This window comes from Anopheles merus, chromosome 2R (genome assembly GCF_017562075.2).
Source record: "Anopheles merus strain MAF chromosome 2R, AmerM5.1, whole genome shotgun sequence".
Lineage (NCBI taxonomy): Eukaryota > Metazoa > Arthropoda > Insecta > Diptera > Culicidae > Anopheles > Anopheles merus.
The window spans coordinates 23,899,391-24,016,951 of record NC_054082.1 but is presented as its reverse complement, the minus strand read 5'-3'; the positions used below and the strand labels follow the sequence as shown (position 1 = coordinate 24,016,951).

Below are 117,561 nucleotides of genomic sequence, written 5' to 3'. Positions count from 1 at the left end.
AAGTACTTGAACATCTCCAATTGAGTAACAAATTGAAGCATTGTACGATGTATATTTTTTTATATTGGGGTTTTGCCATAATGATTTAGATAAAGTTGCAAAATTGGAACCCAGAGTGGGATTGTTGCTAGGGCGAACCATAAAACTACGCTAATACGAAATTAGGACAATTATGGTCATTATTTTAGAATTTTTTTTTAATCTGATATAACCACCTTTTTTTCTTCTTGGAATATATTTAACAAGCTTTAATGTGGCAAAGATACATTCGAATTCGATTTAGATGTTTAATTGTAAATTGATTTAATTTTATTTGTTATGTAGGCAGTAATTTGGCAGATAACGTAAACCTAAATAAATAAATAAATCAATCAATCAATCAATCAATAAACATTAATAACAATCTCAATGAATATCATTGAATTTAAAAGAAAAATTCAGAAAACCCCGTTCCAAATACATAAAACAATCGATATTATTTCAGTTTCATGTGCCATTCAACATGTCATGGGTTCAAGCCTAGAATGGACCGTCCCCCCCGTTGCTAGGACTGAATAAAGTCTCGAAAGCCTGCTGTAGGCCGAAATGTCTGCGTAGAACGTTTACTGCATACGATAAATGTTGAGTAATGCAATAAAATGTATATACAAACCTTAACATCTAGACTTTCGATATCTTTTAACTAAATGACAAAAAAAAGGAATGTTTCATAAATTTTAAATTTTACTATTACCTTCGATCTTCAATCTCCTAGTTTATAAATTATTCCTAGTCTATGTAATTACCAAGTGCTTGACCTGTGTTTAAATATTTGTTCGAATATTTCATGTAATTAAATTAAATGAAGTCCATTTTTGTTTGGTATCAAAAAGTACTGTGTCATTTATATTGCCCCACGCTCACCCAACCTTTGGGGGAAAGTTTAGCCGTAACTACCATCAGCAAAAGATACCACACTCCATTATTCCCATCCCTGCAAGCCGGCACCACTACTTTATGTTCCTTTTCGGTTTCTCTCTATTTCGGAAAAGGACACTACTCTAACGCGGTAAAAAGGTCAACGGTGAGGTAATAAAAATACCCCAGCACCGGCTGAACCCTGCCGTGGCAGTGGCTCTGAATCTCGGTTTAGTGTTACTTTCAAACCCTACAACACAACAAGTACCAAAAAGTACCCAACCCAATTCCCACCGCAAAGCGTCTCAAAGCAGCACGGTTGGGGTGAGAGGAGGTATACGGATTAGAGATTGTCTCCTGGGTAATCTTAATTTCACACTGAGCCGTTAGCCGTATAGCTTTCATCCGTCGAGATTGTACGAATAAAAAATAAATATACGGGGAAGGGGGTTGGGGGAGGAGGAAGGAGTAAAAGCGTTTCAAGATTACCCAGAGACGCACACAGAGCGGAGCAGAAGAGGCAGGGAAAAATAAAACACATTTTCCTTCGCCGTGGAGACGCCTGGTCGTTTGTGATTGACGATCGCGTCGGACTCGCTCGGAAGAGAATTGTTCAATCGATTGAGCAGTATCTGCGATACGACAAGTCGTAAACCAGGGCCAGCAAAAACGACCAATTCATCATTCATCCTGCCAATGGGGCCATCCCAAAAACGCCGACCAGTTGAGCTGACGAAATTAATAATGCATAATGTTTACTCCACTCCAGCCGAGCGTGGGCTCGTTATGGGACTGCTTTTACTGGCACTTGTATGTGTGTGTTTGTGTGTGTGTGTGTTTTGGTTTTAGATACATATCAATGTGTACGTATGTGTGTCTGAATATTTGCACAAAAATAACACACTCGAAACAGCGCAAGGAACAAACAAACAAACCAATCTAAAAGCCAAAACTCGACCACCTGCGATCGGTAAATGGCGCCAAACGGGCAGAGAAACAGCTGTCCGACGACGCGAACTCATTCCATCATGTGCTCCACCACCCGCTCCACAACATTTCCACGAACATGGTCAAACCTTTTGTCTTGCCGTCGTGGTTCTGTTGACCTACAAACAAAAAAAAAAAGTAACCTTTTTCACCTCCCGCCCAAATCACCATGGCTACGACTGGCGTTATTGGGAGCAGTGGAAACAAAAGACGCCAACCAGCAACCAAGCTTGTGGCAAGGTGCCCCGGGTGAGTGGAGCACACAGTGTGGAGAAGAGTGTGCAGGGGTAAATATCGATTTTCATCCTCCATTACCGGTGCCCACCCTCGGCGAGAGCGTTCTGCCTTTTAACCCACCCCCATCGCCATGGATGGGTGGACAATTTTAACCCACGGTCTTCTTCATACGTTCGTGCGAGTGTGTTTGTGTATGCGTGTTGTGTTTCCTTCGCTCCTGGCTAATGTCTCACAGTGGAAAACAGCAAAAAAAAGGAATCCGTTCCGCCGCTAGCAGAACAAATGGCACAATCAAACAAAGAAACCCCACAATGGCTGCCACGGTGAGGTAGTACCCGACTGGAGCGCAACCGTTGCCAACTGTCACAAAGAAGCCCAACCACACACACACACACACACACACACACACACACACACACACACACACACACACACACACACACACACACACACAGATGGCTGAGCTGTATGAAAGCTGTGTGGAGCTGAGCACGACACATGCCCCACCAGGTTACCCATCTCCCGCTTGCATACTTACATCACGGAACGAACGCGGCGAGGCGAGTTGAACGACACTCTTCTCTTCTTTTCGGCACTGTAGGCTGTAGGTTCGTTTACATAATCCGGAGCGGCAATCGAAAACGGCCGTCCACTATGGGGCGCTCCATCGACGCTTCCCCTCGCCAGTATCCTTTGTTTGGCGTGCTGAGTAGTTTGTTTCGAATTTTAGCAGCTTTCTCCATGCGCCTAATTTCAGCACACAATAACAACTGTTTTACATCTCTCGACGCAACACGCAGTGACTCACACACTCAACACAACACACACACACACACACGTTTAATGTTGTGGGGAAAAAATGGTCCTTTTATGTGCAGCAGCGAGACCATTATCGAGCACTCGGGATGAAGCCTGTTCCACAGACTGCGCTGCTGACTCACGAATCTCGCCGCCACTATCGAATAAACACATCATCAGCACGAATGCACTTGGTCCTTCTTCTTCGCGACGCGCACAGAAAACCCTTCACTAGCACGCGCGGTCGAACTGCGGGCATTCGGTTGGTTCGATGCAATAAAATGGCAATTAACTTACGCTCTCCTCCATCACTGACCGATTTATGGCTGACTGCTTTCGGTTAAAGGTAAAATCTGCCTTCCCTCTGGCTGCGAAACGATACGACAGAGAGAGAGAGAGAGGAGGCACACGCAGCCACAGAACGACCCACGAAAGGACACGGGGTGGCAACAGCGCGCACACACTCACACAGCACGCCGTGCGTTAATGTTGTTAATGTTGGTTAGTGCAGAATCCCTCCGATTGCTTCGATGGGGCTTTGTGTGCGTGCATATGTGTGTACTACGTACAGTGGTGGTTGCACGGTGAGCGCCTTGATGCTGGATGCTGCTTTCTGCTGCTGCTGCTGTTCCTGTTGTTGTTTTTAGCCATTTTCACCTCATCTGAACGTGCGAATCTCGAAATCACGCTTGATGGTGGCACCCGACGAGTAGGTGGTTGGGCTTACACTCCATATTTTCCCCGCACAATTGAACTTTTCACTCCCCCACACTTGGGGCACGCACACTCTTCTATACACGTTTGCCTGCTGCAGTCAGGACCGTACAGAACCGGAAATGCACCACAACTTCTCGCTCACTTATTACCACTACCGTCCATCGCACGGTGATGCATGTTTTCATCCGTCGGATCAAAAACAACGCTCATTTGCCTTCAATCTCCGCCATTGAAGCAAATTCGACATCGAAGTTTTTCATGACCCCCCGACTGCGACTGTGTGTATTCTTCGGCGGTGGGCGCGCGTGAGTTGCCAGGCAGCGATTGAGTTTCAAAACATTGGCCACTCAGCGAGCGCCCAAGTGTGAGTGGCGCACTGAGCTGTGCATTTTCCTGGACGTCTTCTCCACAGCTGTCAAGGATGTAGGACAAAATAAAAATATAAAACATTGATTTCATTCGATTATAGATGACAAAAAATAGAAGAAAAAAAAAATAATATACTTACGTTTATAGTTTTCATTTCAATTATGCTGTCTTTTTTTAATCGCATGCATGCTTCATGTGAAACGTCACCTTCAGACAGTGCTGTACAACATCGGAGCAGGCGTGAAAGCTCCCGTGGAAAACGTCACCACTCGCCTGCTACTTGTTGACAATAAATGGGAACTTGTCCCGAATGCTTCATTACATTTTACCAATGAATCACACGCGGAGAAAGCTCCTTCCCGCAAGGGATTTAATGAGGAAAAATGATTTGTAGTCATGGGAAGTACCACAATTCTTGTTTGCATGTTTCATTAGCCCAACTCGTGCCCGATAGTATGGCTTCCCCCTGCGCCATTGATTCCTCCTGTCCCCTGACCAAATGGACATGAAATTTATCGATGTTATTATTGTCAGCTCCTGCTGGCGCGCTATACATCAAAATAAATGGCACTACCGTTTGTGATATTACCGTTTTACCCCCTCCATGCAGCAGCAACAGTTGTGTTTCGTGTTTCGGTGTCATCTTCATCAAGGGCGGTACGTTCCTAGTTTTTTTTACTTCAAATAAATTTACTTTATTTATTCACTTCCTTTTGAGACACGCCGTCCGCTTTTCGAGTACCATGTGAGCTTTTATTTTCTTTTAAACATTTGCATAGTATTAGGTACCGAATTCGTGCCACAGTGTGCCTACGATCATACCTTCTTCACTAATACCAATCTCTCCCCCGCGATGATGCTTCCACCCTTCAAACGTGACTGTTCCGATCTCTTGCTCTTGCGGAACCCATGGTTCAGTGCAAGGTATGGGGGTGGTGCTCGTGCTTAATGGTTTGTTCATCGTTTCCTTTTTTTTGCTCTACAATTCTTACATTTTTGATTTTGTCGTGTTTTATGTGTCTTCTTTTATTACAGTTGAGAAATGCTTACAAATATATAAATTAGTTTCATCTATCTGCCGTACACTTCTGCACTGTTCGCACTTTTGCCATTTCCGTTTCCCTACTCTCCTACACAATATAGTTACCCTGTTCTTTTCACTGTCGTTTCACTTTTCTGCTATCTTTCACATTCGATTAGCAATTTTGCTGCTCTTTCCTGAGGAACACACACATTCTAAAAGGTGGTAATTAATTTCGCCTAATGCGAACTTTACCATGTTTTTTTTTCTTGCACTTAATCCCACACCATTATTGGTTGTTGCGTATATATTTTCTTTTCTTTCTTTTTTCTTCTTGCAAAACAACAACCTAACAAACAAACATTATATCATTTTCCCTGCATCGTTACCATCTTGTAGTTTCTATAACCATTCCCATCATCTTTCTACATCATTCAGCAACAAAACCTGTAGTAAACTGCCTTTATCCCATTCCTGACCGTTATTATGCTGTGGCTGATCCCTTTTCCGTAGTGTTCGATTTACAGAACGTGTTGCATTTGCACATGGGTGTTTGCTAATTAAAAACTACAGGTAGGAAAGAAACACTACTTCTTATCTCACTACAGGACAATCACTCAAGCTCCGCGTTTTGCAGGTATATATGTATGCATGGGGCCTTTCATGGGGATGTGAAACTGTGCGCGTAAAGTGAAAGGGACCATGGGACAGAAGGAAGCAAACGTTACTTTACTGCCAAAGGAAGGATTATTACAACAGTGGCTGTTCATATCAGCGCATTTAAACATTAATAAATAGATCTCTTTCACGTTCAGCAGCTTGTGTCATTTCTTCCCATCATTTATGTACTGTGGTTGTTTCTAGAATTGTGTAATGTGTGCAATTGCTTGTTCATCGCTGTGGTCTGCCTCTCGTGGCAATAGCGAGCACAGGCAGTTCACTTTCTTACTGGTCGCTGTGATTAAAAGGGATTTGCACAGGCAGAGCAATACTTATATAAATACACAACAAACAGATGCATCATGAGTTACGACGGGACACATCACTCAAGGGCAAGTGTGTTCGGCCGCTTTCCCCGACCCATAACATCCCCGCCGGCCTGCCTTTACAGTGCTAACAAACTAAAGAAAACAAGAAAAGAAAGAGCAAAGCAAAACCTCTGTAGGAGAAATGCATATTCATCTTATGCATGGTTAAGTATATTTTCCACATCTTGCCCCTAGCATCGTGTCATGAGATCTAGTGAGATAGCCACTAGAGAGTGAACACTACAAAACGAGAGTGTAATGAAATGCGGCATAGTAGAGAGATGATTTTGCAAGCAGCATTTAAACATACATCAGTGTAGCTAAACAACGATCTAAACCAGAGAATCGGTTTCCTTCTATCAGTACGGGTTTTTTTTTAATCGTGCAATGCATTTATCGGATGGTTATAATAATTTGCATCCCTTACCCTAGGCGAACAAAAGTCTATTTTTTATGCTGTCACACTACTCCATTTCGTTTACTTTCCATTACCTCCTGGCTTAAAAGTGTGGCCAGAGCAGCAGAAAATGAGAGTTTATATTAATTTCCCTTGCTTAACCCATACAAACGTCTGTCTGTGATGGTTCTCTCACTCTCACTCTATCCGTCTCGTAAATGTTCCCCATTCCCTATCACTTTACAGCTATGTAGACTTACTTTGTAAAAGGGATTAAGTGTTGAGTGTTGATAAAATCTATTTGCACCATATTGTTTTGTAATGTGTGTTGTTCGTTTAGCATGTTTCTTCCAGTTTCACGTCTTGTTGCACACTTTACATGTGTCTGGGGCAAGTGCGCTTGTGTATTGCTCACACTCGCCTCGCACGCAATTACTTTTGGGTCGCCGACCGATTGGATGATCCTTGCCCTTGCTATCGCTTCACTATCGTGCATTTTTTTACTATGGGAGGGATGACGATAGCATGTTTTAAACGTATTACTATACTTTCTTATGTTTCTGTGTGTTTTTTTGATTTTTGCATCGAAAGTTCATTACTGTTCCATTATCATCGTTTCACTTCTGGTGCCCATCCCCAACGGTGTAATTTTCATACAAAACAAAAGGTACACGATCATTACAGTTACGCCCGGAATCTAGTATTTCCCAACGAAGGGAAAGGTGCGTGGCAATTAATTTGCTAACATAAAAAAACAAGTGTGTAAAATGTGTGTTGTTGCCCGCTAAGCAGACAAACGGTTATGAAAATAATTCATAACGCATAACGCCTGTCTGTTCTGCCGCTCGTTCGCTCGCTTAGTGCCAGCCACCACGCGCGGACGAGTTTTGTTTTTACGCCCGCGAAAGTAACACTTTGAGAAATGCCAGCGTCAGCAGCAGAAGAAACAGTCCCGTCTCTCTCAGCAGCATCTGCACCAGGGTCGACAGCAGGAGCACGGTCCCTGGCTCCCCATCACCATCTCGCGCGTCTCGGGCGAACGCGTCCGGCGGCGAGCTGTGCCGATCGGGAGACATACGCAGTTCCGCCTACAACGGCGTGTCCAGCATCTCGATGATGAAGTTATCGAGCTGCTTGTCGCCGAGTAATCGCAGGAAGTTCAGATGATCGATGCACTTGAGGCTGATCGAGCGGAGGGCGGGCAACCGTAGCAGCAGCTGCGCGAACCGGCCATCCTCCGACGGGTGTTGCGTTTTGCAGTACTCGTCCAGGCAGGCGTAAATTTTCTCCCGCATCTGGTCGATCTCCTTCCGACACTTTAGGCCCCGTATATCTAAAAGCAAGAAAAGCAAATACAAAGACACATCAGCAAAGGTGCATAGAAATGTTGCTTTCAATCCCCAAGGCAACGGGGCCACCGCAGCATCGCTTACGCACCGGAGTTGAACAGTATGATAGCCTTCAGTATGCCCAGCTCGGCCCGGTTCACGTCCAGTCTTTTCATTTTGATCGCCAGCTCGCACAGGATGCGATCGAACAGCGAGTCGACGCCGGCCTGCTGGGCACTGTTCCGGTGCAGCGTAAAGTTCGGTCCCAAGCACATCAGCTGCGGCTGCCGGATAGTGACACGGCCATCGTTTCTGCCGTCCGGTGGCCGTTCCGTTTCAATATACTGCGCAGAAGAGGGGAAGGACGAGAATTGATTGTCATGTTAGTTAGGGTAAAAACCCGAGCGCATCGCAAACAAGCGTGCAGCTCTCTTCCTCAAAGCACTCCACCAACCACTCACCTCCATACTTCGCCAGGCGACGGACGCAATCAGCATCTCGTTCCAGCCGCTGCGCAGCAACATCACCTGGTCCTCGCGTGGCAGATTCGAAAAGTTTGGCAGCCGTCGGGCAAACTCGATTAGCTGGTAGATCTGCTTGTTCACCATCTGACATAAATGCGATACGGCGCCCTGCAAACAAGTACCGGCAGAACGTGTTAACGAGAGGCGGTTTGTGTGCTCATTTACATCCGGCAGGCGGGAAGCAAACGTACCTTGTACTCTGATGGAATCATAGAATTCTGGCCAACGCGCAGGTATGGTATGGCATTGTCGCCACTCTTCTGTTCACCGATCTGCTCAGCCTCGAGGAACCGATCAACCACAACGTCCCGCACCGAACTGGTCGAGTTGATTTCTTCGGACTGTATGTGCACGAGAAAAAGAGAAAGAGAAAGAAGCAGAAAGAACACATTAATTTCAATGTAAAACTAACCCCAACTTGGCAAACGACGCTGTCGTGTACCTTCATCGAAAATTTAGAGCTACGCTGCCGCTCCTCCTGGACCGCTTCGCGCTTCATGCCGCAGGCCAAACATTTCTGGTACCGGCAGTACTGGCAGCGGTTTCTTTGGCGTTTGTCTATCGTACAGTTTTTATCCTCCCGGCACGCGTACGACAGGTCCTTGCGTACCGTTCGCTTGAAGAATCCTTTGCATCCCTCGCAGCTGGAAGAGAGGAAGAGCAGGGCGCGCACGCACGCACGTCAGATACGTTATTAGAATGTGTTCGCTGGGAGCGGTAGTGAAAGCGTGCCAGGAATGCAAAGCATTCCGCCACTGCACGCTAAGTGATATCCCGCTGAGGCCACTGTTATCTTCGTGTGAGCAGTACGGAATTTGCATGCTTGAGTGAATCTTCAAACGCTAATGTATTACGTGCAGGGAATGATGATAGCATCAAATAAAAGTTGTTTTATAAAACTCTACCCAGTGCCCAAGATCACGATGATTTCGCCTGGTTTGGATATTCTTTATGAAACGAGGACAGCACAGCTCATGCCCCATTGGCAGCGGGATATTTCACCGAACGATGGCTAAAAATACCCAAATGCACTTCAAAGCAGCAGTACAGCTGCACCGATCATAGACCGGCCATAGTTTTGCTGACGTAGCCCAGCAGCAGTGTTACCCTATTATTAATTGCTCACTCGCTTTCATTGATGGTGTGTTCGCATTGCAGTTTGCGAACCGAAAGGTTACACAAGCTGCATAGAGGGAGCATGAACGCGGACACTTCTGCGGGCACTTCAAACTGAGCTAAAGCTAGTTAAATGTTAGAACCGTTCGCAAAGTGACATCAATCTTGGATCTAGTTACAAAAGGCAATCGCCGGAAGGCAACTGTACAAGATAGTTAAAAGCATCTTGCAAAAAGCTATGACTGCAGCAAAGGGAGAGATAAATTCCAACCGGCAAACGCAGCTTGCATGCGCAACATGCAAAATAGGAAATATTAATGGGATAGCATTAACAAGCAGGGGTGGTAAGTGCGCCCGAAGGAAGTGTATGTGTGTGCTGTTTGTCCCCGCTGTTGGCCTGCTGCTGCTCCTGGCTGCTGCTGTTGCTGCTCGTTTGACGCTAAATGTCACACGGAGTCAGTGGCGTCGTGGTCGTTGTCGTCGTCATCGACGCCGTGGTCGCATCGTCATCGGCTACGCGGCGGATCCCGCGGGTGGCATATTAATTATCTAATGGAAAAACTGCATCTAACAGAGGGTAGTGCAAACGACACAACAAGGTGGCAGCAAGCGCTACACGAGAGTGCAGTTCACCACCGTTCCCCATCGCGTCTGCGTTCGTTGTAGCTCCATCGCTATTGGATGCCGCGAAAGGAAGCAAATGTCGAGGTCAGATGAATAATTTTCGCGTTAAGCCGGGGTCTTCTATCGTCTGCTTCTCCCGCTCGCATCAAATGATCGCGTTCGTTGCTTCGCTTCTTTGCGCATCTTCGGGTGTCCGATAGGCGCAAACGTGTTTTTTTTTGTTGCGCTCTGGTTGGCACTTGGAATTATTTTTTTTTTAAACCCCGCATAATGTGAATTGATTTGTTTCGAGTTTGATACAATAAAACGAAATGTTATAATTGAGTAAAAACGATTAAATTTCATAACAAAACTAAGCTAACAGAACTAATGCTCTTACCTGTAGACACCGTAATGTTTGCCGCTGGCCCGATCGCCACAGATCGAGCAGAGATGCTTCGAGCCGCTGAGCGGATGGTTGGGCGGGTACTGCTGCGTGATGTTGGAGGGAGTGTTCGGTCCACTGCCACCACCTCCATTGCTTCCCTGCTGCTGCTGCTGCTGCTGCTGCTGCTGCTGTTGCTGCTGGGAACCACCTCCAACGAGCAGATTCTGCTGTCCCGTTCCGTTTCCGAGTGCCCCACCAACAACGAGCGCATTCTGTTGCTGTAGGACGACCGAGTTGAAGCCGCCACTGCCCGGGCTGCCCGGGCCACAGTTGTTGCCGGGCGAGAACGGTCCACCGCCACTTCCGTTCAGCAGCGAAATGTCCGGCTTCAGGTCGGGCTTCAGATCGGGCGGTGACAGCGGGCCCATGTGACCGACCAGCGCTGCATCAAAACCTGCGAAGGCAAACGACAAAACAACGAATAAATATAGGCGCACACAAACACACATTTGATGACATCATGCCTTGCAGAAGAAGGGAAAGAGGGGATGGTTGGATGATTTATGCTGGACGGAATTATTGCATATCGATGCTAACGCGCGGTCACGAATGCGATGCGACTCTGCGGTGGTGGGTCGAGTTCGCTCTTAATTGGTTTGCTCTTTCGAGCAAGTTGGGGAGAGAAGGCGTAAAGGTGAAGTATATTCTTGCAGAATCATATCATATTTTATAAAGGGTCTTCTTCGCTTAGTCAGTTCTCTAATTAGGACACAAAACTTTGGTCAAAGGGACGTGACCTAAGCACAAGCGAACGTTGCAGCTATCTTCGATGGACGCCGCAGGCTGTCATAGGCTAGACATGAAATGTTTTATGACAAAGAATATGTTCTATCGACCTAGTTTATAAATTAAAAAACAATGAAAAGTGATTTGAACAGACAACTGACGGTGTCGATTGTCTGTGCAGAAAAGTTTACTAGAGGATCATGCAACGTTTATCCACACTTGATACAATGCATTCCAGCAACATAACTTGAAATATGTATGATACCTTGGAATGATAAGAGTTTAAATATTTGCATAAACATATAATACTAAAATTAATTGTTTAATTTGTCCATTTTTGCTCAAATGCTTACTAACATTAAAAAAATGTACCATTCATCGAAACAAAACACAACCCAACGAACGAGTAAACGCAACACACTTCTCTGAACTCCCCGAACGTCCGAAATGGCTCCACGAAGGATAAAATTTCAATAAACAGATTAAAACATGCAATCCATCTACTCCGTCCAAACGTGTGCTTTGCATACAAAAAAAAACTCCCCCTTTCGACCTCGCAATGATGGTCAGTGAGCGAACGCGGCATCACCCTTCGTGGTATTGAGCCTGTGTGTGATGATGATGATGATGATGGTTACCGTTGCTGGGGCATTTGTGTTGCGTTGCTGCGAAGTAAAAGTGCACCGATAATGCACCAGATGCAACAACATCGTCGTCGTCGTCGTCGTAGTCGCGCACTAAGCGTTCTTCACTCTCAAGGTGAATGGAGAATTCCGCGATGCGCTTCGCATTTGTGCAGCCCGGCGGGGTTGGAAGAGCGCAAAAATAGGATAGAACGGAATGACAAACACGGGCGATCGGGCGAGACCGATGGAGATATATGCAAAACGGCATCGCCGCAGGGCCAGTAGTCTCAGGGTTTGGGATTGCCGTGTTGCAGACAAGGTCTTTTACTTGCTGTTGCTGGTTTTTTTTCTTACTTGCATGCGGTTGCGACCAAATCACCACCCACTTACTTCGGAAAGGTGGGGCCCCCCTCGCCCTCACGGTCCGGTGCATCATACCACCACTAAACGGGACAGTTAGCGCAGCGCAGTGCCATGAATATGCATTAGACATACAACCATACCAATAGCAGCAGCAGCACCACCAACACCACTACCAACACTAGCGGTTTCCTGTGACTCCATTGCACTCCCGCTGTCCACTGTGGTCAGTATTTTTTGTGCCGCTTTTTTACTAAGTGTCAATTTGTGGTTAGTTGCACAGGCCACATGGAGGAACTTGGAAAAGGGGGGGGGGGGGGAAATGACCACATAATACAGTGTTGTGTCATAATATGGGCAATAAATGCATCAATATTTGTCTTAGCGAAAACGGCCATTAACATACACAGCACTATATTGAAGGCAAATTAGTTCCAGTGAAAAATACCGCTTAGTTAGGCGTCATTATCGACTCTTTTCAGCATTTTTCCTTTGACCTTGTGAGGGCGCTAGTCAATTGCTTAACAACTTTGTGATAGTTATTTACTACATCGAGTTTAACCGCTCTTAAATCACTCTTTTCATTGTTAATTTAGTTGTGTGACAAGTGCAAAGCAAATTCAACTTAAAATATAGTAACGCAAATAGTAGCGTAAAAATTATAAACAATTAGTGAAGAACCAGCCACACTGAACCATCATGAATAATCATACGCTAAGCAAATGTCTAATGGATATGAATATTAAAAACATATCACCACGTCGACACACTCCAGCTGCCGCAAGCAAACAGACGAACCATACGCATATCAAACACTCTGATTCCTATTAGGCAATGTGTTAATACAAACCAAAGAGCAGCAGCTGATGTGCCGTCAATTGCAACGCACATCATGCCACGTAAATTGTAATCGATATACACTGCATTAATGCATTTATAGCTGCAGCCAAACCAGCTGCACCAGCACCAGAATCAGACACAGGCAAGTAATGAAACAATGCATCCTTGCTTTCAGCTGCACTTGCCATCCACCGTTCTACCGGCTATCCTCGGACAACCCAACCCAGCTACACACACGAAAGGTGCATTAGAAGCAATCAGTTTTTGCAATCGCTGCCCAACGTTGCAGATGCGTCGCCGATTTGTACATGCAGGATGCACTTTATTTCTAAATTATCCCTTCCTGCTCTTCTTGGTACACGCACACACACAAATCATTGAGGAAGCATTCTCAGACATCCGCTCTCTGTGGAGCATATGCTCTCATTGCACATTGCACCTGAAGCCGAAGGCTTGATGGTGCGCTTCCCGGCCCGTACAAAACAACATGCAATTGCAACAAGGTAAATAAGAAAGAGGCTCCCTCCTTGCATGGCCCACACGCGGCAAAGGATGTAATGCAAAAGAAGCACAAAAAACAACAACAAAGCGTTAGAAAATTTAGAGACAAAAGAGAATTAAAAATAATAATGTTGCCACACAACATTTGTCTGTATGCAGCTGGACGCGAACGCCGTGCCGAAGAGTAATAAAACACAGCACAGCAGTATTTATTATCGAGCTTTTTTTTGTGTTTGTCTTATTACACGCTCATTATTTTTATCAACACCAGGCTGAAACAAGCCGCGCCTCTGCCCACAACAAACACTTTGCTTCTTTTAATGGTACAGAACAAGCGGTGGTTTGCAGTGCAGCGCAGTGCAGCAAAGAGCAAAAACACAAAGCAAAACGACAAAAGTAAAAACATTAGACTGTACATTTTTATTCTTATACCGCAGCTGCTGGGCCAGTCTTGGTACGGGTCGGTGTCTTTTGTGTGTGTATCGTGTATCTCTTTAGGCTATTTGTAGCAATAGTTGCTAAGTGCAGTTCACAATCCATCCATGCTTTGGTTGGTGCTGCTTGTAGTAATGTTTTATGTTTTAGTTGTTCGCTATCTCCCATTTTGCATCAAACCAGATGCATTGTTATGCTGTGCTTGCTCGCTTGTATTGTATCCACTGTTGTACATTTTCTTAGAATATTTTGCATTCCTGTCAGGTGCATTTCAGATGGTGACAAAAATGATAGTAACGTAGCAAATGAGCTTTTTTGCTCCAGTCGTCTAATTTTTACACTTGTAGATAAATTTCACAGGTTAATATATGGGAAAAATGGAGGTGGTATGAAAAAAAGTTAACTATTCTCAGTACTCTAGTTTTTGTCATTGTATACCATTACGATTAGTGTTGGGTCAATCTGATTCAGATTCATGAATCTGAATGAATCTTTGAAATGATTCTATGAATCTGAATCTCGATTGGAAAGATTGATGAATCTTAAAAGATTCGTGAATCTCCAAAAGTTCATGAATCTCAAAAGGTTCATGAATCTCCAAAGGTTCATGAATCTCCAAAGGTTCATGAATCTCAAAAGGTTCATGAATCTCCAAAGGTTCATGAATCTCCAAAGGTTCATAAATCTCCAAAGGTTCATGAATCTCAAAAAGTTCATGAATCTCAAAAGGTTCATTAATCTCAAAAGATTCGGGAATCTCCAAAGGTTCATGAATCTCAAAAGATTCGTGAATATCTAAAGATTCGTGAATCTCTAAAGGTTCATGAATCTCCAAAGGTTCATGAGTCTCAAAAGATTCTTGTATCTCGAACGATTAATGAATCTCAAGGATCAAGAATTCATAAAGATGCTAGATAAATCCCTGAAGATATATGAATTTTAATGGATTTATGAATCTTTCAGATACAAGAATCTTCTAAAATTCATGAATCTTTGAAGATTTGTGAATCTTTGAAGATTCGACTTGAGATTCGATTCACTCATCACTGAAGTTTCATATGAATGAATCTCAGCGAAAGATTCATGAAACCCAACACTAATTACAATACTCCAGATGAGTATCAAACCTCGTCCGACTTTGTAAGATTCGGTGTGTTTACGCCATCCTGTAAAGCAACAATGTCTGATTTGCATTACAATTGAGTCATGATCATTACATCGATATCGTCGATCGTCGTAGACCATTCCTAATATCCTCCTTCTTCTTGTTTGGCACAACAATCGTAGTCGGGGTCTAGGCTTGCCATAGCCTAGCCTAACGATTCAATACGTCTAATTGTATCGGAAGATGTCTGAACAAAAAAAAATACACACACACAAACAATAGGTTACAATGCAGTATTGGATGCGCTTCGTTTGCTTCTGATAACGCAAAGTGGTTTGAGTTTGGTTATGGTATTTTCCTTTCAATTGCATTCGTTTTATTTTTACTTTCACTACGTCCCTGATCACCTCCTCTCAAGCAAGCTGCCAACCAGCGTTAAATGCTCTTTTTATCAAGTGGGTTGGGTTTTTTATCAACAGGATAACCCCCCACCGAACGCAGGTGGGGGGTTCGTGCCTTACTGCACACACACACACCAGCAACAATCAGCTGTGGTAATGAAAGCTGGGTGTTTGAATAATTGAAAGCAAATGGAAATGAATGAGCAGCACCACCATAAGCGTCCTCGTTTCTTCTCTACCACACCCGCGGTGCAACCGTATGCAATAAATGATGCTGTGCGTCACCGCAACAGCAGCAGCAGCAGCATATGTCCTTCACCTTTGAGTGCATGTTTAACAGTAAATTTGTTTGCTGCTTCTTACTCGTTTAACATCGCCACTTCCTCCCACCTCTTTGCTGCTGCGCTGGTAGTAGGTATAAGCCGCAAAACCCACTCCAGCCAGCAGCACAGCACAACGCACGGTCATGCGCAATCGAGACATGAAATGAAAATGAGCTTTGATTTTATGAAAGAAAGAAATGCACAGGGAAAACGGCAGTAGCGCAAAAGAGAGTGAGCCTGCCCTCTTAGCCATCGAGAACAGCATCGAGAAGAAAAATCAAACGCGGCGATGAAAGCGAGAGGGAAGCTTTTTTATGTAATCCCGCCGCGACCGAACATGCACAATAATGTTCCGGTGCTACTTAAGGGAAAACTTTTGACACACTTCGCGCACAAACACACACACAAAAACACACGCACCCAGTCTCAGCGCTTCGGCACACCGTATCCATTGGAAGGATTATGTATCGAGGGGTTTCAAGCGAGAAAGCAAACACCGTCTCCCATTCCCAAGCACCGTTGTTAGAGTACATAGAGAGATAGAGAGATAGTGAGTGAGAGTGAGTGAGAGAGAGTGAGAGAGAGAGAGAGAGAGAGAGAGAGAGCGACACCCCGTCAACTACATAAGCGTGCCGTCATTTATCGATTATGAACAACCTTCATGACCTTACTCAATGCTTTTCCCATTGATCCTTGCGCTTCGTGGTGGTCGGGCGCGGAACAAGTAAAGCAAGGGCCCGCTGCGGTCATCACATTCTACCACTTTTCCCCCTCCCTATGTGTGGTGGGTATCCTTTCATACCAAAGCACCGCCACGTATCCTTGTTGGGAATGGTCATGGAGTAGGGAAGCACATTGAGCAACCGTCACCTTATGCCACAGCAGCAGCAGACGATGGCGCAACAGTTGCTGCAGCAGCACGATATGCCTTGGTGCTATTTCTAAAAGCCCCACACCCTTTTTCGAGCGGACGTCGTGTCCGAATGTGCCTTGAAATGGCAGGGGGAAGAAGGTAGCGCAGCGAACAGGCTGGCTGGCTGGTACGGAGGGATATTCCCAAGGATACCGAATGACCTCGGTAAAGTTCGCGGTGCCATACCGTACCATGTGCCGTGTGTGTGCATCGAGTTTCGCATCCTTACGTCAGCGTAACGGTACACACCACCAGCATGAAACGAGTCCTGCAAACGTAATCGTTCGTTCGAAATATGTATGCGCGCACACACACACACACACAGTGCGGTATATTAATGGCATCTTTCAGTAGCGATGCAGAAGAAGTTGGCTTTCAGAGAGAATAAATATTGAACAAGAAATAAATAATACAAAGGGCTCGAGGTGTTGTGGAAGCGAAGTTGCACACAAAAAAATAGTGCAGAGTCGTAACTGTTTGGAGTCTATTTTTGGACACTATACTTTTTGTATCTTTTTTGTTAAATGTGCAGGATGATGTTAAGAATTGACGTTCCTGCTAAGTTCTGTGTTTGCGAAAGAGAGGTAATTGAATCATAAACTCGATTCAATTTGCTTTGACGGTAGAAATGGAATTAAAGCAATATCTTAGAGTAATTTAATTAGTTACGAAGTATCTCGTATTCGTGTTACAAAAGGGTCGTGACATTATAGTTTTGATAGATATAGACGAAACATTTACGTTGGAAGATCCTGTGAAGATCCTTTATTAAACTGAGACTCACTCGCAGTTCGACCATGAGTTCATTTATTGGTGATATAGAACTTCGTGCTACATTCCTTTACGAACTAATACATAGACTTTTATAGGAGAGACAACAGCCGGTTTTTGCATCGTTGGAATGTCATCAGAAATTTTGAAAACTGTATCGGACAATCAATGCTTTAAATGGTAACAAAACTTTCTGAGTCATCTTCAAACCAAAACGTAGCAAATGGTAGAAGTGGCCCAAAACCGATTTATTCTTCAATTCGTCGCACGCCATTACCCTGATAAGTACCTGCCAGCCCGGCCAGGGATCGATCCCACCGGCCCTGCGCTTGTATGATTGCCGCCACCGACAGCATCGGTTTCTCCTTCTTCAGCATGATGACAACGGGGGCACGGTGCATAAACTATGCGGGGCGAAACATCGACACTGCTCTGTCTGGCCCAACTGTCACGGTGATGGACGATGCACTTCAAGCACTGCACTACACTATACGTATATCAACTGCTCAACGGCCGTTCCGCTGACGATGATGGATCACTGTTTTGGCCACTAATTTCACTCTCTAAATGTGTGGAATAGGTCCGAGATGGTACAAAAAGCAGAGAAATTGGTAAAAGGGGATTCACACTTTCAATTTCAACCGATTGCAGTGTGTGTGTGTGCGCGCTCATCAGCACATATGGTGACGCCTACCCCGGGTGAGCAATTACACTGCACCACCACATAGTTGCATCCGTCCAATCGCTAAATTGCATTTAATGCACCGGTCCGATCCGGCTACGTTCTACTCCGTTGCGCCCCTTGATCGTTAAATCAGCAATCTTTGTTTATCTTCACAATAACACCGATAAGCACACAAAGCTCAAATGCTTCGTTTCACAACATGCATTGGATTATGCGGTTGAGCATAACCAAGCTGACTGGTGCTGCTGATGAAGATGATAGTAAAACCAGTGATAGCTTCCCAGTTATTTTTACAAAAGCGCTTTTTTTCTCTCTTGCTTTCCCCCTCTCACTTGATCGCTTCGAACAAATCGTTCGAAACAAGCTTAAACCTCTCACTGCAGCAAAACACACAACTCTATCGTCAGCACACACATTGATTTGATTTGTAATCGATTTTTTTTTCACTTCTGCACATGCAATTTTTTGCGATCTTTTTTTACTGCACAAACATCTCATGCAATTCGCGTTTTTTTTCACACCCTATGTTTACACATTACATTGTTGCCATTGGTGGTGCATTCGACCGTCTCTTCTCAGCCATTTATTTTCTTTTATTAATCCGTTTCGATACACGCGTTAAAGCCTGTAATTAAGTTAACATCCTGTACATTGTAGCGTGCAGACATGAATTTGGGAGGAATGTTTAACAAGCCGCACACATCACTTTGCAACAACGAAATTTCACATTTCAATGGATGTTTACAAAAATTGCCAATGTTGCAGCTGAATCTTTGCAACGATTTACACTGTTTGATATTAAATGCTTTCGAGGATGAGCAAGTATTGACGCGTGTAACGCACTCGGCAGACTGACACAATTCGGCGCAAACACTTCCATTGATAGACCTTGTCCCCGGACCCGGAATTGGGGACGCAGACAAAAAGGGCAATTCTCACATGGGCCGCTGACTCAACCGGCCAACTCGATGATAACTCGCGCACACAGGGAAAAAAAGGGAACCAAAATATAGACGCTTCCTGTTAGCACGGCAGACGAAGCTTTTTTTTGCAAAAAATTCCACAGGTACGACACATCACGCGTCTAGCCGTCTCGGCCGGCTCATGCTGCAATATACCTGCCTGAGCGTAAGCGCTTTCATTTTCTTCGCCCGCAAACCAACCCTGATGATAAGCGGCCTCTTATCGGCCAGTATACCAACAGTGAGCACAAGTGCATTTTCATCCCTCGTCTCGCTCCCCATGCAACGATCACGACTGTGCAAAAGCGGGGAACGTGAGATAAGATGTATGTGTGATGTATCCCGTCTTTGCTCCCAACCCTCCTGGGGTGTGTTTGCTCCGTTCCTCCAGCAGCAGCAGCACCACAAAACGAGGAAGTGAGAAATTGTAACGTATCGCTTGAGACAAACGGTGGGTTTGATATACCGGGAACGGAGTGTGAGGTGCGAATTTGTGCAGCGTGCCCCGCGGAACGGGGAGTCCTTGACCTAGTTCGATCGGTTGCACTGGTGAAGCCGGAACGGTCGCCGGTCGGCGTAAGGGGTGCTGAAGGCGACACAACAAAGAAACAGCAACGAGAGTGCATCAACATGCGCAGCCAGATTGTTACCGTTGCACAGCGAATCGCGCGCGCGCGCGCGCACTCACACAAAGATCCGTCGGTCTGCTGCTGTTGGTGTGGTTTATCTCCAGTGGCCACCGACACGGAGAGGGCGAAGTGTTTGTGGTCACTTCAATCCCTCTCTCTCTCTCTCTATCTCTCTCACGTCGGTATTACATGGGGGATTGCAAACGGGATGAACATACATGAAAACTGTCTGTGTTGTGTGTGAATTTTTAAAGCATTTTTGGAACATTTGCAACAGAAAAACTCACAAATTGTGCAAAAGTATACACACATTTGTGAATGTTTTTCTCTCACATTTTTGGTCCTTCGAACCGGATTTGTACAATATTACCTGGTGAGAAAAAACTGAGACAGTTCCAGCATTGACCCATTGACCGTGCGAATCCGGTTCGAAGGACCAAAACTGTGAGAAAAACTCACGAATGTTTGTATACGATTGAACAATTCTCAGAAGTTCCAGAAAATATGTGAGTTATTTTTTGACAGTCATTTCACGGTGATCTAAATGGAAAATGCATCTTTGAATAAAGCGTATTGTTTGCTCCAAAAAAACGAGCTTTACATTTTGCTCGTTTTATATTGCATTAGTGCTCTAATTTGTTTATCTTTACTTTTTTATTGTTAGAGGTACAGTAATCTCTAGCATTTGCTAACAAGAAGGACACACATGTTGCTAAACTTTGTAGCTTATTGAAGAATAGCGCATTATCATAAACGCGCTATTGCTACAGCGATACTTTCCAGCGCAATACCAAAGAGGCTTCATTTGTTGGCCAGACAATCTATCGCATGAGAACGTGTCTTCATTACGTATTAAAGTGTGCAAAACCTTTTCCATTAACTTCGTGCTTCCAATCTACGCTCCAGACAAATGACACCGAATGGCTTAACATTTCTACCCCGTACAACGTTGGCCAGGTCTGCAGTAGCATTCTCCAAATCCACGCGGGAAATCACATGGCAATTCCCGAACCAGATCGCCCTAAGTGCACCGAAAATCTTTTACGAATAGCTATACCAGCCCCGGCCTGTTAGCTGTGTTTGTGTCCTGCCAAATCCTGCGGCCAACGGATACGTTGCTTGGTAGCAAGCAAGGAACAGCAGCCAAAGTGTGTAGTATGTGAGAAACATATCCTTCGAGAACCTAGTGAAATTGAAATGGATGTCTCCCAGTGAGTGTATACATTAGGAAGCGAACGTGCCCTCGGTAAACAGCAACAAGCTTAATTTAATAACGATGTGTATTTTCAACTACACTGAATCAATAAGATGATTTGCTAGCGAAAAAAGAGGTTCTTCAACGCAATCTCTTCTAAATTCGGAAAACTAATCAATTTTCACTAAAAACTACATACATGTCCAAGTCATGTATTGGGTAGCTTATTGTGTGCCCCTACTTAAAATAATACTAAACCACCTCGTCGTTTTCAGAAGGTGGCTTAAACAATACTGACTAAAGCTAGTAAAATATAATAGAGAGATAGACCATTTTGCTGATGGGCCATTCCGAGCTTTTAGTGTTTTCATCACGGAAATTGGCTGAGAATGAAGCGTCGAATATTACCACTCGGCGACATGATGGCACATCCGAGACTGGTAATTCAAATAACCCGTAAGGAAATAAGCAATGCACTTCAAATCACTTTATTGCACCTCCATGCATCGCCATCATATTCTAGGAACATTGATTATTTAAAGCGGCAAAAGGTCCAGCGAACTTTAAACCATGGACACACTCACTCTCCTGATCGATTTGAGCAAGCCACAGCGAGCGGCCGAGGGATGCGATCGTAAACCTGTCATACCGAATAGGAGAAAGAATTTTTATGCCCCCGCCGAAGGACACAATGGGCGATCATCATCATCATCAACCGCGCTCCGCTCACTGCGCCTTGCCATTGAGGCAATCATCGTGCACGAAGAACAGTACACACCGTGCAGTAAAAGTGCATTTACGATATTGTCCCGGGCTCTGGGAAGAAGGAGAAGTGCATTCATTTGCGAGGTGCGTTAAGTTTTATCGTCCCGTTTAAGGGCAACACACACACACGGCGCACAGAAATACAACCGTTTTATGTTTTACTGGTAGGCAGTGGGAAGATATAAAAACACAGCTGTTTGTGTTTTGAAATCCACGAGAATTTGTACACTTTAGTATGAAATGCTTGTGCTAGAGCATGTGCTGGAGCATTTCAAGGCAGAACACAAGCGTGCATGCTGTGGACCGAAAAGTTCATGCAAAATTCCAGATCGCGTTCCGAGGTGTGAATCACTAAACTGACCTTTAAAAAAGTGACACACGAGCAATAATTAAACCGTCCGCAAAATGGTCGTTTGACACGGCCATCACATGTGCAAATCTCTCAGATAAAGAAATCGCCCTTCGTTTAGTCTAATCTGTAAGTTCTTTCCATCTAACACATCGCCAAAAGGATGAGCGAACTATAACTAAATGTCACACACAAACACACGCAAGATCACGAAGCCGGGGACAGCACCTGGATTTGGGTATATTCATTGGTACAGCAATTTTAAGACGTGACGCCAACAAATCACTGCACCCGAAAAGGGCAAACATTCTGGAGATGCTTCTGCTGAAAGAATTTGCCACTTCAATGGGTTGCGCGCGCAGCAGTAAACACTAAAAACAAACGACAACAAAAAATAGAACGCGAATTTAAGATTGAGAGAGAGAGAAAAGAAAAGAAGGACGACCGCTGGAAGACGATCGACAGAGCGGTCGAAAGAAATGAACAACACAGAAAACACATCCATGCCGCCGCCCTACAGGCATCTTCCACATGTTTGGCCACACATTTCGAGGCCCACACCACTACCCCACGAATAAATTTGCGCACGTAAAACACACGCACACACACGTAGAAACAACACCCGCGGCCCGTAGCGAAACGACACTGGTAACAATACCAACAGCAGTAGCAACACTCTTTCAAGGTCATCTTCAGCAAAGCAGCCGCGCGCGGGGAGGGCTCGCGATCGTGCCCCGTCCGACCACGAGCACAGCGGCGGCCACATGCTATATATGGAATAAAAGCGGCACGGTGGGTTGCTGCGATTTTTTACACAACCCCCACCGTCCGCAGCCCCTTGCACCCTTAGCTCTGTGCGGGCACCACTGCGGGAGGGAGTAGGTCCGACGATCGTGCGTCTGAGTCTGTCGCTCGCCTTTGTCGCGATCTGCACCATCACGATGCAAAACAAGCAATTCATTTATTCCGTCCAAAGCCTAACCGGGCCCGTCCGTCGGTTGCATTCCTTGAGCTCCATCATCATCTTGATACCCCACTGCAGGTCGTCTGCTGTTCCCTGTAACCCTGGGTTCAGTTCGGGATGGGGATTCCACTTAAAACGCACTCACGCACGAAAGTGTCAATCTCAGCCCCGTGCCTTGGGACGTGTCGTTCAATTTAAAACAGTTTCGGGTGGTGCAATGTCACTTTTAGCTGCTTTGCTACCTATATTGCCACGAATTTGGCAGTTTGTGTCTCAAATCTGAGATGCCCTTGTTGGACCCGTTCGGTTGGAGGACCCTGTAGGACCAATTCAATAGAAGATGGTAGATAGATTCGAGCACAAGCCGTGTGCATTTATTCTATTCTACATTTTCTGTTTATTTTATCTTCTTCCAATGAAATTGGTGGTCAAGTTCGTAAATCAACTGCTTTATAGTTAAAATGGTCAATGTTCTAACTCTTCTTGATCACAACTGTAAAATCGATGGTGCAACTTATAGCAAAGAGCAAGAGTTCAGCAACTCTTTCAAAAGGCTTTTCTGGAGTTATCTCAAGCACCCATTTCACACAACTTTGTGGGACCATTATGACGTTTTTTATGCTATGAAAGCATAACACTTTAAGAAGTGATAATCATCTGTAGAAAAGATGAAAAAGAAGCATTTGAATGCTTTGAAAACATAATCAAACTTGTACTTTTTGTGTCAGGACATCCAAACAACGTTTTGAAACCCATCACAACAAATGTTGTCCATTAAGTTAGAACACATATGCTAATAAAACGGTTTTTAATAGCTTCAGAACAACACCACAAACGCTTTCCTGTCGTGCTTAGTGCAATACCCTCTCATTCGTTTGAACGGTCGACGAAAAACAATCGACAAAAGCTGATCGCCCGGTTTGAGCTAGCCAACCGGGTGTTCATGTTTGACGCACATAAAACTGCTGCTATGGAGAGCTACACCGATTAAGCTGTCAACGGGGTGTTGCCGTTCATTTGATCAGCAGGTTGCTGCCCTTGCCAAAGTTATGCTCCCAAAGTGCCGGTGGATTCTTCGAAACTATTTATTTGCTACTGGAGGAAAAGCCTAATTTTTCACCTAACTCGTTTTTTTTACCTTTTATTCAGTGAACTTAAAACGATAAACCATTCGAGTAAATTGATTAAATATTAATTGTTAATTGACATATTCTGCAAGCTCCTTCATCAAGAGTAGGGCTTAAACATGGACGATAGGGAATGTCATACATTGACGATTAACTCCTAATATAAAGCACTGTACGACAGCTTCATCTTCGCGTTAAACCGACCCAATTGCCTATGTGTAACTCATTAGCACAACTTGTGTGCCTGTAAATCTTGCAGCTCCGGACAATACACGCTCGATAGGAAGCGGGAAAAACAACAACGAAGAAACAACACCACACATGCGGGAAAGGGGTAGGGGTGAGGGGGCCCTGTGACCACAGTTCCGTCATCCCCACCGTCGTCTGCCATTCAATTTGACTTTCTAATCCGATGCAAATGGAACCAGCCCCGTGCAAATGCGGGCTGCTACCGAGGAGGGAGGGCCTCTCTTTCCGAACTGGTGGCGAACCGTCCGCCCGTTTACGGGTGTAAAAGCGAAACGACACGATCATGCTGCCCCGATGGAGAAAGCAGTTCGACCAGGCAGGCAGGCAGGCAGGCATTGGGGAGTGTGCACATGTAACCTTGAAAATGTGCTGCTGCAAATAAAAACGATACAACAGCGCGGCCCCCTTTGGACACACCAAATGGGCGTGTGTGTGTGTGTTTTTTTTTTCAAGTGGCGCTCTACTCCACTACATCGTGACAGTAAATTTTCATTACCGATGCTCGATTGGTTTTGTGTCGTAAACGCGTCCTTCAATCATTTGCTGGATCCTAACACATCAACCCCCTTATCATTAAAACAGTACATAAACCACACCTTAGGCACAGCACAGCATTAAATGGGTGTATGTTTTTGTGTTGATTTGTGTCAAAAATTAGGACCACATCAGAAACCTCACCTCGCCGCGAAAACCATCCAATAATAACTTTCTCACTCACTTTCGCAGTCAGAAACGCGACGAACACACAAACATCCGTTCAGTAGCAGGAACAGCATGGATTGGACCCTTTCCCTTACACCCCGGCGGTTAGAAAGGTGGGTACGGACCGACGACGGACCCCTCCCCCCCCCCCCCCTTCCGCGATCATCATTCGATCGCTGGCGAATGATCAAATTTCGACCACATTCCGGTGAATGTCACACAATATGGTTTTCGTCTGCGCCGGGTGTCTTGCCCCACCGGGCGTGTTGGAGGAGTTAGCGGATCGGGTACAAATGGTCGACGATGACGGATCTGGTTCATCCTCTCTGTCCCATTACGAATGGGATTCTACACCGCACCCCGCCGCATTCACCCGCCCGTGCACGACCGATTTCTTTGCTCGACTGAACCCGAAGCGACATTCACTTTGGGAGGTGCACGGGGGGTTCAGGTTTAAAGTAAAAATCAGCAATAAATTGTGCACATTCTACCTGTTCCAGATGAGTGATACCAGAGCACTCGCTGGTTGCCTTTTTACTCGGGAGCACTTAAAACAGTGAGACTTAAAAGACAGAAAAACTACAACTAATTGGGCAACTGTTGCGGCGGTTCAGAGGCATTCAAAATGGGCTGTGTGATAAGCTTTGGTAAGTGATGTGTTTTAGTATTATAAAACATTCTTGTGTACACTATTAGGGAGATAACAATTACCAAAGGGATATATTGCACCCTCCAGTATCAGGGAAAATGGAATGTTTGGCTAAGTAGCTTTCAAGTTGTGTCGATCGTATTTTCTGCCTACATCGAACCCAAACGATAAACTGCTTTTGATTGTGAGCCGTTTGCAAGGGTGTGGTTAGCCCGTGCTACTTTTTTTACTGATAAATAACAATATTTTCCTTGTTATAGAAGCATCTTTAGCACAAACACGCATGAAGGCACTTCAGGTATTATACTGAGGACAGATTGTAACACTCCCAGAAAGATCACTGTAGCAGAAGATACTCGCACTGGTAGCTCTTTTCACATAGAATTTCACATTCCTAAGACACATTTGGCTGAATAATACTTTTAACGCGTAGAGAAGAAACGATCGAAGCACCGACAACAACGTGATGTGTGAGTACAATTATGTATTTGCTGCTAAGGAAGGCGTTAACACAACAACAGCACTCAAAACACCATTGCACATTGCGAATAATCGCACGATTATTCACGTTATCGCGTGACACTGGATGGGAAATATGTTTGGTCACTTCTTCTTGCAACCCACTCAACTTTGCAGATTAACACAGTGGTTAGGGCAAACCTTCTAAGATGCACCACAAATTCCCTCCGAGCACGTAAGACGCGAACGCGCGAAAATGCGAAACTCCACCCGACGTACGTTGCAGCAGCAGTCGCGAGGAAAGACAAACCCCGGTCCCGGTTTCGTTCGCAGCGGAGCCAACAGTGCAGCGAACAGAGTAGCCGATGCTCCACCGCGGCGACGGAATGGAATGAAGCGCGATTTTACTTCACTCCAGAAAAGACCGCCACCGACCGTGAAAGGAGAGCCGCGGCCCGGCATTCGATGGAGAAGGAACCGGAGGCGACCATGGCACCGACAGGTTTGACAGCCCTGCCTCCTCACGACGGCTCTCGCGCGCACAGTATCGCTCTCACTCTCGCTCTCGTGGTTTCTCTTTCCATCCTACGCGCGCGTACGTGTGTGTGTCGTGGGAGCATGAAAAAGGAGAGAGTGTTTCGTTTGTGGCGAATAGCGGCGTTTGAGTGAGCGAACCGTTCAGTTGCGTGAGTTTTGTTTTCCTCTCGCGCAACCGAGAGGAGCAATAGTAGAAAAAAAAAACAAAACAAACAACACCGTAAAAATGCGGTTCGCAAATTTTTAAATCAAATAGGGGGCAGGGAGGCCTCAGCAAGGACTACACCATAACTGTTAAGGAATAAAGCCTTGCTTTGTTGCTCCAAAGCCGCGATTGTTAATATTCAATCATTTTGATAGCGTTAGTTTAGAATCAAAAATTGCGATGGATTAGTATTGCAAAACACATCATAGAGACATTAGTTTACAAGAAATTATTTAAGAAATACAGTCTTTCCCCGAGTTACGTGAATTTTTATTTTTGACAGTTCAGATGTCAAATCAGTGCAATTATCACCATCAATTGTCAAATGAAAAATAATTTGCATTTTTTCAAAGGGTTTATATCACTAAAAAGACAGAAATAACCTAATTTTCTCCACCAATTGCATTAAATAAGTGATAAATTACATTTAAAAAAATAAATTTAATAAAAAATCATTATAAATTAAGTATTATTGGCTGTAAAACGTGATATTCGACAAACGCGAAAATCTGAGTTACGCAAATTTCTCCGGAACGCATTATTCGCGTAACTCGGGGAAATACTGTACAGCAAATAATCACAAAGTATATAAATTTTGTAAAAGATTTTCTGAAAGATATTCTTAATATGTACATAATCATTCAACCAGCTTAACTAGTTGACTGAAATACCAAAATCTTCGCTGCCCGAACAGCATTGCCTTTTCAATAATAAGAGATTAGTTGCGAAGCGAGATTGAATGAAATCTCATTCCTGCTAAACAAAAATGAATTTCCAAAAAAAACCTCATAAATTTACATGGTTTGGTCATCTTGGATGCCATTTGACAGAAGAAAGCCCTTGCAAATTCATTAAACCCCACAAACAATTATTATTACAAAAGGCATAAATACACTTGCGATGTCCAGATCGATTCGTCATTAAAATCACATTCAAAAGTTTGAAACGAAAAGGGTTTTCAGATGTCATACTGCCCTGTAACGAACTTTTGGCTACTTGTTAAAACGGAACCTCGTACCAACACAGACGTTGATCTAGTATGAAATTCTACGGCCTGTTTGGCGTGCGGTTTTGTACATGATTGATAGTGTTGACATGATTCTCCAATCATAGAAACATCTTTAAATTGTTTTAAAGCGATGCCATTACTTATTTTCAAAAATATTCTAAAACCAGCAGATCATGTGCAGAAGAGAGACTCTAAATATTTTCCTGGACTTTCTTAATAATTCTGACCAAAATCACAGTTACTTACCACCAAAATAATGTATGGAAAAAACGCAAGGCTTTACTTCAACAACGTATATTGTCAACACTCACCTGAAATTAGAAAAGAAAAAACAAGGAAATACGATTTAGAATTTGAATATTCACTTTTCAAAATAAATTGATACATTAATGTTGTTTGGTATTTGCTTGAGCTGTCAATATGTTTGGTTTAACTAAATAGATTTAATCTATTATTGACTAGTAGCATTAGTAATAACTAACTCAGGAATACAGTATGATGGGCTTATTTTTCCCCCAAATGTATATTCTAAAAAGTATTTGAAGCTACACATTCTATACTGCAAATATTATCATAAACCTTTAATCATGTCTGCTCTCCTACAAGTTTTCCATCCCATCAAGATAACCATGACATCCATAGTGATAATAACAGTTCCAAACACTCAAAAACCGTTCCGATTCGACTGCGTGAGATTGCTGTTGGCATCGCTGATAAAGACCAGTTCCTGCGGCCTGAGTGAGATGAGAAAATTCAGCTGGTGAGCTGTGACTGGGCGGCTGTGAGAAACGCACCACAATCAGAGTGCCATGACCTAGCTCAACGGCGAGATTTTCCCGGGGAAAGCCAGGCGAACGAGTTTCGATCGAAGCTTCTTCGCTTCGCGATGCAAAACGCGCTGTGCGCGCTGACGAAAGCAAAGGACGATTTGTTATTGTACGACACCGCCGCACAAAACCCGTGTTGGAAACGGTATCAAGGGAGCTTTTTCTTCTTCTCTCAAGCGCGGGGTTGTGTCTTACCCGCGAATACTACAGCCACCAAAAACACAGCGAATCTCTCGAGAGCCTCCCCCCCTCGACTGTTTCTCGCTTAATGCTAAATAAATAATAAAATGGTATTCTAATTTGTGCTGAAAAACACACCGTCCGTCCTTTGTGGGGTTAGTGCAAAGCTACATAATATGTTGCACAAGAATGGAAAAGACAAAACAATGTTTGCCTCGGCCAAGGGGAAGAAAGCCCACCAAACCCATTGCTTAATATTTCTGTTCACTGTTCGCAGTGTGTGTGTGTCCTCGTTCCGTCGTCTCCTGCCTCGCGGGTTGCACTCCGGCCAAGTTGGGGTTTTGGGTGTTGCCGCACGTTCGTATCGCGATGGAAACGACCTTTCCCGGCGGTTCCTTGAACTTGGGACGTTGTTGACGTTGCATGGCACAGGGATTGTTTTATGTGCTAGCCGCCCGCCCGCCAGCCAGCCAGCCAACACCACACCAAAGCAGTGTGGAAGCGTTAGCAGCAGTATATATACGAAATACAGCACCAAACCATTAGATGTGAGTAAGTGCAACATAAAACATATTAGGTAGACCACATTTCGGAGCACGAAAGCGAACCCGCGAGCGAGCGAGATAGGGCAATAGAAAATGGTTATATAGCAAACAGCAAATAAAATATGTACAAGCTGGCACAAAAGCCTGGAACTGAATGTTGGAACCTTTTTTTTCGACATACTTTTAGGTCCCTCCTCCTCCGCATCCGAAAGGGTCCGTTCTTTTCGTGTGTGTTTGTCACCACGCAAACACCAGCGAAGGACATCGACTTAGTGAGGCAGTCCCACGAAATGGTGCTTACCTCACATTCTTTTTACTCTCTTTTATTGCTGATTTTGTGGCATCATTTTTTTGCGAAAAAAGGTCCAAATTCAACAAATGTTAGTGTGGGAGGAAATTGAAAAAACGGACACCCTCTGTAGGTTTTGTGCAAGGGAGCAGTGGCCCATCGGATGAGTAAGAAGTACCAACATTATGTGTAATCGTTTATGTATGAGGTAGTCCCTTCCACCCCCCCCCCCCCCCCTTGCGTCCATCAATCACAAGAAGGCACACGCAAACGAGAAGAGAGCGATACGGATTTTTGCAGTCGCCGCCACCACCTAACCGGATGAAGGTTAGTGGAATAGAGGTAGTGGGTAACGTGTCTGTAGGGATCCTTAAAATACTCACCTACCCAACCCACCCGTACTAGACACCCAGTGCCAGTGACATGACCAGCGCAACATGACTTATGTTGTGGTGGTGGTGGCGGGAGATGGAGCCACAGCGCGCACCAGGTGAGCATGCTGGTGTGTGTGTGTGTGTGTGTGTGTGTGTGTGTGTGTGTGTGTGTGTGTGTGTGTGTGTGTGTGTGTGTGTGTGTGTGTGTGTGAAGGTGTGAATATTTGAGAAGAGGAAATTACCTTAACCACATTAAAGAAGGTTTTCGTAACGATGGACCGGTGTGCTACAACGTAAAGGTGCATGACCAGAAATGGTCTAAAAAGTTTGTCCATTCGTCAGCAAAACATAATTTGTTAGGATGGATTTTGAAGAGAGAGAGAGAGAAAAAAAAGAATTCCAAGCATACAAGAAATTGGATTTTCATACAATTATAAACACCCTTGGGGTCGATGAAAGTTGTGTAACACTATGGTAAGATTGAAAAGTTCTCCCTGAAAATAAAAAAAAATGCATCCTGATGCAAACTATCACCCAAAAGCATTCGTTAAATCATTATTCAATGTTCACCCCAAGACTATCTGAATCGAACTTATTCAGCAAAGCAGTTTTCAGCGAATGAAAGCGATTTTCTATTTGTTTTTTGTTTCGCGACTGAAAAACTAGTTTACTGGTATAAAAAGAAGATTTGCCACAAACAAACGGCCGACAATGAAACGGAGCGCAAAAAAAAAAACAAACAAAACCGCCCAACCCGAATGTCAGCCCGGGAATCGGGTGTAAATTTATGCAAACGCAACACACTAAACCAGGTTGTTCTTTATCTTTCTTTTTTTTTTTTTGCTGTTCTCTGCTCTACACTGACAACACATTTCCCTTTCCAGCCGCTGTAGTTTCAAGGTTAATTGCTACCAGTTTGTTGGAGCCTTTTCTTTTCGCTGGTGGTTCGTCGTGTTTTAAGGCCCCAAAAAACGGATCTAAAACGAAACCACGATGAAGATGCACCCTAGCCGCAAAATCGCTCGTCTCCGTTGGTTGCAAGATGCTGAGGTCATACTGAGGTGCTCCTTCGGAACTCAGTGTTTGTGAAGAAAATTTTGAAGATCAGTTCATAAGAGTAAGATTTTCTAAATATCACCCCTTTGCTTTTTCTAGCCAAAACACAGCTGAAATTTCAGTCACTGTCACTGGAAACATATTCATCATCCGGGTTGAATCCATTGGACAATTACGTCCCGCCATATTGGTTTTCAGCATTTGGGTAATAAACAAAGATGTATTTTAGAATTGTTTTATATTATTTTCTGCTGCTTCCTATGAGTTGTAGTACTATTATGTTAGTTCTCAAATATCGATCCAAACCTTTTTGTGGCACAATATGTACCTTTCAGCAAAAAAAAAAACAAAAATCGATCCTTCAGCATGCCTAAAATCAGCGTTTGTTTATATATATTTTTAGGTTGCAATAATTTAGCCGGAAAATCTGAGCTTAGTTTTGGGTGTGGAAATTTCTGTGTTTTATGTGCAGTGTATTGACATGATTTCAACCGCCAAAAGTGTCCAAACCCATATAAAACAGCTATTGGGAAAAATGAATATTGGGGAAAAACAAATATATAACTCAAAGCCTAGAAAATCCACAAAGATTACAAAACAGATAGCGATGTTAACAAGGAGCGTTGGCACAGAAGAATCCATGGGTGTGTGTAGCTTGGTGAAGCAAATGAATTGACAACAAAACACTGTTGAGCAACAACAATTAATTATTTTAAACCCACCTCATGCTTGTACACCCACCAATCTTCCTTATGAAAATAATTTGCTATTTCGATTCAGGAAAACCTACCCACCCACCATACTGAATTAGAAGCACAATAGTTTAAAACATTCGATGAGCGCTAAACCTTGAAAATTTTTATCATCAACCACTGTTACGGTATCACACACGACAAGACTGGGACTGGCTTTAGTATGCATAAAATTATCATCCGAAAAATACCCCGCCCCCCTCTCTTCACACACACACACATGCACAACCAAAAAAGAAGCAAGATAAATTACATTTAAAACAAGTTCATATCAAGGAGCTTGGCTGAATGGTGGAACAGAAAACAAACATTAAAAAAACGGTAAAATGTCGCTTTGAATGCGTAATGATGCTGAGCGTTCGAAACGGAGCGGGTGGTGCAAAAAGTGTGGCATTGAACATATTTTGCACTCGCTTTAAACTGTTTAAATGAATGTATTGGTGGGCTGCTGATTTGCTTTGGATGTTTGCAGTTTTGGGTGGCAAAATGTTCGTTTTCCTGTCGACTTTTTAAAACCTTTTTCTTATAGTTGAATAGTTAAATTCAAGTGTAAGCGCGCTGCTCTTGCACGCTCTTTGCGTTGCGACGAGAAGCAGTTGCATCTTTACCGCTCAACCTTCAACTTCAACTTCAGCTGGCCTGTATGCGTGTGTGTGTGTGTGTGTGTGTGTGTGCACGCAGTAACAGCAGAATTACCGAACAACCCGCTTTTAACGCTAAACGACGAACGCGTCTCCACCACACCACGTCGACGCATTTCGAAGGACAACCAGATGATCAACTTGCACTGCAGGTCCGTCGTTTTCTTTCCTCGCGGTTCTCTCTTTATTTCTATTTCCCTTTTTTTAAACCTCAGTTTTAAATCGAACGCACCGCTTCTGTTACGCGTTCTCTCCTGCAGGAGCGCTTGCAGTCGAGTCGCCGGACGAATGAATTTCCCCTCTCCCCACAGCAACAGCACAACGGACGAGATGGAGGATACTCTGGGATGCTCGATTTACTCCGTATCGAGATTCGATATGCATCCACAGACACACTGCTACTGTTGCTGCTGTCCCGTCTGCCGTTGATGGCAGCAGTTCCTTTCTTCGTTAGATTTCCTTCCACTGCTGCCTGCTGCTGCTGTTGCTGCTGCTGCTGCATCCCACGCAGCGAAGCCCCGGCAAGTAGGTCAAGGATGTTGTGGCGGTGTTTGGGCCGAGGAATCACACCCTGCCTGGCGGAAATGAGGCCACACCTCGTGCGGTGGCGTAGTGAGCACACAGCAGGAAACAAAGCGCCCATAAACCCGCTGACGAAAGCAGCATCAGGGTGGACTTCACCTTACTCCCTCCCGCCTCAAAACACAACAAAAAAGAAGACATTTTATCCCAGCAACATCATGCGTCCTTTGTTTGGGAAGAAAGCGAAGAAAGCTCCTTGGAAGGGGCTGGGGCGCCCTGCACAGGGTAAAAGACAAGGGGCGTCCGGGCATCGTTGCTCAGGGCCAATCGTCGGAGCAGGAAAAATGCAAAGCAACTAATGATGTGCTAATTAACGTTCAAACATTAACCAACACACACGCACACAGTGACAAGAGCAAAAAAAAATGGCACAAACCTTGTCACGCCTCACACTGGGACAAGGTGGGCGAAATTAGGCCAAGGAGCTAACATAAAAGGGCTTATCGTGTACGCTTTTTTTTGTGTCCCGATACCGGTTCTATGAGCCTAATGTGGTGCACTGTGTGGAAAAGGGAACTCACATGAAACGAGCAAATGGCGTAAAGGCGCGTGTGATTTACTGGGGCGGAACTAAATACTTTGCCATCTGCGGTTAGGTTGGTAACTTGTTTAGCCAATTAATTACACTACTGGTTTTGGAATTGATCAGCCAAACCGGACGGGCTTTTTTTAACTTCTTCGTCTTAGCTCAATGGCAGGTTTTATGCATTGTGGCAGCTTCCAGACGGGAATCAAATTGGAAGCTAATGGGAAGATCAGCTACAAAACGTGACAAATAAGAAAGCTGCACTGGTGTGCAATAGTGATAAAACTTGTTTTTTGGTGGACACATGGAGCCCCCAAAAATGTGTTACGAGAAATGGCTTGGGTTGAGTTTAATTCGCAAATTAACATACTTTCATGAGCGATTCTGCCCGCAGGAAAAGAAATAGTGAAGATATCTCATTACAACGAAATCAATGTTCAAAAAATTGCTCCAATATCTCATAATTTCATCTCCAAGGAAAGTTAACTGAAACATACGACCTTCCCGTAATTGCTTCCGGACAATGAAAGTCTTAATATTCTCCTGCCTGCGGCACAACCGACGTCTCGCAAGCTATCTCCGCCGGTCATGCAAAAGATGGAATTGAGTATATCACCTTCATTCCAAGGACAGCAGCCAGACTCCTTCAAATACCCTTTCAGCAAAGTTATCTTTCGTCCCTACACGGTCGGTCCCTGCATTTCCAGTGGCAAAAAGACATCAGGCTTTCATCACTTACCTCTATCTCCCGTGTCCATGTTGCTGTTGCTACCGGGTTGTGCTAAACGTTCCGCGTCACTAATCAAACTCTAATGCTGCGGCGGAACTGTTCTGCTGCCCGCGCACAAAAAAAGCACAACCAAACACCAAACTTCCGGAAGTAGCAGGAGAGGGTGGGACGGACACGTGGTTTTATCGTTTGATTTTCCTCTTGTGCTCTCTTGTGCGCAGAACCCTTCTCGATGGGTGGCCTTGCCTTCGGTTCGGCGCGTCGCGTCTAGTGGCCTTGGGAGCAGAACAGCGGTCTGCAAACAGGGGGTAAGGGGTAAGGGAAGAGGGGATGGTAAGATTCTACTATCCCCGGGAAAAATGCCGGGCGTGTTAGAGAGATGTTGGAGGGAGACGGAAAATTTCAAGGTAGCATCGCCACAATCACGATCTCAATTTTCATGCCATTTTCAGCATCTTCGCGTACGGTGGATGGATTGGGGCTTTTCTTCTCAAACAAAGACGATGGGTTGGTTGTGTGTGTGTGTGTGTTGGTAGTATGCGTGCACAAATATTTATTTCCCAGCCAACCTCGGTGAGCTTAGTAGGCGAAGGAAAAACCGTGTTAAACAGGAACACCTCGGCAGCAGTTCGAGACCGGGTAAAAGCGCACTAGATGCTGCAATCTCAGGTGAACAAAACACACAAGCACACTAAAACGCGACACACAAGCACACAGACGACCACCGGTGGTGCAATTATGGTTTTGTTTTGCTCTCCCTAGAAGCCCTTCTTAGCACGGGCCGGGGCTGTTTACCATTGAGGTCAGAATTGTGCGATGGAGCCAGATTGCTTTAAAGCACACATACAACACACACGTACACACAAATTGCACACGAAAAAGTGAGCTCGTGGGGGGAGGGCACTACAATTACACACACACACACAGACACTCTTGATTTGTTGTTTTTTTTCACTCTACAAATTCATCTTCCCTTTCCCTGGAACAACGCAGCACCAGCCCCACCACCATACACGACACGCACCCGACACCCAGTCGGGGTGGATTTTACACACACTCACACTTGCTCTCTCCCTCTCACACACCGTTCGCAGCGCTCACTCTCCTTCTCTCTCTCTCTTTCTCGCTCTCTTGGTATTTACACAGTAATTTATTTGCTCACACGATGGGAAGCGTTTCTTGCCTTTGGTTGTTGTTTTTATTTCGTTCGTTCTTCTCCTTTATAATTCGTTTACCTTCTTTATCGCCCCTGCCTGTGATGGAAATTTCGAGGCCTAGAATACACGGCAGCACCACCACCAACACACGCACGCAGGAGGGAAAGAAAGAGAGATTTAGAATAAAAAAAAGAGTAAAAATCTACATCGCGAGTCTTGCACGGTGTGTGTTCGGTGGTGTCGTCATTACTGTTCTAAATTCCTTCACAACAAAGGCACACAGAGCACTTCGGCCACTGCGATGACGACGACAACAAAGCACACCGTGAAGCAGGGGGGGGGGGAAGAGAGTGGAAATCATCATGGCATGCTACTACTACCACAGCACCATCACCACGGTGAAGCCAATTTTTGGAAAGAACGAGTCACAAACACACTTGCAATGACTCAAAAATCAAAGTAAAATGAAAACAATTCGCCACACGAGACTTGGGTGTATGTGTGTGTGTGTGCTACGCACTTGTCACAATGGTGTTAAAAGCAATGCTATAACAATGTAATTTTTAAAGGGTCTTGGAAGTCTCTCAAGTGTGAATAAAATGGAATGAAAGTGTCTGCAATGTTAGAACATCGCTGCTATGTGAGGCTTCGTTTGCATTTGATGAAAGGAATCTCGTTACTGTACAAGCACACTAACACTCACACATACACACGCACACACACGGTTTCATTAAACAATGTTGGGCGCTTTTGCCACATCGCGATCGCAAATGAAACCGTACTGCGAGTGTATATGGCAACAATGCACACACACACGAGCCCACGCACAGACACACACACACACACACACACACACAGCCGTACCGATCACTACACACGTCAGTCCCTCCTGTCCGCTGCCCTTCCCCTACCGACAGCAAAAAAAACGGGTCGATGAACCTCTTCCCGTGGCGGACGACAGGTTTGTGCTCGTTTGTGATGTGTGTATTGCAATTCCTATGCACAACAACACCGAAAAACACTCACTTTCTAGCCTTCATTTACTACCACTTTACGGCGCTTAATGTTTTATTTCGTTTTCCCGAGAACGAAGCTGCTTCGCACGGCCAGCGGGATCGCAATTCATTTGCGCTACTTTCTTCATCCACAGCACAGCGCCACGATCGGGGGGAAAAAAACACGATCACGACGGCCCTGGCGTTGGCGGTGGAGCTCCCGGCTGGAGTTTTCCACAATCGGCGCACGTCCACACTGTTGCAAAACGTTTAGCGAAGAATGCAGGGAAGGGCATAGAACACACTTTAACGCTAGTTACACACGTTTTTGGGGCAGCAAAACAACGAAATCCGTGCACTATTTTTGCGTTTGTCTTTTACTTTTTTTGCGAACGCGAGATTCCGTCCAAGGACCGATTGCTGTCAAACAGGCTGTCAAGTCGGCAATGCGTGCAGGATGTATACAGGTGAAACGTGGGACCACAACCGATTGGCTGATAATTTGGCGAGCAATAGAAAGGCACTTTACTGTCACGATTAAAATCGTTTAAATTATTTTTAAAATATATTGTAACATGTTCACTTACTTGCGTTTCGTTGCACTTGAATTGGATAATTTTTAACCACGGCATTCCATCACACCCAGACGGGATCGAATGCATCACATTCAAGGTAGCTAGAGAGGCAATTTGAGCTGTCAAAATGACGGTTTTTTGTTTACGTCTCGTCAGGGTGCCGGAAAACTGGAAACAGATCCACCGTCGTCGGCTCACCATCATGTGTTGAATATTGTAATAGCTTTCCCTTTTTTCAGTTTTTGCATTCGATCACACCTACACCAACCGATTGAGGCGCACCGATCCGCACTGACTCACTAGCACATTCGTCTCCGGAAACATCACATCCACGCTTCCCGTAGCTTGTGTGTAGCGAACCAAAAGAAAAAAAAGTACCAAAACAGCTTCCTTCTCCGGCTGCATGTCATCAGTCGGTGCAAGTGTACGGGCAATTTAATTAGTGCTTCACATCAACGGCAGTTTCGAACGACGCATGCTGGCGCGTTGGCGTAGCGTTAATTAGATTAATGCGCGTTCATTTTGGACCGGTGGATTGGTGGTAATTATGTAAGTCCGCTGCTGGTACGGTTCACGCCGTTTGGCCCGTCTTAAGCGAAGCGGCATCACAACAGGCACACTCCGGTCACCCATCACCTCTCCCGGTTGCGTTCGCGATGCTGCCCCGGATCTGTGTGAAATTTAAGCTCAAGTATGTGCTGGCGGCATTGGTCGGCCTGTACCTGCTGCAGTTCTTCGGTGCCTTCACACACTTTTTCGAGAAGGATTTCGAGTCGACGTTCGACTACCCGCTGAACGGGGACATCCTGTCGGACGTGTACCAGCTGCGGCATGGCCAGCAGCCCGCCCGGCCACCGATCAACCGGTACAACTACACCTACATCACGGACTGCGAGCACAAGTGCAAGGAGGACGATCGGTTGATCGCGCCCCGGCTAGTGTTCGTCGTCAAATCGGCCATCGAGCACTTCGACCGGCGGGCAACGATCCGCAAAACGTGGGGCTACGAGCGCCGCTTCTCGGACGTCAAGATACGCACCGTGTTTGTGCTCGGCCGGTCGCGCGTGCACCCGAACCGGCGGCTCCAGTCGCTCGTGGACCTCGAGAGCAGCACGTACCGGGACATCGTGCAGGCGGATTTTGTGGACGATTACTTTAACAACACGATCAAAACGATGACCGGCTTCCGGTGGGCGGTCAGCTACTGTCCGCGGGCCAAGTTTTACATGTTTGCGGACGACGATTTCTACGTGTCGGCCAAGAATCTGCTGCGGTACGTCCGCAACCCGGTCAACTATCCGGAGTATCTGGAGGAAACGGACGAAGCGCTCCGGAAGCTGGCCCGCCGGCTGGCCCACACGGCGGACAGCAATCGGACGGCCGCCGCAGAGGAGGAGCGGCCAGCTGCACAGCAGAACCGCACCCGCACTCGCACCAAGCGGCAGCTCATGACGGAGATGGAACTGCCGCCGAACGTGAAGCTGTTTTCCGGGTTTGTGTTTCGTTCGGCGCCGCACCGCCACCGGAGCAGCAAGTGGTACGTATCGCTCGAGGAATACCCGTGGGACATGTGGCCGACGTACGTGACGGCCGGTGCGTTCCTGCTCTCCCACGAGGCACTGTTCGAGATGTACTACGTCAGCATGTACACGAAACATTTTCGGTAAGCCCTGTGCAGTGGTGTTTATTTTATTTTTTTTAGCAAACGATACTAATAACGACCCACTCTCGTGCATCAGTTTCGATGACATCTTTTTAGGAATTGTTGCAATGAAGGCCGGAATTGAGCCGCTCCACTCGGAAGAATTCTACTTTCACAAGGCGCCCTACCTGGGCCCGCAAAGCTACAAGTACGTGCTGGCGACGCACGGCTACGACGAACCAACCGAACTGACCAAAGTGTGGAACGAAATACGAGCTTCCGGTTACGCCTAGGCGCGATTGGCGTCGATGCGAACGCACACGCAACGCGACACCCGGGTGCGCGAATGTATCAAAGCAGGCGCAGTAGCACACGCATAGGAAAGCGAACGCACCAACTCCGGATGTAGCGCGAGTGATTCGACTTAATACGTACGCAGTAGTGAACCGTTACACCAGAGTTACACCGTTCCTAGTGTAGGTTAGTGTGTGTTTTTCCACTTTTACTACCCTTCCCACCTTACGACGAAACCAATAGAAAATAGAGTGATAGGAATCCAAACGGCAAACGATACCGTGTGAGCGGTGCTGAGAAGCCTGCCTCCTCTTACAGCATCCAATTAAACCAAACTTTTGATAGAGTGACACACACCAGTGAACCGTTTTTGTCAACCGTAGCCCGTTTAGAGGAATCGTTTTTACGTAGCGTGTTCAGCAAGCCCCCGGGAGCAGGGTAATTTCCTCACACACAGTGATTAGACAACGAAAACTTGTAACGTAGGACCGTCGTTTTTTCTCCATCGATGAGTGTAACTAGCTAGAGCGGGTAGTAAGTGAGTGTGTGATTCGATCGATTACCGTTTTCGTTTTAACCGCCAGCAGGCAGGAGAACTTTTGCTCGTATTTATCTTTCTCCATACCCAACAATTGTGATAGCATCAAATGAGAAAATCCTTAATAAAAACACAAACCAAACTCTTTAAACTTAAACAGCGCTGTTTGCATTGTTTTTGGTGTATTTGTGTTCCTAGCTCGAGTGTTTGCTGCTCTCGTTGTAGACGCTCCGGGAAGTTGGGGTAGTGGTGTTGACCTTCTCCTTGGCGGACATTAGCAGCAGCTGCAGCGTGTCCACCACCTTCGCATAGCCATTCTCCGTTTCCGTGAGCCGTTTCGAACAATCGTTCAGCGCCTTCGTATCCTCCGCGATGGACGTTTCCAGCTGCTCCAGTGTGCGCTGCAGCTTCTCCATCTCCTTGCTCAGCGAGTCCTTCTTCTTTTCCTGTGCGGCGATCTTTTCCTCCAGTGCCGTTTGCTGGCTGCGAAGCTGGTTGAGGCACTTTACCATCTCCTGGTTGTGTGTTTGTAGCCGTGCCGCCTGTTCGGTCATTTTCGGTGAAATCTGCTTTCTCTGCTGTGTGTGTGCGCTAGATTGCACGATAAAGTTTAATTTTTAAATTACTGGCGCGATTCTTTTACGGAGCGAACGTAAACAACCCGTTGCAATGGCTTGAAACATTCCCAAGCACCATTTTTATTATAGTTTTGTCATCCACGCGACCGACCAGAGTACATTTAAATAAAAAATATTTTCAACTGCGATGCCAATAAAAAAAATGTTTAAAGATTAGCCAACATGAAGGAGATTTAATTCTGAAACACAGGTTATATATATGGTTTATGAAAAATAGTCAAAAACAAATCTAAAAACTCTTGATGTTTTAAATTGGAGTAATCTTTTCAATAAGTAGAAAATTAAAAAATGTGTAAAATATATTTAGTTAAGTTAAATATTTGAGATACATTTATTTTTTATGAAATCTACGTTTGTGGCCATTTTAATTCATAATTACATTTAGTTTAAAGGCACTCTTATCCATTAGGTTAATAAATACATTTACACATTGATTATGATTTCAATATCATAGTTTTACCAAAAGGTGCCTAAGAAATAGCACTAATGGATATTAAATGTAATAAGGTAATGGTCGTATAAATACATGTTTCTAATGAATTTTCAATGAATATAACCTTATGAATAATTGCTGAACATTTATAAGGTTTAGATTATTAGTCCGCAAATACACGACGCGCGTTTCCGCGGGCGCGTTCAAACCCGTATAACAGTTCTGCAGAGATATCCAGCAAGAGCATCTCTGCGTTTCCGCGGTAGCGCGTTCGAATGACATTTCATTTCTATGGCTGGATTGTTATACGCGTTTCCGCGGGCACGTTCAAACGCGTATAACAGTTCCGCAGAGATATCCAGCATGAACATCTCTGCGTTTCCGCGGTAGCGCGTTCGAATGACATTTCATTTCTATGGCTGGATTGTTATACGCGTTTCCGCAGGCACGTTCAAACGCGTATAACAGTTCCGCAGAGATATCCAGCATGAACATCTCTGCGTTTCCGCGGTAGCGCGTTCGAATGACATTTCATTTCTATGGCTGGATTGTTATACGCGTTTCCGCGGGCGCGGAAACGCGCGTCGTGTATTTGCGGCCTTAGACATTAATATCTATCAACTTGTTCATCCACGAGGGTTAAAACAGGCGTTTAAAAAATGCTGCTTGGGTTTGAGATAAAGAGGCGTTACGCGTAACGCTAGCGTAACGTAGAGGGCTGTGCCTGACTTTTACCGCATAAACAACAACAACCCATTCTGCAACCGGCGCGCGTGCATCGCACCTTCGTTTGCATCACACGAATGAAATAATTGCTACAAAATGAGGTAAGAATACAAACAAAATGGGCCAATTGCACTCCCCTAACCCCGGTACCTTGCGTCCACAGGATCAGCGTTGACGGATTGCTGGTGTACTTCCCGTACGAGTACATCTACCCGGAGCAGTACGCTTACATGCTCGAGCTGAAGCGTACGTTCGATGCGAAGGGCCACTGTCTGCTGGAAATGCCCTCGGGGACGGGCAAAACCACCACCCTGCTCTCGCTGATCGTGGCGTACATTCTGGAGAACCCGCACGTCGTGCGCAAGCTGATCTACTGCTCGCGTACGGTGCCCGAGATTGAGAAGGTCATTGCCGAGCTGAAGCATCTGATGAACTACTACGAAAAGCAGACGGGCGCAATGCCGAACATTACCGGGCTGGTGCTTAGCTCGCGCAAAAACATGTGCATTCATCCAGAGGTGAGCCGCGAACGGGAGGGCAAGATTGTTGACGCACGGTGCTACGGCATGACCGCGAGCTACGTGCGCGAACGGGCGGCTCACGACGAGTCGGCACCGGTGTGCCAGTATTACGAGGGTTTCCAGGCGGAGGGCAAAGAAAACATGCTACCGCCGGGCGTTTACTCGATCGATGATCTGAAAGAGTTCGGCCGGGAGCGGAACTGGTGTCCGTACTTTCTGTCCCGCTTTGCCATCAACCAGGCGCACGTGGTCGTGTACAGCTACTACTACCTGCTCGATCCGAAGGTGGCGGAGGTGGTCTCGAAGGAGCTGGCCCGCGAATCGGTCGTCGTGTGCGACGAAGCGCACAACATCGACAACGTGTGCGTGGACTCGATGAGCGTAAAGATCAACCGGCGGCTGATCGAGCGCAGCACGACCGGTATACACAACCTGGAGAAGAAAGTGGCCGAGTAAGCGCGATTTGCGATGTTTTCATGTTGCTGCAGCATTCTGAAGAGCATGTTCTGATGAAGCTGTTTTCTTCCGCTTGCAGACTGAAGGAAGACGACAAGCGTCGCCTCAACGAAGAGTACGTCCGGCTGGTGCAGGGTTTGAAGGATGCGTCGTTCGCCCGCGAAACCGACATGGTGCTGGCGAATCCGGTGTTGCCGAACGAGGTCATCAAAGAGGTCGTGCCGGGCAACATACGCAATGCGGATCACTTCCTGTCCTTTCTGAAGCGCTTCATCGAGTACATCAAATCGCGGCTGCGCGTCCAGCACGTGGTGCAGGAAAGTCCGGCCGGGTTTTTGCGCGACGTACAGCAGAAGGTGTGCATCGAGCGGAAACCGTTGCGCTTCTGTGCCGATCGGTTGCAGTCGCTGCTGCGCACGCTGGAAATCACGGACCTGAGCGAGTACGGCCCACTGTCGGTCATTACCTCGTTCGCGACGCTCGTGTCGACGTACACGAAGGGCTTTACCATCATCATCGAGCCGTTCGACGACAAAACGCCCACCGTGTCGAATCCGATCATGCACTTTAGCTGTCTCGATTCGTCGATCGCGATGAAACCGATCTTCCAGCGGTTCCAGAGCGTGGTCATCACGTCCGGCACGCTGTCCCCGATGGACATGTACCCGAAGATACTGGACTTCGAGCCGGTCGTGATGAGCTCGTTCACGATGACGCTCGCCCGGCCCTGCCTGCTGCCGATGGTAAATCAAATGGGCCGAAACAAATGGCCACTGGATGGGGTTGGGATTAAATTGTCATTGCTCTTTCCATTCCGCAGATTGTAGCGCGTGGCAATGATCAGGTTGCCATCTCGTCGCGCTTTGAAACGCGCGAAGATACGGCGGTGACGCGCAATTACGGCCAGCTGCTGGTGGAGACGGCCAAAACCGTACCGGACGGGGTGGTGTGCTTCTTCACCTCCTACCTGTACCTGGAATCGGTCGTCGCGTCCTGGTACGATCAGGGCATCATCGATACGCTGCTGCGCTACAAGCTACTGTTCATCGAAACGCAGGACAATGCGGAAACGTCCTACGCGCTGATGAACTACGTGAAGGCATGCGAGTGTGGCCGCGGTGCCGTGCTGTTGGCCGTCGCCCGTGGCAAAGTGTCGGAGGGTGTGGATTTCGATCACCATCTCGGTCGGGCGGTGCTGATGTTTGGCATTCCGTACGTGTACACCCAGTCGCGCATACTGAAGGCACGGTTGGACTATTTGCGCGATCAGTTCCAGATACGGGAGAACGATTTTCTTACCTTCGATGCACTGCGGCATGCGGCACAGTGCGTCGGTCGTGCTATTCGGTAGGTTTTCACTGGCACCTGTTGTCCTGCTTTTTGTCATGCGTGTACCCATTAAATGTGTTTTTTTTTTGCTTGCTTGTCTCCCAAAACAGTGGTAAGACCGATTACGGTATTATGATCTTCGCGGACAAGCGCTTCTCCCGGCAGGACAAGCGGGGCAAGCTGCCGAAATGGATCCAGGAGCATCTGACCGATAATTTGAGCAATCTCAGCACGGAAGAATCGATGCAGGTTAGAGAGAAGCTTTCTTCATGCGGAGCGCAACTGTTTTTGCTAAAAATTAAACACTTTCCCTTCACAGCTTGCCAAACGCTGGCTCCGACAGATGGCACAGCCGTTCACCCGCGAAGATCAGCTCGGCGTTTCGCTACTTACGCTCGAGCAACTGCAAAGCATGGAGCGGGAAAAGCTGGAAAAACAGGCCCAAGGCAAACAGTAAGTGGTCGAGAGCAGCACAGTTCGAGTTGATGTGCGCAAGAATAAAGCAACGGTGTTCAATTATGTTCCGGTCAACTACTGCAACGTTTTTGTTTTGTTTTGTATACATATATTTTACACCTTTTAACTACAACTAGCTAGATATTTAAAAACGGGGGTCTGGGGTTCCTGTACCCGCCGAACAATATGCACACTTTCCACAGCTTCGTTCCCAGTGAACAGGATTTCCCCCCTTTTTTTTTTGCTCACTTAGATAAATATGGGCGTGCTTTTCTCTCCGCAACACACCACAATCGGTAGGAAGATCAACCCACGATGCCTTGAGTCGGGGTGTTTTGGTGGCAGTAGTAAAAGTTTCATTAAAATACAACATGATCGGTGTTCAACACTGAGAGCCGTACGATTGAGGAGGAAAAAAGGGAAATCTCATACAAGTCCATCGCTAGAGAGCGCTTCTCTTGTGAGGCAAATCTCAAGCTTCTCTTCTCAAAACACTGCGGCTAACGCCAGCCATCCGGAAGATATGGTGTAAATATAGTAAAATAATCTTGGCTTTTTCTTCTCATCCGCTCGTGCGTTTCTCCACCGCCCCAAACATTGTGCGTCCCAATTCCACTGCCAAGTTCCCACACGCGCACTCTCACAGCACCGCTCAGTCTCCAGTAAGTTTGCGTTTGTTTTAATATTGCCCTGTGCTCTGATTGCCACCATCCTGGGCCAGCTTTCATATGACCAGATCAATCGTTACCAGCACCAGACAGGCAATGGTCCACCCGATCACCAGCATCGGCCACACCGTACCCTTGAACGGGCTGTGGAACTCGTTCACAATACCTCTGCCGATCATATTGTCGCAGGTGCGCCGCGCGGAAAGCACGAGCGCCACCGGGATCAGATACTGTATGCCGGTGCCGGCGTAGCAGCCCGTAAACCCGACCAGATTGCTAACGCTCTCGGTGAAGTAGCACACGACCAGCGGCGGCAGTATGGCGAGCAGTGGGAAGAACACGCGGCGCAGGAAGAAATTGTACGCCTCCAGCTGGGCGGCATCGAGGAACAGCGTCTGCAGGTTGTTGCGCAGCGTGATCGCCACGATCGGGAAGCTGGCCGACAGTGTGAACACCGGAAACAGGGCGAGGAAGTACTCGACGGCTTTCAGCAGCCCGTTGGCCTGGTCCGCACTCGGCACAAAGTTCAGCGTGTACAGGTCCTTGATGTCGGCGAACGCAAAGATCCCGGTGAGGGCGAGCGCTAGGTAGAACCCACCGATCAGCACGTAGTCGAGGGAAACCAGCGCCTTTAGGCGGCCCTTGTTGGCGATCGGTGTCAGCAGGCTCGGCAGCGAATGGTGACACATGAAGGAGTAGATGCAGGTACCGATCAGGTACGGGATGCCGGCAATGTCGGCCCGCTTCGGCGTGATCGGCAGTGCGGTGGAATCGACCGGTGCGAGCAGCCGGTGTATGGCGATGCTGATCATCACGCTGAAGGCGAGCCACCGGAACAGCACGGTGAGCAGTTGCAGGTATTTCGTTTTCTGCACGTTAAAGAACGTGAACGGGCCGAGCACGGTCACGAACGCTACCAGGCACAGCCGATACACGTCCAGCCGGGTTAGCAGCCCGTCCTGCCAGCACCGCTCCGTGCCGTCATCGTCGTCGGTGGCGTTCGCGCGATGGTTGTGGGCACAGGCAACGTCCCGCAGGCTTTTGGCGACGGCCGCCGAGTAAATGCTCAGATCGCCGTACAGGTAGACGGCCAAGCAGAAGTAGAACAGGAAGCGTTGCGTGCGGCCGAAAAACATGTTTGCCATCTCGCCCAGCTCGATCTTGCTGGACAGGGTGTAGTACGTCTTCCGGCAGTACATGATGTTGAGCGGTGTCTGCTCGATGCTGGCATCGGTCAGCTGATCGTCGACGAGCCGTTCGTGCTCGGCATCGTTGTCGCTATCGCTCGCCTCCGGCCGGTCGACCAGCGACTCCACATTGCTGTCCTCGTCGTACTCGATGACGCGGTCGCGCTTGATGAACTGCAGCCGCTTCCAGTTGTGGACCGCGTTCGCGCACGCCATCGTCTCGATGACGAACGTAACCGTGACGTAGCTCATGAACGCCAGCACCACGATGGCCAGCGAGCCGAGGATCCATCCTGCGTGGCTGAACGCGGACGGCAGGGCGAGGGCTCCCGTGCCAACGATCAGATTGAAAATGAACACAAAACCGACCTGCAAAGGAAAAAGGGGCGGAATTAGCGATGGGGGGTTGGGTTTCAAGAAGCGGTAAGTTGTCCGCCACCCCTACAGTACTGCGGCCTGTGACCGCGGACACTTACCCATGTCGGATATTCTTCGTGGGCGCTTCGAGGAGGCATCCCGTCCGCAGTACCGCAGGATTTCCTCCGTAGGATCCGGTCGAGGGGTGGAAAGTGTGCTTTGGAAAGGGGCTGTGCACCACTTGGGACGTGGATCGTGGCGTTCTTTATCGTACCATTGGGGAGTCGACCAATTCTTGGAACGCTCTTTGCTGCACACTGATATGACACAAACAAAACAAAGGGACTGTGCATCGGTGTGGGTGCGATAGGTCAGTGTCAACAGCGGGTGACTCGACAAGAACAGCTGATGGATAATATATTTCACCAACATGGTTTTGTACACAATGTGGTTAATGTATGAATGTTTGAAAAAAATGTTGTATCGGGACAATAATTATAAATTTAGCATTATTTTGTTTGCGATTGAGATAAAAACAAATTGTCTGCCCAAATGGTGGCGCTAGTGTGCGTCCAACCGTGAATGTCAGGATCACCCTGTGCTGGATCGCAAACGTCAAACGGTGTCCCCTTCGCTACGATCTTTTTGTTTCCAAGCATGCCTTGGCAACCACGTTTATTTAGGCAACCGCTGAAAATGTTGTTAGTTATTCGCTTTATTACGGTTACTAGCTGAAGCTAAGTCCGCTCGCCATTGATTATTTCCTCGGTTCGATTTCGTGCAAAGTGGTCCAGTGTATTTCTGTGAAATGCCATCGGAAGAGTGTAACGACGCGTGGCTGGAAACGTTCCGTGCTGCTGTACAGGATCCGGAACGAACGGAACGGCAGCGAGCATTGAAGAGCTTCGGGCAAGACTTTACCCGCGACGCCATCATCGCCGAAGAATGTCCCAGAATATTCGACGATACGTACCTGCACATTCTCCGCTGCTATGGCGATCGGTTCGAGTCGGTGCGGACGCTTGCCGTAGCGGCAATGGACGCTTTGCTGGGTAAGCTTCCTCCGAACGATTACTATCTCGGTTGCATCGTGCCGGTGCTGGCAAAACGCATCGGCCAGGCCGAAACGATCGAAGATAGCGAGGAAGTGCGGTTGCAGCTGCTGGAGCAGCTGAAAACGCTGGTGGCAAAGTATAGCGACCCGGACGGAAGCCGCAGCGGCGATCCGCTGCTGAAGGTGTTGGACAGTGTGATTGACACACTGATCAAAAGCTTGCGCGACCCGTTTCCGGCAGCACAGAAAAAAAGCTGCGAAATCGTGATCGCCCTGGCGGAGGCCACGTCGAGTTTGCACTACCGTGCCGAAGCGCTGGTGGCGCCGGCCAAATCGATTCTCACCCATCGGCACTCGGCGAATCGTATTGCCGCGGTGGAAGCGCTGGGTGTCCTGTCGCTGCACATTCTCTCCAATGGTGACTGCGTGTCGGAAATCATTATGGCCGTGTCGCCGTTGCTTATGGACGATGTGCCCTTCGTAAGGCGTGCGTGCGGTCGGGTCGGGTGCCTGATGCTGCAGAAGCTGCGCGATCGGTACTCGTTCTTTCATCGCATCCTTCCGCTGGTGTTGAATTGGTAAGGATATGAAGCTAACAAGAAACTGTTATAGCATGCTGAGTAATTGGAATTTGCTCTCTGTTTAGCTTGTGCGATGACACGGTCCAGGTACGAGAAGACATAGAAGCTGGTTGGAAGCAAGCAGGGGAGCTGTACTATCGTGAAAATGAGACTGAACTTTCCAAGGCTGCCTTGATCGAAACGGTCCCGCAAGGGTATCCCGTCGAACGGTACCGGCGACCTACGCTGGCCTGTCGGGCCATTGTGCAGCGTAGTCTGCGGGTGGTCAATTTGGTACTGCACGAAATGGAAGAGTGGAAGGAAAACATTCGTCTTCAAGCTACGAAGCTGCTGAAGCAGATAGTGCTCCATGCCGAGCGGTCGTTTTCTACGCTTTTTCTCGAGGTGAATCCGGTGCTAGCGAAAGCGTGCATGGACGCTGAAAAAAGTATCGTCTCGGAGGTAAGATTAGCATTTGTTATATCCGGTTGTATATATCGTCGCATTCGATCGTAAGCATCCGCTCATTCTTTGTTTCGCATCAGAAAGGAACCTGTTTCTTATTCAGTGAGCTTTCACATTTTCGTTCACTATATTTTCTGCTGAAAATTTCATTTTCAAACATTTTATCAAAGACTATTGTTTTTGAGACCATTGATTAATATATTCGTCTGTTATCAATTATTTATCAGGCTCTCAGTGTGTGTGAGTTGATGGGCATTTTGCTTGACTACGATACTTGGAGTCAGCATATGTTAGCCACATTTCAAAATTACCCAACAATCGGACAGCTGCGCTGTATGCGTACACTGTTTGCTAGCTGTGTACAGGACGAGGCCAAATGCAAAGACGTACGAAAGTTTGCCACCCTGCTACTCGATCCGGACGTTTGTCATAACCACCGGGATGCCGTCTATCAGCGTGAGTTGCTGGAATTTTGCAGCATCCTTGCCTCGACCGGACAAAAGCAAGAGGCACTGACTGCAAGGTTGGAAGAAATTACGGTTAGTGAATCGAACGACGGTACCGCCGGTGAGCAACTGACCCTTGAGCGCACCCTGTACACTGTCGCTTTAAAGGTGGTGGCCTTCTGCTATGGCTTAGAAGATCGAGCATCTGTTCGCGATTTGGGCATGACGGTGTTGGGACTGCTGGACAGTAACATAGATCGCTTGCATCAGCACCATTTGGCAAGCGTATTGAGTAAAATAGAACACCTCGAGAGCGAAAATTCTGACGCAAGTACAAGCATTCTCCTTCTGTGCGGCATCGTTGCTGTTTGCGGATTTCAGGTAAGAAGGGATTGTGCACTTTAAGGGCATGCATTGTATTAATTGTTTATTGTATGTCGATTTCTAGGATTCATATTTCACTATCCTGAACGAAACTCTGCAAAAAGCTGTTGCACATGCGGCACCTGAGGGGAAGGTAAAACTTTTCAGTGCTATTTCCGTGGTAAGTGTACTTAATTAAGTTAGAGTTTAGCACATTTTTTCAGTTTTACTAAATGTTAAAAATTCCCCTTCGTTTAGGCAATGCTTTCTTGGAATGTTCATAACGCGCAATCAGAGGAAGATCAAATCGCCATGCTGAAAGCTTTAACTGATGGTAAGTGGATATGAGGTCGATTGAATTGTTGCATCGGAATGTAAATAATTCCTCATACTGTGTTTACGTGACTGTATATTGTAGCCGTAATTGCACCTCACCTGGTATGGTCGGCGGGCAGAAGTGCTGAATCTGTGCGAGCAATGGCAACAGCTTGCTTTGCTTCCATGGCACAAGGGGTCGATACGAATGTGGTAAGGAGTTGTGTAAATTCTGTATCGATGTGCTTTTTTATTTATTCTGTTTTTTCCTCCTCTCCAGTATATGTCACTCCTGCCAACCTACCTGAACGTACTCTCCGGTCTTATCGATGATAATTGTATCGCTACCCGTGCCTATAGTTTGAAAGCACTCGTGCGGCTTCAAGCTTTAAATTTTGAATCGCTAAAGCTTATAGCGTTTCCGATCATGTCGCGATTAGATGACCCAAGCGGGGAGGTTCGTGAGTTGGCAGCGGTGTGTCTCGGACGTCTTCAATTAGATGTGGCTTTATCAGAGGATGGACAGCAAAACACTGTCGAGCGTTGGCAGGACATTTTGCGACAAATTCTGTCAGTCATGTTTCTTCACTTGGAGCATCCTGAAACCAAGCTGCGCTGTGCTATTTTCGGTACGTATTTAAACGCTGTTACTTTAATTTAGCTTATTTTTAGTCCTTCAGTAGATAAGTAGCGAGCAAACGTTCGATTTGCTATATATTATGTATATTCCATAGATTCTTTGAAACGGTTACATACTGACAATCGAGAATTGATCGAGCGTTTGGCTAGCGATGTGCCTTCTGGATGTTCATACAAAAAGGATCTCGAAACCATCACGTCCAGGACAAAAACTACATGAAAATAAGTAAGGGTCGAATATGTGTTGTAGAGGGGGGTATTTTTAGTTGACTTTCAAACACAACTTATCCTAAACAATTGAAATGACAACTGTTCCTTACGTTTGGAGGCAATAATTTTACAATTGGTTTGTGCTTAGCCAATGTTTCTACAATCACATTTCCTCATATTATTTATGTGGAGGTTTTTATTCAGTTTAAGACAAGTAACATTTTATTGATCACTTCAGTTCACCAAGCTACTCGCTTCGCGGTCCGAATTCAACTCCCCACGCTTATCCAGCGCTCCCGATCCCGCTGCGCGTTCTCTCTCTCGCAATTCGTTCCTAATTCCCTCTCGCTCTCCTGATCTCGCCACCGTTATCACTCTCTCCCTACCACTAGCGCCATTCCTTTGTGCCGTCCAGCCGGCAGCCCCTGAATATTTTTCTTCTAATTCAGTTTATTCATTTTCCGATTCTACTTCCTCTTATGAGCGATTGCATTATGAGGATGTTAATTTTAACATCTTGCGATAAATGTTGCTCTGTGTGTATGTTCTGTGTTTGAATAATTGTAAGATCTTCATTTCCTTTTTCTTTCGTCTCTGGTTTAGCGTTACCACTGCCCATTATATCGCAATCACTGTCACCAATTCACAATACGTACTGGTCGCGTTTGTCTAGTTTGCGGCGATGCAAACTATCACGGTCGCCATGTAACGTTCGGTTCGTACGCGACGGGTAGATCAACCGTGCTATACTTTTAGGATCTATGATGGTTTTGAGTTTTTCAGGGTCCAGCTCTTTGGGCACTCTATTGCCTCCAACCATGCGCTTCAAGATAACGTAGACCTCGCCGTAAAGGATGGTGTCAGACATGTTGACAAGTCTATACCAAGTCGCTTTGTTGGTCCGCTTAATTTCTCTCTTCAACGCATTTCTTGCAAGCTTATATTCCCTTCTGCGTTCTGGGAATTCAGGAGTGCCGTAAGCCCTTTGGGCAACTCTGCTTGCGGCCTTGCATTTCTTCGCAGATCTGCTATCGTGGACGTCCACCAATAGACGCCTCCACTTGCAAGTTTTCTTGAGCCTGGACATGGTAGCATCGCAGGCTTTATCTAGGGCTTTGACCAGGTCATCGGGCGTGTTAACTCTCATCTCTTGCAGGACTCTGTCTAATGCCGCAGCGAATAGTTCCTTGTCGAAAAGGGTGGTCTTCCACCCTTTCTTTGCATTGCCTCGGAGACTATGAACTTGTTCTTGGCCAATGGTGATGAGGATACCTTTATGGTCTGAATTCAAATAGTGGGGCAATACTTCCCATGTTGTTGTCTCCATTAGAGATCAACTCACGAACGTTAGGCCAATTGCTGACTTCCTTCCTGGCGTAACGAAGGTGTCTTGACCGTTGTTCATTATCACCATCTCTAATCCGGCGAATTCTGCTAGTAATGTATCTCCTCTCAAGCGCTGTGGCTCTCCTCTAGCTCCAAGGGTGTTTGTCCAGCTTGCCGACCATGCGTTGAAGTCTCCTGCCACAATAAATTTCGATGATCCTCTGACGGTCAGAACAATATTGTCTAGCAGTTGCTCGAATTCTTGCATAGTCCAGCTTGGTGGGGCGTAAGCACTTGCGACGAGAATGCCTCCCACCTCTACTGCTACCATACATCTCGATGCCTTGTTGACAATCTTCTGTATAGGAAAGTTTCCACATGTAACGATTGCTGTTAACTGGTCTTCGCTGTATACTATGATCAGTCTAGGGTTGGACGTTGCGGTATTTTTGTACACATAAGTTTATTATAACGAATAACTTAAAAACTAGGCGGATTGCGCGCGCGTCCGATCGCTGCCGTTGCCGTTCGTGGAAGAAGGTTCCCGCTGTTCGGGCGATCACCTTTGTCTGTTGCCCTCTCACGCACACCAACCAACGCGTTGATGGCCGCCAATTTATGGCACTCTAATCGAAGCATTTCTCTGATTATGGTTAAATTCGCTAATTATCATTATATTCGCTAATTATAGCATTGCGAATATCCTCATCCGCAGATCCTAACTCTTATGTATAAACATACTATATTTGTTAAGCCGCTGGTTTTTGACGGGATCGGCGACAATAACTACATCCACTTCTCCCTCGCGAGCGGTCTGCCACATCAAGTTAAAGGTCGCTCCACAATGATTTTGGTTATTTTGTGTCAACTTAACCATGATGCTGTCTTCTGGCGATCCGGTTGGGGCACTTGAAGCTGCCTGTGAAGTGGGGTTCTACCATCTCCCCACGGCAATCCAGACACGCCATAGCGTTTACACACTCGCAGATCTTGTGACCTTCCTGACCACATTTGATGCAGAGCTTGCTGCGATCCTGGCCTGTGCATTCGAAGCCCTTGTGGCCCACTTTCCAGCATTTATATCACTTTAGCGGGGCTATATCCTCTCTCATGCTGCATACACACCAACCAAATTTCAGCTTCCCCGGGTTAAGGACACGGTCTTTCGCTGACAAAGGCACCCTGAATGTTGCTTTTTGTGTGCCTTTTGCTCTTCCGTCTCGGACTTTTATGTCCTTGTGGTCAACTTCGATCGCCAGCTGTTGCTTGAGGGCTTCGGCTATCTCCTCAGCAACGGTTATCTCGTCTAAGTGAGTGATTTCGATCATCACTGTGGGCGCAAGTGATCTGACATTCGCCTTGTCCTTCAAGAAATTTTTGATGTCTGCTTCCACCTGCATCGCTTCTTTGCCTCTCTTCAACACCAGCAGCATGTCACCATTTTGCGTTCTCCGCACCTTGGCAACCCGATCGCCGGCATCTTTGAGAGATTCGTCGTGGGTGAGCTTTTTGAGAACGTTCACCAGATCGATGTTTTCACATTTCTCGATGACCACCGCTTCGGGTCTTACTTGTGGTCTCTTTTTCTTCTTCCTGGGTCTCTTGTTTTGACCCTCACTGGTCTTCGGGGTCTCTCTCTGCGCGGACATTGGACGCGCATTGGTCTCTTGCTTGTGAGCCTCCTTCGGTACTCGACCTTTTTTGTGTTTGAGTCACAAAAGGAGCGTCTTCTGCCAGCTCGATTGGTTGTGCCGTTTGCACTTCGGTTTGCCGGGTTTGCCTCTGCTTAAGTTGCTTCTTCAACTCGCTCATCTCCTTGAACAATGACTCCATAAACTCCACCATTTGAGCGATCATGCCGTCATGCAGATCCTCAATCGCCATATTGTTAGCGTAGTGTTTGAAACCCTTTAGCTGAGTTTTATGCGAGACCTTTGGAGGTACTCCATCCTCCTGTGACTTAGAGCCTTTGTTGTAGGTCTTTTTGAGCTTCGATATGAACTTATCAATGAGTCGCTCACGCTCTTCATCCTCCACACTTTTCTTGGACTTTGGTTTTCTGACTTCCATGTCTATTGGGTCCAAACTTCAATCCGCTATCTTTGTTCGACACTATAGTCCCCATGTTGATGCCCCCTGGTTGGCTTTGGATCAGGGAGCTCCACGCGAGGGTTGGCTAACTACCCTTATGAGGTGTGAGCTCAGGGCCAGGCAGGGCTCAGCTGCACCTATAGTTGTCGGTTTGCTAGGCCGACAACAAACGCAGAGCGCTACTCAAGACTCGCCAGGTTTTATTAGGACGGGGACAAATCACTCATTAGCGCTCACGCCGTTTCAAGATGGTTTCACCCGTCCTTACTAAGGGATCAGTTTGAGTTTAAAGTGTAACACAACTGTGAACCTTTAATTTACTGCCAAACTTATAGTGATACCAACAAAAAGGCTTTTTAGGTGTTCCTACTTTGCCGCGAGAAGCACTACGATTGCGCATCCGATTTCGTTCAATCGATCGTTCACGGCCGCGAGAAATTCGCATCTGTTCCATTAAGCCTTTTAATTCATGAACCTCTTTCTTAAGGGCAAATACCTCACTATTCTCTACCTACCAGCTACCAGCAACCTTTCATTAATCCGAACACGTACACAAATCGTGCTGTCGATCCTTTGTGACGTTCCGGAGGGAGGCAGAAACACAGCCCTTCAGCAGCGGGAACGGCCTACCAGCAACCTTCTATTAATCCGAACACGTACACAAATCGTGCTGTCGATCCTTTGTGGCGTTCCGGAGGGACTCTAGACTCCAGCCAAATCGAGCTAAGTCAATTGGTCACTGGATAACTTTTCCTTCACCTTAACTGACTTTCACTCCACTGAACAGAAAGTTGAGTCTAACTCTGATCACCAAATCAATTAGTCACGGGATCACTTTTCTCTCACTTCAATTGATTTTCTTCGATCAATACACTCAACGTGCACTTTTGATTTACATCCCACAAACTAGGGTTAAATCATTCTTTTTTGGATTTTCATCCCACAAGCTACACGTAAAACCACTCTTGTCTGGATGTTCATCCCACTTCTGACACCAAATGCGGAGGTTTTTATTCGGTTTAAGACAAGTAACACTTTATTGATCGTCGCGATGCATGATCTCTATCATCCTTGATGGGGCCTACGTTCTGACAGACGCTTTGTCCGTGATGCTCTCTTTGACATTTGGTGCCAGTGCACAAGCAGTACTTCCCTGCTTTAGCTCCAACAACATTCCACCGTTTTAGGCCCGTTTTGGTTTTCGGACCTTTAGGGGCGCTTTAGTTCGGATCTACTTTTGGTCCCTTATTTTAAGTCGCGAACGCGTTTAGTGTCGTGAGTACACAACGACGAATTTATTTAAATCGATTTTTCGGGAACGGTTGAGGACGTCCGATCGCGGACAGAAGAAAAAGTGTGCTCAATGACAGTAGGAAGTGAAGTGCCGGACATGCGGCGAACGTCACCTTGACAAGTTCGTGTGCCTGGTGAGTGTGCTCCGCGGAGATCCGTGTCCTTGTCCCATGATTGTCAAGATCGCTCGGTGAATCTAGCGCCAGATGGCGGTCTAGTCGCTACAAGCTAAAGAGTGGAGGCTTGTAGAGGTCTCAACCTCGCGGAAAACAACCGGTGGAAAATAGCTGAAGCTTGTAGAGGCCATCGCCTTCGAGATGAAGCTCACCTGTGAGCCGCAATCCAACAGCGCATGACAGGGAATCGTCCTGTTGGATTCGTCTCTCAGGTTCACGAGAGCGGTCATAAGCATGGTCGTCCTTTGTTCTAACGATCGGCTGTATGGAACGGCGATGTTTGACGTTGGGTGATTAGATGATTGAGCCTGCTGCTCAAACTGCATGGTGTGATATCTTAGACCTTTGTGTATTTTGTTATGTGTAAATATGTAAACACCTTTGTGATATTATGGTCAACACTGAACAGAACCTTTTAGTTTGTTTCGATTTAGGTAATACGAAATCATTTTCGGTTGTATTGATGAACTTCACAAATGGACGGTTTATATTTATGATAGAGTTAGCACAGAAAATTCTGGGGGCTATCCCTTGAGATAGTATTACACTATCCTCATCTATTTTGATTTTATTTATGTATTTTATGCTTTCACATCTAGCAGGGATAATTATTTTATTTGTTTTGTTGTTCGCGATAGGAATAGAAATTCTTTCAAAATTTATCTTAATGTGAAGAAGCCATGATTCATAGTCTATGTGAGAATTATTGTTTTCAACAAAATCTCTGCTAAGTATGCCATCCAAGTATGCCTGTATTGGGAAATTTTCGTCAACTATATGAAAAGTTTCAGCAATGTTATATCCACCTATTTGTAGAAAGCCGTTTGTTGTTCCTATTGTTGTAAACGACCCTTTCCCAATGCCTTGTATGTAGCTTTGTTCGTTAGGGTTGTATGCTTTGTTGTTTTTGATACTGTTCATTTTGATTATTGATATATCTGAACCACTGTCTACCATCAGTGATAGCGCGCTCGTCGACATATCACTCCTGAGTAGTACGTAGTTGTCAGTGGTTCCGTTTATGGTGTATACTACTTTGGTGTGGTTTCTAAAAAAATATTCGTGTCATTTTGTTGGTTTGAGGCTTCAACTGGCCTTGATTCTTGTAGGTAAGCGTTGAACTGTGGTCTGTTATTCACACTCGTACCTCTATAGCCCTGATTTCTTTGGAATCTCTGGCTTTGATACTGGCCGTTGTTTTGGTATTGGTTTCTTTGGAAATTTCCTCGAAAATTTCCGCGATAATTTCCTCGAAAATTTCCTCTATTATTGTTTCCTCTTCCGTTGTATCGGCTGTTGTACCTGCCTCTCTGCTGAAAGTTTTGATTGAAGTATTGTGGCTTTGCGTAGAGCACCTGCGCTGGTGTGTAATTAATCTCATTTTCCTGAAATTTTGCTACTGCCTCGCTTAGCTTCAAGAAGGATCCTGCTTTTTGGATTATTTTCGTTTCATTGTTTCTTGATTTATTTATTAAAGTTTCTATCCCTGCTTTTGTGGCCATTCGATTTGCAGTCTCTACAGGAATGTTTTCGGTGATATATAGGGATCGTAGTTGGTTTTTTATTTTGCTAATATTGTCGCAAAGTTCGGCTACGTTCCCTTTTGGCTGTATTGATTTAAGATTGGAAATTAATTGGTCAGTTGTAACCGTGGATACGCAATATTGCTTGAGTGTTTTTATAATTTCTGAGAGATTTTGGTCGTTTACTATTTATCTAACCGTACCCGAGAGTCGGGTTTTGACTAAACGCGAAATTATATTTTCTGACATATTTTTTTGTTCTTGGGTAGCTGATGCAAATTCATCGTTAGTGATAGAATTGAATAGTTCTATAGCGTCGATGAAGGAATGCAGTGTTTCTCGGGACCCATCATACATCGGTATGAGGGTTGTTGCTAATTTAATGTCTACTTTAGCCATTTTGGTATTGATTTTCGCCTTTAATTTTGATGTAAATTTTAATGCATACACAATAGCTGGTAAACTAATTTTATGTGCATATGCTTGTTCTAATTTTGTTGCTATGATTGTGTGGATCTCTCCAAAAATATTCCTTGAGCAGTTTAGGAAAAATTTTATTTCTTCGCTTGAAATTGCATGCTCTAAAATTGCCAATTTATCTGTTATATTTTTATAGATTGATTTAGTCTGCTCTAATTTGTTAAGCAGTGTATCCTTTTTATATCTCCTATCTCCTGATATATAATTCTATTTCTTCTCTTATTACTGATGCTGACATTTCCTATTCATTTTTATTGATGACGGTTGATGAGGATTTTTTTGCTTTTTTTTAGCACTTCCGTTGCAGTCGGGAATGGTTTTTTTTAACTTCCGTTGCAGTCAGGAATGGTTTGAAACTTCCGTTGCAGTCAGGAATGGTTTGAAACTTCCGTTGCAGTCGGGAATGGTTTGAAACTTCCGTTGCAGTCGGGAATTGTTTCATCATATTTGTCACTCATTACAACTTTGCCACTTTTCATCACATCACTTTTCGCTTTAAATTTTTAAATGTTTTGCGTACTTGTTCTTAGATTCACTGCACGGATTGCTTGTCTCCTCATTGCTGCCTTGTACTTTTTTCAGAGTATTATTATGAGCTTAACAACAACAAGTATTTGCCAGAGCTTCCAATTATGCTCTTCGTGATCATGGCTGTGTTTTTCAAGCGTGTTTATTACGTTAACTCGGGCATCACCTGTAACGGCGGTGTGCCTGTTATAAGACCGACACGTTTTAAACGTCAAGGAACCGTTTTCTGACACAATCACTTTTTTTTGATTTCATCCCCTTCACAGATAACTATTTTTTACAGGTTTTCAACATTCTTTTTCAAGATAAATATTTTTCACAAATTTTCCACATCGAAATAAAAGTTTATCGTCATACTTATTTCTTGACGTCCGTAGTGGCTTGTTCTATATCAAAATCTGATAAGTACCGTTGCCACCGCTCTTTTTCACTCGCGTCACTTATTTCGCTGATTCTTACCAATAGTTCGTTCAATTGGTTCTCCATTTCTGTGTGCGTCATTTTCATACACTAATTTTTTACACGTCTTTTTATTCACATCTATATTGTTTTTTCTGGTTTTTAATTATAATCACTATTCTTTCATTGACATGTTCTTAGCGTTACCATTGATCAATTTCACAACACTTGACCACAGTAAGTGTGCTCGCTCTAGCTGGTGTTGCATTTCTTCTAGTGGCAGGCTATTCTCCTACCATGGAGCCTACCAGGATTGAAATTGCGGTCTCGTGGAGCTCCTCTTTAACCTCCTCTTCGAGCTTAGATTTATCGATTCTATTCTTTACTATGTAAAGTACCCAATTGATACTTTTGACTAAATCTGCCTCGATAGAGTCACTCATTATGTATGGGTTTTTTTTGCACTTTTCCCATATACTCAGATTTAAAATCAGCGAACAACATATATTCAACTCAGCTATGCTATAAAAATTCCCGATTATTGAGGAAAGCACATTGCGAACTGTTTTACGTTTCACTTTTCACTGTGTTCACTGTTTCACTGTTTTACGACATCACGTTTACGTGGACACACTGTCACGGTCGCCATGTAATATCTTAGACCTTTGTGTATTATGTTATGTGTAAATATGTAAACACCTTTGTGATATTATGGTCAACACTGAACAGAACCTTTTAGTTTGTTTCTTCGTTCATCACTGCCTTAGTTCCGGACACGAAGCGTTCTATTTATTAATGTCATTAGTTTCGCATCAGCCGAGATACCTGAAGCCGTTTTGCCAAAGTTGCATTTTGTTGTGGGAACCCAAATTGTCATCGGTTCCCTGTTATTTTGGAAGGTGGCAAAATGTGGTAACCATTCGCTAAAGTCGCGGACACGCGTCTCTTATTGCACACTGCAGCCGCAGTCCGTTTTGGCGTTAGCTATTCCGGTACTGGGCAGTGCGTATGCTTATCGAAACTAGACCTGTTTAGACGGTGTGGAATGTTCGTCACAATGGATTGGATTGGGCTTGCCATCCATGCTTGGGTAGCCGGCAGTTGTGTTGGTTCCTCATGTAGTAATGTGTAGTGTTTCCGCTGACATTTCATGCACGTTCTGTTGGACGAACAGTTGTTGGAACGGTGTCCGGATCGAATGCAGTTGTAACACAGTTTCGACTTCTTCACCTTGGCGTTGCGTTGTGCTACTGTGAACTGTTTAAATGTGGGACACTCGTGATGACGATGTGCCCTGTTGCAAAAGAGGCAGAGCTGGCTATTTTTTGTAGGTGCTGCAGCATGTACCCTCTGGGTTGTGGATTTCGGACATGATGGTTTAGAGCTTTCTTGTTTCACGGAAGTTGCTTGGGGCCGATTCTGGAACCGTTCTAGAACCTGACATTCGCCTTGCAAGAACTTAAGCGTTTGGTAAAAGTCGGGACTGAACAGTTTGTAGCCGTGAAATGATGATCTTCGTTAACAGCAAACCAGATAATTTATCGACCTTGATGTCCTGATACTCCAAACCGCCAACGTGCGTGCCGTTGAACTGTCTTCACGAGCTCCAACAGCTCTTTGTGGTTCCCTTTCAGAACAGGTTTCAAATCCAGGAGACCAGCCAGATGTGTGTCAACAATGACTCGAGGATTCTCGAACTGGGACTTCAGTTGTTTCCACGATTGCTCGAAATTGTTGTCCTGGATCATCTTCGCTGTGATCCTACCAGAAGCATCTCCAACCAAAGCCTTATCCAGATGATGCAGCCTTATGGCATCGGAGCAACAATGTTCTCAAACATCGTCTGGAACTTTGGCCAGTTCTCCACCCTTCCGTCGAAACTGGGAATAGGCGCTCGCAGTGGTTGTCGTTGCACTATGAATTGCTGCGTAACAGTGCTATCTGCTGGGACCACAGGCTGCGACCGCGCTTCAGATAGCTGCTCGATTCTGTTCATGGCTTCGGTGAGTAGAACATCGAATGTAGTTAGCATCTCATCTTGCTCGTCGAGTTTTGAAGACGGAATCGATTCCAAGATTTCGCGATGCACGGTGGAGTATTCTTGGTAATGAACATCGAGCTTCCTTGCAAAAACCTTTAGCTGCGGTTGAGTCACCTTTGTTGGGTCTTCTTGGGCTTCCTCGAGGATGTTGTTGATGAGAGTAACTCTGCGCTTGATTTGGCCACGCTGATGGATTTTTATTAGCATAAGTTATTAGTTATTATTAGCGGTGATAACTGGGTAACTTCACACCATTAGTCTTGAAGCGACAATGTTATGTCCTCCTTTTTGACCTTTCACAAGAATGATTTATTTTAAAGTTATCGATAAATCTTGGAATTAAAAAAAAACTTTGCGAGCCTTATATATGTGAAGTTAGCTGAAAATATGGGGAGTAAATAAGAACACCGGAAAAATAGATTTCTACACGATTTATTTCTCGTTTCGTAGTTCACATTCAACCGTTCCCGTATCGTTCCCCAAACTAACTCCTCGTCCCCAAAGCGCGCACCGCTTTTATATCTTCTGCTCATCTTCCCTCTCGCTCCGCGTTACACGCCGTAGCCGCGTTCTCCTTCCTTGCTCATTCTCGCACGTTATTCTTTCCCTCTCGCGCACATTCCGTCGCTCGCGCACGCTTCCTTACTCTTCCCCATTTCACACGGCCTTTCCTCGACAGATCCATCCGCCCCGGAGGATCTCCACTGAAACACAAACACTGATAAGGTTGCACATGCGATGCTGCCGTCGATGTCCCTTTTGGCCCATCGCCATCGATTTTCACCAAGTCGTACCGATCGTGTGGCCGCACACTCATCACCTTGTTTGGCCCAAGAAATTCAGCCGCATTCTTCCGTCTACGCCCAAACTGCTCCTGCTCGATCTTCACCAGTTCTCCTTCCCGGTAAATCGTCGCCGATCGCGCTTGCAGCTTGTTGCATTCTCGTAGCACCGCTTCCGCCCTTTCAGTAGAATTCCCGTCGTCTGCTTGCATTCGCCCACAATGCTCACTCGTCACTAACATAATAGAACTCGCGAAAACATTCTCACTTCCTATTATTACGTTCGCTGTTAACTGTTCATCGATCATTCTCTCCAACACTTGTTCCTCTACTAGCGAAGCACGCACTGATTTTTCATCGTGTGAGATGATCTCTTTTTCTACTTGACCCCCCACGCGCTTCGTTGTTTTATTCTCTAAAGCCAACATTTTTACCTCGCTCGCAAATTGGGAGGGAACATCGAGTTCTTCCTCCTTTTCACACACAATTGTAAGCAATTCGATCGCTGGACCACACGGATTGATTTTGACGCCCTCCGTTGTCATCGTCACTCCAAAATAATTCAGAGAATCCCTGCCCAAAACCACCTCATCCGACACGCTTTTGTTTGGCACCACAAAAAAATGTACCCCTTTGAACACATTACAGGGTTTTCGGGGATTATATAGACATGTTCAGCGAATTGTAGAATCGTTCAGGCATATAATAGACTCTTTCAGCGAGATATAGAATTGTTCGGAAGTAGGGGTTGACATGTTCAGCGATTCTGTAGTGTTGTCATTTGTTTTGTTTACACCCTGTGCCGCAGCATTCAATTTTTCATTCTTAAATATCCTTAAAATAGCTAATAATCATTCCTCAAGCTGTTTAATACATGAATTAGTTGAAAAAAGCATATTTTTTCGAAAACCGTTTGTTTACCTCCTGATGAGAACGATCAAAGCTGCAGTCCAAGGGGCACGAAAGTGACAGCTCTACAGTATAACCGAACATGTCAACGCCTACTTCCGAACAATTCTATATCTCGCTGAAAGAGTCTATTATATGCCTGAACGAATCTACAACTCGCTGAACATGTCTATATAATCCTCGAAAACCCTGTATTGTCAATCTCGACGTCTGTCGAAAACACACCAAGAGCCTTTGTTTTCAGACCGCCAAACCCACGAAAACACATCAGTGCATCGCTCAGTTTTCTTCCCCCGATCTTCTTATGACAAGCCTCCGTCATAAGATTCCGTTTACTCCCGCTGTCAAACAAAGCATTGACCACTTTTTTGTTCAACACAATTTCGATCGTCGCTATTGTTTCCTCCACAACGTTTATCTCTTCGACAACCACATCTTTGTTTTGCGCACACTCACTCGCTTTGTGCCCGAACGCTTGGCATACAAAACACTTCGGACCTCCCTGCGCATTTGCACACGCACGCGCTAGGTGGCCTTTGTTCCCACAAATGTAGCATCGCTGCTCCGTTCTTTTGTCTCCCTTGCTAGGCAAACTCGCTCGCTTAGCCTCCCCATTGTCCGTCACTCTCTTTTTACGAGCTTTTATAACTTTCTCATAATTTTGCAGCTTGTTTTTCAAATCGCAAAACGTCTGAGCCTCGTAGAATAACGATTTGTAAAAATCGTCATCGGTCACACCGTTCACAATATATTCGCACAAACTTGGCTCATCGAGATCGATTTGGAAAGCAATTCGTTGCATCTCATAAATGTATTCCCTCATGGTCTCGGCCGTTCCTTTCTTCCGAGTTGCCAGAATACGGTGTACGTCGCTCGAACGCACAAACGGTGCAAATTCAGCGATCAATTCTCGCTTCAGCTTCGCATAACTCCCCACATGACGCAAAGAATTCACAAATTTTCTCGCTGTACCCGTCATCTTTTTGCGACACATAATGAGCCTTTGCTCATCATCCCATCCTGCGGATCGCGAAACGGATTCGAGATTCGATAGCCAATTTCTCACGTCGTGGCCATCTTCCGCGCCAAACGTTTCGATGCTGTCCTCGACGTCTCGAAACGTATACACTCGCTGTGGTCGCTTGGGCGTCGATGCCCTTACAGCCGTTTGAAACAAATAAGAATCGTCGTGGGCGTCCGCACCCACGATTTCTTCTTCTTCGTCCTCAAAATCGGCTTGCGCAACTCCGTCATCATCTTCTTCGTCACCGACACGTTCGTCGTCAGGTTGTGTGTCAGCCTCCCCGCGATTGTGGACACCGTTAACCGATTCGGCACTTTGTCCCCTCCTGGACATTCCAACTATGTTTCCTGACGGATTCATCGAGTGATAGATGACTATCCTGTTAGCCATCTCCGTCTTTCCTCCCGCAGTGGCCAAACCAAGCCTTTCACATTCACGCGTAAGGCCGACCTTAGTGAAAATCTCGCACAATTCCTCTACGGTTGCCATACTTTCGACACACGCACACACACTCACAGTTTTGCTTAAACAAGCCCCACGATTCTCTAACAATTGCTTTGGAAAAAGCACACTTCCTCACACTTTCCTCACGGTTGCTCACACTTGCTTCGAAAAAAGCCTCACACTTTCCTCGCTGTTGCTTCTAAAAAGCATCACAATTTGCTCACTATTGCTATTCGAAAAGCCTCACAAGTTTGCTTAACAGTAAGCCCCACAGTTTTCTCACAATTGCTTTAAGAAAAGCCTCACAGGTTTGCTTAAAATAAGCCTCACAAATTTGCTTAAAATAAGCCTCACAGATTTCTCACAATTGCTTTTCGAAAAGCCTCACAGGTTTGCTTAATATAGTAAGCCACACATTTCTCACAGTTTTGCTTAATAATAAGCCTCACATTTCACACAGATTTGCTTTTAGAAAAGCCTCACAGTTTTGCTTTACAAAAAAGCCTCACAATCATCACAATCGACACAACTGTCTTTGGGATGCATCCCGGTTGAGCCCCCATGTGAAGTTAGCTGAAAATATGGGGAGTAAATAAGAACACCGGAAAAATAGATTTCTACACGATTTATTTCTCGTTTCGTAGTTCACATTCAACCGTTCCCGTATCGTTCCCCAAACTAACTCCTCGTCCCCAAAGCGCGCACCGCTTTTATATCTTCTGCCCATCTTCCCTCTCGCTCCGCGTTACACGCCGTAGCCGCGTTCTCCTTCCTTGCTCATTCTCGCACGTTATTCTTTCCCTCTCGCGCACATTCCGTCGCTTGCGCATGCTTCCTTACTCTTCCCCATTTCACATATATTTTGTAGTGGTTTTCGATGTTGTACCTAATGGCTTGTTCTTCTTGTAGGTATTCCCTTATCCCTTGCATAGCTTGAAGTTTATGGGGCCTCAAGTTAACGCAGTCTGTTGGAAATTAAATTGAATTGCATTGTAGTTAGTTTAGAAAATTTGAATAATTGAAATTGCATCAATTATAATTTATCACATTTATTGGTCCTTCGAACCGGATTGTGATTACGGATTTTGTATTCATCGCTCTGCATCAAGAGCTCGGGAATTCGCTCTGCATCAAGAGCAGCAAGTGTGCTGATTAATCGTCGTCGTTTACCGCCATCGCTAATCGCCCTGCATCAGGGGCAACGGCCAACGATCGATCGCCATCGCATTTTCAAATTTCGCGCCACGTAAATTTGTTTCGGTTCGGTTTCTCGTAACGTGAGTGTTTGTGGAAATGGATAAGAAGATAAAAGCCTTCCAACTAAAGAAAAGGATCGCAGTGGAAAACATCAGTGCTCTCGAACGGTTCCGTGAAAGCTTTTCCGGCGATGACGCCAAGCAAATCCCGGAGGCGTCAGCAGACTTGGACAGGCATAAGGACGAGTTTTTCTCTGCTTTTGTTAGAATTAATGTCAGCGTCTTGTATACGCATGGTGACATTAGTTTCTGGTAATTCAAATTTCGACTGGTGTAGAGATGGACATTTAAAGTCGGGTAGAGACGAGATTTGTTCTACATTTATTACTGTGTTTAGTTTTTGGGTGTGTCTATTTGGAATGGTGCTAGTGTTCAAAGTACATGTATTCTGTATATAACCGCCGATACGAGTTACTAGTCATGGTTCTGCAGGTACTGGAGTAGGTTTGTCAGATACTATTTGTTGTGGATTAATTCTTATTGGTACTGCTAATGATGGTTTGTTGTTGAGAACAAGACCAGTTGAGTGTATTGGGGTATCCGTTTTTGTGTGGTACTTGGCTGTACGAAGGATTTTTAGTTGCAATTCAGTCAATGAGTTGGCTGTTTCAAACTTAACCAAGTATGATTGACGCAAATTACAAGTAGCAGCGGCGTTAGGGTCAACAAAATCCACGTTATAACGGGTCTGGTGATACTCATCTGACAAGTCTAAGAATGCTGTTCCTGATACTGTGAATTTACTTATACAACGAAGGTTTCTATGGTTTAAAGGACCGATTGATTATATTATGACTCGTTTATCATGAGATGTTCTGAAGTTTTTGATTGCGTTGTCTAGATCGTGTTTAATGTCAGGTTGAGAACAAGCATACGGCCATACGTAGTTTTTGTTTTTAGGAAGTAATTGACGTATGTCAACTACTAGGTCCGGGTATGAGTCACACATCGTCGTTACACCTTGGTGGAAAGGTATCATTATGTAAGGTGTTGCAGGTAAGAACATTTGTAATCTTGTATATGTCTGTCCGCCAATAAGTACTGAAGGTAACATAGATAATGCCGTCTCATAATTCGTGATTATCAGGCCGGTCATGGTGGTTAGAAGGGTGGTGTATTTAATGACCTGTGGGGGTAGGTGCAGCTGTCTAGCCATAGAAGCGACTATGGTGTCCATCACTCTTGCTGTGAAACCTAAAGATTTCATTAGCAATGCTGTGTATGCTGGTGTCATAACGATATGTGGGACGATGTTCATCATCATAGTACGATCTTTACAACGTCTGCGTAGGTAAGGAACGATTAGGCCGTGCGTCGTAATTAGGCTGCTAATAGGGTGTTGATATATAAGTACTATCAGATCCCTACTACAACCAGCCACAAAACGCAGAATACGCCATGTGTTACCCATAGAGTAAACTGTTTTTACGGTAACACTCACGTTCTTGCAGAAAGCTTTTGAAATATCGTATACTGACAGTATTAAAGATATAAAGCCTTTTGAAGTGGCACTGGTCAATTGCTTGAACGAAGTTAGCGTTTGTGTAGCAGCGGAGATGATCTCTGGTGCTTCACTGGCTGCTAGTTCTTCGGCAATGATTTCTCCGGTTTCCACTGCTGCTGCTATGAAGTTACCTTCGACTAGGTCCTAAACGATTTCCATAGCTTGGTGAGTTGTTAGTTCGTTAACAGATTCAATAAAGGGTGAAGTCTCACCTACTACGGTTTCGGTTATTTCAGATGTTATTTCAGACATAATACCTTCGACGGTCTCAGGTATTACGTTAGGTACAGCGGTATTCATAATTTCCTCTACAGTTCCAGTCTGGATGGCAGTTTCCGTGGTGATTGTAGTCATTTCTCGATGGAAGATAGAAGGTGTAGCCCAGAAGTCTATTTCAGAAATTAGTTCTTCTACAACATCCATGATTACGGTTGGAGTGTGGGTTATTTTAACATCGTGTCTTCGGATACGACTTCGGATACTACGTTGGAGATGGTGTTAGCGGCTGTCTCATGAGTTTCCTGGATTTTCATAAGGTCTGAGAGAGTAAAAGGTGCAGAACCATCGCAAGATACTAAACATGAAGATGATTTTCCTAGAACAAAGTTGATTACATCTACTATGTCCCCGGAACCAACTCTAACGTCAGTTTTGCAGAAATGAAAATCTTTGTTGTAGCGTTCAGTTCCAGCAATCACGTGGCATACTACAGGGTTGAATTGCACTACGCCGCTGAATTGTGGGCAAGTTGTTACGACGTCGGTTAACTTAGGGAAGAAACCTAGTTTCTTAATGCACTCGATCGGAACCTCGTTAGGTAATCCTGTTTTTAGAGCAGTGGACTGTATATCCATAGGTCACTGGTTCATATCCGGTTCGAATTCCGGCCACCAAAGAAAGTATTTCTTTAAATTATCTGAGAAATTAAATTGTAGGATTAGTAGTAGAATACCCTTTCGCACCGATTCCTTCCATTGAGGCCCTTTATGAATCTCGGAATTAAAGAGAGCTTTGCAAGTCTCATGATTGGGGGTAATTGCTGTATGTGCTGTAAGTGTTTTTTCGGTTTTGAGTGCACGTTACTCCGTTTTAGTTTTTGGATGTGTCTATTTGGAATGGTGCTAGTGTTCAAAGTACATGTATTCTGTATATAACCGCCGATACGAGTTACTAGTCATGGTTCTGCAGGTACTGGAGTAGGTTTGTCAGATACTATTTGTTGTGGATTAATTCTTATTGGTACTGCTAATGATGGTTTGTTGTTGAGAACAAGACCAGTTGAGTGTATTGGGGTATCCGTTTTTGTGTGGTACTTGGCTGTACGAAGGATTTTTAGTTGCAATTCAGTCAATGAGTTGGCTGTTTCAAACTTAACCAAGTATGATTGACGCAAATTACAAGTAGCAGCGGCGTTAGGGTCAACAAAATCCACGTTATAACGGGTCTGGTGATACTCATCTGACAAGTCTAAGAATGCTGTTCCTGATACTGTGAATTTACTTATACAACGAAGGTTTCTATGGTTTAAAGGACCGATTGATTATATTATGACTCGTTTATCATGAGATGTTCTGAAGTTTTTGATTGCGTTGTCTAGATCGTGTTTAATGTCAGGTTGAGAACAAGCATACGGCCATACGTAGTTTTTGTTTTTAGGAAGTAATTGACGTATGTCAACTACTAGGTCCGGGTATGAGTCACACATCGTCGTTACACCTTGGTGGAAAGGTATCATTATGTAAGGTGTTGCAGGTAAGAACATTTGTAATCTTGTATATGTCTGTCCGCCAATAAGTACTGAAGGTAACATAGATAATGCCGTCTCATAATTCGTGATTATCAGGCCGGTCATGGTGGTTAGAAGGGTGGTGTATTTAATGACCTGTGGGGGTAGGTGCAGCTGTCTAGCCATAGAAGCGACTATGGTGTCCATCACTCTTGCTGTGAAACCTAAAGATTTCATTAGCAATGCTGTGTATGCTGGTGTCATAACGATATGTGGGACGATGTTCATCATCATAGTACGATCTTTACAACGTCTGCGTAGGTAAGGAACGATTAGGCCGTGCGTCGTAATTAGGCTGCTAATAGGGTGTTGATATATAAGTACTATCAGATCCCTACTACAACCAGCCACAAAACGCAGAATACGCCATGTGTTACCCATAGAGTAAACTGTTTTTACGGTAACACTCACGTTCTTGCAGAAAGCTTTTGAAATATCGTATACTGACAGTATTAAAGATATAAAGCCTTTTGAAGTGGCACTGGTCAATTGCTTGAACGAAGTTAGCGTTTGTGTAGCAGCGGAGATGATCTCTGGTGCTTCACTGGCTGCTAGTTCTTCGGCAATGATTTCTCCGGTTTCCACTGCTGCTGCTATGAAGTTACCTTCGACTAGGTCCTAAACGATTTCCATAGCTTGGTGAGTTGTTAGTTCGTTAACAGATTCAATAAAGGGTGAAGTCTCACCTACTACGGTTTCGGTTATTTCAGATGTTATTTCAGACATAATACCTTCGACGGTCTCAGGTATTACGTTAGGTACAGCGGTATTCATAATTTCCTCTACAGTTCCAGTCTGGATGGCAGTTTCCGTGGTGATTGTAGTCATTTCTCGATGGAAGATAGAAGGTGTAGCCCAGAAGTCTATTTCAGAAATTAGTTCTTCTACAACATCCATGATTACGGTTGGAGTGTGGGTTATTTTAACATCGTGTCTTCGGATACGACTTCGGATACTACGTTGGAGATGGTGTTAGCGGCTGTCTCATGAGTTTCCTGGATTTTCATAAGGTCTGAGAGAGTAAAAGGTGCAGAACCATCGCAAGATACTAAACATGAAGATGATTTTCCTAGAACAAAGTTGATTACATCTACTATGTCCCCGGAACCAACTCTAACGTCAGTTTTGCAGAAATGAAAATCTTTGTTGTAGCGTTCAGTTCCAGCAATCACGTGGCATACTACAGGGTTGAATTGCACTACGCCGCTGAATTGTGGGCAAGTTGTTACGACGTCGGTTAACTTAGGGAAGAAACCTAGTTTCTTAATGCACTCGATCGGAACCTCGTTAGGTAATCCTGTTTTTAGAGCAGTGGACTGTATATCCATAGGTCACTGGTTCATATCCGGTTCGAATTCCGGCCACCAAAGAAAGTATTTCTTTAAATTATCTGAGAAATTAAATTGTAGGATTAGTAGTAGAATACCCTTTCGCACCGATTCCTTCCATTGAGGCCCTTTATGAATCTCGGAATTAAAGAGAGCTTTGCAAGTCTCATGATTGGGGGTAATTGCTGTATGTGCTGTAAGTGTTTTTTCGGTTTTGAGTGCACGTTACTCCGTTTTAGTTTTTGGATGTGTCTATTTGGAATGGTGCTAGTGTTCAAAGTACATGTATTCTGTATATAACCGCCGATACGAGTTACTAGTCATGGTTCTGCAGGTACTGGAGTAGGTTTGTCAGATACTATTTGTTGTGGATTAATTCTTATTGGTACTGCTAATGATGGTTTGTTGTTGAGAACAAGACCAGTTGAGTGTATTGGGGTATCCGTTTTTGTGTGGTACTTGGCTGTACGAAGGATTTTTAGTTGCAATTCAGTCAATGAGTTGGCTGTTTCAAACTTAACCAAGTATGATTGACGCAAATTACAAGTAGCAGCGGCGTTAGGGTCAACAAAATCCACGTTATAACGGGTCTGGTGATACTCATCTGACAAGTCTAAGAATGCTGTTCCTGATACTGTGAATTTACTTATACAACGAAGGTTTCTATGGTTTAAAGGACCGATTGATTATATTATGACTCGTTTATCATGAGATGTTCTGAAGTTTTTGATTGCGTTGTCTAGATCGTGTTTAATGTCAGGTTGAGAACAAGCATACGGCCATACGTAGTTTTTGTTTTTAGGAAGTAATTGACGTATGTCAACTACTAGGTCCGGGTATGAGTCACACATCGTCGTTACACCTTGGTGGAAAGGTATCATTATGTAAGGTGTTGCAGGTAAGAACATTTGTAATCTTGTATATGTCTGTCCGCCAATAAGTACTGAAGGTAACATAGATAATGCCGTCTCATAATTCGTGATTATCAGGCCGGTCATGGTGGTTAGAAGGGTGGTGTATTTAATGACCTGTGGGGGTAGGTGCAGCTGTCTAGCCATAGAAGCGACTATGGTGTCCATCACTCTTGCTGTGAAACCTAAAGATTTCATTAGCAATGCTGTGTATGCTGGTGTCATAACGATATGTGGGACGATGTTCATCATCATAGTACGATCTTTACAACGTCTGCGTAGGTAAGGAACGATTAGGCCGTGCGTCGTAATTAGGCTGCTAATAGGGTGTTGATATATAAGTACTATCAGATCCCTACTACAACCAGCCACAAAACGCAGAATACGCCATGTGTTACCCATAGAGTAAACTGTTTTTACGGTAACACTCACGTTCTTGCAGAAAGCTTTTGAAATATCGTATACTGACAGTATTAAAGATATAAAGCCTTTTGAAGTGGCACTGGTCAATTGCTTGAACGAAGTTAGCGTTTGTGTAGCAGCGGAGATGATCTCTGGTGCTTCACTGGCTGCTAGTTCTTCGGCAATGATTTCTCCGGTTTCCACTGCTGCTGCTATGAAGTTACCTTCGACTAGGTCCTAAACGATTTCCATAGCTTGGTGAGTTGTTAGTTCGTTAACAGATTCAATAAAGGGTGAAGTCTCACCTACTACGGTTTCGGTTATTTCAGATGTTATTTCAGACATAATACCTTCGACGGTCTCAGGTATTACGTTAGGTACAGCGGTATTCATAATTTCCTCTACAGTTCCAGTCTGGATGGCAGTTTCCGTGGTGATTGTAGTCATTTCTCGATGGAAGATAGAAGGTGTAGCCCAGAAGTCTATTTCAGAAATTAGTTCTTCTACAACATCCATGATTACGGTTGGAGTGTGGGTTATTTTAACATCGTGTCTTCGGATACGACTTCGGATACTACGTTGGAGATGGTGTTAGCGGCTGTCTCATGAGTTTCCTGGATTTTCATAAGGTCTGAGAGAGTAAAAGGTGCAGAACCATCGCAAGATACTAAACATGAAGATGATTTTCCTAGAACAAAGTTGATTACATCTACTATGTCCCCGGAACCAACTCTAACGTCAGTTTTGCAGAAATGAAAATCTTTGTTGTAGCGTTCAGTTCCAGCAATCACGTGGCATACTACAGGGTTGAATTGCACTACGCCGCTGAATTGTGGGCAAGTTGTTACGACGTCGGTTAACTTAGGGAAGAAACCTAGTTTCTTAATGCACTCGATCGGAACCTCGTTAGGTAATCCTGTTTTTAGAGCAGTGGACTGTATATCCATAGGTCACTGGTTCATATCCGGTTCGAATTCCGGCCACCAAAGAAAGTATTTCTTTAAATTATCTGAGAAATTAAATTGTAGGATTAGTAGTAGAATACCCTTTCGCACCGATTCCTTCCATTGAGGCCCTTTATGAATCTCGGAATTAAAGAGAGCTTTGCAAGTCTCATGATTGGGGGTAATTGCTGTATGTGCTGTAAGTGTTTTTTCGGTTTTGAGTGCACGTTACTCCGTTTTAGTTTTTGGATGTGTCTATTTGGAATGGTGCTAGTGTTCAAAGTACATGTATTCTGTATATAACCGCCGATACGAGTTACTAGTCATGGTTCTGCAGGTACTGGAGTAGGTTTGTCAGATACTATTTGTTGTGGATTAATTCTTATTGGTACTGCTAATGATGGTTTGTTGTTGAGAACAAGACCAGTTGAGTGTATTGGGGTATCCGTTTTTGTGTGGTACTTGGCTGTACGAAGGATTTTTAGTTGCAATTCAGTCAATGAGTTGGCTGTTTCAAACTTAACCAAGTATGATTGACGCAAATTACAAGTAGCAGCGGCGTTAGGGTCAACAAAATCCACGTTATAACGGGTCTGGTGATACTCATCTGACAAGTCTAAGAATGCTGTTCCTGATACTGTGAATTTACTTATACAACGAAGGTTTCTATGGTTTAAAGGACCGATTGATTATATTATGACTCGTTTATCATGAGATGTTCTGAAGTTTTTGATTGCGTTGTCTAGATCGTGTTTAATGTCAGGTTGAGAACAAGCATACGGCCATACGTAGTTTTTGTTTTTAGGAAGTAATTGACGTATGTCAACTACTAGGTCCGGGTATGAGTCACACATCGTCGTTACACCTTGGTGGAAAGGTATCATTATGTAAGGTGTTGCAGGTAAGAACATTTGTAATCTTGTATATGTCTGTCCGCCAATAAGTACTGAAGGTAACATAGATAATGCCGTCTCATAATTCGTGATTATCAGGCCGGTCATGGTGGTTAGAAGGGTGGTGTATTTAATGACCTGTGGGGGTAGGTGCAGCTGTCTAGCCATAGAAGCGACTATGGTGTCCATCACTCTTGCTGTGAAACCTAAAGATTTCATTAGCAATGCTGTGTATGCTGGTGTCATAACGATATGTGGGACGATGTTCATCATCATAGTACGATCTTTACAACGTCTGCGTAGGTAAGGAACGATTAGGCCGTGCGTCGTAATTAGGCTGCTAATAGGGTGTTGATATATAAGTACTATCAGATCCCTACTACAACCAGCCACAAAACGCAGAATACGCCATGTGTTACCCATAGAGTAAACTGTTTTTACGGTAACACTCACGTTCTTGCAGAAAGCTTTTGAAATATCGTATACTGACAGTATTAAAGATATAAAGCCTTTTGAAGTGGCACTGGTCAATTGCTTGAACGAAGTTAGCGTTTGTGTAGCAGCGGAGATGATCTCTGGTGCTTCACTGGCTGCTAGTTCTTCGGCAATGATTTCTCCGGTTTCCACTGCTGCTGCTATGAAGTTACCTTCGACTAGGTCCTAAACGATTTCCATAGCTTGGTGAGTTGTTAGTTCGTTAACAGATTCAATAAAGGGTGAAGTCTCACCTACTACGGTTTCGGTTATTTCAGATGTTATTTCAGACATAATACCTTCGACGGTCTCAGGTATTACGTTAGGTACAGCGGTATTCATAATTTCCTCTACAGTTCCAGTCTGGATGGCAGTTTCCGTGGTGATTGTAGTCATTTCTCGATGGAAGATAGAAGGTGTAGCCCAGAAGTCTATTTCAGAAATTAGTTCTTCTACAACATCCATGATTACGGTTGGAGTGTGGGTTATTTTAACATCGTGTCTTCGGATACGACTTCGGATACTACGTTGGAGATGGTGTTAGCGGCTGTCTCATGAGTTTCCTGGATTTTCATAAGGTCTGAGAGAGTAAAAGGTGCAGAACCATCGCAAGATACTAAACATGAAGATGATTTTCCTAGAACAAAGTTGATTACATCTACTATGTCCCCGGAACCAACTCTAACGTCAGTTTTGCAGAAATGAAAATCTTTGTTGTAGCGTTCAGTTCCAGCAATCACGTGGCATACTACAGGGTTGAATTGCACTACGCCGCTGAATTGTGGGCAAGTTGTTACGACGTCGGTTAACTTAGGGAAGAAACCTAGTTTCTTAATGCACTCGATCGGAACCTCGTTAGGTAATCCTGTTTTTAGAGCAGTGGACTGTATATCCATAGGTCACTGGTTCATATCCGGTTCGAATTCCGGCCACCAAAGAAAGTATTTCTTTAAATTATCTGAGAAATTAAATTGTAGGATTAGTAGTAGAATACCCTTTCGCACCGATTCCTTCCATTGAGGCCCTTTATGAATCTCGGAATTAAAGAGAGCTTTGCAAGTCTCATGATTGGGGGTAATTGCTGTATGTGCTGTAAGTGTTTTTTCGGTTTTGAGTGCACGTTACTCCGTTTTAGTTTTTGGATGTGTCTATTTGGAATGGTGCTAGTGTTCAAAGTACATGTATTCTGTATATAACCGCCGATACGAGTTACTAGTCATGGTTCTGCAGGTACTGGAGTAGGTTTGTCAGATACTATTTGTTGTGGATTAATTCTTATTGGTACTGCTAATGATGGTTTGTTGTTGAGAACAAGACCAGTTGAGTGTATTGGGGTATCCGTTTTTGTGTGGTACTTGGCTGTACGAAGGATTTTTAGTTGCAATTCAGTCAATGAGTTGGCTGTTTCAAACTTAACCAAGTATGATTGACGCAAATTACAAGTAGCAGCGGCGTTAGGGTCAACAAAATCCACGTTATAACGGGTCTGGTGATACTCATCTGACAAGTCTAAGAATGCTGTTCCTGATACTGTGAATTTACTTATACAACGAAGGTTTCTATGGTTTAAAGGACCGATTGATTATATTATGACTCGTTTATCATGAGATGTTCTGAAGTTTTTGATTGCGTTGTCTAGATCGTGTTTAATGTCAGGTTGAGAACAAGCATACGGCCATACGTAGTTTTTGTTTTTAGGAAGTAATTGACGTATGTCAACTACTAGGTCCGGGTATGAGTCACACATCGTCGTTACACCTTGGTGGAAAGGTATCATTATGTAAGGTGTTGCAGGTAAGAACATTTGTAATCTTGTATATGTCTGTCCGCCAATAAGTACTGAAGGTAACATAGATAATGCCGTCTCATAATTCGTGATTATCAGGCCGGTCATGGTGGTTAGAAGGGTGGTGTATTTAATGACCTGTGGGGGTAGGTGCAGCTGTCTAGCCATAGAAGCGACTATGGTGTCCATCACTCTTGCTGTGAAACCTAAAGATTTCATTAGCAATGCTGTGTATGCTGGTGTCATAACGATATGTGGGACGATGTTCATCATCATAGTACGATCTTTACAACGTCTGCGTAGGTAAGGAACGATTAGGCCGTGCGTCGTAATTAGGCTGCTAATAGGGTGTTGATATATAAGTACTATCAGATCCCTACTACAACCAGCCACAAAACGCAGAATACGCCATGTGTTACCCATAGAGTAAACTGTTTTTACGGTAACACTCACGTTCTTGCAGAAAGCTTTTGAAATATCGTATACTGACAGTATTAAAGATATAAAGCCTTTTGAAGTGGCACTGGTCAATTGCTTGAACGAAGTTAGCGTTTGTGTAGCAGCGGAGATGATCTCTGGTGCTTCACTGGCTGCTAGTTCTTCGGCAATGATTTCTCCGGTTTCCACTGCTGCTGCTATGAAGTTACCTTCGACTAGGTCCTAAACGATTTCCATAGCTTGGTGAGTTGTTAGTTCGTTAACAGATTCAATAAAGGGTGAAGTCTCACCTACTACGGTTTCGGTTATTTCAGATGTTATTTCAGACATAATACCTTCGACGGTCTCAGGTATTACGTTAGGTACAGCGGTATTCATAATTTCCTCTACAGTTCCAGTCTGGATGGCAGTTTCCGTGGTGATTGTAGTCATTTCTCGATGGAAGATAGAAGGTGTAGCCCAGAAGTCTATTTCAGAAATTAGTTCTTCTACAACATCCATGATTACGGTTGGAGTGTGGGTTATTTTAACATCGTGTCTTCGGATACGACTTCGGATACTACGTTGGAGATGGTGTTAGCGGCTGTCTCATGAGTTTCCTGGATTTTCATAAGGTCTGAGAGAGTAAAAGGTGCAGAACCATCGCAAGATACTAAACATGAAGATGATTTTCCTAGAACAAAGTTGATTACATCTACTATGTCCCCGGAACCAACTCTAACGTCAGTTTTGCAGAAATGAAAATCTTTGTTGTAGCGTTCAGTTCCAGCAATCACGTGGCATACTACAGGGTTGAATTGCACTACGCCGCTGAATTGTGGGCAAGTTGTTACGACGTCGGTTAACTTAGGGAAGAAACCTAGTTTCTTAATGCACTCGATCGGAACCTCGTTAGGTAATCCTGTTTTTAGAGCAGTGGACTGTATATCCATAGGTCACTGGTTCATATCCGGTTCGAATTCCGGCCACCAAAGAAAGTATTTCTTTAAATTATCTGAGAAATTAAATTGTAGGATTAGTAGTAGAATACCCTTTCGCACCGATTCCTTCCATTGAGGCCCTTTATGAATCTCGGAATTAAAGAGAGCTTTGCAAGTCTCATGATTGGGGGTAATTGCTGTATGTGCTGTAAGTGTTTTTTCGGTTTTGAGTGCACGTTACTCCGTTTTAGTTTTTGGATGTGTCTATTTGGAATGGTGCTAGTGTTCAAAGTACATGTATTCTGTATATAACCGCCGATACGAGTTACTAGTCATGGTTCTGCAGGTACTGGAGTAGGTTTGTCAGATACTATTTGTTGTGGATTAATTCTTATTGGTACTGCTAATGATGGTTTGTTGTTGAGAACAAGACCAGTTGAGTGTATTGGGGTATCCGTTTTTGTGTGGTACTTGGCTGTACGAAGGATTTTTAGTTGCAATTCAGTCAATGAGTTGGCTGTTTCAAACTTAACCAAGTATGATTGACGCAAATTACAAGTAGCAGCGGCGTTAGGGTCAACAAAATCCACGTTATAACGGGTCTGGTGATACTCATCTGACAAGTCTAAGAATGCTGTTCCTGATACTGTGAATTTACTTATACAACGAAGGTTTCTATGGTTTAAAGGACCGATTGATTATATTATGACTCGTTTATCATGAGATGTTCTGAAGTTTTTGATTGCGTTGTCTAGATCGTGTTTAATGTCAGGTTGAGAACAAGCATACGGCCATACGTAGTTTTTGTTTTTAGGAAGTAATTGACGTATGTCAACTACTAGGTCCGGGTATGAGTCACACATCGTCGTTACACCTTGGTGGAAAGGTATCATTATGTAAGGTGTTGCAGGTAAGAACATTTGTAATCTTGTATATGTCTGTCCGCCAATAAGTACTGAAGGTAACATAGATAATGCCGTCTCATAATTCGTGATTATCAGGCCGGTCATGGTGGTTAGAAGGGTGGTGTATTTAATGACCTGTGGGGGTAGGTGCAGCTGTCTAGCCATAGAAGCGACTATGGTGTCCATCACTCTTGCTGTGAAACCTAAAGATTTCATTAGCAATGCTGTGTATGCTGGTGTCATAACGATATGTGGGACGATGTTCATCATCATAGTACGATCTTTACAACGTCTGCGTAGGTAAGGAACGATTAGGCCGTGCGTCGTAATTAGGCTGCTAATAGGGTGTTGATATATAAGTACTATCAGATCCCTACTACAACCAGCCACAAAACGCAGAATACGCCATGTGTTACCCATAGAGTAAACTGTTTTTACGGTAACACTCACGTTCTTGCAGAAAGCTTTTGAAATATCGTATACTGACAGTATTAAAGATATAAAGCCTTTTGAAGTGGCACTGGTCAATTGCTTGAACGAAGTTAGCGTTTGTGTAGCAGCGGAGATGATCTCTGGTGCTTCACTGGCTGCTAGTTCTTCGGCAATGATTTCTCCGGTTTCCACTGCTGCTGCTATGAAGTTACCTTCGACTAGGTCCTAAACGATTTCCATAGCTTGGTGAGTTGTTAGTTCGTTAACAGATTCAATAAAGGGTGAAGTCTCACCTACTACGGTTTCGGTTATTTCAGATGTTATTTCAGACATAATACCTTCGACGGTCTCAGGTATTACGTTAGGTACAGCGGTATTCATAATTTCCTCTACAGTTCCAGTCTGGATGGCAGTTTCCGTGGTGATTGTAGTCATTTCTCGATGGAAGATAGAAGGTGTAGCCCAGAAGTCTATTTCAGAAATTAGTTCTTCTACAACATCCATGATTACGGTTGGAGTGTGGGTTATTTTAACATCGTGTCTTCGGATACGACTTCGGATACTACGTTGGAGATGGTGTTAGCGGCTGTCTCATGAGTTTCCTGGATTTTCATAAGGTCTGAGAGAGTAAAAGGTGCAGAACCATCGCAAGATACTAAACATGAAGATGATTTTCCTAGAACAAAGTTGATTACATCTACTATGTCCCCGGAACCAACTCTAACGTCAGTTTTGCAGAAATGAAAATCTTTGTTGTAGCGTTCAGTTCCAGCAATCACGTGGCATACTACAGGGTTGAATTGCACTACGCCGCTGAATTGTGGGCAAGTTGTTACGACGTCGGTTAACTTAGGGAAGAAACCTAGTTTCTTAATGCACTCGATCGGAACCTCGTTAGGTAATCCTGTTTTTAGAGCAGTGGACTGTATATCCATAGGTCACTGGTTCATATCCGGTTCGAATTCCGGCCACCAAAGAAAGTATTTCTTTAAATTATCTGAGAAATTAAATTGTAGGATTAGTAGTAGAATACCCTTTCGCACCGATTCCTTCCATTGAGGCCCTTTATGAATCTCGGAATTAAAGAGAGCTTTGCAAGTCTCATGATTGGGGGTAATTGCTGTATGTGCTGTAAGTGTTTTTTCGGTTTTGAGTGCACGTTACTCCGTTTTAGTTTTTGGATGTGTCTATTTGGAATGGTGCTAGTGTTCAAAGTACATGTATTCTGTATATAACCGCCGATACGAGTTACTAGTCATGGTTCTGCAGGTACTGGAGTAGGTTTGTCAGATACTATTTGTTGTGGATTAATTCTTATTGGTACTGCTAATGATGGTTTGTTGTTGAGAACAAGACCAGTTGAGTGTATTGGGGTATCCGTTTTTGTGTGGTACTTGGCTGTACGAAGGATTTTTAGTTGCAATTCAGTCAATGAGTTGGCTGTTTCAAACTTAACCAAGTATGATTGACGCAAATTACAAGTAGCAGCGGCGTTAGGGTCAACAAAATCCACGTTATAACGGGTCTGGTGATACTCATCTGACAAGTCTAAGAATGCTGTTCCTGATACTGTGAATTTACTTATACAACGAAGGTTTCTATGGTTTAAAGGACCGATTGATTATATTATGACTCGTTTATCATGAGATGTTCTGAAGTTTTTGATTGCGTTGTCTAGATCGTGTTTAATGTCAGGTTGAGAACAAGCATACGGCCATACGTAGTTTTTGTTTTTAGGAAGTAATTGACGTATGTCAACTACTAGGTCCGGGTATGAGTCACACATCGTCGTTACACCTTGGTGGAAAGGTATCATTATGTAAGGTGTTGCAGGTAAGAACATTTGTAATCTTGTATATGTCTGTCCGCCAATAAGTACTGAAGGTAACATAGATAATGCCGTCTCATAATTCGTGATTATCAGGCCGGTCATGGTGGTTAGAAGGGTGGTGTATTTAATGACCTGTGGGGGTAGGTGCAGCTGTCTAGCCATAGAAGCGACTATGGTGTCCATCACTCTTGCTGTGAAACCTAAAGATTTCATTAGCAATGCTGTGTATGCTGGTGTCATAACGATATGTGGGACGATGTTCATCATCATAGTACGATCTTTACAACGTCTGCGTAGGTAAGGAACGATTAGGCCGTGCGTCGTAATTAGGCTGCTAATAGGGTGTTGATATATAAGTACTATCAGATCCCTACTACAACCAGCCACAAAACGCAGAATACGCCATGTGTTACCCATAGAGTAAACTGTTTTTACGGTAACACTCACGTTCTTGCAGAAAGCTTTTGAAATATCGTATACTGACAGTATTAAAGATATAAAGCCTTTTGAAGTGGCACTGGTCAATTGCTTGAACGAAGTTAGCGTTTGTGTAGCAGCGGAGATGATCTCTGGTGCTTCACTGGCTGCTAGTTCTTCGGCAATGATTTCTCCGGTTTCCACTGCTGCTGCTATGAAGTTACCTTCGACTAGGTCCTAAACGATTTCCATAGCTTGGTGAGTTGTTAGTTCGTTAACAGATTCAATAAAGGGTGAAGTCTCACCTACTACGGTTTCGGTTATTTCAGATGTTATTTCAGACATAATACCTTCGACGGTCTCAGGTATTACGTTAGGTACAGCGGTATTCATAATTTCCTCTACAGTTCCAGTCTGGATGGCAGTTTCCGTGGTGATTGTAGTCATTTCTCGATGGAAGATAGAAGGTGTAGCCCAGAAGTCTATTTCAGAAATTAGTTCTTCTACAACATCCATGATTACGGTTGGAGTGTGGGTTATTTTAACATCGTGTCTTCGGATACGACTTCGGATACTACGTTGGAGATGGTGTTAGCGGCTGTCTCATGAGTTTCCTGGATTTTCATAAGGTCTGAGAGAGTAAAAGGTGCAGAACCATCGCAAGATACTAAACATGAAGATGATTTTCCTAGAACAAAGTTGATTACATCTACTATGTCCCCGGAACCAACTCTAACGTCAGTTTTGCAGAAATGAAAATCTTTGTTGTAGCGTTCAGTTCCAGCAATCACGTGGCATACTACAGGGTTGAATTGCACTACGCCGCTGAATTGTGGGCAAGTTGTTACGACGTCGGTTAACTTAGGGAAGAAACCTAGTTTCTTAATGCACTCGATCGGAACCTCGTTAGGTAATCCTGTTTTTAGAGCAGTGGACTGTATATCCATAGGTCACTGGTTCATATCCGGTTCGAATTCCGGCCACCAAAGAAAGTATTTCTTTAAATTATCTGAGAAATTAAATTGTAGGATTAGTAGTAGAATACCCTTTCGCACCGATTCCTTCCATTGAGGCCCTTTATGAATCTCGGAATTAAAGAGAGCTTTGCAAGTCTCATGATTGGGGGTAATTGCTGTATGTGCTGTAAGTGTTTTTTCGGTTTTGAGTGCACGTTACTCCGTTTTAGTTTTTGGATGTGTCTATTTGGAATGGTGCTAGTGTTCAAAGTACATGTATTCTGTATATAACCGCCGATACGAGTTACTAGTCATGGTTCTGCAGGTACTGGAGTAGGTTTGTCAGATACTATTTGTTGTGGATTAATTCTTATTGGTACTGCTAATGATGGTTTGTTGTTGAGAACAAGACCAGTTGAGTGTATTGGGGTATCCGTTTTTGTGTGGTACTTGGCTGTACGAAGGATTTTTAGTTGCAATTCAGTCAATGAGTTGGCTGTTTCAAACTTAACCAAGTATGATTGACGCAAATTACAAGTAGCAGCGGCGTTAGGGTCAACAAAATCCACGTTATAACGGGTCTGGTGATACTCATCTGACAAGTCTAAGAATGCTGTTCCTGATACTGTGAATTTACTTATACAACGAAGGTTTCTATGGTTTAAAGGACCGATTGATTATATTATGACTCGTTTATCATGAGATGTTCTGAAGTTTTTGATTGCGTTGTCTAGATCGTGTTTAATGTCAGGTTGAGAACAAGCATACGGCCATACGTAGTTTTTGTTTTTAGGAAGTAATTGACGTATGTCAACTACTAGGTCCGGGTATGAGTCACACATCGTCGTTACACCTTGGTGGAAAGGTATCATTATGTAAGGTGTTGCAGGTAAGAACATTTGTAATCTTGTATATGTCTGTCCGCCAATAAGTACTGAAGGTAACATAGATAATGCCGTCTCATAATTCGTGATTATCAGGCCGGTCATGGTGGTTAGAAGGGTGGTGTATTTAATGACCTGTGGGGGTAGGTGCAGCTGTCTAGCCATAGAAGCGACTATGGTGTCCATCACTCTTGCTGTGAAACCTAAAGATTTCATTAGCAATGCTGTGTATGCTGGTGTCATAACGATATGTGGGACGATGTTCATCATCATAGTACGATCTTTACAACGTCTGCGTAGGTAAGGAACGATTAGGCCGTGCGTCGTAATTAGGCTGCTAATAGGGTGTTGATATATAAGTACTATCAGATCCCTACTACAACCAGCCACAAAACGCAGAATACGCCATGTGTTACCCATAGAGTAAACTGTTTTTACGGTAACACTCACGTTCTTGCAGAAAGCTTTTGAAATATCGTATACTGACAGTATTAAAGATATAAAGCCTTTTGAAGTGGCACTGGTCAATTGCTTGAACGAAGTTAGCGTTTGTGTAGCAGCGGAGATGATCTCTGGTGCTTCACTGGCTGCTAGTTCTTCGGCAATGATTTCTCCGGTTTCCACTGCTGCTGCTATGAAGTTACCTTCGACTAGGTCCTAAACGATTTCCATAGCTTGGTGAGTTGTTAGTTCGTTAACAGATTCAATAAAGGGTGAAGTCTCACCTACTACGGTTTCGGTTATTTCAGATGTTATTTCAGACATAATACCTTCGACGGTCTCAGGTATTACGTTAGGTACAGCGGTATTCATAATTTCCTCTACAGTTCCAGTCTGGATGGCAGTTTCCGTGGTGATTGTAGTCATTTCTCGATGGAAGATAGAAGGTGTAGCCCAGAAGTCTATTTCAGAAATTAGTTCTTCTACAACATCCATGATTACGGTTGGAGTGTGGGTTATTTTAACATCGTGTCTTCGGATACGACTTCGGATACTACGTTGGAGATGGTGTTAGCGGCTGTCTCATGAGTTTCCTGGATTTTCATAAGGTCTGAGAGAGTAAAAGGTGCAGAACCATCGCAAGATACTAAACATGAAGATGATTTTCCTAGAACAAAGTTGATTACATCTACTATGTCCCCGGAACCAACTCTAACGTCAGTTTTGCAGAAATGAAAATCTTTGTTGTAGCGTTCAGTTCCAGCAATCACGTGGCATACTACAGGGTTGAATTGCACTACGCCGCTGAATTGTGGGCAAGTTGTTACGACGTCGGTTAACTTAGGGAAGAAACCTAGTTTCTTAATGCACTCGATCGGAACCTCGTTAGGTAATCCTGTTTTTAGAGCAGTGGACTGTATATCCATAGGTCACTGGTTCATATCCGGTTCGAATTCCGGCCACCAAAGAAAGTATTTCTTTAAATTATCTGAGAAATTAAATTGTAGGATTAGTAGTAGAATACCCTTTCGCACCGATTCCTTCCATTGAGGCCCTTTATGAATCTCGGAATTAAAGAGAGCTTTGCAAGTCTCATGATTGGGGGTAATTGCTGTATGTGCTGTAAGTGTTTTTTCGGTTTTGAGTGCACGTTACTCCGTTTTAGTTTTTGGATGTGTCTATTTGGAATGGTGCTAGTGTTCAAAGTACATGTATTCTGTATATAACCGCCGATACGAGTTACTAGTCATGGTTCTGCAGGTACTGGAGTAGGTTTGTCAGATACTATTTGTTGTGGATTAATTCTTATTGGTACTGCTAATGATGGTTTGTTGTTGAGAACAAGACCAGTTGAGTGTATTGGGGTATCCGTTTTTGTGTGGTACTTGGCTGTACGAAGGATTTTTAGTTGCAATTCAGTCAATGAGTTGGCTGTTTCAAACTTAACCAAGTATGATTGACGCAAATTACAAGTAGCAGCGGCGTTAGGGTCAACAAAATCCACGTTATAACGGGTCTGGTGATACTCATCTGACAAGTCTAAGAATGCTGTTCCTGATACTGTGAATTTACTTATACAACGAAGGTTTCTATGGTTTAAAGGACCGATTGATTATATTATGACTCGTTTATCATGAGATGTTCTGAAGTTTTTGATTGCGTTGTCTAGATCGTGTTTAATGTCAGGTTGAGAACAAGCATACGGCCATACGTAGTTTTTGTTTTTAGGAAGTAATTGACGTATGTCAACTACTAGGTCCGGGTATGAGTCACACATCGTCGTTACACCTTGGTGGAAAGGTATCATTATGTAAGGTGTTGCAGGTAAGAACATTTGTAATCTTGTATATGTCTGTCCGCCAATAAGTACTGAAGGTAACATAGATAATGCCGTCTCATAATTCGTGATTATCAGGCCGGTCATGGTGGTTAGAAGGGTGGTGTATTTAATGACCTGTGGGGGTAGGTGCAGCTGTCTAGCCATAGAAGCGACTATGGTGTCCATCACTCTTGCTGTGAAACCTAAAGATTTCATTAGCAATGCTGTGTATGCTGGTGTCATAACGATATGTGGGACGATGTTCATCATCATAGTACGATCTTTACAACGTCTGCGTAGGTAAGGAACGATTAGGCCGTGCGTCGTAATTAGGCTGCTAATAGGGTTTTAGGGGGTTACGTATTCGGATCTATCTTTTTTCCCTAATTTTATGACGCGTACACGTTGGGTTTCGTGAGTAGTTAACGGCGTAATTTTATTCTAAATTATACTCTGAACGGTGGCGCACGTTCACTCGGGATGGGTTCGCGTGAGGCTTTTTACGATCGCGGAGTTAAGAAACGAGGTCCGTTCGGCTTCGAGGTCGGAGGTGAAAGAGAATGAATGTGCTCGCTGACAGCAGGAAGTGCAGCGCTGGACACGCGGCGCACGTCACTTTGACATATTCGTGTGCCTGGTGAGTGCGCTCCCCGGAGATCCGTATCCTTGTCCCTGGGCGCCGCGATCGCTCGATTATTCTCACGCCAGATGGCGGTCTGGTCGCTACAGTACTCCCCTCCTAGAGCGGTGTCACCGGTAACGTAGAGGTATGATGACCTTCCGCTGAGACCTGGTGACGCCGGTCGATATCGTCTGGTCGTTGCGGCGTAGGATGGATGGTGGTGGGGCGTCGACGGTGGCTCGGTCGGTTTGTCTCGATGCCGTCGGGTGCGATGTTGGTGCGGGTGTCGTCTGATCGTCGACTGGTTGTTCGCGCGACGTCGGGTTGGAGGCTGCGGTGGCGTCTCTGGGGTCCGGATTTGCCTGGACGTCCGGTAACGGCAGAGTTTCCGACTGCGGGGCCGAGGTGGCCTCCTCTTCTGCTCCATACGCTGGTTTTAAGCGGTCGACCGAAACCAGTGTTGGCTGTCCACGTAGGAGTATCTGAAAAGACTTAGGATTGCATGTAAGAACCTTATATGGACCGTGGTAAGGCGTAGTTAGTGCAGGTCGGACGGTGTCGTCGCGTATGAACACGTGAGTACACTTGTTCAGATCGGAATACACGAACGGTGTGCGGTTGGTATGCCAAGCGGTGCTCGGTGGTCGAATGCTGCTCATCGTTTCCCTTAACGTTTTGGCGAAGTCGGATTGGTCGGCGAGGGCATTTTGCGGTTTCGTGATGAAGAATTCTGCCGGGATGGTCAACGTCGTCCCATACACAAGTTCGGCTGGCGAGGCGTTGATGTCATTTTTGAACTTGGTTCGTAGCCCAAGGAGTATTAGCGGTAGGTGTTCGCTCCATCTTGCGGTGTCTTTGCAGGTGATTGCTGCTTTAAGGGTGCGGTGCCACCTTTCGATTATTCCATTCGCCTGCGGGTGATAGGCTGTCGTACGGATGTGTTTCGTTCCTAGGGCTTTCGTCAACTCTTTGAACAAGGAGGATTCGAATTGTCTCCCTTGGTCTGTTGTTACGTGCGTCGGAACTCCGAATCGGGCGATCCAGTGGAATAGTAGTGCTGATACGACGGTAGATGCGGTGATATCTGGGATTGGTATTGCTTCTGGCCAGCGAGTAAATCGGTCGATTATCGTAAGGCAGTATCGGTTACCGTTACTGATGGGAAATGGTCCAATGATGTCTACGTTGATGTGACTGAACCTCGCTGTCGTCGCAGGGTACGGCGTCAAAGGGCTTTTGACGTGCCTTCCTACCTTAGCGCGCTGGCAGGCTAAACAGTTCCGCGCGAAGTCCTGGGATTCCTTCCTTGCGTTGAGCCAAACAAAGCGCTCTGTTATTAGTCTAGCTGTGGCGCGGGCTCCGGGATGACTGAGATCGTGTACGGCGTGGAGAAGTTGTGTTCTAAACGATCGGGTGATGTACGGTCTGATGATACCTCCGGGGCAGTCGGCGTAGAGTGACTTGGGGCTTCCCGGTATTGGTGTCTTCTGCAGGAACAAGTCCGTCTGAATTTTCCCACTGAGAATGTCGGAAAGTTCGGGGTCGCGCTCTTGCTCTTCTGCTAATCGCTCATAATCGATGGTCGGTGTCGCGTGTACTGTTTCTATGCGGGAGAGCAGATCGGCTGTAACGTTGTCTTTTCCGGCGACGTGGCGGATATCGGTGGAAAACTGGCCAATGAAGTCTAACTGCCGGGCTCGTCGAGGTGAGGCATTATCGTCCGTTTGTCGGAAGGCGAAGGTTAGAGGCTTGTGATCTGTATAAATACAGAATTCCCGACCCTCTAGCTGGTATCGGAAGTGTCGTATGGCGGTATCGGATAGATGGCGGTAAGTTCTCGGTCGTAGGTCGAGTATTTTTGCTGAGCCTTTTCGAGACGTTTCGAGAAGAAGCCTAGCGGTTGCAGGTCTTCGTTGATGCGTTGGTGAAGTACGGCTCCGGCTGCGAAATCTGAAGCGTCGGTCCACAGAGAAAGTTCGGCGTTCTTCACGGGATGTGCCAATAACGTTGCGCGTTTAAGTTGCTCTTTGCATTGGGCAAATGCTTCGGAAGCTTCTAGCGACCAGGTTAATGGCGTTCTGTCCTTCTTTTTGTTACCTGGAGTCATCTCGAGAAGTATACCTTGCGTTTCCAGGGCGTGCGGCAGAAAACGTCGGTAGTAGTTTACCATGGCGAGGAACTTCTTCAACTCCATAATCGTCGTCGGCTGTGGCAGCTCGCTGATGGCTTGGACTCGATCGGGGAGAGGACGAATACCAGAAGCGTTGACCAGATGGCCCAGAAAGGAAATCTCGTTCCGGTAGAACTCGCACTTGGCTGGATTGATCGCTAGCTGGTGCTTTTCCAATCGTTCGAAAAGTTGGCGTAAGTGTTCGTGGTGTTCTGCCTCGGACGTCGATGCTACGATCATATCGTCGATATACGAAAACAAACTCGAGTCCTCGTAGGACATCATGGATAAGGCGTTGGAATGTCTGCGCTGCATTCCTCAATCCGAAAGGCATGGTAGTGAACTCGTAAAGTCCAAAAGGTGTCGTGATGGCTGTTTTCGCTACATCATCCGGATGAATTGGTATTTGGTGGTAGGCTTTGTGCAAGTCGACCTTAGAAAATATGATCTTGCCTTGCAAATGCATCGTGAAGTCCTGTAGAAACGGTAGTGGATAACGGTCGGGTACGGTTTTTGCATTTAGGGCACGGTAGTCACCACAAGGGCGCCAGGTGCCGTCGGCCTTTTTTGTCATATGTAGCGGGCTAGCCCAGCTGCTATTCGAGGGGCGGCATACCCCGAGCTGGACGAGTGATTCGAACTCTTTGCGGGCAGCTGCGTACTTTTCGGGTGGTAATCGGCGAGGTCTTGCGAATGTTGGTTGTCCCGTCGTTTCGATTCGGTGCGTCACTTCGGACTGCAGTAAAGTGCCAGGAGTGGATAGTGCAGTTAACCCGGGAAATTCCTTTAGGAGAGTGGCGATCGGTGAGGTGGAATCACACACTTTTACGGTCGGTTCCGACGGGTTTTGGCTCGGCACTCCGCTAGAACGTACGTTTGTTAAGGCGTCGATAAGACATTTTTTGCGCAAGTCCACGAGCAGATGGAAATGCTGGAGAAAATCGGCTCCAATAATCGCTGTCCGCACGTCTGCGATGATGAAGTTCCAAAGGAAAGATCGGCGAAGTCCCAAATCGAGAGTATAGAGCGACTCTCCGTAAACCTGGATTGGTGTAGAATTAGCGGCGAATAGCTTCATGGTGGAGGGTTTACTCGGGACGGAACTGGGTTGTCGAGGGATTACTGAAACGTCTGCACCGGTATCGATTAAGAATTTGATGTTAGTTTTTGGATCAGTGATTACGAGACGATAACTATGGGTCGAAAGTACGTGTATCTGTTGAGGTTGGCCCCTGGTTAAGCGTCAATCGGAGGCAGCGGCCGAGTTACTACCCTGCCGCCGACTGTTGAAGGAACAGGGGGCACGACAGTTCCGCGCCGCTTGCCCGTACTGCGTGTGGTAATAGCAGTGTCCGCTGGGTGTTACCGCATCCTGGTTCGGTTGGCGTTGCCGTGTTCGTGAGCATGGTCGCGCGCGATCTCGTTCGTTGAGCTTGCTTAGTACGGCATCCAAGCGCTGACCTAATTCCGTTACGTGCCGCGAAAGACGTTCGAAGTCCTCACTGCGTACTTCGTTGATGGTTTGGTACGGGCCCGTTCGGTGGTATAACGCGAACGAATCCATAACAGAGTCTGCTACTTTGGCTCGATCGTTGGTATCCGGGTTGGCGGCAATAACGGCGGACTGGACGTACGGCGGAAGACGGCCGATCCACAAATCTACCAGCATAGAGTCCGTCATTGCTCCATTTGCGGCGCGGCGCATCTCCGCTAAAAGCTGCGATGGTTTTCGGTCCCCGAGGTTCATTTCGGCGAGCAGACGATGCAAGCGGCTTCGTTGCGACTCTTCAAAATGTTCGATTATTGCACGCTTTGCTACCTCGTAACGGTCCGTAGCGTACTGTCGAATGTTCTCTAACAGGGGGCGAAGCTCAGGGAGAACCCGAAGCGGTATGCGCGTCTTTAAAATGTTGAAACGGCGAATATGTTGGTTCGCGGTGATATTCCACGCCTCGAACCAATTTTCCAATGCGAAGAAAAAGGTTTGAATGTCAGTGGTGTCCATCTCCGGTGGTTTCAGCTGCATGGCATTCAAAGTGTCGATCTGAGATTCGGACGGCATGGTCATGGCGTCGTAAACGGACGGTCCTGCTACGCGCGGGGTATTCGGGACGGGCGGTGTTGGCACGTGAGGCGACTTGGATCCACTCGCGGCTGGATCGGCACTCGGGGTTACGCCATCGGGAGTCGATACGTCGCTGATCGGCGGACTGTGCAACATCCTTACGACTAAGGTTAGTTAAAAAAGGGTGGATCTTACCTTAGTGGCGGGGCGCAAGCAAGTCCAGCTGAGAATGGCTAGGTCGATCCTTCGGCGAAGAAATATCCACACACGCGGTCGAACGTGTTGGGATAAGTCGGTCGTTGGCAGCGTTCGTTGATGACGACGTCTTCGGTTCAAGGTCGAAAAAATTCACGAAAGTGGCTCGAGCAAAATTCTGACGCAATCCGCTCGGCGTCGGCCTGCGCACTTACACACACACTCTTGACCCGGTTGATGTACGGTGTGCGCGTCTACGTCGTTCGGTCGAAACCGCGTGGGTCCGGAGCGCGCTCGGCTGTACGTGTGAGGTTATGTTCGGCGGGTGCGCCAACGCGTACGGGGTATCAAAATGCTCGGCGGGTGTGCGATACGGCACGGCGTGAGTCGGCAAAATATTCGGCGATTGCTCTGCACCGAGAGGAACTTTTCCGTTGGTATCGGTCGCTCCGTCGGGGAAAAATGTTCCTAATCGGTGTTCCTCGCAGGCGGCTCTCTCGGTGTCGCTTGGTGCTCACGTGGGTTGGACGGGTGTGCGCGGGGGGTTTTTTTCCGCTGTCCGATCGTGCGTGATGCCTTTTTCGTGGTCGGCAGCTCCTCGATGATGGTGGGAACGTTGCCGTCGGTCCGGACTGGGGCACAATGGAAACACTTTTTTTACGGCTGCACACCGTGTTCGTCGGGTTACCACTCACTCACTCGCGCACGCGATCACGTCGGGGTCACCAGTTTTAGGGGGTTACGTATTCGGATCTATCTTTTTTCCCTAATTTTATGACGCGTACACGTTGGGTTTCGTGAGTAGTTAACGGCGTAATTTTATTCTAAATTATACTCTGAACGGTGGCGCACGTTCACTCGGGATGGGTTCGCGTGAGGCTTTTTACGATCGCGGAGTTAAGAAACGAGGTCCGTTCGGCTTCGAGGTCGGAGGTGAAAGAGAATGAATGTGCTCGCTGACAGCAGGAAGTGCAGCGCTGGACACGCGGCGCACGTCACTTTGACATATTCGTGTGCCTGGTGAGTGCGCTCCCCGGAGATCCGTGTCCTTGTCCCTGGGCGCCGCGATCGCTCGATTATTCTCACGCCAGATGGCGGTCTGGTCGCTACAGGGTGTTGATATATAAGTACTATCAGATCCCTACTACAACCAGCCACAAAACGCAGAATACGCCATGTGTTACCCATAGAGTAAACTGTTTTTACGGTAACACTCACGTTCTTGCAGAAAGCTTTTGAAATATCGTATACTGACAGTATTAAAGATATAAAGCCTTTTGAAGTGGCACTGGTCAATTGCTTGAACGAAGTTAGCGTTTGTGTAGCAGCGGAGATGATCTCTGGTGCTTCACTGGCTGCTAGTTCTTCGGCAATGATTTCTCCGGTTTCCACTGCTGCTGCTATGAAGTTACCTTCGACTAGGTCCTAAACGATTTCCATAGCTTGGTGAGTTGTTAGTTCGTTAACAGATTCAATAAAGGGTGAAGTCTCACCTACTACGGTTTCGGTTATTTCAGATGTTATTTCAGACATAATACCTTCGACGGTCTCAGGTATTACGTTAGGTACAGCGGTATTCATAATTTCCTCTACAGTTCCAGTCTGGATGGCAGTTTCCGTGGTGATTGTAGTCATTTCTCGATGGAAGATAGAAGGTGTAGCCCAGAAGTCTATTTCAGAAATTAGTTCTTCTACAACATCCATGATTACGGTTGGAGTGTGGGTTATTTTAACATCGTGTCTTCGGATACGACTTCGGATACTACGTTGGAGATGGTGTTAGCGGCTGTCTCATGAGTTTCCTGGATTTTCATAAGGTCTGAGAGAGTAAAAGGTGCAGAACCATCGCAAGATACTAAACATGAAGATGATTTTCCTAGAACAAAGTTGATTACATCTACTATGTCCCCGGAACCAACTCTAACGTCAGTTTTGCAGAAATGAAAATCTTTGTTGTAGCGTTCAGTTCCAGCAATCACGTGGCATACTACAGGGTTGAATTGCACTACGCCGCTGAATTGTGGGCAAGTTGTTACGACGTCGGTTAACTTAGGGAAGAAACCTAGTTTCTTAATGCACTCGATCGGAACCTCGTTAGGTAATCCTGTTTTTAGAGCAGTGGACTGTATATCCATAGGTCACTGGTTCATATCCGGTTCGAATTCCGGCCACCAAAGAAAGTATTTCTTTAAATTATCTGAGAAATTAAATTGTAGGATTAGTAGTAGAATACCCTTTCGCACCGATTCCTTCCATTGAGGCCCTTTATGAATCTCGGAATTAAAGAGAGCTTTGCAAGTCTCATGATTGGGGGTAACCCAAGTAGCACAATCCTGTTAATAAACCGTTAAAAGTATGCCTAAAAGTATTACTTTTAGCTTTCCATACAGCAGTAATTCCAGGGCTTAAATTACTGCGTAACGTCATCTTTTCTTCGTCGATTTTCGTTCATTTTTTCGTTAAAATTCAAAATGGCGTCGGCATTTTTTAACGAAAATGATCAAATTTAACGAAACTACGAAAAGGATGGAATATATGCCTATCCTGCTCCATTACTTTATTGCCTGCTTCTCATACCCACAACCTCCTCGAGCTTCCTTTTTTGCCCTCGAACTGAATCGTTCGAGTATAAAGAATTCGTGGAAAATTTGGTACATTGCATGCATTGTTCTCACAGAATAAAACAATAAGTCAGAGGAGCAAGTTTTTTATTTTTCAATTGTATGAGGCTGAATATCACAAGCACTGCGTATTTTGCAATTCTGCAGGTATTGTGCTTAAATTTGCTCTTGGTCAGCTGATAACCTAGTGTCCTGTGTAAGGTAATATTTAAAGTAAGACATATAATTTAGTTTTAAAGTAATTGTTCATTTTTCACTATTAAAGGATCATAACAATGGGATTTTCCATTGTGGAGACCTTAGGCCCTAAGGGATATGGAGAATTATGTCTTGTGCCTGATGGATGGGTGCAGGGAACTAGTAGTGGAAAATATTACTTGTTATGGCCCAATATTCCCGGAAAATTGGCATCCAAACTGGTGCGAAATGCTAACAGTGTTCCTGAAAGTGGATGGACAAGACAAGAATGCTGTGTAAAAAGATCAAACATTTCGTCTTACGAGACTGGGACGAAAATTTTAGCTGAAATGTCTGACGAATCATCAACCGATTATATGGAACAAGGCACAACACAGCATATAACAATTGGAAATTATGAGCAAATATTCGCACAGCGCGTTTTAGAAAACGATGCTATGGAAACTGTAAACTACGATCTCGACACATCTAATTTTCATGAGGAATACTTAAACGATCACCTAGAAAATGAAAATGTTCCTGAAGAAAATTCGAAATGTTCTCATTGTCCATGTTTCGAAGCATTAGTAAAGTTCCAGAAAGAAGCATATGAAGATCTTCAAAAAGGGCAACAAAATTTTTGAAAAAGATGAGCATAATAGAACGCCAAAATGAAATGCTGCTTAACACAACAGCCCAAGCTGTGGAAGTAAACGGAAGTAATATATTAGAATTTGAATTCAATCGTCTAACTAATAAGAAAGATCTAATGCAGTGCGATGAAAGATTAGGAGAAACAGATTATTTTCAACAGGTGTTGGATTGGCTGAAATCTAAAATCATAGATACGGATGCGGAAAATAGGATGCTGGAAGCCCTTGATTTAATTTTCGAAAAAACACTATTGGTAGAATGTAGTTGGACAGGTATAGGGAAAGGTTGCACTAAGTTTGAAATTAGACTGTTGAGAAATTTGATGAATTTGTTTCAGACTATTGGAAGCACTAAATTTCATAAGGTTAGCGAAAATATGCTATCAAAATTTTTTCAACGTAAATTGAAGCAAGCAAAACAACGATTGAATATTCAAGGAGTGCGTAAACCTACCAACCATAAGAGGCAGACTGAAAAAAATTAAAAAAAAAAACCGTTAATATTGCTTGAATTCCCTCTATACTGCATACTGCGTCCATACTGATTAACGCAACATACTAAACAACTCTTACACTTAATCGAACTTATGTTTATTTCTGGCAGTGATTTTTCAAAGAACTTAAAGAATCAATTATGATATATTCAAAGAATGAGAGTTTTTGAAGTTAAGAAATGCTAAGAGAATGAATTAATGGAATAAAAACTGTTTCCGAAAGTGGATCTAAATTTACTGCAACAAGCTTGCATTTTATGTCACTCACACTCAACTGGATATCATTCAACGATAAATCATTTGAGAATCCCTTGTAAATATTTAAAACACTTGATGGAAATGGTGATCTGAAAAAATCGGACTTGTTGTTGAGCATTCTTCCGCATACTTGAATCGAATTTCCAACTTGTGCTGCATTTGAAAATTTTGCAATACAATTTTCTTTGGTTAAAAACCATGAGTTGCATTCATCGTTACGTAATATGTAATCTAGTAATTTTAAAACTATCTTTCCATTCTTCTGCACAAATATGCTTGGCTTAGACACTTTTTTCGAAGCAAACGAAGTTGGTATATGAAACTCCTCTAACTCTGATAACCTTTTGAAAACTTGTTGAATTTCATTGTAACCTGACCTCATTAAAGCTTTTAATATCTGAAGATGATTTTCAAACGGATATGTAGAAAAGGAATACAACGGACCAAACTTCAAAACCTCCTCGCATATATGTTGCAAATTGTGAATATTACTTGTTAAATATCTTTCCCCGTAAAGAGCTTCGAAATCGATTACAAATCTATTTAGCATTTCTCCTGCCATTTTCCAATTATTTATGTATGCTTTTGACGACATCAATGTAATTGCACAAAAAAACAGTTTGAAATGTTCGAAATACATTTCAGACATTCGATCTTTCAAAATTACAATGCTGGCGTAATTGAGGAAACTTCCATACTCCGTTGCTTTCCAAAAACGCGCCATATCAACTCCTCGAAATGACCTATGTATTTCTACTGGAAGTCGAATTTTGACTAGCAAAGAAGATATTTCTTCCGCAAGTTGGGCTGACCACTTGGTTTTCAATCCTAATTTTCCATCCCTCCATCCTAAAACAAAACGGCGCATCATACCATAATGTATTAAGTGAAGAATATCTGCTACTGGTATGCCTTTAACAATGTCAAATTTTTTCAAATCAATGAATGGTGACCTACATTTGTGATGGTTTCCATATTCTTCACCTCTAAAACCTTTATCAGTTCTTGGAGGGGCGTTAACTCCTTTATAAACCATGCACCTACCATCCTCATTAAATTCTGCTTCGCATGTGCATTTGAGACATCCATCGGCAGAATTAAAATTCGCTACACCTGAATTGTCGAAACGATAAAATTAGTAACTTAACAATTGAATAGTTTAAAATTATTTTGCTACACTACCTTTGATAAACGATCTAGCAGGAGTATCTGCTATGACGGCTCGCACTCGAATTGCTATTTTTGTCTGGTTAATAATTGTTCCTCCATCAATAAGGGTATTTAATTCTGACACTAATTGCTTCAGATATTTATCCAGATCATTTGGCTTTGATCTTCCGGCATAAATTGCTATAGTAAATGGCGATAGTTGAGGCATTTCATAAATATTTGCCAATATAGGCCAGAACTGCGTTGGACTGCTTTTACTTAGTGGTAGTCCATCTATAAAGATGTTCAGCGAAAGAGTGCTTGGCACCTTAACAAAACTGAAAGAGAAAACTGATGAATCATTGGAAAATGTTTTAACAATATGCATCTTACCGCAAATGCTTGGTGAGGCCCTCTTTAACACCGCGATACCAAAACAGACCATCTCCAATTTTTGATATTTCTGGTCCATTTCTATTTGTTTTCAGGAAAGTTCTAGCATCCTTTGGTAGACACATGTTCATTTTTTTCCTCAATATTTTTAACAGCATATTCATTGAATAATGGGTTTGTTTGGTGCTCAATGCCCAATATTTCAAACAATCACTCGTGTCCATTTTATCAAAATCAGGCTCATCCAACATTGCATCGTCATCAGAATGTTTATCCAATCCTGTTTCATCATCAGACATGCTTTCTACATCACTGAACATATCATCATTGTTATTCGAAGAAGTATTAGATTCTGAAATATTGCTGTCATGTTTACTTCCAGTACTTTCACAAATAGCGTCGGACACATTATCATATGTAAGGGTATTGTCGTAAACAGATCGATCAGCAACACGCACGGACACTTTATGAAATTTATCTGAAACAAAAATACTTGCATTAATGCCATAAACCTGTCACGAAAAAGAATCATCATTCATAATGCATCACAGTCCACCATTTTAAGAAATTCCATATTCGATACCTTCAGATGGTCTAGCTGTAGTTGTATGCAGTAGTTGATTGTATTGGTCACCATTAATGCGTCTTACTCGTTCTACCCGGTCGCGAGCTCTATACAACTGGCCACTTTTTTTATACGTTTTGATAACATGTTTTGATAAACACAGATTTACAACAGAGGAAAAAAAAGATTCACAACACATGCATTAGAAAGAAATAACCAAGAGATTAAACAATTCTTGGTTTTCGGACTTAATGTTAAAGACGGCTTGTTCACTGAGAGTGTATTAACATGAAATGAAAAGACGCGCGAGTGTATTACGCATTATGACATGACACGCGATCGGAGAGTGCATTGCAGGGTTTCTAGTCGTGTTTTGCTCGATATCCTTTTTTATTCTTGTGATGATTTATTGCTTGCTCTCACTTTATTTTAAATTGTTTCCCCAATTAATTGAAATTATCGAACAATTTTTGAAACAAATGATGCAAATCATATTGGGAATGTTCAAAAATCTTGAAACGATTCCTAAACCAATTGAGAAACATACACAGGCACCATGGCAAAACTAAAATATTATTATTAAAAACCGTGTAACACGAGACGCGTTGAGCTTGACGAAACAACACATAACCTCAATAAGCATTTATCATGTACAGTATGATATCAACATACGCTTCACTCTACATAAACTATACGAGTATATGAGGTTAAACATCGTATTTAACCTTTTTTTAGCATAGCATCGCATGCGTTGAGTAAAATAGTTGTTTTATTACCAAAGAAAGTTGAAAATATGTCATAATCTGATTTATGTCATGGTGATTTTTATGATAATGTAGTTCACCACGAATCAAAGAAGAATAAACAACAGTAAAACAACTATACATTTATGATGAAAAATTGTATTAATATTTGTTTTTTTTATAATTGGATATATATTTGTTTTATTTTAACATTAATTAATTAAAACATTAATTGCATTTGTTGATTGCTGCCTGTATCGTTACAATACAGCAAGGAAAAAAATATGTGTAACGCTTCCAAACGTTACACTGTAACGCAAGCAAATGTCATATTCCCTTAAGAAACTTAAGAATTTGATTTTTAACGGCCTTAAAATACTGTTAATAATCAAATAGAGTTTCTTAAGGCTACTTGGGAATTGCTGTATGTGCTGTAAGTGTTTTTTCGGTTTTGAGTGCACGTTACTCCGTTTTAGTTTTTGGATGTGTCTATTTGGAATGGTGCTAGTGTTCAAAGTACATGTATTCTGTATATAACCGCCGATACGAGTTACTAGTCATGGTTCTGCAGGTACTGGAGTAGGTTTGTCAGATACTATTTGTTGTGGATTAATTCTTATTGGTACTGCTAATGATGGTTTGTTGTTGAGAACAAGACCAGTTGAGTGTATTGGGGTATCCGTTTTTGTGTGGTACTTGGCTGTACGAAGGATTTTTAGTTGCAATTCAGTCAATGAGTTGGCTGTTTCAAACTTAACCAAGTATGATTGACGCAAATTACAAGTAGCAGCGGCGTTAGGGTCAACAAAATCCACGTTATAACGGGTCTGGTGATACTCATCTGACAAGTCTAAGAATGCTGTTCCTGATACTGTGAATTTACTTATACAACGAAGGTTTCTATGGTTTAAAGGACCGATTGATTATATTATGACTCGTTTATCATGAGATGTTCTGAAGTTTTTGATTGCGTTGTCTAGATCGTGTTTAATGTCAGGTTGAGAACAAGCATACGGCCATACGTAGTTTTTGTTTTTAGGAAGTAATTGACGTATGTCAACTACTAGGTCCGGGTATGAGTCACACATCGTCGTTACACCTTGGTGGAAAGGTATCATTATGTAAGGTGTTGCAGGTAAGAACATTTGTAATCTTGTATATGTCTGTCCGCCAATAAGTACTGAAGGTAACATAGATAATGCCGTCTCATAATTCGTGATTATCAGGCCGGTCATGGTGGTTAGAAGGGTGGTGTATTTAATGACCTGTGGGGGTAGGTGCAGCTGTCTAGCCATAGAAGCGACTATGGTGTCCATCACTCTTGCTGTGAAACCTAAAGATTTCATTAGCAATGCTGTGTATGCTGGTGTCATAACGATATGTGGGACGATGTTCATCATCATAGTACGATCTTTACAACGTCTGCGTAGGTAAGGAACGATTAGGCCGTGCGTCGTAATTAGGCTGCTAATAGGGTGTTGATATATAAGTACTATCAGATCCCTACTACAACCAGCCACAAAACGCAGAATACGCCATGTGTTACCCATAGAGTAAACTGTTTTTACGGTAACACTCACGTTCTTGCAGAAAGCTTTTGAAATATCGTATACTGACAGTATTAAAGATATAAAGCCTTTTGAAGTGGCACTGGTCAATTGCTTGAACGAAGTTAGCGTTTGTGTAGCAGCGGAGATGATCTCTGGTGCTTCACTGGCTGCTAGTTCTTCGGCAATGATTTCTCCGGTTTCCACTGCTGCTGCTATGAAGTTACCTTCGACTAGGTCCTAAACGATTTCCATAGCTTGGTGAGTTGTTAGTTCGTTAACAGATTCAATAAAGGGTGAAGTCTCACCTACTACGGTTTCGGTTATTTCAGATGTTATTTCAGACATAATACCTTCGACGGTCTCAGGTATTACGTTAGGTACAGCGGTATTCATAATTTCCTCTACAGTTCCAGTCTGGATGGCAGTTTCCGTGGTGATTGTAGTCATTTCTCGATGGAAGATAGAAGGTGTAGCCCAGAAGTCTATTTCAGAAATTAGTTCTTCTACAACATCCATGATTACGGTTGGAGTGTGGGTTATTTTAACATCGTGTCTTCGGATACGACTTCGGATACTACGTTGGAGATGGTGTTAGCGGCTGTCTCATGAGTTTCCTGGATTTTCATAAGGTCTGAGAGAGTAAAAGGTGCAGAACCATCGCAAGATACTAAACATGAAGATGATTTTCCTAGAACAAAGTTGATTACATCTACTATGTCCCCGGAACCAACTCTAACGTCAGTTTTGCAGAAATGAAAATCTTTGTTGTAGCGTTCAGTTCCAGCAATCACGTGGCATACTACAGGGTTGAATTGCACTACGCCGCTGAATTGTGGGCAAGTTGTTACGACGTCGGTTAACTTAGGGAAGAAACCTAGTTTCTTAATGCACTCGATCGGAACCTCGTTAGGTAATCCTGTTTTTAGAGCAGTGGACTGTATATCCATAGGTCACTGGTTCATATCCGGTTCGAATTCCGGCCACCAAAGAAAGTATTTCTTTAAATTATCTGAGAAATTAAATTGTAGGATTAGTAGTTGTTGCGGCCGAGGGGCTCCGCCGGGCGAAGGTTCCGGCTCCTACGGCTACAACGGGGAATTCTCCAAGCCTTTCAGCTAGTGCTCCTCGCTGCCTCGGGAGTCTATGCAACAGAAAGGGGGATCGTTCCTTGAGATTCGGATTATTTCGGATGTTATGAAATGAAGCTCTTAACACTTTGGCTTATCGTTCGAATCTGATTTGGCTCCAGCTTGAGCCGCCTTTATATACCAAAATTTTCACAATTTTTCTGCACGATACTAACCCAAAATTCTACGCCTTTCCTCCCACTCCCATTCCCGTTTGTCCCCAACTCCCATCGCGCTCCCGGTTTCCATTGTCACTCCCGGCGACATCTGTTCGCACCGGCGATTCCAGAAATTCCGCATCGATCAATCCATCGAGCAATCCTTTGTGTAGACGGTACCGGTGCTGCGCGTGCTGGTAGCGACGTTCATCGTGGGGGGTACGGCTGGCGTTTCGTGGAAATTCACCGATCTTGTGTCTTTTCATTTTTTATTTTTTATTCTGCATGCACTTCGCACGCAACATTCTCCCCCACGTAATTCACAGGTGGGGATTACGCTTCTTGCTTAGTTGGTCGAAGTGCTTGGTGGGTTATTTTCCAACAACTGTTTTGCCCAATGACATGGGGCGATCTTTGTCTTCTTGCGAGGAGGCTTCGTTTCATTGTTGTCGTTGTTAGGCTGAAGCGGTCTGATTCGATGTGTGCCCTGGTGTTGCTGAGATGTTGTGTGAAGAAGCAAATGTTCTTTTTGCTCTATATTTAATACGGCAACTCGGACAGCTGGCCGTTTTAATATGTTTTCTCCCACTTTTACTTCCACTGATCGTACTTGCCCATCCGGGGCCATATTCGCTTTCATAATTCTTCCTTTGATCCACTTTCCCGGAGGTGCGTTGTCATCAAACAGCACGACTATGTCTCCCACCTTTATGGGTTCTACGTGGTTAGTCCACTTATTTCGGCGTATTAGTGTTGGAAGATATTCTTTTTTCCAACGGTCCCAGAATATCTTTGAGTAATGCTGTGTGAGTTTGTACTGTTGCCTGTTTGCTGCCGAGGTTTCGTTCACTACTGGTGGTATATGGCTGCCATTTCGTCCAATAAGAAAATGAAATGGTGTGAGTATTTCGTCTTCTTCATTTTCCAGCGGTATGTGTGTTAAGGGCCGGGAATTAAGCATTGCCTCGATTTCAATTAAAGTGGCACGAAGTGTCTCTGGAGTCGGGTGTCGGTGACTCCATTCAGTAAACATGTGCCGCAATCCTTTCTTGATGTTTTGTATTTGCCGCTCCCATGCTCCACCAAAATGGGGGGCGGAAGGGGGATTGAAGTGCCATTTTATTTCGTACTTGAGCGCCGATTCATGTCCCATGCGCTTGTCGATTTCTGTTACTAATTCTCTTAATTCGCGCTCCGCACCAACAAAATTTTTTCCGTTATCGCTATACATGTTGCATATTTTTCCTCGGCGATTTTGGAAATTCTTCAGGCATACCATAAAACTGTCTGTGTCTAGCTTCTCGGCTAGTTCTATATGAACTGCTCTGGTATTCATGCACGAGAAGATAGCACCCCATCGTTTTTCCAACGATCTTTTTACTTGTACTTCGATAGGTCCAAAATAGTCGATCCCTGTATTATAAAACGGTGGTGTGTATGGGTGAGCTCTGAATTCTGGGAGAGGTGCCATAAAGGGGGCTACTGGTGCAGCGGTTTGTAGAATGCACTTTTGGCAACATTTCTTTATGTTCTTTAGGACTGCTCGCAAATTCACTATCCAATATTCTTGTCGAATTGCGCCGATAACTACGTTGTCGGCCTGATGCAAATAACGTTCATGGAAATTTCTCACTAACAATTTTACCAATCTTGGTTTCTGTGGCAGTATGATTGGCGTGCGTGTACCTTGGGGAAGCGCGCTGATGTTTTCCAATCTTCCACGGGAACGCATGATGCCATCGGAGTCTAAAAATGGTGATAGCTTGTTTAAAGGGCTTTGCTTTGGTACTGGTTGCCCTTTAGTGAGAGTCGCCATTTCTTCGGGAAATCCTTCCCATTGAGCACTGCGATACATTCCATTTCGGACTAATTGGACGTCATCAGGCTGAATGGAACGTGTAAATGCTGAGCGATTTCTAATAAAATCGGCAAACTTTTTCAGAATTGTTAGATGTTTTAACAATCTAGGCCACGGAGAATAATTCTCGACTGGTATAGCTGTTTCTGCGTGTTGGTGTACAGCTACTACGCGGCATTCTTCATTCGTTTCTACGATCTCTTTGTGTGGCCAATCTGATTCGTCGTTTCTTAAAAACGAAGGTCCATTTACCCAAATCCAATCATTTGGATATGGTTTTGTTGCAATGTCTGCTGGATTTTCTCGAGATGGAACCCATCTCCATTGGTCGGCTCGAGATGATTCTAAAATTTCGCCCACACGATGAGCAACAAATTGTGCGTATTTACGTCGATTTTTGAGCCAACTCAATACTACTTCCGAATCACTCCAGTATGTTATGTGTTTTACGAATAGGCGAAGTTCTTTTCTTATACTTTCGGTTAGACGTACACCTAGAACCGCAGCCTGTAACTCCAGCCTAGGAATGGACAATGGATTAATTGGCGCCACGCGTGCCTTTCCGGCCACAAGATTAATAAATACTGTTCCTTCTCTTGATACAGTGCGGGCGTAAACGCAAGCAGCAAATGCGTTCTCAGAAGCGTCTACGAAAGTATGCAATTCTAGCGGATCATTCAAGGATTTCACCAATTGCCTCGGAATTCGTATGTTTTTGGCACTCTTTACTACGCGTAGACATTCTTCCCATTTCTCTTGTAATTCATCTGGAATGGTGGAGTCCCAATCCTTCGTTATAACATGAAGTTCTCTCATTAAAATTCTGCCAGCTATTGTTACGTGGCTTATTAAGCCCAGCGGATCGTAAACACTCATGACAAAACTAAGAACTTCTCTCATTGTTGGCCTGTCTTTTGTTACTTTGTTCATTTTGACTTGAAACCCAAAATGATCGATCGTTGAGTTCCAATGAACACCAAGTATCTTCTCGTAGTCTTGGCCCTTTTCTTCGATTTGTACTGAAGTTGTTTTTTGTTGTACACGATCTTGAGGAATTGTTTTCAGTAACTCCCCCCGGTTTGAGGTAAAATTTCTTATGTGAAAATCAGCAGCTTTGTGTACCTCAATTACTTGTCTCACTGTTTCAATTGCATCTTCCATTGTGAAAAAACTATCGAGATAGTCGTCAACATAATGTTGCCGAACTATTGGGTCTACTGCCAGAGGGTGTGTTTCGGCGTGGGCAGCTGCGTTGGTATTCTTTACTACTTGTGCGCATGCAGGCGAACAAGTCGCGCCAAATGTCATGACTTGCATGACGTACACATCGGGACACCGGTTTTCACAATCTCGCCACAGAATACGCTGAGAGTCCTGATCTTCTTCCCGTATTCTTACTCGGTGGAACATCTCTTGGATGTCCCCTGTGACGCAGATGTTGCCTTCTCGAAAACGTAGCAAGACACCGAAAAGTGAAGCCATTTCGTCAGGGCCAGATAGTAATTGGGAGTTCAGCGAAATGTGATTGACTTCAGCAGCCGCGTCAAACACCAATCGTGGTTTCGGTATCGGTTTGTTTCGGTTGACTACAACGAAATGCGGTAGATAGAAAGTTTTTGGTGTTGCAATAGCAACCTGGCTTGGCGTCAACTTTCTCAGATAACCCTTCTGTATGTAATCTGCAAATGTGTTCTTTGCCCAAACTTGCAGCTCTCTATTCTTATTCAACTGCTTTTCCAAACTTACTAGGCGTTTCAGTGCGTTTGGATAGCTATTTGGGAAGTGTGCCACTTCTGGTTTCCACAACAGTCCCACTTGATAATATCCATCCTTTTTCTCTAGTGTCTTTTCTAGAATTTTATTCGCTTGCTCTATCTCTTTGGGCACAAGAGGTTTTGTCACTTTCACTCCAAAATCTTCCGTACTGAAGTATTGTTGGATCATTCTATTCATTATTTCCTCGTTTTTGTGTACCATGAAATGATCCGATCTTGTTGCCGGTTGTGTGTACTCATTTCCGAATATTATCCATCCGAGTTTTGTTTTGATAGCCATCGGTTCTTCTGGACGGCCCATTCTGCGGTCTAATGGCATGATAAGGTGGCTGTGACTTAAGCCGATGAGGATGGTAGGGTAAGCGTTTGTAAACGATTCTATTTTAATGCCTTTCAGGTGTGGGTAAAGAGCAAGTAATCTATTGGTGTCTATTGTTTGTTGTGGTAGTTGTAGATTTTTAACGGTTCGCACCTCTTTCAATAGGAATTCTTTTCCTTGATCATTTACAATCGTAAGTTGCACTCGACGACTGGTGTCTTGTTCTACCGTTAGATTTTGGGTCCACGTCATTGTTAATGGATCTTGCCGGCCTTGTAAACCTAACTTGTTTGCCAAATCTTCCTCCATCAGTGTTAGTGACGATCCAGCGTCCAAGAAAGCAAACGTTTTCATAGCCACTGACCCATTGCGTACGGTTATCGGAACGATCTGGTAGTAGACACGTACGTCGTTATAGTGATAATATATTGGCTGGGGCACTTCATGTAACAGAGGATGATGCCGCCGAATACATCCCTGCACACTACATACTTTGGACAATGGGCAGTTTCTTTGGACATGCTCGCTGGAGAGGAGACATGTGAAACACAGATGGTGTTGTGTGGTGAATGCAATTCGGTCACTAATGTTTTTCTGTAAAAAGTTTTCACACTCTGGCAACGTATGTTGTCCTTTGCACAAGCGACAAACTGTGTGCAAGTTTTGAGCAATGTTCATTTGCTGGGAATTTCCTGGTGGTTTGCGATTGTGATATTTGTGAACATTTACCTTGTTCTGTGGTCGCTCTGTTCTTTTTGGCAGACTTCGCAATGCCTTCGATATTTGGTGCATCCAATCGTTGAACTGGTCAAGCGTTACTTCGGAATTAGCTGCCTCTAGACTGGCTTTGTGCTGTGCCCAATTCAGTTGTTTATCGATCGAAAGTTTTGCCAACAATTCATCGATGAGTCGAGGATCATTCAAATAAGATCTTTTTCCTAAAATCTTTATATTTGTAACTAGGTTATCAAGAGCGTCAGAAAGCTCCATTATTTTCATTTGTCCTTCGACCTTTATTTTCACCACATCTTTCAATAGCTCTTTGTATACTTGATCCGCTCTTCCAAATTGTTCTTCTAAACGAGCCATGATGGCCGGAACGTTCTGCGGATCCAAGAGTAAGGCACGCACTGCTTTTTTGGCTTCTCCCTCAACAAATCGTTGCAAACGATTCAAGTTTTCTAGCTTGCTAAAACCTGCTTCAATTGTTGTGTCTTCAAATGTCTTTTTGAAATGTGGCCAGTCTTGTGGTTTCCCATCAAATTCTGGAAGGTTTACTAATGTGGTTTTCTTGATATGGCGGCTGGCTTCCAAACTATTGTTCTGTAATACCATGGCGAGTTCTAGTATGGCTTGATCTGGTGTGCTTTTCTTTTCTTCTTGTTGGTATTGGATTTTGATATCTTGGCATTTTATGCACAACCATTCTTCTTCTGCGGTTGGTACCGCCGATAATTTGGCGCAGGCCAGGTGAAAATATCGATCGCATTCTTCACACTTAACAAACGGACTATCACCGTTTGGTTCGGTACATAGGCGACATGCGCCGTTTTTGTTCTCAACAAAGTAATTGCTCTTCTTGTTAGCCATTTTTACGACAATTCTACGACTGACAGTCGTATGACAAAACAACATAAATTGATGCGGCTGGACACTCGGGACCACGGCGCACTTTAACGACGCGGATGGCTGGACACTCTGGCCAGAAGCACGGACTTAGCCCTTTTTTCCAATCCGGTCCAATGACAGAAGGACGTATGACAAATAACATAAATTGATGCGGCTGGACACTCGGGACCACGGCGCACTTCAATGACGCGGATGGCTGGACACTCTGGCCAGAAGCCAATGTTTTATTCCAATCCGGTCCAATGATGATGATGTGACGACGTCACGGATGGGCTGGACACTTCGGTTCCAGAAGCACACTCTGGGCTCGACCCTTCCGGTGCGGCTGGACACTCGGGACCACGGCGCACTTGGTAACACGGAGCACGGTAGCTACACGGCTCGTCCACTCCGGTCTAGCAACGACGCGACGACACTATCTTACGGTGAGGCTCTCCTCTCTGGAGCCACCAATGTTGCGGCCGAGGGGCTCCGCCGGGCGAAGGTTCCGGCTCCTACGGCTACAACGGGGAATTCTCCAAGCCTTTCAGCTAGTGCTCCTCGCTGCCTCGGGAGTCTATGCAACAGAAAGGGGGATCGTTCCTTGAGATTCGGATTATTTCGGATGTTATGAAATGAAGCTCTTAACACTTTGGCTTATCGTTCGAATCTGATTTGGCTCCAGCTTGAGCCGCCTTTATATACCAAAATTTTCACAATTTTTCTGCACGATACTAACCCAAAATTCTACGCCTTTCCTCCCACTCCCATTCCCGTTTGTCCCCAACTCCCATCGCGCTCCCGGTTTCCATTGTCACTCCCGGCGACATCTGTTCGCACCGGCGATTCCAGAAATTCCGCATCGATCAATCCATCGAGCAATCCTTTGTGTAGACGGTACCGGTGCTGCGCGTGCTGGTAGCGACGTTCATCGTGGGGGGTACGGCTGGCGTTTCGTGGAAATTCACCGATCTTGTGTCTTTTCATTTTTTATTTTTTATTCTGCATGCACTTCGCACGCAACAGTAGTAGAATACCCTTTCGCACCGATTCCTTCCATTGAGGCCCTTTATGAATCTCGGAATTAAAGAGAGCTTTGCAAGTCTCATGATTGGGGGTAATTGCTGTATGTGCTGTAAGTGTTTTTTCGGTTTTGAGTGCACGTTACTCCGTTTTAGTTTTTGGATGTGTCTATTTGGAATGGTGCTAGTGTTCAAAGTACATGTATTCTGTATATAACCGCCGATACGAGTTACTAGTCATGGTTCTGCAGGTACTGGAGTAGGTTTGTCAGATACTATTTGTTGTGGATTAATTCTTATTGGTACTGTTAATGATGGTTTGTTGTTGAGAACAAGACCAGTTGAGTGTATTGGGGTATCCGTTTTTGTGTGGTACTCGGCTGTACGAAGGATTTTTAGTTGCAATTCAGTCAATGAGTTGGCTGTTTCAAACTTAACCAAGTATGATTGACGCAAATTACAAGTAGCAGCGGCGTTAGGGTCAACAAAATCCACGTTATAACGGGTCTGGTGATACTCATCTGACAAGTCTAAGAATGCTGTTCCTGATACTGTGAATTTACTTATACAACGAAGGTTTCTATGGTTTAAAGGACCGATTGATTATATTATGACTCGTTTATCATGAGATGTTCTGAAGTTTTTGATTGCGTTGTCTAGATCGTGTTTAATGTCAGGTTGAGAACAAGCATACGGCCATACGTAGTTTTTGTTTTTAGGAAGTAATTGACGTATGTCAACTACTAGGTCCGGGTATGAGTCACACATCGTCGTTACACCTTGGTGGAAAGGTATCATTATGTAAGGTGTTGCAGGTAAGAACATTTGTAATCTTGTATATGTCTGTCCGCCAATAAGTACTGAAGGTAACATAGATAATGCCGTCTCATAATTCGTGATTATCAGGCCGGTCATGGTGGTTAGAAGGGTGGTGTATTTAATGACCTGTGGGGGTAGGTGCAGCTGTCTAGCCATAGAAGCGACTATGGTGTCCATCACTCTTGCTGTGAAACCTAAAGATTTCATTAGCAATGCTGTGTATGCTGGTGTCATAACGATATGTGGGACGATGTTCATCATCATAGTACGATCTTTACAACGTCTGCGTAGGTAAGGAACGATTAGGCCGTGCGTCGTAATTAGGCTGCTAATAGGGTGTTGATATATAAGTACTATCAGATCCCTACTACAACCAGCCACAAAACGCAGAATACGCCATGTGTTACCCATAGAGTAAACTGTTTTTACGGTAACACTCACGTTCTTGCAGAAAGCTTTTGAAAAATCGTATACTGACAGTATTAAAGATATAAAGCCTTTTGAAGTGGCACTGGTCAATTGCTTGAACGAAGTTAGCGTTTGTGTAGCAGCGGAGATGATCTCTGGTGCTTCACTGGCTGCTAGTTCTTCGGCAATGATTTCTCCGGTTTCCACTGCTGCTGCTATGAAGTTACCTTCGACTAGGTCCTAAACGATTTCCATAGCTTGGTGAGTTGTTAGTTCGTTAACAGATTCAATAAAGGGTGAAGTCTCACCTACTACGGTTTCGGTTATTTCAGATGTTATTTCAGACATAATACCTTCGACGGTCTCAGGTATTACGTTAGGTACAGCGGTATTCATAATTTCCTCTACAGTTCCAGTCTGGATGGCAGTTTCCGTGGTGATTGTAGTCATTTCTCGATGGAAGATAGAAGGTGTAGCCCAGAAGTCTATTTCAGAAATTAGTTCTTCTACAACATCCATGATTACGGTTGGAGTGTGGGTTATTTTAACATCGTGTCTTCGGATACGACTTCGGATACTACGTTGGAGATGGTGTTAGCGGCTGTCTCATGAGTTTCCTGGATTTTCATAAGGTCTGAGAGAGTAAAAGGTGCAGAACCATCGCAAGATACTAAACATGAAGATGATTTTCCTAGAACAAAGTTGATTACATCTACTATGTCCCCGGAACCAACTCTAACGTCAGTTTTGCAGAAATGAAAATCTTTGTTGTAGCGTTCAGTTCCAGCAATCACGTGGCATACTACAGGGTTGAATTGCACTACGCCGCTGAATTGTGGGCAAGTTGTTACGACGTCGGTTAACTTAGGGAAGAAACCTAGTTTCTTAATGCACTCGATCGGAACCTCGTTAGGTAATCCTGTTTTTAGAGCAGTGGACTGTATATCCATAGGTCACTGGTTCATATCCGGTTCGAATTCCGGCCACCAAAGAAAGTATTTCTTTAAATTATCTGAGAAATTAAATTGTAGGATTAGTAGTAGAATACCCTTTCGCACCGATTCCTTCCATTGAGGCCCTTTATGAATCTCGGAATTAAAGAGAGCTTTGCAAGTCTCATGATTGGGGGTAATTGCTGTATGTGCTGTAAGTGTTTTTTCGGTTTTGAGTGCACGTTACTCCGTTTTAGTTTTTGGATGTGTCTATTTGGAATGGTGCTAGTGTTCAAAGTACATGTATTCTGTATATAACCGCCGATACGAGTTACTAGTCATGGTTCTGCAGGTACTGGAGTAGGTTTGTCAGATACTATTTGTTGTGGATTAATTCTTATTGGTACTGCTAATGATGGTTTGTTGTTGAGAACAAGACCAGTTGAGTGTATTGGGGTATCCGTTTTTGTGTGGTACTCGGCTGTACGAAGGATTTTTAGTTGCAATTCAGTCAATGAGTTGGCTGTTTCAAACTTAACCAAGTATGATTGACGCAAATTACAAGTAGCAGCGGCGTTAGGGTCAACAAAATCCACGTTATAACGGGTCTGGTGATACTCATCTGACAAGTCTAAGAATGCTGTTCCTGATACTGTGAATTTACTTATACAACGAAGGTTTCTATGGTTTAAAGGACCGATTGATTATATTATGACTCGTTTATCATGAGATGTTCTGAAGTTTTTGATTGCGTTGTCTAGATCGTGTTTAATGTCAGGTTGAGAACAAGCATACGGCCATACGTAGTTTTTGTTTTTAGGAAGTAATTGACGTATGTCAACTACTAGGTCCGGGTATGAGTCACACATCGTCGTTACACCTTGGTGGAAAGGTATCATTATGTAAGGTGTTGCAGGTAAGAACATTTGTAATCTTGTATATGTCTGTCCGCCAATAAGTACTGAAGGTAACATAGATAATGCCATCTCATAATTCGTGATTATCAGGCCGGTCATGGTGGTTAGAAGGGTGGTGTATTTAATGACCTGTGGGGGTAGGTGCAGCTGTCTAGCCATAGAAGCGACTATGGTGTCCATCACTCTTGCTGTGAAACCTAAAGATTTCATTAGCAATGCTGTGTATGCTGGTGTCATAACGATATGTGGGACGATGTTCATCATCATAGTACGATCTTTACAACGTCTGCGTAGGTAAGGAACGATTAGGCCGTGCGTCGTAATTAGGCTGCTAATAGGGTGTTGATATATAAGTACTATCAGATCCCTACTACAACCAGCCACAAAACGCAGAATACGCCATGTGTTACCCATAGAGTAAACTGTTTTTACGGTAACACTCACGTTCTTGCAGAAAGCTTTTGAAAAATCGTATACTGACAGTATTAAAGATATAAAGCCTTTTGAAGTGGCACTGGTCAATTGCTTGAACGAAGTTAGCATTTGTGTAGCAGCGGAGATGATCTCTGGTGCTTCACTGGCTGCTAGTTCTTCGGCAATGATTTCTCCGGTTTCCACTGCTGCTGCTATGAAGTTACCTTCGACTAGGTCCTAAACGATTTCCATAGCTTGGTGAGTTGTTAGTTCGTTAACAGATTCAATAAAGGGTGAAGTCTCACCTACTACGGTTTCGGTTATTTCAGATGTTATTTCAGACATAATACCTTCGACGGTCTCAGGTATTACGTTAGGTACAGCGGTATTCATAATTTCCTCTACAGTTCCAGTCTGGATGGCAGTTTCCGTGGTGATTGTAGTCATTTCTCGATGGAAGATAGAAGGTGTAGCCCAGAAGTCTATTTCAGAAATTAGTTCTTCTACAACATCCATGATTACGGTTGGAGTGTGGGTTATTTTAACATCGTGTCTTCGGATACGACTTCGGATACTACGTTGGAGATGGTGTTAGCGGCTGTCTCATGAGTTTCCTGGATTTTCATAAGGTCTGAGAGAGTAAAAGGTGCAGAACCATCGCAAGATACTAAACATGAAGATGATTTTCCTAGAACAAAGTTGATTACATCTACTATGTCCCCGGAACCAACTCTAACGTCAGTTTTGCAGAAATGAAAATCTTTGTTGTAGCGTTCAGTTCCAGCAATCACGTGGCATACTACAGGGTTGAATTGCACTACGCCGCTGAATTGTGGGCAAGTTGTTACGACGTCGGTTAACTTAGGGAAGAAACCTAGTTTCTTAATGCACTCGATCGGAACCTCGTTAGGTAATCCTGTTTTTAGAGCAGTGGACTGTATATCCATAGGTCACTGGTTCATATCCGGTTCGAATTCCGGCCACCAAAGAAAGTATTTCTTTAAATTATCTGAGAAATTAAATTGTAGGATTAGTAGTAGAATACCCTTTCGCACCGATTCCTTCCATTGAGGCCCTTTATGAATCTCGGAATTAAAGAGAGCTTTGCAAGTCTCATGATTGGGGGTAATTGCTGTATGTGCTGTAAGTGTTTTTTCGGTTTTGAGTGCACGTTACTCCGTTTTAGTTTTTGGATGTGTCTATTTGGAATGGTGCTAGTGTTCAAAGTACATGTATTCTGTATATAACCGCCGATACGAGTTACTAGTCATGGTTCTGCAGGTACTGGAGTAGGTTTGTCAGATACTATTTGTTGTGGATTAATTCTTATTGGTACTGCTAATGATGGTTTGTTGTTGAGAACAAGACCAGTTGAGTGTATTGGGGTATCCGTTTTTGTGTGGTACTCGGCTGTACGAAGGATTTTTAGTTGCAATTCAGTCAATGAGTTGGCTGTTTCAAACTTAACCAAGTATGATTGACGCAAATTACAAGTAGCAGCGGCGTTAGGGTCAACAAAATCCACGTTATAACGGGTCTGGTGATACTCATCTGACAAGTCTAAGAATGCTGTTCCTGATACTGTGAATTTACTTATACAACGAAGGTTTCTATGGTTTAAAGGACCGATTGATTATATTATGACTCGTTTATCATGAGATGTTCTGAAGTTTTTGATTGCGTTGTCTAGATCGTGTTTAATGTCAGGTTGAGAACAAGCATACGGCCATACGTAGTTTTTGTTTTTAGGAAGTAATTGACGTATGTCAACTACTAGGTCCGGGTATGAGTCACACATCGTCGTTACACCTTGGTGGAAAGGTATCATTATGTAAGGTGTTGCAGGTAAGAACATTTGTAATCTTGTATATGTCTGTCCGCCAATAAGTACTGAAGGTAACATAGATAATGCCGTCTCATAATTCGTGATTATCAGGCCGGTCATGGTGGTTAGAAGGGTGGTGTATTTAATGACCTGTGGGGGTAGGTGCAGCTGTCTAGCCATAGAAGCGACTATGGTGTCCATCACTCTTGCTGTGAAACCTAAAGATTTCATTAGCAATGCTGTGTATGCTGGTGTCATAACGATATGTGGGACGATGTTCATCATCATAGTACGATCTTTACAACGTCTGCGTAGGTAAGGAACGATTAGGCCGTGCGTCGTAATTAGGCTGCTAATAGGGTGTTGATATATAAGTACTATCAGATCCCTACTACAACCAGCCACAAAACGCAGAATACGCCATGTGTTACCCATAGAGTAAACTGTTTTTACGGTAACACTCACGTTCTTGCAGAAAGCTTTTGAAAAATCGTATACTGACAGTATTAAAGATATAAAGCCTTTTGAAGTGGCACTGGTCAATTGCTTGAACGAAGTTAGCGTTTGTGTAGCAGCGGAGATGATCTCTGGTGCTTCACTGGCTGCTAGTTCTTCGGCAATGATTTCTCCGGTTTCCACTGCTGCTGCTATGAAGTTACCTTCGACTAGGTCCTAAACGATTTCCATAGCTTGGTGAGTTGTTAGTTCGTTAACAGATTCAATAAAGGGTGAAGTCTCACCTACTACGGTTTCGGTTATTTCAGATGTTATTTCAGACATAATACCTTCGACGGTCTCAGGTATTACGTTAGGTACAGCGGTATTCATAATTTCCTCTACAGTTCCAGTCTGGATGGCAGTTTCCGTGGTGATTGTAGTCATTTCTCGATGGAAGATAGAAGGTGTAGCCCAGAAGTCTATTTCAGAAATTAGTTCTTCTACAACATCCATGATTACGGTTGGAGTGTGGGTTATTTTAACATCGTGTCTTCGGATACTACGTTGGAGATGGTGTTAGCGGCTGTCTCATGAGTTTCCTGGATTTTCATAAGGTCTGAGAGAGTAAAAGGTGCAGAACCATCGCAAGATACTAAACATGAAGATGATTTTCCTAGAACAAAGTTGATTACATCTACTATGTCCCCGGAACCAACTCTAACGTCAGTTTTGCAGAAATGAAAATCTTTGTTGTAGCGTTCAGTTCCAGCAATCACGTGGCATACTACAGGGTTGAATTGCACTACGCCGCTGAATTGTGGGCAAGTTGTTACGACGTCGGTTAACTTAGGGAAGAAACCTAGTTTCTTAATGCACTCGATCGGAACCTCGTTAGGTAATCCTGTTTTTAGAGCAGTGGACTGTATATCCATAGGTCACTGGTTCATATCCGGTTCGAATTCCGGCCACCAAAGAAAGTATTTCTTTAAATTATCTGAGAAATTAAATTGTAGGATTAGTAGTAGAATACCCTTTCGCACCGATTCCTTCCATTGAGGCCCTTTATGAATCTCGGAATTAAAGAGAGCTTTGCAAGTCTCATGATTGGGGGTAATTGCTGTATGTGCTGTAAGTGTTTTTTCGGTTTTGAGTGCACGTTACTCCGTTTTAGTTTTTGGATGTGTCTATTTGGAATGGTGCTAGTGTTCAAAGTACATGTATTCTGTATATAACCGCCGATACGAGTTACTAGTCATGGTTCTGCAGGTACTGGAGTAGGTTTGTCAGATACTATTTGTTGTGGATTAATTCTTATTGGTACTGCTAATGATGGTTTGTTGTTGAGAACAAGACCAGTTGAGTGTATTGGGGTATCCGTTTTTGTGTGGTACTCGGCTGTACGAAGGATTTTTAGTTGCAATTCAGTCAATGAGTTGGCTGTTTCAAACTTAACCAAGTATGATTGACGCAAATTACAAGTAGCAGCGGCGTTAGGGTCAACAAAATCCACGTTATAACGGGTCTGGTGATACTCATCTGACAAGTCTAAGAATGCTGTTCCTGATACTGTGAATTTACTTATACAACGAAGGTTTCTATGGTTTAAAGGACCGATTGATTATATTATGACTCGTTTATCATGAGATGTTCTGAAGTTTTTGATTGCGTTGTCTAGATCGTGTTTAATGTCAGGTTGAGAACAAGCATACGGCCATACGTAGTTTTTGTTTTTAGGAAGTAATTGACGTATGTCAACTACTAGGTCCGGGTATGAGTCACACATCGTCGTTACACCTTGGTGGAAAGGTATCATTATGTAAGGTGTTGCAGGTAAGAACATTTGTAATCTTGTATATGTCTGTCCGCCAATAAGTACTGAAGGTAACATAGATAATGCCGTCTCATAATTCGTGATTATCAGGCCGGTCATGGTGGTTAGAAGGGTGGTGTATTTAATGACCTGTGGGGGTAGGTGCAGCTGTCTAGCCATAGAAGCGACTATGGTGTCCATCACTCTTGCTGTGAAACCTAAAGATTTCATTAGCAATGCTGTGTATGCTGGTGTCATAACGATATGTGGGACGATGTTCATCATCATAGTACGATCTTTACAACGTCTGCGTAGGTAAGGAACGATTAGGCCGTGCGTCGTAATTAGGCTGCTAATAGGGTGTTGATATATAAGTACTATCAGATCCCTACTACAACCAGCCACAAAACGCAGAATACGCCATGTGTTACCCATAGAGTAAACTGTTTTTACGGTAACACTCACGTTCTTGCAGAAAGCTTTTGAAATATCGTATACTGACAGTATTAAAGATATAAAGCCTTTTGAAGTGGCACTGGTCAATTGCTTGAACGAAGTTAGCGTTTGTGTAGCAGCGGAGATGATCTCTGGTGCTTCACTGGCTGCTAGTTCTTCGGCAATGATTTCTCCGGTTTCCACTGCTGCTGCTATGAAGTTACCTTCGACTAGGTCCTAAACGATTTCCATAGCTTGGTGAGTTGTTAGTTCGTTAACAGATTCAATAAAGGGTGAAGTCTCACCTACTACGGTTTCGGTTATTTCAGATGTTATTTCAGACATAATACCTTCGACGGTCTCAGGTATTACGTTAGGTACAGCGGTATTCATAATTTCCTCTACAGTTCCAGTCTGGATGGCAGTTTCCGTGGTGATTGTAGTCATTTCTCGATGGAAGATAGAAGGTGTAGCCCAGAAGTCTATTTCAGAAATTAGTTCTTCTACAACATCCATGATTACGGTTGGAGTGTGGGTTATTTTAACATCGTGTCTTCGGATACGACTTCGGATACTACGTTGGAGATGGTGTTAGCGGCTGTCTCATGAGTTTCCTGGATTTTCATAAGGTCTGAGAGAGTAAAAGGTGCAGAACCATCGCAAGATACTAAACATGAAGATGATTTTCCTAGAACAAAGTTGATTACATCTACTATGTCCCCGGAACCAACTCTAACGTCAGTTTTGCAGAAATGAAAATCTTTGTTGTAGCGTTCAGTTCCAGCAATCACGTGGCATACTACAGGGTTGAATTGCACTACGCCGCTGAATTGTGGGCAAGTTGTTACGACGTCGGTTAACTTAGGGAAGAAACCTAGTTTCTTAATGCACTCGATCGGAACCTCGTTAGGTAATCCTGTTTTTAGAGCAGTGGACTGTATATCCATAGGTCACTGGTTCATATCCGGTTCGAATTCCGGCCACCAAAGAAAGTATTTCTTTAAATTATCTGAGAAATTAAATTGTAGGATTAGTAGTAGAATACCCTTTCGCACCGATTCCTTCCATTGAGGCCCTTTATGAATCTCGGAATTAAAGAGAGCTTTGCAAGTCTCATGATTGGGGGTAATTGCTGTATGTGCTGTAAGTGTTTTTTCGGTTTTGAGTGCACGTTACTCCGTTTTAGTTTTTGGATGTGTCTATTTGGAATGGTGCTAGTGTTCAAAGTACATGTATTCTGTATATAACCGCCGATACGAGTTACTAGTCATGGTTCTGCAGGTACTGGAGTAGGTTTGTCAGATACTATTTGTTGTGGATTAATTCTTATTGGTACTGCTAATGATGGTTTGTTGTTGAGAACAAGACCAGTTGAGTGTATTGGGGTATCCGTTTTTGTGTGGTACTTGGCTGTACGAAGGATTTTTAGTTGCAATTCAGTCAATGAGTTGGCTGTTTCAAACTTAACCAAGTATGATTGACGCAAATTACAAGTAGCAGCGGCGTTAGGGTCAACAAAATCCACGTTATAACGGGTCTGGTGATACTCATCTGACAAGTCTAAGAATGCTGTTCCTGATACTGTGAATTTACTTATACAACGAAGGTTTCTATGGTTTAAAGGACCGATTGATTATATTATGACTCGTTTATCATGAGATGTTCTGAAGTTTTTGATTGCGTTGTCTAGATCGTGTTTAATGTCAGGTTGAGAACAAGCATACGGCCATACGTAGTTTTTGTTTTTAGGAAGTAATTGACGTATGTCAACTACTAGGTCCGGGTATGAGTCACACATCGTCGTTACACCTTGGTGGAAAGGTATCATTATGTAAGGTGTTGCAGGTAAGAACATTTGTAATCTTGTATATGTCTGTCCGCCAATAAGTACTGAAGGTAACATAGATAATGCCGTCTCATAATTCGTGATTATCAGGCCGGTCATGGTGGTTAGAAGGGTGGTGTATTTAATGACCTGTGGGGGTAGGTGCAGCTGTCTAGCCATAGAAGCGACTATGGTGTCCATCACTCTTGCTGTGAAACCTAAAGATTTCATTAGCAATGCTGTGTATGCTGGTGTCATAACGATATGTGGGACGATGTTCATCATCATAGTACGATCTTTACAACGTCTGCGTAGGTAAGGAACGATTAGGCCGTGCGTCGTAATTAGGCTGCTAATAGGGTGTTGATATATAAGTACTATCAGATCCCTACTACAACCAGCCACAAAACGCAGAATACGCCATGTGTTACCCATAGAGTAAACTGTTTTTACGGTAACACTCACGTTCTTGCAGAAAGCTTTTGAAATATCGTATACTGACAGTATTAAAGATATAAAGCCTTTTGAAGTGGCACTGGTCAATTGCTTGAACGAAGTTAGCGTTTGTGTAGCAGCGGAGATGATCTCTGGTGCTTCACTGGCTGCTAGTTCTTCGGCAATGATTTCTCCGGTTTCCACTGCTGCTGCTATGAAGTTACCTTCGACTAGGTCCTAAACGATTTCCATAGCTTGGTGAGTTGTTAGTTCGTTAACAGATTCAATAAAGGGTGAAGTCTCACCTACTACGGTTTCGGTTATTTCAGATGTTATTTCAGACATAATACCTTCGACGGTCTCAGGTATTACGTTAGGTACAGCGGTATTCATAATTTCCTCTACAGTTCCAGTCTGGATGGCAGTTTCCGTGGTGATTGTAGTCATTTCTCGATGGAAGATAGAAGGTGTAGCCCAGAAGTCTATTTCAGAAATTAGTTCTTCTACAACATCCATGATTACGGTTGGAGTGTGGGTTATTTTAACATCGTGTCTTCGGATACGACTTCGGATACTACGTTGGAGATGGTGTTAGCGGCTGTCTCATGAGTTTCCTGGATTTTCATAAGGTCTGAGAGAGTAAAAGGTGCAGAACCATCGCAAGATACTAAACATGAAGATGATTTTCCTAGAACAAAGTTGATTACATCTACTATGTCCCCGGAACCAACTCTAACGTCAGTTTTGCAGAAATGAAAATCTTTGTTGTAGCGTTCAGTTCCAGCAATCACGTGGCATACTACAGGGTTGAATTGCACTACGCCGCTGAATTGTGGGCAAGTTGTTACGACGTCGGTTAACTTAGGGAAGAAACCTAGTTTCTTAATGCACTCGATCGGAACCTCGTTAGGTAATCCTGTTTTTAGAGCAGTGGACTGTATATCCATAGGTCACTGGTTCATATCCGGTTCGAATTCCGGCCACCAAAGAAAGTATTTCTTTAAATTATCTGAGAAATTAAATTGTAGGATTAGTAGTAGAATACCCTTTCGCACCGATTCCTTCCATTGAGGCCCTTTATGAATCTCGGAATTAAAGAGAGCTTTGCAAGTCTCATGATTGGGGGTAATTGCTGTATGTGCTGTAAGTGTTTTTTCGGTTTTGAGTGCACGTTACTCCGTTTTAGTTTTTGGATGTGTCTATTTGGAATGGTGCTAGTGTTCAAAGTACATGTATTCTGTATATAACCGCCGATACGAGTTACTAGTCATGGTTCTGCAGGTACTGGAGTAGGTTTGTCAGATACTATTTGTTGTGGATTAATTCTTATTGGTACTGCTAATGATGGTTTGTTGTTGAGAACAAGACCAGTTGAGTGTATTGGGGTATCCGTTTTTGTGTGGTACTTGGCTGTACGAAGGATTTTTAGTTGCAATTCAGTCAATGAGTTGGCTGTTTCAAACTTAACCAAGTATGATTGACGCAAATTACAAGTAGCAGCGGCGTTAGGGTCAACAAAATCCACGTTATAACGGGTCTGGTGATACTCATCTGACAAGTCTAAGAATGCTGTTCCTGATACTGTGAATTTACTTATACAACGAAGGTTTCTATGGTTTAAAGGACCGATTGATTATATTATGACTCGTTTATCATGAGATGTTCTGAAGTTTTTGATTGCGTTGTCTAGATCGTGTTTAATGTCAGGTTGAGAACAAGCATACGGCCATACGTAGTTTTTGTTTTTAGGAAGTAATTGACGTATGTCAACTACTAGGTCCGGGTATGAGTCACACATCGTCGTTACACCTTGGTGGAAAGGTATCATTATGTAAGGTGTTGCAGGTAAGAACATTTGTAATCTTGTATATGTCTGTCCGCCAATAAGTACTGAAGGTAACATAGATAATGCCGTCTCATAATTCGTGATTATCAGGCCGGTCATGGTGGTTAGA

General features: G+C 44.2%; 8 protein-coding genes and 1 pseudogene across 24 annotated transcripts; 3 read left to right on the top strand and 6 right to left on the bottom strand.

Annotated features, from left to right (window-relative positions):
* Positions 1 to 4,674: 4,674 nt before the first annotated feature.
* On the bottom strand, positions 4,675 to 37,040 carry LOC121603507 (protein ultraspiracle). 11 transcript variants are annotated; one of them, XM_041932333.1, is made up of 9 exons: positions 36,936 to 37,040; positions 35,695 to 35,733; positions 34,469 to 34,754; positions 10,423 to 10,864; positions 8,746 to 8,947; positions 8,495 to 8,644; positions 8,241 to 8,411; positions 7,889 to 8,123; positions 4,675 to 7,784 (listed from the first exon to the last, which is right to left on the bottom strand). In XM_041932333.1, exons 3-9 carry the CDS (start codon positions 34,485 to 34,487, stop codon positions 7,540 to 7,542), a joined length of 1,464 nt encoding a protein of 487 aa, XP_041788267.1. In that variant the 5' UTR covers positions 34,488 to 34,754; positions 35,695 to 35,733; positions 36,936 to 37,040; the 3' UTR covers positions 4,675 to 7,539. The 11 variants fall into 11 exon arrangements, with proteins under 11 accessions (XP_041788267.1, XP_041788269.1, XP_041788262.1 ...); XM_041932335.1 differs by lacking the exon at positions 36,936 to 37,040 and adding an exon at positions 36,643 to 36,929; XM_041932328.1 differs by having other exon boundaries at positions 34,469 to 35,733.
* Positions 37,041 to 37,315: 275 nt separating this feature from the next.
* On the top strand, positions 37,316 to 39,798 carry LOC121603508 (beta-1,3-galactosyltransferase brn). The gene is made up of 2 exons (XM_041932337.1): positions 37,316 to 38,849; positions 38,926 to 39,798. Exons 1-2 carry the CDS (start codon positions 37,843 to 37,845, stop codon positions 39,119 to 39,121), a joined length of 1,203 nt encoding a protein of 400 aa, XP_041788271.1. The 5' UTR covers positions 37,316 to 37,842; the 3' UTR covers positions 39,122 to 39,798.
* A 7-nt stretch (positions 39,799 to 39,805) lies between these two features.
* LOC121603509 (13 kDa deflagellation-inducible protein-like) lies at positions 39,806 to 40,338 on the bottom strand. The gene has a single exon (XM_041932338.1). The coding sequence runs from the start codon at positions 40,212 to 40,214 to the stop codon at positions 39,855 to 39,857; it is 360 nt and encodes a 119-aa protein (XP_041788272.1). The 5' UTR covers positions 40,215 to 40,338; the 3' UTR covers positions 39,806 to 39,854.
* A 1,109-nt stretch (positions 40,339 to 41,447) lies between these two features.
* LOC121589047 (general transcription and DNA repair factor IIH helicase subunit XPD) lies at positions 41,448 to 44,294 on the top strand. Its single transcript, XM_041907615.1, has 6 exons — positions 41,448 to 41,558; positions 41,621 to 42,430; positions 42,514 to 43,177; positions 43,255 to 43,781; positions 43,874 to 44,012; positions 44,083 to 44,294. The coding sequence occupies exons 1-6, from the start codon at positions 41,554 to 41,556 to the stop codon at positions 44,218 to 44,220; spliced, it is 2,283 nt and encodes a 760-aa protein (XP_041763549.1). The 5' UTR covers positions 41,448 to 41,553; the 3' UTR covers positions 44,221 to 44,294.
* A 169-nt stretch (positions 44,295 to 44,463) lies between these two features.
* On the bottom strand, positions 44,464 to 46,779 carry LOC121589048 (transmembrane protein 104 homolog). The gene is made up of 2 exons (XM_041907616.1): positions 46,551 to 46,779; positions 44,464 to 46,443 (listed from the first exon to the last, which is right to left on the bottom strand). Exons 1-2 carry the CDS (start codon positions 46,587 to 46,589, stop codon positions 44,944 to 44,946), a joined length of 1,539 nt encoding a protein of 512 aa, XP_041763550.1. The 5' UTR covers positions 46,590 to 46,779; the 3' UTR covers positions 44,464 to 44,943.
* Positions 46,780 to 47,064: 285 nt separating this feature from the next.
* Positions 47,065 to 92,301, top strand: LOC121590599 (dynein assembly factor 5, axonemal). Of its 5 annotated transcripts, XR_006004436.1 has the most exons (10): positions 47,065 to 48,063; positions 48,132 to 48,507; positions 48,738 to 49,337; positions 49,405 to 49,500; positions 49,578 to 49,653; positions 49,738 to 49,847; positions 49,915 to 50,263; positions 50,369 to 50,499; positions 91,647 to 91,700; positions 91,765 to 92,301. XR_006004436.1 is itself a non-coding variant. In XM_041910407.1 (9 exons), exons 1-8 carry the CDS (start codon positions 47,240 to 47,242, stop codon positions 50,491 to 50,493), a joined length of 2,556 nt encoding a protein of 851 aa, XP_041766341.1. In that variant the 5' UTR covers positions 47,065 to 47,239; the 3' UTR covers positions 50,494 to 50,499; positions 91,647 to 91,702. The 5 variants fall into 5 exon arrangements, 4 of the variants coding, with proteins under 4 accessions (XP_041766341.1, XP_041766338.1, XP_041766340.1 ...); XM_041910407.1 differs by lacking the exon at positions 91,765 to 92,301 and having other exon boundaries at positions 91,647 to 91,702; XM_041910404.1 differs by lacking the exons at positions 91,647 to 91,700; positions 91,765 to 92,301 and adding an exon at positions 64,409 to 84,171.
* LOC121590458 lies at positions 51,127 to 53,879 on the bottom strand (annotated as a pseudogene).
* On the bottom strand, positions 87,862 to 88,839 carry LOC121590437. Its single transcript, XM_041910139.1, has one exon. The coding sequence runs from the start codon at positions 88,837 to 88,839 to the stop codon at positions 87,862 to 87,864; it is 978 nt and encodes a 325-aa protein (XP_041766073.1).
* Positions 91,570 to 95,544, bottom strand: LOC121590600. Of its 3 annotated transcripts, XM_041910410.1 has the most exons (5): positions 95,207 to 95,544; positions 94,624 to 95,101; positions 94,264 to 94,568; positions 94,126 to 94,194; positions 91,570 to 91,940 (listed from the first exon to the last, which is right to left on the bottom strand). In XM_041910410.1, the coding sequence occupies exons 1-5, from the start codon at positions 95,385 to 95,387 to the stop codon at positions 91,873 to 91,875; spliced, it is 1,101 nt and encodes a 366-aa protein (XP_041766344.1). In that variant the 5' UTR covers positions 95,388 to 95,544; the 3' UTR covers positions 91,570 to 91,872. The 3 variants fall into 3 exon arrangements, with proteins under 3 accessions (XP_041766344.1, XP_041766342.1, XP_041766343.1); XM_041910408.1 differs by lacking the exon at positions 91,570 to 91,940 and having other exon boundaries at positions 92,316 to 94,194; XM_041910409.1 differs by lacking the exons at positions 91,570 to 91,940; positions 95,207 to 95,544 and having other exon boundaries at positions 92,316 to 94,194; positions 94,624 to 95,196.
* Between the last annotated feature and the right edge of the window lie 22,017 nt (positions 95,545 to 117,561).

Coding starts and splice junctions, on each gene's coding strand:
- LOC121603507 (XM_041932325.1), bottom strand. CDS start 17,872: ATGCACCGTGCCCCCGTTGTCATCATGCTGAAGAAGGAGAAACCGATG. Junction 8,412..8,494: donor TGATTCCATCAGAGTACAAG/GTACGTTTGCTT, acceptor ACTTGTTTGCAG/GGCGCCGTATCGCATTTATG. Junction 8,124..8,240: donor TCGCCTGGCGAAGTATGGAG/GTGAGTGGTTGG, acceptor TCTTCTGCGCAG/TATATTGAAACGGAACGGCC.
- LOC121603508 (XM_041932337.1), top strand. CDS start 37,843: ATGCTGCCCCGGATCTGTGTGAAATTTAAGCTCAAGTATGTGCTGGCG. Junction 38,850..38,925: donor ATGTACACGAAACATTTTCG/GTAAGCCCTGTG, acceptor CTCGTGCATCAG/TTTCGATGACATCTTTTTAG.
- LOC121603509 (XM_041932338.1), bottom strand. CDS start 40,214: ATGACCGAACAGGCGGCACGGCTACAAACACACAACCAGGAGATGGTA.
- LOC121589047 (XM_041907615.1), top strand. Junction 42,431..42,513: donor CTGGAGAAGAAAGTGGCCGA/GTAAGCGCGATT, acceptor TTCCGCTTGCAG/ACTGAAGGAAGACGACAAGC. Junction 44,013..44,082: donor GCACGGAAGAATCGATGCAG/GTTAGAGAGAAG, acceptor TTCCCTTCACAG/CTTGCCAAACGCTGGCTCCG.
- LOC121589048 (XM_041907616.1), bottom strand. CDS start 46,589: ATGCCTCCTCGAAGCGCCCACGAAGAATATCCGACATGG. Junction 46,444..46,550: donor ACGAAGAATATCCGACATGG/GTAAGTGTCCGC, acceptor TTTCCTTTGCAG/GTCGGTTTTGTGTTCATTTT.
- LOC121590599 (XM_041910407.1), top strand. CDS start 47,240: ATGCCATCGGAAGAGTGTAACGACGCGTGGCTGGAAACGTTCCGTGCT. Junction 48,508..48,737: donor AAAAAAGTATCGTCTCGGAG/GTAAGATTAGCA, acceptor ATTATTTATCAG/GCTCTCAGTGTGTGTGAGTT. Junction 49,501..49,577: donor TTTTCAGTGCTATTTCCGTG/GTAAGTGTACTT, acceptor CCCTTCGTTTAG/GCAATGCTTTCTTGGAATGT.
- LOC121590437 (XM_041910139.1), bottom strand. CDS start 88,839: ATGTTGCACAGTCCGCCGATCAGCGACGTATCGACTCCCGATGGCGTA.
- LOC121590600 (XM_041910408.1), bottom strand. CDS start 95,387: ATGTGTTGTGAATCTTTTTTTTCCTCTGTTGTAAATCTGTGTTTATCA. Junction 94,569..94,623: donor GGCCTCACCAAGCATTTGCG/GTAAGATGCATA, acceptor TTTCTCTTTCAG/TTTTGTTAAGGTGCCAAGCA. Junction 94,195..94,263: donor TGCTAGATCGTTTATCAAAG/GTAGTGTAGCAA, acceptor TCGACAATTCAG/GTGTAGCGAATTTTAATTCT.